General features: G+C 33.7%; 16 protein-coding genes and 2 pseudogenes across 24 annotated transcripts in view; 9 read left to right on the top strand and 9 right to left on the bottom strand.

The window, feature by feature from the left end:
• Positions 1-7,831: 7,831 nt before the first annotated feature.
• LOC140806177 (uncharacterized) lies at positions 7,832-11,170 on the bottom strand. The gene is made up of 6 exons (XM_073162681.1): positions 10,664-11,170; positions 9,686-9,921; positions 9,342-9,600; positions 8,783-8,962; positions 8,545-8,700; positions 7,832-8,287 (listed from the first exon to the last, which is right to left on the bottom strand). Exons 1-6 carry the CDS (start codon positions 10,691-10,693, stop codon positions 8,123-8,125), a joined length of 1,026 nt encoding a protein of 341 aa, XP_073018782.1. The 5' UTR covers positions 10,694-11,170; the 3' UTR covers positions 7,832-8,122.
• Positions 11,171-13,282: 2,112 nt separating this feature from the next.
• LOC140806176 (uncharacterized) lies at positions 13,283-21,186 on the bottom strand. 2 transcript variants are annotated; one of them, XM_073162680.1, is made up of 12 exons: positions 20,751-21,186; positions 20,544-20,645; positions 20,107-20,187; positions 17,926-18,035; positions 17,397-17,532; positions 17,153-17,251; positions 16,132-16,234; positions 15,659-16,050; positions 15,443-15,547; positions 15,074-15,271; positions 14,163-14,489; positions 13,283-13,654 (listed from the first exon to the last, which is right to left on the bottom strand). In XM_073162680.1, exons 1-12 carry the CDS (start codon positions 21,006-21,008, stop codon positions 13,562-13,564), a joined length of 2,004 nt encoding a protein of 667 aa, XP_073018781.1. In that variant the 5' UTR covers positions 21,009-21,186; the 3' UTR covers positions 13,283-13,561. The 2 variants fall into 2 exon arrangements, with proteins under 2 accessions (XP_073018781.1, XP_073018780.1); XM_073162679.1 differs by having other exon boundaries at positions 15,368-15,547; positions 20,751-21,183.
• Positions 21,187-22,585: 1,399 nt separating this feature from the next.
• On the bottom strand, positions 22,586-27,006 carry LOC140806174 (methionine aminopeptidase 1D, chloroplastic/mitochondrial). Of its 2 annotated transcripts, XM_073162678.1 has the most exons (10): positions 26,796-27,005; positions 26,028-26,097; positions 25,117-25,345; positions 24,795-24,956; positions 24,667-24,708; positions 24,008-24,079; positions 23,736-23,815; positions 23,361-23,458; positions 23,159-23,206; positions 22,586-23,008 (listed from the first exon to the last, which is right to left on the bottom strand). In XM_073162678.1, the coding sequence occupies exons 1-10, from the start codon at positions 26,914-26,916 to the stop codon at positions 22,863-22,865; spliced, it is 1,068 nt and encodes a 355-aa protein (XP_073018779.1). In that variant the 5' UTR covers positions 26,917-27,005; the 3' UTR covers positions 22,586-22,862. The 2 variants fall into 2 exon arrangements, 1 of the variants encoding a protein (XP_073018779.1); XR_012112457.1 differs by lacking the exon at positions 22,586-23,008 and having other exon boundaries at positions 23,153-23,206; positions 23,361-23,447; positions 26,796-27,006.
• A 4,304-nt stretch (positions 27,007-31,310) lies between these two features.
• On the top strand, positions 31,311-32,909 carry LOC140804664 (cyclin-dependent kinase inhibitor 6-like). Its single transcript, XM_073160753.1, has 4 exons — positions 31,311-31,881; positions 31,993-32,072; positions 32,237-32,398; positions 32,483-32,909. Exons 1-4 carry the CDS (start codon positions 31,663-31,665, stop codon positions 32,559-32,561), a joined length of 540 nt encoding a protein of 179 aa, XP_073016854.1. The 5' UTR covers positions 31,311-31,662; the 3' UTR covers positions 32,562-32,909.
• A 5,252-nt stretch (positions 32,910-38,161) lies between these two features.
• LOC140806173 (B3 domain-containing protein Os01g0234100-like) lies at positions 38,162-42,169 on the top strand (annotated as a pseudogene).
• Positions 42,170-47,331: 5,162 nt separating this feature from the next.
• Positions 47,332-50,411, bottom strand: LOC140805639 (protein FAR1-RELATED SEQUENCE 5-like). The gene is made up of 5 exons (XM_073161898.1): positions 49,956-50,411; positions 47,837-49,036; positions 47,584-47,729; positions 47,429-47,515; positions 47,332-47,352 (listed from the first exon to the last, which is right to left on the bottom strand). Exons 2-5 carry the CDS (start codon positions 49,020-49,022, stop codon positions 47,332-47,334), a joined length of 1,440 nt encoding a protein of 479 aa, XP_073017999.1. The 5' UTR covers positions 49,023-49,036; positions 49,956-50,411.
• LOC140805638 (protein FAR1-RELATED SEQUENCE 5-like) lies at positions 49,067-50,054 on the bottom strand. Its single transcript, XM_073161897.1, has 2 exons — positions 49,236-50,054; positions 49,067-49,120 (listed from the first exon to the last, which is right to left on the bottom strand). The coding sequence occupies exons 1-2, from the start codon at positions 50,052-50,054 to the stop codon at positions 49,067-49,069; spliced, it is 873 nt and encodes a 290-aa protein (XP_073017998.1).
• Positions 50,412-55,536: 5,125 nt separating the features above from the next.
• LOC140806172 (heat shock factor protein HSF24-like) lies at positions 55,537-58,152 on the bottom strand. The gene is made up of 2 exons (XM_073162677.1): positions 57,534-58,152; positions 55,537-56,415 (listed from the first exon to the last, which is right to left on the bottom strand). Exons 1-2 carry the CDS (start codon positions 57,735-57,737, stop codon positions 55,747-55,749), a joined length of 873 nt encoding a protein of 290 aa, XP_073018778.1. The 5' UTR covers positions 57,738-58,152; the 3' UTR covers positions 55,537-55,746.
• Positions 58,153-70,634: 12,482 nt separating this feature from the next.
• Positions 70,635-72,318, top strand: LOC140806171 (uncharacterized). Its single transcript, XM_073162676.1, has one exon. The coding sequence runs from the start codon at positions 70,844-70,846 to the stop codon at positions 72,053-72,055; it is 1,212 nt and encodes a 403-aa protein (XP_073018777.1). The 5' UTR covers positions 70,635-70,843; the 3' UTR covers positions 72,056-72,318.
• Positions 72,319-75,238: 2,920 nt separating this feature from the next.
• Positions 75,239-80,901, bottom strand: LOC140806170 (zeaxanthin epoxidase, chloroplastic-like). Of its 2 annotated transcripts, XM_073162675.1 has the most exons (16): positions 80,140-80,899; positions 79,069-79,231; positions 78,800-78,874; positions 78,548-78,648; positions 78,329-78,444; positions 77,832-78,043; positions 77,484-77,575; positions 77,267-77,381; positions 77,086-77,189; positions 76,712-76,757; positions 76,551-76,615; positions 76,207-76,293; positions 76,051-76,105; positions 75,893-75,981; positions 75,691-75,778; positions 75,239-75,497 (listed from the first exon to the last, which is right to left on the bottom strand). In XM_073162675.1, exons 1-16 carry the CDS (start codon positions 80,649-80,651, stop codon positions 75,414-75,416), a joined length of 2,004 nt encoding a protein of 667 aa, XP_073018776.1. In that variant the 5' UTR covers positions 80,652-80,899; the 3' UTR covers positions 75,239-75,413. The 2 variants fall into 2 exon arrangements, 1 of the variants encoding a protein (XP_073018776.1); XR_012112456.1 differs by lacking the exons at positions 75,239-75,497; positions 75,691-75,778 and having other exon boundaries at positions 76,207-76,373; positions 80,140-80,901.
• Positions 80,902-85,514: 4,613 nt separating this feature from the next.
• On the top strand, positions 85,515-87,963 carry LOC140806169 (uncharacterized). Of its 4 annotated transcripts, none has more exons than XM_073162674.1 (5): positions 85,515-85,715; positions 86,320-86,959; positions 87,049-87,370; positions 87,463-87,544; positions 87,650-87,963. In XM_073162674.1, the coding sequence occupies exons 2-5, from the start codon at positions 86,404-86,406 to the stop codon at positions 87,860-87,862; spliced, it is 1,173 nt and encodes a 390-aa protein (XP_073018775.1). In that variant the 5' UTR covers positions 85,515-85,715; positions 86,320-86,403; the 3' UTR covers positions 87,863-87,963. The 4 variants fall into 4 exon arrangements, with proteins under 4 accessions (XP_073018775.1, XP_073018773.1, XP_073018771.1 ...); XM_073162672.1 differs by lacking the exon at positions 85,515-85,715 and adding an exon at positions 85,740-86,237; XM_073162671.1 differs by lacking the exon at positions 85,515-85,715 and adding an exon at positions 85,750-85,850 and having other exon boundaries at positions 85,882-86,959.
• A 1,113-nt stretch (positions 87,964-89,076) lies between these two features.
• LOC140806168 (heterogeneous nuclear ribonucleoprotein 1-like) lies at positions 89,077-94,544 on the bottom strand (annotated as a pseudogene).
• An 11,907-nt stretch (positions 94,545-106,451) lies between these two features.
• Positions 106,452-107,756, top strand: LOC140806165 (mitogen-activated protein kinase kinase kinase 20). The gene has a single exon (XM_073162665.1). It carries the CDS (start codon positions 106,569-106,571, stop codon positions 107,634-107,636), a length of 1,068 nt encoding a protein of 355 aa, XP_073018766.1. The 5' UTR covers positions 106,452-106,568; the 3' UTR covers positions 107,637-107,756.
• A 3,337-nt stretch (positions 107,757-111,093) lies between these two features.
• LOC140806164 (PI-PLC X domain-containing protein At5g67130-like) lies at positions 111,094-116,846 on the top strand. Its single transcript, XM_073162664.1, has 11 exons — positions 111,094-111,301; positions 111,376-111,447; positions 111,535-111,660; positions 111,731-111,868; positions 111,932-112,030; positions 112,135-112,438; positions 112,773-112,993; positions 113,099-113,185; positions 113,330-113,501; positions 116,317-116,398; positions 116,832-116,846. Coding segments are annotated over exons 1-10 (1,227 nt in total). The 5' UTR covers positions 111,094-111,295; the 3' UTR covers positions 116,319-116,398; positions 116,832-116,846.
• Positions 114,143-117,093, top strand: LOC140806166 (protein IN CHLOROPLAST ATPASE BIOGENESIS, chloroplastic-like). Its single transcript, XM_073162666.1, has 10 exons — positions 114,143-114,336; positions 114,416-114,499; positions 115,027-115,101; positions 115,184-115,226; positions 115,301-115,358; positions 115,840-116,070; positions 116,146-116,240; positions 116,317-116,398; positions 116,636-116,746; positions 116,832-117,093. Exons 1-10 carry the CDS (start codon positions 114,225-114,227, stop codon positions 116,970-116,972), a joined length of 1,032 nt encoding a protein of 343 aa, XP_073018767.1. The 5' UTR covers positions 114,143-114,224; the 3' UTR covers positions 116,973-117,093.
• Positions 117,094-125,292: 8,199 nt separating this feature from the next.
• Positions 125,293-125,727, top strand: LOC140805637 (uncharacterized). The gene has a single exon (XM_073161896.1). The coding sequence runs from the start codon at positions 125,293-125,295 to the stop codon at positions 125,725-125,727; it is 435 nt and encodes a 144-aa protein (XP_073017997.1).
• Positions 125,728-132,357: 6,630 nt separating this feature from the next.
• On the bottom strand, positions 132,358-135,582 carry LOC140806163 (floral homeotic protein APETALA 2-like). Its single transcript, XM_073162663.1, has 10 exons — positions 134,545-135,582; positions 134,420-134,445; positions 134,272-134,302; positions 134,095-134,182; positions 133,840-133,985; positions 133,652-133,696; positions 133,407-133,498; positions 133,126-133,277; positions 132,842-133,042; positions 132,358-132,749 (listed from the first exon to the last, which is right to left on the bottom strand). The coding sequence occupies exons 1-10, from the start codon at positions 135,045-135,047 to the stop codon at positions 132,483-132,485; spliced, it is 1,551 nt and encodes a 516-aa protein (XP_073018764.1). The 5' UTR covers positions 135,048-135,582; the 3' UTR covers positions 132,358-132,482.
• A 7,535-nt stretch (positions 135,583-143,117) lies between these two features.
• The window catches only part of LOC140806167 (CBS domain-containing protein CBSX1, chloroplastic-like), a 3,427-nt gene continuing 2,365 nt past the window's right edge, over positions 143,118-144,179 (top strand). For 2 of the 3 annotated variants that reach the window (XM_073162668.1, XM_073162667.1), the window contains exons 1-3: positions 143,118-143,392; positions 143,492-143,579; positions 143,684-143,748. In XM_073162668.1, coding sequence (XP_073018769.1) covers positions 143,174-143,392; positions 143,492-143,579; positions 143,684-143,748 — 372 coding nt within the window. In that variant the 5' untranslated portion in view covers positions 143,118-143,173. The remainder of the gene's footprint in view (positions 143,393-143,491; positions 143,580-143,683; positions 143,749-144,179) is intronic. The other variant, XM_073162669.1, reaches the window with a different exon arrangement.

The following is a 144,179-nucleotide window of genomic DNA, read 5'->3' as shown; positions in this document are numbered from 1 at the left end:
TTTTTTTTTGTGGTAATTATATTTGGTCTCGTGACTTGTTGAAAGTCACTCTTAAATTGAGAAGGCCTGCCTGTGGATACTGAAATTAAAGTAGGTTTTAAGATATTTGCGAGCTTATATTAGCTTTGAAATTGAAAACAATTTGGTAAATTTTTTTATAAGAGCTTATAAGAATTATTATAAAGAATACTGGATCATCTTAACTTATTTTGATATTTTAAATGATCAAAATATCCCCACAAATTTATTATGTTCCAATTATGCTCTCCCAATATTCAATGTAACATATACCAACATATGTCCAAAATATTCATTTGCGTTATTTTCATAATATACTGTCCAATTTTCTAATCATGATAATAATGTGCATGGAGAGAGAGGAGAGAGAGAGAGGCTTCATTCATTTTCTTGCAATAGGTAGTGGTTATTTAGGTGCACAAGTGCGTAGTTCACCTGTGACGAATTTCAACGTACAAGACGAAGGAAATAGAGCCCTTGTTTTGGTTGGGTATACAAAATATTAACTATAATTACAAGATACCATAAATATTCATGCATGTGAACATTTGTTTAAACCCATGGTCACTTGTTCATGTTTTGGTAGTAATGACCAACACCTGGACTGTGGCCTGGTCCTGTGGGTCGAAAATCGTCTGTTCTTCCCGCAACAGTGTGTCTTACACCTGATTCATAACCTTTCACCTTTGCTTGCACACTGTCTTTTTGTCCTGTAAAAGAGTGCCCGACTCCTGGACTATTTCCAGGTGCAGTGGGTCGAAAATCATCCGAATGGGATATATCTGAACTGCCAAATTCTTTACTGTGATATGGTGTCATTGGTGGAAGAATTTGTTTCTGTTCAAGGGCATGTGGATTGTACTTTGTTCTCTCTGGGATTTGCTCATTGTTAATGGGTTTTGTTGCATGAGCTTGCAGCCCTTCCTGGTTTTTGTTAGCACCAGACTCATTCTTCTTCAGATCTTTTAGTTTCCTTCCCTCAGTAAACTGAATTTCTGGGCAGGAAAGAGATGCAACAAATATTATAAAGATATGGAGATACTGGATGCATGCCATTGAAAGAAAAGAATGACAATCTTTTTCTTCTATTTGAGATTGTGTGTTTGCTATTATTGTTTTGTGATAGAAGACAGGGAAATGATATTTTGCTTTGAAACACAATGTTTCCAACTCACACCTGATTTAGTATTTATAATCATGGGGCCTGAGGGTTTACTCATGTAAGAATCTTTACCATCATAAATTATATTCAATAAAGTGTTGACCTACTACGTGTAGTCCATAATTCTTCACCTTTTCAATTTTCCTTCTAATATTTGGTGGTGTTCATTGTTAAAAGCAATTAATATTCAATACCTCACACCTTTGTTGGTTTAAGTCTCCATCTCTTAAACGATTTAGAAGTTTAATTAGGTAATAGAGCGTGATCGAACATTTTTTATTTTTATCTTTTATATTCATTCATCCGTCTCGTTATCTTTCGTCAAACCTTGTGTGGGCTGCAATCCTCACAAATTTTAGATCATTCACTGCATTTATTATGACATTTATGTCTATTTTTCATTACTTTTCAGAGTCAAAATTATCTTTTCTTTTGAAAGAGTTTAACCCGATTTCACCATTTATGTCTATTTTTCACTACTTTTCTTGAACCCCTGAAGGAAAATTTTGACTGCCAAAGAAGTTGAAGAAGACTTGGGTTTTTTGTACCTAAGTTGAACATTTCAATTGTTTACAAGTTAAATTTAAGGGGGACGCTAAGAATCGGTTCTAATTTGATCAAAATTATGAAATATTTTCTATGTTATTATGATATGATAGGAGCTTCACGTGGTTAATCAAAGTGCAACATATAGGTGATTTTGTATAGTTGTTGTAAAACTTGAGTGCATTAGCGGTTTTGCTCTTCACCGCTGTCTACTCCTAAAGTTAAAATTTAACAGCCGTCATTTCCTCCAATAGGTCACATCGGTGTTTTAATTCTTTTCTATCTTCCATTCACTGTCGCTGTCTGGTTTTTTCGGCTTTCTCCTAGTACACTTTACAATATGAACATGTTGCTGCAGATAACTAAAGAAGTCATTTCTCTGTCTGCACATGAAATAAATATCATATGGGTCCGCCAATCAGGGAAAAAGATAAATGCACTGGTAAATGATTTATAATTTTTTGGTGGGTTATCATAAAATGAAGTTTGTTGCTTGAGGGTTCACTTTGGAATTATAATGGCTTTTCATTCTGTTCAAGTGTTGCTTTATTATTTATACATTTGAGGTGGTGGTTGAAATGATATTTTTGGTAAATAAGGTCTGGAAACCTAGATTTCTTGGATTAATAAAATACCCGAACATGCCCAGCTGGGCTTAAAACAGAGGAAAGGTGGCTGAAAAAGGCTTGGATTCTGTGTACTGGCCACTTTGCCATGTCTTCTTCTTTAAGTGGACGGCTCATATGCAAGCTTTAAGTTATTTTGGTCAACAAAATCAGGCACACGCATCTGTATTGTGCTTTACGCTTAATTTTATTCAGGAAAATCTTGAGCTTTTGAACTGATAGGTTGAGATTAACAATGATAATATGATAGCACCTTGACTTTCTATTGCAACATGCATAATTCACAATATAACTTCTCTACGATGAAGTGAATGTTGCCTAACATTGGAATTTGTTGTAAAACATAAAAAATGATCTTGCTTATTCCTGTTTTACCATGCTTTTTGGTGGTTAAATTTTACTTGTTTTTGTTGTTTGGTCCATGTTGTTTGTTTATTCATGGTCTTGCATAAATGAAACTCCAAAATTTGAGTAGTCAGGCTTTTACAGATCAATGGTTATGTCTGTAAATTGTATTAATATGCTGATAATCATAAACTGAAGCAAACCCATCCCTTATCAAAGTATGTAAAATATCTCGAAGATGTATTTTTTCTGTCACATGTTGCAGCACAACTTTTTCTGAAGATGTATGCTGTTGTTGCATTTTTATGATGAATTAATTGTGCTAAAAAACAGCCTTTTACGCGGGAAGAATAATGATGATACAATTTAAGGGCACTAATGGTGGCAGACATGTATGCTTGTATTTGTTGAATATTTATTAACCTGAGCATCTTTGGTTCAATAACTCCAGGGGAAATGGATTTTTTTTTTAATTCCTAGGACGGCTTGATTTGACAAGTGTTGTTTGATCAAATATCTCTTGTAATAGCTAAATATGCAATTACGTAAACTAGTACTATTTTACCAAAATTTCAGAGCCATCAAACCTCTAAGTGCCTATTGCACTATGTCAAATGTGTTGCTTTGTTACTGTTTGGTGTTGAATTTCTAAGAAGTTAAAGGAAGCAAATGATGAGCTTTTAAACGGTGATACCTCGTCCCTCCATTTTCTTTGACTCTACACCAATGTTGGAATTGAGAAACAGATTCCTCAAAAGGACATGCCATGGTTGGTTCCTTGGGTTTTGGAACCATCTCCCCGAGCTGGCCCACTAGACCGTGGAAATGAAAGCAGCCATACTATAGTAGAGAATAGAGACCATCTGTTTCTCTACTGTGCCAGCCTGTAGACCATTATCATAATTAATAGTTTAATATTATCATAAACAATATACTACACCAGTGCACCTAGTGCAAAAGAATATTACTTGATAGTGACCCTTGCGGCAAGACTGAGGATCTTCCTATGCATTTTGAATCTTAATGGTTTTGAATTTTATCGTGCAGCGTTTAATTTTCTTTTTCTCTACCTTATTAGATTCATTGTAGCTGAAACTTATAGATGCATTATTAGAGGGAGAACAAAATGCATGAAATGGCAAAATGGTTTGAGCTGTTTTAAAAACGTGTACTTCCTTACGTTGTCTCGTCAAATGCGAGAATATGCTACCAGGCAGGATTTCCAAATTCACCAGCTTTTACTTTTCACGAAATGCTTTTCTTATGTATTTACTGCACGGATTAAATTCAAGTTCCTTGTAAAAGAAATATCAATTTTGGAGGGTGGGGGATTTAATTTTTTAATGATGTTTTTCTTCAAATGAAAACAATTACTCATCCAAATGTTATTGATCTTATGGTACCAAATCCCGACTTGATATCAAGTGTAATGTTTCATCATTCTGATAATGGAGTTTATTTACTCAACAAACTTCGCCATTTTGTGTATATTATTTTGTGTTGAGTAGATGTTGATTACGATCTAATTTTAGTGAAAAATAATTCGATTAATGTTTGATCATTTTATCAGTGTTCGTGTCTTTTACAATGTTAACGAGAATAACAACTGACGTTGATTTTGCTGATATTTTATATTGTCCACTCATTAGGGATTTATTACATTCTTCAGACAAGATCACCTCAGTTGAGGTTATCAAGTCATTCTTTGGACTGTTATTGTTCAGTTTTTAACACCTTTTCTTGCTTTCTGTCAAGTTTTAAGGCCCAGCCTGGTACTGGAAGTAAATCATTCAATAAAACCAAGGATCTACCTCTTCGGTTCTGACATAATACTCTACATTTATATTTGTTCATGTGTTATTACAAAATTTATTTGAAATCCTCCAAAACCCTAAAATAAGAAAGAAAAATAGTGATTTCATGTCTCGTGGGGTCAAGTTTAATGCAAAGTGAACCTTAATCATAGCCAAAATAAATACATTGTTTAAATAGTAAAACATGGATATCTATCTGATGCCCATCTGAAATAGAAAAGATGAATTTGGCTTCGCACTTGCTTATGCATGGTTGTGAACTACAGATAATCCAAACTGAGAGATAATGAGGGCGGTAGCGAATGCATGCATATCTCTTCACAGCACTCACGACACATTTCTAAGCCTATTTCCTTAAAGAATGTCCAATTCCTGGGCTGTGACCTGGTGCAGTGGGCCTGAAGCTGACTACATGTCCTGGAGGTGGCGGCTGAGACACAGCTGGAGCTTGGCTTGGTGGTAACGGTATCATTGTTGGACTAAACTTTTCCTTGTTATTATATGCTTTGAAACCAGAGTATTCCTTGGTTAATAGTTTACCACGTTTAGCCAACTTTCTGGAGTCTTCTTGTGAAATCTTTTTGTCATGAATTGGAGTAAATTTGTTCTTGTCCTTAAACTCCAAGTTTCTTCCCTCTGCATATTGTATTTTTTGGGATAGTACTATTATGAGGATTAAGAAGGTCAGCTTTGATGCAGACATTGAATAAAGAGGTTATGGCTAAACGGTAGAGAAAGCAATACACTTGGTAATGCAGGACGCTGAACTCCTTATATTCTCGGGTATTTATATAACCAACTCTGTAAAGGTAGCTAGGTCCAAATTGGTTGGAGATTCTTTAATGAGCAGTAGACATGGCCTGCCACTTCTCTTTTCTTAATCATCGGGAATGCTTCAGTCTGAATTATGCTGTTTGGATTCATAACTTGGATTTTACTTTAATGCAATGACAGTACGTGTGCATATAGTCATGAGCTCGAGTTTTTGTGTAAAACACACCCATATGTTCAGTGTCCTTTTGTTTCTCGACGTGGAATTTGGTGAAATAGGTACTTCATGACTTGATTATGTGCAACAAAGGTTGATTTGAATTTCAAATGGACTTGTTATTTGCATTTTCCGTCAAAAATCATCACAGTTGAATTTTATTCAACTGAACTAATCACTCACCTGATGGCTCATGGAATCATTTGCACTAGTGACACAAGTTCGAGTGTTGCCAATTGCTTCGCGGCATTTAGGCTTTTATACAGTTTAAGTGATTTCATTCGCACCATTATTCAGGTATGACTTTTAGGTCTGCTTTAGAAACTCGGTTCACAAGATATTAGAACAAATGTCGTGAGTTTGATTCATGAGGAAATAATTGGTGCAAAAGGATTGTTAATCTGGGAATGGCATATGTTACCATGCTTAAGGCTTGGTTGTCGTATGATATACAGAGTGTAAAATATTTGAATTGAGGTATTATATTTGAAAAAATTTGAATTGAATGATGCTGTAAAGAGTTTTTAATAAAACTCCTCATCAATTGAAAATATTTGTTTAATCAGTTTAAATAACTACAACGGAATATCAGGTTCAAGAAACTGAGCATAAAGAATCAATGGAAAAGGAAAAGCAAAATAAATGTTCAGCTTCAGTGTAGCTCAAAGTGGGGTGGTTGTGGAGCATGAGAGTAATTTTATATGTGCAGGGACCTAAAGTTTTTAGGTTATATATTATAATGACGGTTCAGGGGAAAAAACATATTTTGGGCTCACCATTTCTGTACTTTCAGTTTTAGTTTATGATTATGTTATTTGTTCTCTTGTGTTCCCGTGCCAATTGGGACAAAGATTCACCTTCAAGTTTGTGAAAGATACTTTCCAGCCGGAAAATTCAACTCTGTTTACAATAATCAAAAGGTTATTTTTCTCTTTTTTTTCTTCTTCATTTGTGTGTGTGTGTGTGTTGTGGTCTCCTATCAGTTCAGGGGACAACATATTTCGTTCTTCTTCTGAACTCAATGTGTAAACTTGAAGTTGCTGAAAACTGCTATCAGTGAAAATACACCACTCCGATCAATGAAAATAAGCTGTTGTGGTTCTGAAGAAGAAAATTAGAGAAGTCATATACAAGGCAGATAAAAACCTGCCAAACCACTTTTATGTCTGCAAAAATGAGTATTAAGCATTTTTTACATGAGTTTGAACCCTTGTCCCACATCTGAAAAATTAAAGATTTAAAACGAGTTTATAATGTCTTACAATGGACTTCTATAGCAACTTGGATTAATCATTTTCGTAAAGCGAGGACGGATACGAAAAAGTTGTTATAGGGGCCTATTGTGCAGTCACACAGCCGCGGGCCCGGGCTCGAGACGTGACAGAATGATATCAGAGCCGGTCACGGGCATGGAACACCGAAGCTCATTTTCGTAAAGCGAGGACGGATACGAAAAAGTTGCTATAAGAGCTCATTGTGCAGTCACACAGCCGCGGGCCGGGCTCGGGGCGTGACACCCTCTCACCCCAATAATATAATAAGAAAAAGTATAAATGTTACGTAGTATTCGTGCCTCACTGGAGCCTAAAATAGTTTCGCTCTAACAATATTACATGTATTAGAACAGAACACGCATGTTTAAACTCGGAAGTGGATAATGCTAACTTTTTCTTGAATCCAAATACTTGGGTCGAATGAGACCTCTCGATGCATCAGGGTTCTAGTAATATCCGATACAAATCGACGTTATGGTGAAGTGTGTAGATACCAGATGGCAGATTTCCTTTGAGAAGATGGTTTGAACAGTGCAAGAACCACTGTAGGAATGGGACATAAACTAGTCATTCTCTGTCAGATCATCAGTGATCAATCACGTCCTTCAAATGGTATAAATTTTGATGAAAAAAATTCATGTCCTTTACTTTCAATTATACTAAAAATTTATTCACGTATAGGACTGTAACCATTGATAGCAGCTAAAAATTTGCAAAGTTCAACAAAGTCGTGGCTCAAAAATTACTTAAAAGTTAGCTTCAAAATTGTCAAGGACTCGAGTCAAACTCAAGTCCCAGTTAGTCATTTTGTAGATCGATTAAAAATGTTGATAACGTAAACGCAGACATGCAAAATAAAAGCCGAATCACCTCTCAAGTCTGACGAGCTTAATGGGATGGAACCGAACTTGAGTTTATATCTAGAAGTTCATATATAGCTTAAACCGCTTTACTCAGCAAATGATTTTTCTTTCCATGGAATTTTGAAGTGTCATGTATTAGCCAAACCGAAACAAACCTGAACCACAGTGAACAATGCAACCTAAACCGCAGAGTCGTACCAAAGAATGAATACAGATAGATATCAGAAAAATTACATCATTTTCTCCTTGACAAGCCTATACAAAATGCTACACAGCTATACAAATCCTTGGATGCTTATAAAAGGCAACCCCAAAAAAGAAGCATTGGGCAAGCAAAAGATGAAAAAGAATGACCTGGTCCGCAAGAAATTCGAATCAGAAAACTAACGAGGTGAAGATCAACATTGCATTGATTGATCCATCATAAAACTATATCAGAGTCAGCAAGAGTCAACTTCTGTATTAGATTAAAATGCACTAATCAGCTTAGTCACTATTTAGGAAGCTTTCGTATTTGGTTCCACGTAGAGTCTTGTTAACATCATCCCAGTTCTTCATGTGCTCGGACAATAATCCTTTGTGTATCTTCACTTGCCGACTAGTTAATTCCATTTTCGGCAACCCAAGAAAATCTTGTACATCCAGTAGTTTCTGATAAATAACAAAAATAACCACAATGAGGAAGGGTGAATTATTTAATCCCACAAGATATCCAAGTTTGGATCATTAGAGGATATTGATCCAAGAATATTGCTACAGTTGATGAGCCTAAATTCCCATTCTATTTTTTTCAAATTTTACCAAGAAGCATCGGACTTGGTTTCTTAAACCTATGACTTGAGACCGAACATGAAACCTGTGCTTTTTAACATGTCAAATATTTTCATCAAAAGCTGAAAAGCACGCACAGTTCGATTCTTTATGAGATCTTCATAGTAGAGAACAATGTGCCTGGTGTTGCTGAAATAATCCAATGCTTCCAAGACCATCTTCTCCATGAGTTTCAAATCAATTACCAGTGATGTTGAGTTGATTGCAGGTTTGTATGCAGATAGAGTTTCCGCCTGCATTAAGCACGGAAAACTATCAGATCTTTGTTAACGAGTTCAGTTGGCTATACAAGAGGTCGAAGAAGGAAATTGTTACCTCTTCTTGTGAGTGCACATGGGACTTATGTGTACCATTCAGGAGTTTAGCATATCTATCATAAGAATTTGCTAGCACTGAAACCATCCTGCGAAGTAAATTTCTCCGGAAGAGAAATATTACTGAAACACCTCTATCATTGAAATATTCAAGGATTTCTTTATGGTATTCCATCAATCCCTGAATTAAAAAAATAATGAAAATGATTGGTGTTTGTTTTGTAAGACTAAGCACCTACTCCTATATCAAAAGCTACAATGGATAGTAACTGGAGAATTAAAATTTTTTAAGCTATACAACAACTCGAACACCATGATCCTACCACTATCCCATATAGAGAGACACATAGAAGATCAGGGGCAATCATAGCTTCTCAACGGTTATGCTTGTGATGAAAACTATTAAATAAGCAACCAGGACTTGAGGAATAGAGTTTGATCCGGGTAGTATGAGATTGGCGCTAATAACAACCACTATTGGTAATACTACAATAAGTTACATAAGAAAATAGAATGGCTAAACGAAAAAAATGGTAAGAAAAAAGTATGTGATACTTTACCTGATTAAGCATCCACTTGAAGCCAACAGCTGCTGAGCAATGATTCTTGGAAGCACTAGTAAGCCAGTCCAAATTGTAAACAAGATCCAGAGTCATCAAAATTGAAGAAATGTTATTTCTTCTCTCCTTCATTGAGAATATCTCACCATTGGAACTTACATTAGTATGGCTATTTAATAGAGTCTCAAACCATCCACTCCCGGATCTTTGCATAGACAGAATGGTGAATAATCGCACCGGATTACAGGCACATTCAGCCCTAGTATACATGAAAGAGTATGCATTCAAAACCAAATCCTATGGGAAATTGCAAATTTGGAATCAGACACAGGTATCACAATTACCTGCTAAAGGTGGTGGGATTTGGGTAGTACAACTGGGGAATTTGAAATCTATCGAAGCTGTTTGTATGGTAGTGCCTCATGTTAATTTTGATGTCCAGGAAGTTTGTTTGGCTGAGAAAGTTAGTTTGCTTTAGGCAGACCGAGCATATATAAACACCAAACACCACGGCGAAAACTATCACTATCATCCTTAGTGAAGCTGGGGATTTCTTGGGAGGTTTTACAATTACGGTGCCCTGTCGATTGCAAAAGGAACAACCCTTTATCACCGTCAATGTATGAATTTACTTACGTCGTGTCTTACAAGACTACATCTTTCTAATATATGTGTGTATATCTATTTTTATTTATCTGATAACATAGTACTAGAATTTAGATCACATTCTGACAATCTTTTTTCCTCCTTTTTTATCAATGGAGTCAAAATTTCCAACGCTTATAAAGATGTCTACCAAGAAATAAGGGAAAATGGAAAAAACAGCAAGACATTTGAGACACAAAAGAGAAGAGGAAAAGCGGCTAGCAAAGCCACAACAAGAAGAAAAACAACTGGCCCAAAGAGAGCAAATAACATAGAACACGAGTACAGCCAAAACAACACTCCATTTTACGGGAAGCAAGACCCCAAACCTCAGCTTCTCTCATGCATTCAAAGAATACAGGGATGCGAATATCAAAACTTTTTCAAAAGGACACCATGCACCTCAAAACTCATCCCAAGTTCCCAACCCAGTAATATACAAATCCAAATTTTAAACAGATTCAAAAAATTCCCAGAAGTTAATATACAGAAACTAAAGCAAACACTTCAAAATTGGAACATTTTTTTGAAACAACCACCCCCTCCCCTCCAAAAAACGGAACTCTTGAAATCAGGAGCAACCCCACTACTTAAAAGACTCAAACCCATACAAATAAGAAAAAATATTAACTAAACCAAGCAATGAAGAAAGGCCAAAAAAACAAAAGAAAACTCACATTGGTGAAGAGACAGATGTCTTCAGCCATGATACCACCGCAAGAATGAAAAGAACCCAAAAGGGTTCCTTCCCCAACTATAATATTTGCGTATATGTATCTTTAAATGTACTACATTAGCTGTAAGAAATAGCGCCTCGGACTCGGAGTAAGCAGTGGAGAAAAACAACCAAAGCTCCTCGTAAAACACAAAGACGTTGACGGGTACAACCGGGGCTGGGGCACTCTTCCCTCCACTATCTTGCCTCTCCTCTTTCACCAGGCTTTTTCATATTATATTTCAAGAAATTGTTTTTCCCAGTCAGTATAAAATTCAAGTCTTTATTGTAGACGGTGTAGAGGGTTAATCACCCAAGTAATTGTATAGTTTCGAGGGGCTAAAAATTCGATCTTTAAAGGCTCGGCTCAAAAAGGTACTGTAATATATTAATGTTCTTGAAACGACAACTGGGATAATCCACATAATTTAAGGCGTGGCACCGGGTAAAAGCTGAGTAGCTGACGCTATTTACACTAGAATGCTGTCACAACCCAATTACCAAAAAATCTTGTTCTTGCTCAATGTTTATTTTTGAGTAAACGGTGCATTACAATGTTATAATTTATTTCTCTTAAAAAACTTTCTTTTCTCTCCCATTCTAGAAATACATAGATTATATGAAAAATATTACTAATTATGCTATATGTTTAATGAATGTTACATCAATTACATCTTATTTTTTTAAAATTACACAAATATTTTTTAAAATAGTTCTTTCAATTAAGTTGTATTGGAGTAATTTTATAATCCATTCTAGAAATACATAGATTAGATGAAAAATATTACTAATTATGTTTTATGTTTAATGAATGTTACATGCAATTACATATCATTTTTTAAAATTATACAAATATTTTAAAATAGTTCTTTCAATTAAATTGTATTTGAGTAATTTTATAATTTCAAAGTAATATTTAATTGTGTGTATCCTTCATTACACATATAACATTTTCTAGATGTTAATAAAATTGTGTGTATAATGAGTATATAAATTAATTTTTATGTGTGATAATTTTGGTATAGATAAACTTTATTTAAATAATTTTATCGGTTATATTAAAATTAAGAACTTTAAAATTGATTTTTTTTTTTTTTTGTATTATAGTCTCATAATTACTTATTTAAATAAGATATTTTTTATTTTTTAATTATTTCTCAAAAAAAAATATTGGAGACATTTCCGGTGCATATTCTCGCTCAATATTGACCGTTGGATGGAGTGCTTAACGTCTCCGTTACGTTCAAGCAATCCTACTACCGAAAATTCCTCATCATTTCCATTTTAAACATCCCACACTCCACGAAATTATTTGACAGTCCCCTCCATAATAATAATTGCACTTCCGCATACAAAATTTAAATTCATTAATGTATATACAACTATAGAAATCATTATAATTTAATCCGGAACCGTTTGGTTGTGAGGACCAAAAAAATATAATATAAATATTATAAATCAATATAAATATTAATAAATGATAAATTATGTCTCCAATTATTTATAAAAAAACATATAATTATTTAATGTCTTATCCCACGCACAGTATGGTTTTCGATGCTTTGCAACCTATCTTTCAAAGATAAAAATTTATGTGAAACGGTCTCATGTGTCGTATTTTGTGAGATAAATATTTTATTTGGTCATCCATAAAAAAATATTGTTTTTTATGTTAACAATATTACTTTTTATTATGAATATCAGCAAGATTGATTCATCCCACAGATAAGATTCGTGAGACCATCTCACAAGAGACCTACTCTTTCAAAAACATTTAGTAAAATTATGAAATCACAAATTGGTGCAAAAGGCAAACCCCCCACTAATTAGAACAGATGGGAAAGCAGTATTCATCAGAAATACTCGTGCTTTAATTATTGAACGCTTTTGCTTTGAATCGACGATACAGACATCCATTCATTCAATTTCACGAACGTGGCCAGTTTCATATATTTACATATGCGCCTTTTTGGAATTTTATAAAAGTGGAATGATGATTGCCAATTGAGTCAGCTGCCTTATTTGAAAGGAAGAAAAAGAGATTCAAATTTATTTCTCTAAAAAATTAAAGGGACATTTGGTTGGATGAATTTTATGCCATGGATTTGAAATTGCTTAATGAATTTAATTTTGATCCAATTCACCCTATCAACTTAAATGTTTACAATTGAATTAAATACATCTAAAATGAATGAATATTGTAAAATTTTGATTCAGTAATCAAATCAAATTCCACCATCTATGTCAAAATCTATTTTAACCTAAGTCTTCTCTTACAGATCCACAAATGTGCCACCATCAAGGAAACTTTTCTGGCCAATTCCCCTTTACTAACCCAATTTTTTTATGCATTTGTTCATCTTCAAAGGCTGATTAAGAACCCGTAGGCATATGTTGGGTTAGGTAGAAATCTAATAATGTTCTGGAATTTATATCATGAACTTAAATATACCACAATTGTCCTTGGAGTCGTTGTCATCTTTATTAAAAGCACACATCATTTCACCACAAATACAGGAAATAGAAAACGAAACATATTTTGAAACAAAACGTTGCAGAATATAATTATTGTACGAGGAGTGAATGATATTTTAATCTTATTGAGCAACCCATAATAGTAGTGACATTTCCTCAACAAGAAAAAGGAAAGAAAAAGAAAACTGATATTGCACAATCAGTATACCCATTCTAAGTGTACACTCAGGTTTTTCTACCCAGCTACTTGTATAATAAATAATACTAAAATACAGAAGATATAAAGTGTGATAATTACTGAAAATGATTACTAGTAGAAATAAATAAACTAATAATAATTCTTAAAAAAAAAACTAATTACAGAATAAACTGTGAAGTCGACGTACTAAGCAAATATCTGCTGAATTACAGTTTCTGCATTTCCATTATACTGGACCAGAAGATGAATTGCATCTGCTCTGGGCAAAGCAAGAAATTCCTGAAACAAAACAAGATACACAAGTCAAATATCATTTTCTGCAAATAGCAGGTACGACACAACTTAAATATTCATTATGAACAGATCCTCGTTGGGATTCCATCTCGGATTAGGTATTCGAACATTTACACAATGATGAATTCCTCGACCAGAACTATGCTCCAAAATGTCTTCAAACCATACTCGACATATGCAGATCAATGACACATACCACTATTCTATATATGTGCATGTATACAATATACCAAACAGAATAACATGAAATGAATTGCTAATGCGGCAAACACTAGCACAAATGATAAAAACTACTCGAGCAGTTTTGGAGTTAGGAGGCTGGGAAAGCACAGTTTTCTCAGAAGAGTTGTGTTACTTGGATCGAGAATAATATCACGGCTAATATTCATCACTCATTCTACACTTGACATATCTCACGAGTCTATGATATACAGGCATTGATCCACATGCGAAAATAGTTTTTTTAAAAATAAAATTGAGGACTCAGACTCACCATAACTTTCAGTATAGCATTTTCGTCACATCCAAGATCAGTGGACGAGATTTGATTAGGACTGTTACCATCTTCGTGAGTCCTAGTACTACCAGAGGATATCGTAACTTGTGAGGATCCTTGGGTGCAAGTATTACTGTAAGACTTGCAAGAAGTATCTCCAAGCACATGGCTGTCGAGTTCTTTTAGAGAATTGATCCATAAAAGACCCTCAAACTGGTCTTTACACATTTGGAGCTTGAACCATTCACTATGCGAGTGTAGTGTAGCCCTTATAATTTTCATAAGCTGGGGTTCTTCAATGCCTATCCGCCTACCAACAGCAACCTTTTTCACAAGACAGTCACTTGTTAATTGCCAACATCTCCAAAGCATAAAAGAAGAGCTAGTGACATATTAATCGTTTTTAGAAATATATTATAGAAGACTTCAGAACTCTTTTTTACAGTCTTACCACACCCAAAACACAATACTTAGTGGCTGATGACTCAGCATGCTAGCATGCATACAAAACAATGGACAATCAGTTATATGAATGACAACGTGGCGAACGAATGCAATGAGATGATTAATGGTAGAAATCCATCCCTATAAACTTCTTATCCTAATTTACTGAATGAAAGCAGAACCCTCCAACTGAATAATCCAAACCATTCTCAGGCTCCTAATCTACAATTGTTACCCACCACTCACAATGTCTTACTACCAATTTTGCAACAATCCTACAGATAATTTTCCATTTTAAAAGCTCTTTGACGACAATTTTGATTCTATTTGAAAGCAAATAAAGGTTCACAGGACAAGACATTATTTGTATGCATTGTTCCAGGTAACTCCGAGTCCGAGATGCTTGATAAAGAAGAAAGTAGAAAAGACAGAAGATTTATTATAGGGTCATGAACACGGAAAACCTGAAGTGAAGTTGCGAGGGTATCCAAGTGCAAGTTTTCAACAGTTGCTTCTTCATTCAGTTTGAGCAAAGTCAACAATGTCTCTTTCAAGGGCTTAAGCAAACTTAGATCTTTGGCGGCCAAAGGACCCAAATGGGATGAGGCAACCTTCAGTGCACTATGATAATCACCATTGCGGACAAGCTTCAGGAATTCAACCTGCATTCAGAATAAAATTCAGATTGATTTCTTTCTATCTTATACGTAAGAAATTTTTTTAAGCTTTCAACATAAGAGAATCAAACACAAATCAACCTGTTTCAGCTGGAATAACAAAAAAGGGTTCTCGGTAAAAAATTCTGGATCCAAATAATTTATTTGTTCAACAACCTCCACTGCCATTCCCTTGCTTGCTAATTCCTTTATGCCCAGGATAATCTCATACTTATCCGCAGTCTTGCTCAAAGTGTCCACTGCGGCCGACGTATTCAAATCCTGAGGAATAACAGGATCATAAAATTCAAGTAAATATCAATATAATCAGCACCTACTTCCGTAATCAACTATCATGACACAAAATCAGCACCTACTTCCATAATCACCTACCATTTTTGTGTCACTGAGACATTTATTGACAATAAGACCATGTTTGAAACTTCCGGTGACAAATTCTTGATTCTCATTTCTCCCCCTCCATCTCCTGCGCTTGCTTCTTTCCCCAGTTCCTGGACTTCTGTTTCTTTGCACAACTTTGTGGTCATCAGGTTGATGTCTTCCACTGGTGCTGCAGTCTTTGTTCAAATTGGTTGAATTGGAGCAATACCGCTCTTCCATGTATGCATTTGGCTTGCCCAGCATATCTATTCTAGTTTCCGAATAACCCTCCGCATGAGTATTATTCACTGACATATCACTGTCAGAAACCAGCGAACAATTTTGAGATAAACAACAAGGCTCTAATTGATCAACAGTTGAGGTTCCAAAGATCACTTGCATTCCTGTTAGGCAAGTTCATGAATCAAATGAAAATAAAAATTATGAGCTGAAAACATCCAATAACTCAGGAATAAGCCCTTTACCAGCAGTTATGGAACCAGAATCGACAATACCCCTGTAAACACAATACTCCTGAACAAGTTCGTCAAGCACTGAGACATCTATTCTCATCCGGCTTAGTTCATTCTGTGACAATAAAAAATAAAGTGATATCCCAAAATTTTTTAAAGTGATTCTCTAGTAATCAATTTACAAATCTTATTTGTACTAAAGGCAAATTAGGAATATAAAATCCAGCAAACAAGTCATCAAGCTCCAATGACAAAATCGCCCTCGGATAGGACAGCTAACTGAATCACTTTGGGATTTCTACCATAGAATGTGCAGATCCAAGCTCATTATTCAGTGCACCTTGAACTATATGGTATTCGGTACCTCTATCTCAAATCAAAAAATGCCCACTTGGAAACAGACTATTTCTTACTTTTTCTGACGGTATGTTTGGAAAATCATGCATTTTTAGTGGGTTAAATAATTGGTCTTCCCTAGAAACTAATTTAATTCACACTTTCAAATATATATACATTTTTACGAAGAATTTGAAGTATGACAAGTGTGGTGCTCACAAGCATCTCCTGAAGAATTTAGCAATTTGAGATGGTTTGAAATAGTATCCCCCAACTTGGAAAAAACCCCCTCTTCCCCACCCACCCAAAAAAAGCTGCAGTATCACTCGTAGATCTTCATTTTTCTTCTGTTATTCTCATCTCCAAATTTAAATCTTCTGATGTCTCTCCTCCTGCAGCAATTAGCAATGACCACTAATTTATCTTTTCATATCTATGCATCAAACACATGTGCGGCCTTACAGTGAAAGCGCATATTCTTCTATAACAACAAATATAACTACGGAAACAAAACCTAAGTCGGTCGTGCAATTTACATTTGATTAAACACTGATCAAGAGTCAACATTTATTTCAGCGTGTGTGAATTTATGCTCATGGCTCACCACCCATTGAAGCAGCTCTTTCCATTCAATGCAAGGATAATTGAGTAGTTAAAAATATTCCTAGACAAATCAAATAATTTGCAGGACACAAACCTTAAATGCTTGATGCAAATCCCCCTTGGCAAACCTCAAGCTATCAATGGCACCCTGCCTTGTAAGCTCCACAGCATGAGCGAGGGCTTGAATGTCCACCTTGTGTATAAGCAGATGATAAATAATATCAGAACATAACTAAATTGATTATTTAATAAAATTCAGATATCTTTTTCATATTTAGCTGCCTAAAGAGGTCCAAAATAAAATCAAACAATTTTGGACATGGTCGAGGATATCTCACCTCATCAAATGGAGGCACTTCACTCAAACTTTCTTGTGGTATTGCCGGGGGATCGCGTTCCTCGAGGAGCAGCCTCTCTGTAAGATCAGATATGGGAGATGAAAGGCCTTGACGGCGGCAAAATCCCTTGTGTATGCTGCAAATTGAATGCAAAAACTAGGTCAAGCCAAATCCTCCACAATGGCTAAGGTTGTGTTAAAAAAAAAAAAAATTTGAATACAAAATCCATAAAATTTGTAGCAGCTGATGTAGAAACTCAACGTTAACCGCCGAAATAGATGTATATCATTTTGTCAAATATCCACAACACAGGACCATCAGCCAACTACTAATTTATTTAAAAGAAACTGAAATTATTTGTGCATAGTTACATTAGTTTTGCCATCCACGTATTGGTCGGATTGGTACCAATCTTTTCTTAAAAGTGAGTTCATGGATGGACACTAACCCGTGCAATCCCCAATTCCCTCGTGTAACAACCACATACTAGAACGAGCACGACATAAATAATATTAGAGGTTAAGGGTACCTTATCAGATATCTCAATGTCATGGAAAAGATAGGATCGTATGCATTTAGATGGGCCGTTAAGACAGATGATAACAGCCCAGCAATGTCGAACCTTCTCTTTTTGGACCACTGAAACAAAGATAACAAATCCCATTAATAGTGAGGCAATCACAAGTAGCACTGAATGTACTCAAATAAGGTTTACACTCACAGAATCTACAAAAAGTATTCATGCCTCACTACCACATTTACCATGTGAGACTATTCCGAATTTTTTAAAAAAAAATTCTCAGACTACCATCCCATTCATTTATAACTAGTGCCCCAACGCACATGTTACATGCTTAGACAATTGTCTTTTTTTTTGTGGCTAATTATTTTTGGAGTTAAGTTAATTTTTCTATATATAACTACGAATAATTATATTGAAAATATCTTTAATTATTTTGTTGTAGTCTGTAGTTATTGTTTGGATAATGTGTGATTTTTAAAAAATAATTCAATGATGCAATTATATTAAAATATACGCAATCTATATAGATAATGCGTGAAATTTTTGTATAAATAACTTAGCAATCATACTAAATATATTTGTAATTTATTTTGTGGGAGAGGGGTCTTATGGAAATTTCAAAATTAATTTGTTTAAAGAAATAAAGGTAGTCTCTTTTTTTGAAAAATGATCATACCAAGAGATCGATTTACTTAGGCCATCTCCAACCCATAAATCTATTACTGCACCAAAATAGTGCAGTTTCTGCACCAAATATAACATCCATCTCCAACCCATTTACTTCAAATCTTACACTAAAAAGTATATTCCTAAATATTCTTTTTGTTTACTATTTATTTACAAATTTAACAATATAATTATAATTAATATTAATATTAGTATTATAATTATAATTAATTTTTTTGTGTTTGAATTTTTATTATGAATTATATTTTATATCAACACGATTTAATTTTACTCTTCATTTATATAATATTATTATTAAAAATATTTAATACATATTTATATTAATTAAAAAACATTAAAAAAATCATTAAATCAAATTATTCCTTATTTTTTATTTATTTATTTAATTTTTCTTATTATTTATTAAATCAAATTATTCCTTAATTATTATTTATAAATCATTATATCTAATTATTAAAATAATATATTAATATTAAATTATTATTTAAATAATATTTATAATTTTTAATATAAATATTTATAATAAATAAAAACAAAAAAAAAATAAAAAAAATTAAAGAGCTCTGCGCCAAATTGACGCAGAGCTCTCCTCTGCGCCAAATTTGGCGCAGAGGAGATGGAGCTGCGCTATTTTGGCAAAATAGCGCAGCTCCATTGGGGAAGAAACCCTGCGCCAAAATGGCGTTTTATTGGAGATACCCTTAGTATTTCGGGTAGATTCTTTGTAGTATAGTATGGATATGATTGATAATAAAATAATTACAATAATATTTTGTTGGGCTAGTTATCCTTCTAAATAACTATCTTTCACAAGTTAATAGATTTTTAATGAGCCGATATTTTTCCTCAGGATATGGCAATAGTAATCATGCTAGAATTCCCCACCTCCACCTTAGCCAATGTGATATTGAGAATATTATTGTAACGACTGTCAGACTTAAGACTTTTAAGGAGGTCAAGAGCAAAGGAATGTTTAATATTTCGCAAACTCAAGCTTCTTCCACCACCTGATACTAGTTGTTGTCAAGACTTTTCCTCTCACTTTACTCACCTGCGACTTGTTTACTTATTTATTTACGGAATTTAATAAAAGAATTGATCAGAGGGGTCTAGGATTGTTATAAAGCTCATATTATGTCTACTATCATTGCTTGTGAAGAATGCAGATATATTTTATACATCAGGAATTCCTTGGACGTGATAGAAAAGAAGAGAGCAAGTAACATTTCCCATTTTTGAGAAGTTAATGTAGCTTTATGGCCATGAAATTTCATTCCACGCTTAAAACGATCGCATCATTGATTTTTTTCTAAAATCCTTGCAGCATAAATCCATGGCTTAAAATGACATTCAAATCACTGCACGCTAAAAACTAATTATAAAATCCTTGCAGCATAATTTCATGGCTTAAAAAAACATTTAAATCACTGCAGTTCCTTTAATGTGAATGACAAGAACATTCAGCTATAAGCCTCCGAAGTAAACTAGATTACCACTTACCTCATTCGCCACTGGAGACGTCTGATCGTCCTGGTCATAAATGAAGGCCAAAAGCACATGCTTAAAATCCTCGTATGCTTCCTTTCATTAGAATCGACAATGTATCAGTGATTCACGCGAACACAGTGTATATTCAAAATCCACTAACACCTCAATTATAAGGAACGAAAATGTATCAAAAAAGCAAAGCACGATGAATTCGTCCAATAGCATTTTTTAAAACGAGGAAAAAGTTTATTTCTGCTTTCCTCCATGTCAAAATGATGATACTGATGCAATTCCTAATTAGATCAAAAAACTCAAATTGAATCACAACAATATCTTGCCAAGCACTGTAAGCTCAGTCGGTACTTGTCTCTCTTCGCCAGAGCTTATTAGGTCGATTCCCACCCGATCAATGCATAAAAATACACGTATGTACGTATGTAGAATCTTACCGGGTAGGCATCCAGGGCACACGGAGCAAGAGACGTCCGGATGCACTTAATGGCAGAATCGTGATCTTCAGCAGTTCCTCTCCTTAATAACTCGATAAATCTCTGCAGGCCAACAATATTCAATAACGAAGCATAAATACACCATTAAACTTAAATTTGCTTGCCCCAAAAAGAAATAGCAAAATCCAATCCACGGAAATCACATACCTGCTTCTGCAGACGGAAGAGGAGGCGGTGATCGTTGAGAACGTCCGGTGAGTGAGACTGCAGAAGATCGATGGCGGATTCGACATCTCCGGATTCTAACAAATGTCTGATCTGGCGAATCATCACCCGCCACCTATACGACGAAGACGACGGCGTCGGCGGCGACGGAGGCGAGGAGTCCTCGATCAATTGCTCGGATTTGGCGAAGTCAGTAAGGAGAGCGTCCAAAGCTTCCCAATTCACAGGAATCGAATCCATGGATGCTTGAATCTTGTCTGATTGCACAGAATCTTCTGGAAGTTAAATAATCAATGCTATCGTTATTCTTGGTTGAATAATAATTTCAGATCTTTAATGGAGTGGTGGATGCTGGAGAGGGCGGTTAACCATAGTTACCGGTGGAATCTAAAGGTTGTAGGAAGCGCCACGTCTTTCCAACGACGGCCAAACGAGCTGATCGTGGTTAAATAATTTTATTTTAAAACATTTATATATTATTTTTCAAAAATTACTTTTATTTTTATATTTACCTACTCGAGATTATATCAATCTTACTTTTATTCTAGTTAAATTTAGAAACTGCAAATTTTTAGGGATGTGTTTGGTTGAGTGGATTAAATAAGGATAGATTAATAGTCAAATATTTATCGTTAAAATTTTAAGTTGTTTTAATAATTATTTTGACCCGATTTAAGATCCAATTTTATGGATAATCAACCTCACAACTGTCATCTCACATTGATGTAGTCAAATAAACGATAATACTCCATTTGAAATATATGTGTAATAATTAATTTGAATAGATATATGTCACTCTAACAACTCTCGACAAACAAAAATTATAAGTATTCATTCAAGTGCATCACGAACAAGACTAAAACTTGTGTGAGACGATATCACGGATCGTATTTTGTGATACATATCTATTATTTGGGTCATCCATGAAAAAATATTACTTTTTATGCTAAGAGTATTACTTTTTATTGTGAATATCGGTAGGATTGACTCGTCTCATAGATAAAGATTCGTGAGACTGTATCATAAAATACATTCTCCACGAACAAATGTTAAAAGATGTTGAAAGTTAGCCGATAAAAATCCTCCAAATACTCAAGTAAAAGATCTATCAGATAGAGTCTTGTGACAAAACAAGATAACTTGAAATGGAAAATGTGAACTTACTTTTACGTAATGTTTACATTGGTCTATTTATTGACTTTTCAAAAGCTTAACGGAGCCATGATAAGCTAATTCAAGCTTAGCGCTTTAAATAAAAAAACAACAACAATTAATTAAATATTAATATGTACCAGTTCCTTGTTTACAGAATATTTTTTATGATTAATAGTTTTTAGTATGATAATTTGAAACTTGAAATTATCTCTTTTTTTTTCTTTTGTATTTTTTAAATTGTTACTTATTTTAAGGGGCTCTGACTTCTTGCCAGTACATCATCCGGATGTGCGGCTAATGATGATGTCACTGAATACGGCTTATAGTTTGATCATTAAATCAACGGTAAATTGACAATCAGTTTTCCGCCATCGATTTTTTTTGTGTTCAATCCCTGGATATTTTTTTAGTACCACATTTTCACATGAAATATATCATATTTCCACATGAAGTATACCACATTTTGTATGACATAATACCAAAAATTTTGTGGATAGAGAGTGAACCCAAAAAAATGTTTTGATTGGGGATTTTTCACCAACTTCCTCTTAAATCAAACTATAAATTTCATGACCTTAAAACAACAACAAAAAACAAATATTTACATTTAATTTAAAATATGAAACAAAAAAAAACTTTATGAAAAGAATTAAACACAAAAATTATTCAAACAAATTATATAAATATAAAAAATATATTGATTTTTCACTATACGATCACATGCGAATGTTAGTAAAATATATTGGCTGGGCCAGTCGAGATGAACACGAGTGACAGATTCAAAGTGCAATATAATACAATTACCATTGTGGCTTCATTGCTTTCCAGGAATGTTATAATGCTTTCTCCGAGAAAGCAATTTCACGCACATTAATGAATAATGTTTCGGATTCTGTATTCACCTGTGCGGAGCATCCGTTTCACGACCATAACTAGTAGTTAACACTTGGTGAGTATCTCAGCTCCATCTTTGGTTATTAAGATGGTGTGTTCAAATTGAGCAGAAAGGCTCCCGTCCTCAGTGATGACGGTCCAATTGTCGTTCCACATTTTCGGATGGATGCTTCCAATCGTCAGCATTGGTTCTGAGATCGGACGTGATACAATCAAATGTTAAATTATGGGTGATTTACTTGAATGCATTTATTTGATATTCCCATATTTGACAGGAGGCGAGAGAATCAATGCATGTATTAATCTTGATGTATAGATGGAGGCTAGAAAAAAAATATTACCAATGGTGAAAGTTTGGTTTAGCTCCATCTTTCCACGTTCATTATTCCCTAGCAAAACAATATGTCTGTTTAGCCAAGTAAATGATCAGTACACTTCTGTAAAGGAGGTTTCATAAGTCCCTCAATTATTTGCATGTCAAAATCATATTACCAGGATCGGAAATATGATAAAAACTGAAATGGGTATGGGTTGTGGAATTACTGTAATGAAGGACTACAGGATCACTATGAAAAGCCCGTCCAACTCCGTGACCAACGAACTGCTCGACAACCCCATAACGGTGCTTATCTGCATGGTCACTTTGAGGATAACATTAATGTTTAGGCTATGTTCTGGCAAAAACTCATTGGTAACAAATGGAAGTGATATATTCCAAATGGACAAAGATGGTCACACAACTGCTACAATATTAAATTTAGACATCAGTTAAATGCATATACATGTGCAGAGTATACACAAATGCAACTTATGTTTTTCACCTATCAACAATATAGATAATGGTACTGATCATATAAATGTAAAAATTACAGCCACTGTAAATACGTGAGGGGAAAGAGACTTCAGCAAATGCCTTACTGTATTGTCTTGCCAATTTTTTTAAGTTCCACTCCTGGTGCACATATCGATATTGCTTTGTCGAGACATTCTTTAGTTACCTAGGGAAGATAAAAATGACTATTTCAAAAAGAGAAAAGGATGGAAGATTTTAAAATCATAGCAAACCGTTGAATCATCATAATGTACTATTAACTTATCATCATAAATAGTCTATCGGAGTATATAATTAAATTAAAGGTCCTTTCAACAACATAAAAAATGAAGGAAATAAGTCCTATCAGGAACAATACCTTTACCAAGTTCCTGGCATTCTCCTCAACCTCTCCAACAAAAAACGTTGCAGATGTATCACCGTGATAACCCTGAAAATCATGGTAGGTTGAGTGAAAAATGTAGTAAAATTCCACAGAGAAATTAAGGAATTTACAGAATTAGCTACACATAAGTTGTTCATAAAAAACTTGCAGAAAACTATTTGAATGACAAAACACCAGCGGCTCACATACTGTAACGATGAACGAAAACAATTCAAAGGTCAAGGAATAACTTTGAAGAGAACGGCAAAAGAGCCTTTTTTTATTAATAATAAAACTGATCTGCAAAGGCGATTAAAGTAAGTATTCATTTTGATCAATCACCTTAATATTGCAAAAGTCATCCTTTTATTAATGCGATATTAGACTATCAGTAGTACATAGAACATGGCATGAATTATATAACTACTTGTTATGGACAAAAGTTATCATTTTAGCCTAAATTTCTCAAACAGCAAATAATATATAATTCACAAACTATCACAATCTTCACTTTCAAAACATACTAGGATTTCAATTTGCCATTGAGAGACATATATCAATGGAAACAGTTTTGTCAAAAGCAAGGATACTCCTTAGAAGAGAGGCCACAGATGAGAACGAATTGAAATATTGTTAGACGAAGAACTGCTTACATTAAGATACACTGTAACATCAATGTTGATAATGTCACCATCCTGAAACGACAATATAACACGGTCATTTTTAAATGGAATTCATGAAAGAAACTATGATGTTATAGAAAAGACCAAGTATTACAAACCTCAAGTGCACGTGAATCTGGGATTCCATGGCAAATGCATTCATTTATGGATGTGCAGACACTCTTTGGAAAGCCACCATAACCAAGAGGAGAGGGATAAGCTCCATTGTCAATGATCATTTGATGAACTGCTAAGTCAATGTCATCTGTTGTGATGCCTGACTGCCGGGATAAGTACAATACAATTTTGAAAATACAATTTGATGCATAAGTTCAAATCTATGCTTCTGTGCATGAATATAATGTCTCAGCTCAAACAAACACACACACACGATAACACAAACAACACTAATATATATACGAAAACTTATCAGAAATCCACCTTCACTAAAGTTCCAGCATACTGAAGAACCTGGGCAGCAAGCCTTCCCGAAGCTCTCATGCACTCTATGCCTTTCTCGTCATGCACTTCAGGACCACTTGCAATGCCAGGTGGTTTCTTAGATTTAACATATGGAGGTGTTTGTATGTGCTCAGGGACTGGCCGTCTAGGAGAAACTTTCCCAGGCTTTAAACGTTTCCGTGTGCTATTCCTGGATTCATCTGTACTTCTGTCAGGAGAAGTGAAAAAAAATCAGCCACGTATGTGCAAACGGATGCAAAAACGGATGCCACTCATAATTCATAAATAACATACAACGTTAACAATTAGAAAACCCTGTTATCTGTTTCAAAAAAGAGTCAAAAGGAATGAGGTACCCATAATCTATATTCATCTTCTAGAGCAGAAAATAGCGTTAAAACTCACTACTCTACGTTCTTCATGGGTTTATATCCCCAATTAATGGATTTATCTAGAAGTAAGAAGTGAAATATTATTTTAATCATCTAATAAGAAAGAGCTCAAGCAAAATGTAGATATTTTATAGGGATAGAAAGTATTAAAGCCAGCATGTTAAACACCAACTTGCAATTAGATAAAGGCTCGTTGCTGGTTTGAGATAGGTATAGAGCTCCTCTTTTTCTTTTTCTCTTAATATTATTCCTCTATCTTTCAATGGCTCACCACCACGATTAGCCCAGTCCTCCTTACTATAGTGTATTATTGGTCAAAGAGCCACTTTACTTGTAAAGGTCACAGGAAGTCAAAACACAAATTCTTTAAACCCAAATCCAAAAGAATGAAAATTCAGAGTATGTGTCAATGGAGATAGAGCGGGCAATAAAAGGATGAAATATGCACTTGTAATGGGAACAGACATGATATTTTATGCCAACAAATAGAAAGCATACCTTTGGTTGAACAAAAAATTTGTGATTCCAGAAAATGTTCTAGACACTCCCATTGAAACATGGCTTCTTCCTGTTTGAACATAAGAATTTAATTAACCAACCTTGAAAAAGAACCTTTACAGGAACAAGATTCTTGATAATGATATAAAAAGGAGGCTGCTATATGTGTAAGTTTCATAGGATGCATCTTTTAGCAAAATTTTCAAAATCTCGTAGGAAACAATTGAATATCAAAAAACTAAATAATGAAGAAAAATAGATCCAGAGTAGACTTATTGCATATATAAGTAAGAGAACCATCAAGACATAAATCCACATGAAGAATTAGAGATATGCTCCAGATAAATGTCAGTAACCCAATTTGTGGTGTGGGTTTTGGTAGGGGCTGTAAGATGAATTGAATCGGTTGTTCGACTCAGCTTGATTATAATGAGCTCGAGCTTTCGCATGATAATTAGAAAACAAACAAGCTCACTCGCGAGCCTCTTACTACCATTATAATTCATCTCTACAGTGACCATATACTATATAATGTATATTGTCTAAATAGTATAACAATTAAAAACCAATTAACTGATATTCATATGCCAATTTTCATATAATTTGAATGGAAGACCACCTTGCTCTCCTCCCGCTCACTTCTTTCCGATTCAAATTGAATACAAATTTCCATCCACTCAAATTCAAGTCACCCATGTCAAAATATCCATCCAGACCATAAATAATTGATCTAATTCAGCTTGAAATTCGAACGTATATCGAGCAAACCTGGGTTGAAACGGAGGAGCCGATGAACTGAAGCAGCATAAATCCATGGAAGGTGGCGGCGGTCTCCGAGGAAGGTGGAGAATAAACGGGGTTGAAACTGAATTGGAGTGCCAGCCACCATTCCGCCTCGCTTCTCACCTCTATCCGCGGGATGCCACCTGCTGGTCTCTTTTCCCAGCTCAGTATCGTTCGTTGCTTATGGCACAGATTGCAGCAATTCTGGATAACATCATTGCGTAGATTGAAAAAGTATGGGCTTGTTTATGGGCCTGGACTTGGGTACCGTTGTGAGTAGCCCTGTTGTAAACTTTTCAGCCCATTTAAGGCCACAAGGGGTTGAGGTGAGCATAAAATCGAGTTAACTATCGAATTGAATTACTTCCGAATTCGACTCAAGTTTGGTTCATTCTGCAACTTGTTCTTTATATAACCAGTATTCTTGTGGGTTTTGGTGATGCAAGCTGCAAGGTTCTGTTTGCTTGGAATTTCGAATCGACATTTCCAATTGAAAGTTTATTATTTTTTAGAGTAAATCTCTTTAGACGGTCTCACAAATATATATTCGTAATTTGGTGATGCAAGCTGTAAGGTTCTGTTTGCTTGGAATTTCGGTCGACATGTCCAATTGAAAGTTTATTATTTTTAGAGTAAATCTCTTTTATACGGTCTAGCAAATATATATTCGTAATCCGACGGGCCTTAACCATGATATTGACCACTTTTAAATTTTACAGAAGACTTTAATATATGTGTCAAATGATTAGACTCTTGCGTTTGGTTGAGTGGATTAAATAAGGATAGATTAATAGTCAAATATTTATCGTTAAAATTTTAAGATGTTTTAATAATCATTTTGACCCGATTTAAGATCCAATTTTATTAATCAAATAGTTATCCATAAAATTGAATCTTAAACCGGGTCAAAATGATTATTAAAACAACTTAAAATTTTAACGATAAATATTTGACTATTAATCTATCCTTATTTAATGCACTCAACCAAACTATATGTTCACACAAAAAAAAAAGATCATTTTCTTTATTTTGATTTGAAATGTTGTTTGGATATATAGAATGGTTCAAATAGGAGTGGACATGAAATTTTGGATAAAAAAAAGTTAGATCAGGTGATATGATCATGTGTTTAGGCCTTGGGGGGAGGAGCTGAAATCCATCACTTCAGGACACATATGCATACACAAAGTTGCGTTTGAATCAAGGTTATTATGTTTTTATGGATGGATTTCAAATTTTTCGAATCGTTTGGATGGGAAAAATATATTCAAGTGAATTTCAAAATTACTTTGTAAGAATTTATGATAATGATAATAATTGTGATGAATTTGAAATATACTCAAAATGAGTGTCATTTGAAATACATATATACGTCGAATTCTTTACTGAATCAAATCTATAAATTGGGTGATTTTGGAATTTTGATAGAGATTTGATGTCTGGATTTTAAAATGACTTTATTTTGGTAGACCTAAACAAAGTTAGAGAAGAAGAAGGTTTTCTAAATTGAAGTTGTCGAAATCTTGTTTGAGATTAATCATGATCCATATGACATCAGATGCATTAGCTATGATTTAAATTGAGAGCGAGTTTCTAGAAAAAATTAATTATGAAAGAAGATTAATTGATGAGTTAGCATAAAAAAATTTAGAAAATAACTTTTCATAGTTAATTGTAATATAATTTCTTTTATTTTTTATGATGTAATGATATTTTATTACATCTGAAATATAGTTTTTCATTATATAAATCTCAGTTTATGTGTTTATTTAATGAAATTATCTTTATAACATCGAATTTTATTATTATTTTTATATGAATATATAAGGACCCAATTTTTTCACACCCTTTAAAGTCTAACACCGGCCTTGATCACAAAATAAAACAATTATTACTCGCGCGCACAAACGTTGGGGATGTGTGGTTAGAATTTAGACACATTTGATCAGATTTCAAAGAACACTGGCGCAGAATGACAATCCCGAAAGGATGAAAACCAACACCTGAAACTGTGAATTCAGGAGCAGGAGAAGATTTCGGGGACAATGGTTTTAATTGCTAGGTGACAAGAAGATGAAAAAAGTGGAATTATAAATCAAATATTCTGAGAAAAACGGTAGGGGAAAAGAAGTTTGGTATAATCCAAAGCCCATTATTGGCTAACGGTTGAGCAATGGCCAAAGCAGACTCTTACTTAATTTCCAGTTAAAAACAAAGGATGGAGACAAATTTTGGAATCCAAAGAGGTCATTCTCTAAGCCTTTATTAACCATTGAGCCCCAGTCCCATATGTTTTTTTAAAACTCTGATCTTATATATGGATGCAAACCGAACCCGAAAACCCTATTTGGTCCGTGAAAGCTCATACGAAACCGGCCCTGTTTATAACCGTATGTGTTTTTCGTATAACCGAATAATATATAGTATCATGTCAGAACATCGGTATCTCTAAAAATGTGTGACATTCGATATTATCATGTTTAGACTGCAATTTATATTGAAAAGAATTGTAGTTGGGGGACCTTTGAGTGGTTGATAGCATTCATGTTGTAACCATATCGGCATTGAGTTCTTGATTAAGGCTAATAGTTTGGACCACTTCCATAGTCATGCACTGATACTAATCTATCTTTTTCGAGTCAAGGACCACTTAATATCATGTCAAAACCATTGTATTAATTACATGTGCCATGTGCTTCAGCAAGGCCAATGCCATAAACCTTTTTTGTCGTCAAATTATATGAACATTCCTTCTATTATAAGCAATGATGGACTCGCAAATTCGGGGGAAATGGTATGAAAATTGGAAGTTTTTACTCTTGAGGGTGGTAAACTTTAAAATCCCGTCTGTTTCAGATTCACTAGTGTATATATATGTACATTTAATATGTGCTCGGAATTAATCTAAATATGCTTTTTGGTCGGCTTTTGTTGGGTTCATTTGACTATAAATGGGCATGCATGCACTGAACTTTCCAAAACTGCTAAAATCTGTGTGGGGAAAATCACTGTTTTATGACATGCAAGGTTAGCATGTTTGAGTAGATAGGTTGGTTAACAGTATCTTGAAAACTGACGTTTTCTCTTCAATCAAAATCTATATACTATATGATTCAGACAATTGCATTCGTGCAAGCTCTCTTCAAATTCGTGTTAACATCTGTCATGTGGGATTAAGATTGATTTTGATGCTGAAATCTGTCGGTTCATCCTTTAGGTAAATCGAATGCAGTAATAGTTAATATACACTCGGAGTAGGCGTTCAGGGTCAAGTCGATCACGAGTCCTTGACTTACAGAATAAATTTGTCTTCTCCAAAATTGAATGAGTTCGAACAAACGATACTCTTATTATCCTCCTAATATTATACCACTGCGTCATATCCATAGAGGCTTAATACTAGTGTAGATCTTTTGCAGTGCTCGTCCTCGCCCCGATTTATGGAAAGATTATACCTAAGGGCTAAGATAGTTTTGCTCAAACAAAAAAGACGATCACCGTATTCAACGTTGGACCTGTTGGTTCCACCTTTGAACCAACAATAAGGCTTTCACTGAGACCATATATATTGTAGGTTTAATCTTTTTTTGGTAAGAATCCAGCTCTTAATTTGAAGGTGGGATTAGAAAAAAGATGAAAAAAAGAGTAGAAACGAGAAAAGGCTGGTTTTAGTTTTGTGCTGTTTCATTCTTGTTTCGCCATTCAGAAAATAGGCTAGAGTGGATATAATTTCCATGGTCATGGCTTTCTATGCGTTGCCTTTAATTCCTCCTCCTTTTTATCTTTTCAGAAAAAGCAGACCAAAAGAGTAGAGCCTACCTACATGACTAAATATTAAAGCCCTGACATATATATATATATATATATATATATATATATATATATATATATATATATATATATATATATATATATTTGATTAAATTTTGAGTGGGAAATTGGAGATTGTACACTCTTAGTTAGATCCTCAACACTTCACTTAGGTTGTGTTTATTTAAATTAGTAAAAGATCCACACGTGATACATGTGTTATTGTTATTTTTAATTTGATCAAATAATATTAAATAATTAACACAAAATTATTTTCAATTTAGAAGAATGGTTCGATTCAAATGAGAAGTTTTGTTTGAATTTTTTCTGTGTAAAATATGGGATGACTCGAGAATGTTTTTAGTAGAGTAAGAATAATAATTATAAAATAAAATATTTTGGTGTCCTCGAAATTAGTTACTTTAAGCGTCTAACTTGATAATATAGAATAGATTTAAAAAATGGATTTGAAATGAGTTTTTTTAGAAAAATTAGAAATACACTATGTTGATATATAAACAAGTTTAAAACGTTGGGGAAAATTTCAAATTCATTGGATTCAGAAGCGTCCAAACAAGTACTTATTTCAGTCCGAATATACTCTTGAAAGAATAAAAGTTTGCATTTTATAAAAACTCGGCACAAATTTCACCGGTTCGATTTCACGGACACGTGTCAATGGATGGATGGATGAGCACTCATCGGGAGAAAATCGATGGTTACTATCAACGGAGTATTCAAGAAAGAATCCAATCTGAACCGATCCAACAGAATTCTTTGTACTCTTCAGAACCATCTCCGTCGTCATCATCATCACCTCCTCATTCATGCTCTCTACCAGAGAAAGCCCTGCAAATACTAGATAATTTTCTCTTCTCCCTGAGCATCATTCTCGTACTTGCAGTCTGCAGAATCGAACAATTGCAGGTTTACTTGCCCGAGTTTGCGCTTAATTGTTGAAATAAGGTTTGTGAACTGTGATCGGCATATTCTTACGAAATTTTTAGTCTATTCGAGGGAGTGTGAGGGACTGAGTGATGTGATGGTAATGGAGAAAGGGGCGGAGACGGTGGGGAAGAAGAGGAAATTGAGGTTAGAAGAACTGGAGGACTTACCCGCGTCATCCTCATTTCAACTCAAAACGCGGCGTTTGGCTGATGCGACGCCGGTGAATCTTCCTAGTTCGGCGTGCGAGAGCGCTGGTTCTTATGGTGCTTTGGGGTCTTCCTGCTCGAGCAACGGATCGAGTGATCCGGCGAAGGTGAGAGCTGGAAGAACTGAATGAAATTTCGCAGCAATTGGATTTGATCAGATAATTCTACTTCAAAATCTGTTTGGTTTTTTTAAAAAAAATTTGCATTCCGTTTTTCAGGTACAGGAGGAGAAAGATGGAGTGACTGTGGATCAATTTTTAGTGACCGCAAATGGCGGTACGTCGGATAGGAGAGAGAGGTAAAAAAATTCAAAAATAATAAAGATAAGCGTAATGATTTTTCTCAACTCGTCTCTTCATTTCAAAATTCAAATTATTTGCCAAGGAGAATTATTTCTCCCGAATTAATTTCTCACTTCCTCGCGATGAACGCTAACAATACTCGGATACATGAATTTTTCAGGAGCGAAACCTCGTACGAGATTCAAGTGAAGTCGATGGCCAGGCCAAACGAATCGACCGATCCTCGCCGCCGTTTCACGGGTGGGAAAATGCCATCCGATGATGATCTCGAAGAATTCTTCTCCTCCGCTGAGAAGAATCTACAGAAACAGTTCATTGACAAGTAAGCAATTAAACACCCCTGCCAACCCCCTCTCGCTCGCAAGGTGAATCATGATCTCACTCTACCATACAAATTTTCAAACAGGTATAACTACGATGTAGTGAAGGACGAGCCATTGGAGGGTCGCTTCGAGTGGGTTCAAATCAAAGAAATTCAGCCATGAGGACGAAGAAGAAAGCTAAACTCCAACACACACCCGAAATGTAGTAGTGAGTACCGTTTCCACTAATTTAATTTCTTTCTCGTTTCTTCTAGTTTAGTTTCTGCATGTATATTCTGAAACTGTTATATCTGTAGAGGAATAAGAAGCAGAAGTAAATTAAATACAATTCTCCGTTGGACAAAAGCTTCAATATTATCTAATTTTACTTTTTGTGTATCTGGGCTGAGTTCTTTTCACTGCAATTCTCTGATGTTGTACCTTTTAAAGTCACACTCGTACTTCTTACCAGTAAATGTAATTCCAGTTAAGCCACTGTTTTCATTTATGTACGCCCGAAATTATAAATTTCAGCGCTTGTGCATAGGATTGGGACAGCTGATATGAATAATTTCACCACCTCTTTCCAACCTCTCTTTCTTTCCACCAAATGCACATGAAAAGTGGAGGAGATTCATTTATTCATGATTTCTTCTTGGTTTTTTTTTTAAACAAATTAAATTTATTTGATATGTTTAATCATGGAAAATTTATGATAACATATCAAATATATATTCACACCAAAAGTATTTAAGCTAAAAAATGAAAAGGGCCTTCCTCCAAAAAGATTATGAGGGTGCATTTGGATCAAGGGAATTGAAATCATGGGTATTTGTAGTTCGGGTGAATTTAAATTAATAATGGGTAGATTTGAAATTCACCTAAGATTAGTGTTAATTCAAACTCTTCCTTATCTTGACATCAAATGCAACGTGAGTGAATTAAAACAAAAACATTCCTGGTTAGTTGTTCTATGATACTATTCGAACGAGGAATAGTTTTAATAATTTTTTAAAAAAGAAGAAGAAGAAGAAGAAGAAGAAGAAGAGGCGCACGTAGAAGAAAGAGAACAAGAAGAGGTGGGACGAAGCGATCATGTGGTCCTTGAATCCCCTTTACTAACTACACGTTGATGCATGCATGTACTTCGGAAGAGGTTAGAGTAGCCATGTGTTCATAATGGACCCTAATTAAATTTTACCTCTTAGACAACAAACCATTGGCTCCATGATGTGTTATACATATGAAATATTTAAAATCTAGCCAACCAGGTTAATTTAACTGGTTAATTTAACTGATTTTGATTAAAGGAACTGTATTCAAGAGTAATATGGTCTTTTTACTACTTTTTAAAATAATATCACTTTTCACCTCGAGTGGGTCTCATATGAGACCGTCTCACGGATCCTAATTTGTGAGATGGTCAACCCTACCGATATTCACAATAAAAAAGTAATAATCTTAGCATAAAATTAAATTTTTTTCATTGATGACCCAAATAAGATATCTGTCTCACAAATACAACTCGTGAGATCGTCTCACATAAGTTTTTGTCTTTCACCTCAGCCTGGATACGAACCACTACACTGCATAGAGTATTGTTGATTATTTATATAAAATTATGAATAAAAACATTGACTTTTAGTCGAGTTTTTCATTATTTTGTCTCGAACTTTTTCGTGAATTTTATAAACTTGACCCAAATTTATTCAGGACGGATTTTGCACGATTTGGGACGGATTTTGGAAAACTCGTCCCATTTAATGTCAAAATTTTGGGTCCAAGTTTGGGAAGGATTTTGACATTAGTATTGTACAAGTTGAAAAAACATTAAACAAATGGTCAAATATATTTCGATATTTTTCGCAAATCATGAAGAATTTCATTTGGTTAGTGAAAGTCACCTGCAAAGACCATACATGAGTCACCTATGAGAGACATAAAGTTGCTTAAAGTTTGAATTTAATTCGTTTTTTTTTAAGAATCGTACTTTTTTTACGAAATGTGATACGTAATTTTTTTTAGGAATCGTACTGTTTTTTTATGGAATTTAATACGTAAATTTCACCACAGAAAAGTAATTAACCTGAAGACTATTTAATTAAATTCTTAACTTCACATTAATTCAAACGCTTTAATTTTTGTGTATTTTTATTGTGGGTCATTAAAAATCGTACAGATGGAAGGAATTTCATTGTTTAACAAATTTCGGTTATATTTGGGGAGATAATTTGAAATTCATGGATTTCAATTATAATTTTATTGTTAACAATGAAACAATAGATCACATTTTAAATGCATACTCTACTTATTACACGTTTGTTAGAGAAAGTTCAATTAATTTCAAATGTCTATATTATAGATTAACTTGTAATCCATTTTAATTAGCATGAAACACTATATAAATATACAAACATTGAATTTGAATTTTATAGTATTGTTTTCTAAAATAACAAAAATATATTTAAAATAATCAATCCAAATACAACGTCAAATATTTCAAATCTCACTGATCGTTAGTTTATTCCAAATATATTTCATTCTTTACCATCAGATGCACTCGTTATAATTCTTTTGAAATATTTGAGATTATCAATTAATAGTTACAAATATAACGGACAGAATTATGGTAAAAATGGGCAACACGTTGTTTTTAATTTAAAATCCATCGATCTAAATATAACTTTGTATGATGCTTGAATTAATGGATTTTAAATTCATAAACTCGTTCGGACGAACAAAGTTCAAGTAAATTTTAAATCCACTATATATTAACGTTAAGAAATTTCAATAATAATTGTCGTAGATTTCAAATACACCAAAATAATAATCACTTGAAATCCACTCAAATTCCATCCTTAAATCAAATTTCTTCTTCCGAATCAATCCATCAGTTAAATACGACTTGTACTATATAAATTGACAAAAACTTGTGTGAGATGGTCTCACGGATCGTAGTTGTGAGACGGATCTCTTATTTGGGTCATCCATGAAAAAATATTATTTTATTATGCTAAAAATATTACTTTTTATTGTGAAAATGAGTAGGGTTGATCTGTATCACAGATTAGTATCCGTGAGACGATCTCACATGAGACTCACTCATATAAATTATAGCACAATGCGATATAAAAGTGAGAGTGGGTCTCATGTAAGACCGTCTCACGGATACTAATTTATGAGACGGGTCAACCCTACTCATATTCAGAATAAAAAGTAATACTCTTAGCATAAAAAATTATATTTTTTCATAAATGACCTAAATAAGAGATCCGTCTTACAAATTCAACCCGTGAAACCGTCTCACACAAGATTTTGCCTAAAAGTGATTACAATAGTTATACAAATATATCAATTATACAAATATAAGTGAAAAATTAGTTGGGATTTACGAATTTACAAGCAAAAAAAGGCCCAGAAATCCCAAAAGAGATCACACACCATTACAGTTTTCTTAATGGACTACTCTTGGGCCTGAATGTAGGCAGGCTTAAACATTCAGCCTACAAAGAATACCCCAGCAAAATGACCCGTACTTGAAAAAGGATTTATATTTATAACTGAAATTAGTTATTATTTTTAAGTAAATTATTTTTAAAAAACATTAAACTTTTTTTTAAAAAAATTAATATAAAAAATTGACAGATTCTTCATCATATTTACAGACAAACCGATTTTAATCTTTGTTTATATACTGAATTTTTTTGAATTTAATAGCAAAATTATAAAATTTTAAATTATGTTTAACAATAATTTAAAACATTTAATTTTAATCTAAAAATATAGTCAAAACTCAATTTGAACCAAAATGTTAATTAGTAATTCAAGATTTTGCATAATTTATTACTTAATAAAAACTAGCGATTAATGCACATGCGATATATATACAATATAACACATAATATTATCACAAAACTCTTGTTAGACGGTTTCATAGGTCAATTTTATGATACAGATCTTCTATTTGGGTTAATCGTGAAAAAATATTATATTTTATGTAAAAATTATTATTTTTTATATGGACCAAGTTAACTCATCTCACGCATCTTCTACTTCACAAAAAACCTACTCTAATATTATATCGCACACACGTACAATATAATACATAATATTATATGGCAAAAACTTGTGTGAGACGGTCTTACGGGTTACATTTGTGAGACGGATCTTTTATTTGGCTCACCCATGAAAAACTATTACTTTTTATGCTAAGAGTATTACTTTTATTGTGAATATGGGTAGGGTTGACTCGTCTCACAGATTATGATCCGTGAGACGGTCTAACATGAGACTCACTCATATTATATATAGCTCAATATTTTAACTATTCGTTGGCATCTTCCTTTGCAAATTAATTCAAGCTTTTCTATTAGTATACCAATGGAGTTTCAAACAACCATTTTAAGTTTTTCATTTTATCTTTAACATGATTATGAAAGTAAGAGATTAGCCATAATTATCCTTTCAAACCAGTACCTCCCTTGATCTGGTCATCATCACATGACTATCTCCGGTAAAAATGAGATCCTCAACATATAAACCAACAATTATTTTTTTCAATCTCTACTTTGATACATATTGTAAGCTCATGGACATTTGATAAAATCTAGTTGCTAGAATTTTTTATTTATTTTTTTTTTTGCATAACAAGCTCTACAAGTTTGCACGAGTCCTAACTCTAAACTTGTTTGTTGAGTTAAGTGAATATGAGTAAAAGTAATACTTAGATGTGTAAATTAAACTCCTGAGAAACTATGGTACGTCAAGCTGTTGATGTGGTGCCATTTGATCTTGGTGGGTAGTTGAGTTGTAAAAATTGGAAAGTCATATCTTGACGATTAAATATGTTTATGTCGGAGCCAGAGCCAAAGACAAGGAAATAATGAGATTGATAATTAAGTTAATATGAGACAACACCAGAGATGAGACACGCTATTTCTCGGACTCATGGACCTAACTGTCCGACCCTTGACACCCATGTCAGCCTGTCACTTAGTTTACAATTTTGCGATTGTCATAAGTAAAAGAAAAAGTTGCATCTTGATTAACAGTTGTACATTCTGACCTATTGTTAAACGGATGATCCTAACACCGTTTATACGGCAAACAATTTTTTCGTGCCCTTTTTGAACATACTTGTATACATGCTTCTCAAGGATGCCATTGAGAAATGCATAGGGGATATCCATTTGATGTATTGTTAACTGTTTTTAAGCAAACAAAGCAATGATCTAGTCACGCAACAAGTGCAAATACCTTATCCCCAACGATTAATCAGACAAAAAAGCGAATATTTTAGTTCTAAAAAAAAAATAAGTAAAAATACCTCGAAATAATCAATCTCCATGCTTTTGCTTGTAACTTTTGATCACTAATCGAGCTTCGAACGTATCGATTCCTATGAAGCCATTTCACACTAATGTACTTCTCTACTTCACGGTAGATCACTGCTCAACTCCAAAACATATTCCAAAATCCACACACTGGAAGAGAAGTTCTAAAATAATTGGATGATTATCTAACAAAATTTAAGAATTACTGATCATGAAAAGTTACTCAATCCAATATAAGTGATATCATTATTTTGTACAGATGGTGTAAAATTTAAAATTTCCAATGATTCTCGTTATAGTTATCCATATAATACCGAATCTGCCTACATTCCAAACCAATGGGACACCCCATTAAAGATGGATGAAAGCATGTTATCATTGTTACATGACAAATTTTTTTTTGCCAAAATCACAGTAATTCAGTACTAACGTGAGTAAAATATAATGCACGTTACATATGAAGATTTCTACAAATATTCACATAGATGAAATGATTTTTTTTCAAGGAATATGATTACCAAAGTATGGAAATTTATTTGACAGGTTTCCAAAAATCGGGGCAATTTTTGTGTTTCTCGTCCCGTCAGAAAAAACCCGGAAACTGAAGCGGCTTTAGCTTCGTTGTTCGCACGCCAGCCCGTAAATCCAGGGCCCTGAATCAGATTTCTGAGATTCTTTCGATTTTTCTTCGGTTTTTCTTTAATTCCCGGTCGCTGTTTTTCTTGATCTTTTCCTCACGGGGGTAAAGGCAGAGTCTTGTTGGGTGTAAAAGTTCTCTAGACTGGCTTTATTTTTTAGAAATGAGGCTGAAGATAGTCCACCAAAATCAAGAGAACCTGGGCAGGGAAGAAATGGCGATGAAGAAGGAATCAGTTGAGACGGATGATCAAATGGAGGAAACCCAGATGAATCCTGCACCGGAGGATGCGTCAATGAAGGAGAATTCGACGGTTCTGGAGGTTTCTCCAATTACTGCTGCTTGCCCTATGCCTCGTCTCTGTGAGTTTTCTTGGCCTGGAATTCGTGAATTTGATGGCTTTATTGGTAGTGTTACTGAACTGATATCAGATCTGGTTTGTTGTTGTTAGGGTAAGAGGAAGCGGAAGCCTAAAGAGCAGTTGATGGACGAGTTTTCGCTGCTTATCTCGAGCAATGAAGAAGAAGAAGAAGGCGTCTTTTCCCAAATCAAAATTTGTGAGACATCGTTTATTTCTTCGTTTCTTCAACCAGAGATTTTTCTTTTTCTTTTCTTTTTTTGCAGTTCAGTGTTACACAAACAGTACGCAAGCCTTCTTTTTGGTGTTTGTGTGCCAAAGGGTTTGGTTTACATTCAGCAAGGCTTTTTGAGTTTTGTGAATCCAAAGATGATCCAACTTGATCCCCAATTGGTTTGAGTCCATCATGGCTCCGAAAATAAGGAGTCCAGCGAAAAGAAAAATAAACACTGCGTCTATTTATTCCTTCCTGTCCAGCGACAGCAGTTTTATTGACTAGTTCTTGCATATTAAGATGATTTTTGTTCAGTGTTGCTTCAATATCATCTCGGGGCATGTTAATCCATGGTTAAACCTTCATTATTGCCAAAAAAATGGACACCAGTTTTGCATGACATGACAGGATTTGGACCTGCATTGAAGGGCCACCAAGTGACCTTTTTCCATATATATTGACAGAAATGTATTTGGATGTGCATCTACCTTGGTTATTTTTTCGAACTTGTACGCGCTCAGAATTAAGATTTTTTTAGTATTTGTTGCATGCTGGTTCTAGCTTATTATGGACTGTAGTCATAGCTTTGACAGGTTTCTTGGAAGTCCTGTGTCAGTGTAATACCTGCCCTTCAGTTGCAGGAGAAGTGTGAATCACTTCATAACAAAACAAAATGAACTTTTCTGCCAACTTGTATTAAGTATTTGAAACGAATATGTATGCAAATTAATTACTAGCAGAGATGACAAGTAGAGTCGCAATTGAACGGGCCTACTGATATGAGATAGGTAAAGACTACAGACAAGGATGTCACTCCCTGATCTTAAGGGTATGTCCGGTAGAGACTCTACCAAATGAATTCCGCACCTTTATGTCTTGGCTTTATACAGGACTGAGTGGTAGCCGATTTACCAAAAAATATAATCGATAGTTACGGTGCAACTTGAATCTTTTAAATCATACAACAATACGAGCGCCACATTTCAATTGCTCTTCTAGTAGAGATAATTATTGTAAACAACAATCTTACTATCAATAATTGTACTCTCTGCAATCAATGAGAATCGAACCCGTGACCTTGACTCTTATACTTGTCGTAGGACCGAGGGTTTATTGATTTACCAAAATTTAAAACTGGTGGTAATGATGCAAATCAAATCTTTTAAACTGTACAGCAGCACAAACGTCACGTTCGATTGTTCTCGGGCAATCATTGCACCCAACACTTTACAATTGTAATTTTATATTTCTTTTATAAATCTTATCACATCCTTCCTACAAAATGATAGTGGAGAAGGGGTATCACAGCGGATATCATGAGCTGTTTGTTCTTTAAAATGTTCTAGCTTTGGTCACATTCTCCCCAATGGTGTAACACATCTGAAAATTTAGATATTAGCCAGCCAGTATGCCATAGGTTTTGAATTAAATGCATCCTTTTAAGAAGCATTGGTGTATAAAATTGTCAATACATTTTCATGGTTTGATTTTCTTTAAAAAAAAATCTTCAGATGGATGAAAATCTATTGTTTCAGTGATATTTACAATTAACATATGGGTGTAAAAATGCATTAGCAGGGGACACTTGATGATGGAGGGACATTAACGAGGTCTATTCCATTGAAGTCACCCCCCATGATTCGAGCAGAGGAGGTTCAGTTGAGTTTGGGCAATGACCGGCCTAGCTTTTTGAAAGTCTTAGTTAGATCACATGTTGGAAGTTGTTTCTGGATGGTATTATGTTGTTTAGAATGATGTTATCATCCCTTCTAACATTTTCTTGACTGGACTGAGTCGATTAAAATTTTGACGTCCGCGCAATTTCCTTTTGTCTGCAGGGTCTTCCTGTGCCCTTTTGCAAGCTACATTTACCAGCTGAGGATGCTACAGTTAATCTTGAGAACGAAACTGGCGAAGTGTTTGGAATGAAATATATTGCACATAAGACGGGACTAAGTGCCGGATGGAGGAAGTTTGTAGCTGGGAACAAATTGCTAGAAGGGGACGTTCTGATCTTCCAATTAATCGGACCTTGCAAATTTAAGGTGATATTATTTCATATTTCTGCTAATAATATGCGTTTAATGTAAATGCCACTCCGTTTAGATGCAATTCGCCTTTGGAACATTTGGTTCATCTAATATTATGTGCTGATTCTGTAGGTGTACATTATAAGGGCAAATGATTTGACTGAGGTGGATGGTGCGCTTAGCCTTCTTACTTTGGAATCTCAAACCAAGCAAAGTGATGCAGGTTAGTTTTGCGCGTCTATTTCTTGTTCCTGTTCGATTAAAATATAAAACTGTGGCATTTGCAGTTGTTTAGCTTCGGATACACATGATCTTTTCCAGTTTTAAATCTGAAACTACTCTGCAGATGGAAAACTGGGTGCGCATGGCAAAAAGAAAAGGCGACCAAAATCTCTTCCATTAGTTGTTTTCCAGAAACCGAATCAGAAGGAAGGCTCGTCAGTGCCACCACTTGGACAGCCGGAGGAGCATTCAGGAATCGATAGTGATGAGGTTGCCTCAGAAGTTTTGGAGGATTCCAAGTTCTCAGGATTTGCATTGCGTTTTAAAGATGTTAAAAGTTTCGAGGAATTTCACATCATGATAAATGGAGTGTGCATCGACCCTGAGCTCCAGAAAATACTCGTCGAAAATACTACGAGCTATGCTGTAGCAAGAATATGTTTCTTCATGATCATCTGCTCCCAGGGCTCTCCAGCAAGTTAGTGGCTGGTATGATTTTCGAAGCTGTCAACACTGCAGATGCTATAAGAGCTTGTAAACTCACCACCCCAAAAAAGGAATTTGAAGTGTGGGAAAAATCATTGAAGTCTTTTGAACTTTTGGGATTAAAAGTCGAGTTCTTACGAGCTCGTCTTCGTCGACTGCAAAGTCTTTCCTTCTACACAGAAGACGCCTTCCAGACAAAAAGGTATTTGGATGTTAAAACAGAGCGTAGCCGCGTTGAAATTGAGATTCGAAACCTTGAAGAGAAGCTTCTTGAACTTGAAGACCTATCTGCAAAATATGATGGTGACATAGAGAACCTAAAGACTAAAGCCGAGAGCTATGTTATGAATTTCCAAGACGAGGCTAACGGTAAATGGTAGCATTTCCTTGGATATTTCCAGGGGAAAAAGGTGGTTGTTTATCATGCTAGAGTCTCATCATGTTTAGAAGATATTGGGGTTATTTTTGTTTTGTTTTTTTTGGAGTTTTGAGCAAATATATATTTTTTCCTTTAAAATTATTTTTAAATGCTATATTTTTTTCAGATTCCATACAATGATAAATACGAATAATTTAAGCTCGATCGATTAAGATGGATTAATATTTATTTTAAACATCTATACTAAACAAAATTAACTTGAGAATAATAGACATAGTTGGATCAAAGGAGTACAAAGAATGACGAGGGAAACAGACAGTACTTCAATTTTTGAAGAAAAAAATCAGATAGTACTTTTAAAATTTCCATATTCCTTAATTTTTCTGTGAAATAATAAACCCCATTTGCACTTTCTGCGTCTCATATTTATTATTAATAATTTATTCAATTTGTTTTTTTATTATTAATTGGTTCTGCACACGCATTTGTTTTCTGTGACATCAGTTTTGTGTTGACTGTTGACTTAGTACATTATTTCAAATAGCAGATTCAATTATGAGAAATACAATTTATGTACAAACAGTTTTAACTTTAATTCCATTGATTTATTTCGAAAACTTTTAAATTATAAGGTAGTTTCGAAGTATTATTAAAAATTATCAAATAAAAGAACAAATTAATTTGATAAAAAGGGAACTATATAATATAAGAAATATAAATATTTAAAAGATATTTGTGTGCATTCACCTTGACAAGATTAAGAAGATGGAAAGTGAAGCAAATTAAATTACATTATAAAAAGAGAGATAGAGAGAGTGCATACTAACTTTCGACCACCAAAAAAATTTCCATCTACATTTCCAAAGTAATAAAAAGTTTAATCCTCCATAGCTCCAAGTCGTGTCATTTTGCTAATTTATTCACTCAGTTCATCAGAATCCTGAAATTAAAAAGAAATAAAATTTAAAAAAAAAAAACAGAGCAGAATTTGAATCAGAATTAAACAAGGGCAACACAAAACAAAAATATTTTGATATATATTTTAAAAATCACCAAAAAAAAAACCATTTCTCACATTCTTCACACATTCACGAAAGTTCCATTTTTTTCCATACAATATTTACTTTTAACTCAGCTTTTCATCATCCAAAGAACAGATTTTTTAATAAAAAAAGGTGTTTTCTTTAGACATTGTGACGCCAATTTGTGAACATGAAACGGCACAGAAAGGAGACGTTGAATTTTCCTCCTTCCCATGGATTTAAAAAAAAAAAAAATGGAAGACGTTTTCTTAAACATTCCCAAATTTGTTTCCAAGTACAACCTGTGAATTCTAGCTGCATTGTTCATCTTCATGCAAACCAAGCGTCTTTTCAACAGACACTTCAGCCTTGTCAGAAGATTTCTTGGACCCGACGTGAGATTTCTTCAGCCCCAGAAAACCCTTCCACCTTGTCGGATTCTTCAGCGGCCGCAGCGAGAAATCTTCATTGTTTTCTTCAATCTGAAGCTCATCCCTGAGAGTCGTCGTCTTGTTGCCGCCGCCGCAGTTCTCTTTGAACGGAAGTAGCCTCCCCTTGAAGAAGAGCTCATCAGCGCTCATCATAGAGTGATTGCTCACAGAGAACTCGAAATCCGAGGAAACAGGCGCATCCCTGTATGCAGCAGCAGGTCTCATGTGGGATTGGCCGAGGCGGGGATGGGATTGAGAATGGGATGATGATTCAAGAAAATCATTGGAGAAGGAGATTCTTGGGCTCATTGGAGGAGGATTACTCATCCCTTTGTGGTGCTGATCTGGGTTTTGGTTATACATCTCCAAACATGCCATGAAGCGCTCAAACAACAGCATGAGGTGGGAATTCAAATAGCGAAAGAATTGAATTTTCCTACTCTCTCTCTAATAAATTTTACACAGGGGGTCCCTCTACCACTGTTGCAGTGTACAAGATAATGTTTTGTATTTATATCAGATAGGGGGGACCTTTTCTTTCTGGTACAATCTCTGTTGTTTTTGTTCTATGTGTCGAAATCTTGGCCACAAGAAATGGGTTCGATTAGTTTTGTTGGGTTGAATCCAAATGATGTAATTATGGGTCAAAAGAATGAGCAAATTCAAGTTTTAATGGATGAGTGGACATGTTGTCTAGATTCAAGATGTGAATGTTTTTGTCAAAACATTGGTCATTTGGACATTCACTGAAGAATCCTGTCACCAAATCTTTGGAGAGAATCAATCAATACATACCCCTTCCTTTCCATACATTTTTGTTAACAATATTGATAAGGATTGAAGAGATAAAAGGAGGTCTCGGGTGCATCACATGATATATATATATATATATATAGTGTGTGTGTGTGTGTGTGTGTGTGTGTGTGTGTGTGTGTGTGTGAGAGTTGTAGAAGTGATGACAAAATTAAATTATGAGGACAGATGATTAAATGATGAATGAATTGATGTTTGATTGAAAAAAAAAGATGCCGAGTACTAGATTTGGAGGGGAGTCACAGTTTCCCCTTTGCTGGCAAATGCAACCAACTACAGTTGTTTTCTTTTTGAATTCATATTTTTGGTTCATTGGCTTTCTGAATAGGTGGATGGTGACATACTTTGACCAGTTTTTGGCAAAGTTTGTTTCAATTTTTTTAACATCTATTTGCATGTATAATCATATATGGGCCTGGTTAAGATGTTTCTGGCTTTGTTTGTGATATTTATGTGTGTGTGTGTGTGTTTTTTTTTAAAAAATGTGTCGGATAATGAAGTTTTTAAAATGTAGCTTGTTGGGTAAGAAATCATATTTTTATTTACTTTTAAAAATCATAAAAAATCGCAAATCCATATGTATTATTAAATATTCATCTTTAAATGTATAATTGAGATATTGTTCCAAAAATAGCTTGAAATTTCTTGATTCATAGGCTTCATTTCAAAGTTTAACAGCTCCATTAACTCCGTTATTTCATATTTACGAGCATTTAAATCATTTTTAGAGCTCTTGAAACGAGTTAGATCTATCGATCAGAAGTATTATGTATAACATATGGGTCGAGCTGACGCTATCTTGCCCTGCCAAATTTAGCACCCCCGTAAACTCTGTTTCATGACCAACATTAAAGGTTTTCCTTTCAAAGAAATCGTAAAGGAATATGGAGATCACTTAATTTTTCAATTAATATATAGTTGAAATAGTACCACCCGTATAAATATCCTAGTTAGTGTTACATAATTTCTTTTCCGAATTTCTAAATCTTTATTGTCTCTTTCATTCAATTTCCTTCAATTTAATTTTAAAATGAAAAAAAAAAAACACCGTAGAATTAATTGAGGCCCTATTTCGATTATTTTTCTTTCCATTAATTATGATAAGTTAAAAGCACCCCTCAACTTTTACCATATATATTTTTTGTCAAACATGCATCCTAAAGTATATACCTATATATATAAGAAAAAACTTGTGTGAGCGTAGGACAACATGGGCAAAGCTGGGCTTATGCCCAGCAGATTTTTTTTATATTTTAAGTCTAGGTGTACATGTTTAAAGCCCACTTCATAAAAAAATTTTAAAAAATGCATTGAATTTTAAAGTCCAATTAATGTTTAAAGCCCAATTTAAATGTGTAATTAAATGTGTAGATTTAAAGCCCAATTCAAAGGGTTATTAGGTGTAGATTGTAAACCATTATTGGGTTCATTCGATTATACATGTACAGGCACTGCCTGAATCCATTCAGGCAGCGACACGTGGCATTTTTCCTTGTTTTTTATTTTTAAACAAAAAAGACACAAAAAGATAAATAAGAGACAGGAGTCATTAACTATGGTTAGGTTTGGCCCATTAATTGAATTTTTCGGTTTACCATCCACTGCCACCTGGAATTACATATTAATTTTCTTGACAATAAAAATACCTTTTTATGTAAATTAAGTAAATTTCAATTATTGTTTCGTTTTTAGATCTCGTATTGCAAATTTTGTAGATCCCTCCTTGTCTCCTTCCAAACTTTTCCCCCATTTTTTCTCCTCACAAATAGTCGATCGTTGCCGTCGCCGTCGCCGCAGCCGCCGACTCCATCGCCGATTCCACTGTCACGCCGACTCAATCAAATGAAACAAACATATCCTGAATCCGAATGATAAGCTTTGAGAACTCATTAAGTCTCTCACTTATCTTATATCATATGATGAGCATAGCCGACCCTTTATTGCTGAGAACAAATTTTTCATTCTTATGCATGATAAACTCTTGTTTGCCCATCTACTTGACAAACAGAATCCATGTTTACTTGAACGGTTACAAACTTAAGTCTTCCCCCTTTTTGGATATTGTCCGATCCAATTGAGACAGCACATAACTTATGTACTGCTCTCACACCCCTTTGAATTGGATTTGACTTGCAACATCCACAATGTCCAGCAAGAGGGCAAAGGCAGCATCAGTGTCATTGAATTTAAAATTCAAGCTCAGCAGACAGTCATAAAACTGCCGATATTGGAGGATCAAAGTGACTGGAACTGAATCAATATAATTCTTCCATTTAACTCGTCTCTCATGCCATTCATTTCATGGATCCGAGAAATAATAATAACAGGGAAAACCTTTCGCATAAAAATTGAGCGAGATGATCCCTTACTAGATTAAGTAATATACCACCATGAATAATAAGAAATGAAGTCTAGCCGAACATAAATACTCCAAAAATTCAATAATATTTTCAATCACAATATAATTATCAAGCTGGGAATCCCAGTTCTTTCCTTAATTCCGTAGCTGCACATTTATAAAAATCTGAAAATCATGTAATTTCAGTCATCTTCCATTCAATCCACTCGGCCACTTTTTCCAACCAAAAAAAAGAAGTAAAAAAAAAAGGAAAAGAAAGGATTTGCATACATGTTTCTGCTATTCACCCCTCAAAAAAAGAAGAAGTTATATTAGCATTCCACATATCATGTTTTCATTGACATGCTGTTGAAGAACAATTGAATTCAAATAGAGCTGACGTCTCTTCCAAAAATTTGCATTCCACGAATATGAAATAAGAAAAGGAGATTTGTGACCACAATTTCTGATATACGAATAATCAAATATTTTGTCAAACAACAGACAATAAGGAACAACAGATTCCCATAGTTATTTAATGCAAGGTTCCCTGCCATTATAAAATCCCTAAACAACAGACAATAAGGAACAATTGTAAAACAAAAGGCAATCTCTGATGTCCTTTAAAACTCGGCTACGACTTTGGATTCTTTTCAAACTCTTTGCTTTTGGATTCCCCCCAATCTTCATTCAATTCTCATCACCAAATCCCTAAACAACGTATATTTAATTTAATCAAATATAAATTTGTAAAAAATACCTATTTGATTTATACAACAGTCCTTACTTGATGTCTTTGTGATGTAGGAGGAGCCTCAAACGGATAAGATGGAAAATTCATTTGAGAAGCTTCAAAAAAATTAGTATAACCTACCTGCATTTTAAATATCAAAAAATATGTAATACAAATATGCATATAATTATGGAAAAAAACAAAGTTACCGTTTGACTTGAATATTGCACTTGGTCATTGTGCCCAGATACAGATGGAAAATGCGGGGATGCAAACTGATTTTGCGATTGTGATTGTATGAAGTTTATTTCCCGTGTTCTGTTGCCATCTTCTGAACATTGCCCCTTTTTTTTTGCTGTTATTTCATGTAGCACGTTCAAACCAATATAAACACCAACTAGTAGATAAAGTGTGTAATATGATCATGTAGATGAATAAAATGAATTGTATACAAATACTTACTTGAGATTTCAGCTTTTCCTTTCCTTTTACCTTTTCTTCTTTTGCTCGTATGATCCCAGTGTCGTGTAATATTTGCATTTGTAATCCATTTCGCTTTTGCAGTAAGAGGGTTACGAATGCATACTTCGCCTATTTGATCATCACTCGGATCATCATCACACTGCTCGTTTATACTCAAATTCTGCACAAGGTTGGAGATTTCATCTTTTGTGGTGTCAACCAATGTATATAATGTTTTTCTCGCACACTCATAGGGTTTGCTCAATTGACTTAGATCATATACCGATCTCATTATTTGGTTGACAAATTCCATCTGAGATACATGAGCACCACCATCACCACCACTGCCACTTTCTTGCAAATCGGTGCTAACTCGACTTTTTATATTCTTCATCCATCTCCGCAAAATATAGCACTTGGGTATAACAGTGACATCCATGCAATTAAACACCATCAAAACATGTTTACACAAAATCCCCATTGTCTCAAACTTACAACAACTGCACTTTATTTCATGACTTTGCTTATTGAACACCACATGCCTAAACATTGAGTTTTCATCATGAGATTTTATTTTGATCTGAATCCAATTCCAATCATTGCCAAAACAGGCTGGTGGTTCAAGAGATTTACAATTCAAAGAATTCACCAATTCAATTTCAAATAACTGATAAATAGAAATTGTATAAACTTCAGCAGCATGAATCAACAAAGGATGGTTTTTCAAAATCTGTGGAGGCTTACCGTGACGACAACGAGTATCCTCTGTCTTCTCTTTCGACCGCCAATTTTTCTGAATCTTTGTGTAATTAAGCACAAATTCATACAAAGAACTCATCTTATTGCTTGTTTTTTTTAAAACCATATTCGTGACTTCGCTCCTCGAAGTAGCCAATAGTCCCGCACTGAACTTCCCATTACTAAAAGCAGTCGCCCATTTTTTCCTGATTCTGTACATCCCATTCAACCACTTATGACCATCCAAATTATATGTATCAGTCATGTATTTCCATGTTGCCTCAAATTCATATTCAGATTCACAACAATTCATACATTTATACCACAACTTCTTGAAATTTGAATCACCATTTAAACTACCAAAGTGTGAAGGAGCATTCTGATTTATATGCCACTGACATAACCGTTGATGTGAATCTGGGAAAACCGTTTCAATGGCATTCATCATGGCTTGACATTGATCTGAAAAGATAGTTTGCGGTTGCTTTCCATTCATAGAATCAAGAAATGTTGTAAACAACCATTCAAAAGAGCTTTCGGTCTCATCTGACATAAATGCCAAGCCAAACATAACATTTTGCATATGGTGATTGATACAAACAAATGGAGCACAAATCAAATTGTACTTATTTGTTTTGTAGGTTGTATCAATTGACAATACATCACCAAAAAATTCATAATCAACAGCACATCTATAATACCTAAAGAAAATGTTCATCACTCTATCGTCATCATCCAACTGAACATTCCAGTAAAAGTAATTCTCCTTATTCGCCTTATCTATAAAATATTTAATAAGCGCAGTGGCATCTCCATTCTCAACTTTTGTATGTTTTTTCAGTCGACTCATATGATCATATGCATCCTTTCTGATAAAACCTAAATTTTCTATCCCACATGCTTCATGTTCCATAAAATAAACAGCATTGGAGACAGATATTCCAGCATTTACCATGGCTTCTAAAGTCGATTTTTTTGCATGTGATATATTGCGTGCCGATCTTAACAAGTGATTTTGATCAGATGCAAACATTTCATGGTTATGCTCCTCCACAAATCTACTCACCTGCCATCCACTTTCTTTTTCCTTTGTGATCTTCAATTTCGCTTTACAGTTAGTTCTAGTGATCAACTTTTGATAAACTAGAATCCTTTTACTAGAATTTCTTTCGTCTTTTGAACCTTCACATGAACAGATAAATTCTTTGGACTGAAGTTCATTAGTATGAGAAAAACATCGTTGGTCACCCTTCCTCACACTAAAACCTTTGGCATGTGCATATTGACAATACAATAAATAGGCATCTTCCACACTATTCACAACCGTACCCACTAGTAGTTTACTCTTCAAAACATCAACAACCGAATTTTCATTTTGTACCTCGAAGTTTTCAACCACGTGTTGTTCAGTCTGCTCGTCATCTTCTTGATCGTAGTTTCCGTCCAACTCCTCAAGTGAAATTGGCTCGTTATCTTCCATATTCCAACTATGCAATCTGAAAAAACAAAAGAAAATAAAAAATAATGAATAATACCAGTTATTTATACAACGAACGATTTCAATATGACAAAACATTGCAACCACTTCTAAAAAATCATCTACTACATCTTCTCAATGCCTTAAATATGCAGTCCCAAAATAAATATGGCTTGATTCGAAAATGAAAATTGTGCTTCAATGGTTGTTTTTAATCTTGCACATCCCTCAAATAAATAAGCAGGAACATGAAACATATAATCAATCATGACAAATATTATATTGCATTGTCATAATATGGCTTGATGTGGAAAATCTGATTCCACCGAGAAGACTTGATATTTACCTAATCAATGAACATCATGGGAAGGTGGAAATACAAGTTTGAATTGCTCACAAATCATGACTCTCCCAATGTATAATTCGAATAAAATTCTCAGAACCATGTTACCAAAACAATCCTTTTACCTAATATAATTGTTATAGGAAAATCGAGAAAATCCAAAACCAAAATCACCAAATTATTAAATTTTATTTATGTATGTAAAATTAATTACACGAGAAAAATGAATTTATAGGAGAATCAACATAAAATCACCAAATTATTAAATTTTATTTATGTATGTAATACAAAGAATCGGAATGCCATGAACATTGATATGTAAAAAAAACTCACCAGCAGACTTTCGTTTCGTTGAGGAAGTTCACCAGCAGACTTTGCCAGCAGAGTTTCGTTGAGGAAGCGGTGTCATGGAGGTGAAATTTTGAATTACTGAAATTTTGAAACAGGGTAGTCTTTTGTGGTACTTACGTGGGAACCGAAAAATTCAATTAATGGGCCAAACCTAACCATAGTTAATGACTCCTGTCTCTTATTTATCTTTTTGTGTCTTTTTTGTTTAAAAATAAAAAACAAGAAAAATGCCACGTGTCGCTGCCTGAATGGATTCAGGCAGTGCCTGTACATGTATAATCGAATGAACCCCATTATTGGGAAGAAAAAAACAGCCGCTCAGACGAGAAAGCTTGGAAAAAATTGAAGAAACAAAATTTCTTCTAGGTTTGTATTCCAAATTTATTCTTATCAATAATATAGATCATGATTTGTAAATATTATGTTAATATGATGATTGATGCTTCAACTTTTGTTGTTCTCTATCAAATGGGAAACCTACTGTTGCGTAGTTTTATTTAGATTGGTGTGAAGTATTCAGAAAACTAGCCCCAGAAGTACACAAAGTGGAACAAGAGTACAAGTTGTGAAGTGAACATTGAGGATTTTAACTTTCTAAGGTTGAAAGTGAACATTGAGGATTTTAAGATTTCTAATATTTAGGATTGAAAATGTGTAAATAGTGAAATAAGTATCTATTTTTTATTTGTTCAAAGAAGAAAAATTTGTGAAGTTTTTATCTTTATATTAAAAATCCACATAATTTAAGTTGAATTATGCTGAAATTTTAAAATTAAACTATTATGATTAAAAACTACAGTATGTATCTTTAACTTCTTTTTTATTTCTATTATACGAAGTTCAAATTAATATTTAAAAATATTCTGCCCACCTGAAAAAATAATTCTGGCTACGCCACTGTGTGTGAGACGGTTTCACGGACCGTATTTGTTAGACGAATTTTTTATTTGAATCATCCATGAAAAAGTATATATATTTTATATTAAGAGTATTACTTTTTATTATGAATATCGATAGGGTTAACCCGTCTCATAAATTAAGATCCGTGAAACGGCCTCATATGAGACCTACTCATAATAATATATATATATATATATATATATATATATATATATATATATATATATCCTAATTATTCGGATTTTTTTAAAGGAAAAAAATATATTAAAATTGTGGTGTCCTTTTGAGAGTTGAGAGGTCATTGTTGTTTGTACTTTTTAAGAAAAATCAGAGAGTGCGCGTTAATGCGTTACTACTGTGTCACTGCCAAAACAGAACTTTGAAAAGCTGGCCTACTACCTCAGTTGACCGAAACTTTGACTTTTTTGTGTCCGTCGCCCACGTTATTAATGTGCATATATTTTATGCTAAAAAAGTGCATATATAAATCTTTATTTTAGAATATATATATATATATAGTGGAATAAATGTTGATCTATTACTGATGATTGTTTTATTGATTTATCATCTTTATATTATACAATTTCTCATTGATCGAATATAGCTGATATAATCATTTGTGAAATAAGTTTCAAGTACGCGAAAGCCGCAAAAATATATAAAGCCATACGTATTGTTTTCAATTCGAACCTAGCTTTATTTAATTTAGATTTTTAGTTAAATTTATATTTTTGTTGGGATTATGTTTCTGCGATTGATACTATATATGTTTTCGTTTATAGCTTCAAAAGGCTGTGCCGGAATGGAGCTTTAGCTTTGCTAGGTGGGTTTACTCCTAGTTCATTCCCCCACGCGTGCCGTTGAAGCTGAACTCGATGTATATCGGAAATTTTTTACTAATGACTTGACCTGCAGACGCCATTGGATTCAAATTTTGTTAGTGGGAAGACGATAAGCAAGTCCGCGCGGTCCAGAATCTTTCCAGTTCGTTTCTAGCTAGCAGTAGCCTGCCGATTTCCTCTCCGAGTTCTTAATTTTCATGATGACTCAAACAAGCACCTGACAACGATTTAAGAAAACTTTCAGGAGGATTACGAAGCAAAATTTTGACAATATCCCGAGCCTCGCTCGATATTGTTCTGAAGTAAATAAAGAAAGAAAGCAATTGCCCCCTCCGGAATTCTTTGAAAGCAAATATGAAGATAGAATGGTTTCTTGGTCTTAGAACGTTTGCATGGATAGATTTACCTTCAAGAATTGTACAACAAGCAGGTAACACATTCAGCAAGGTTACATAATTTGGTCTGTGACCTTTCTTCATCATATGAACAAACAATTCCAAAGTCTCCTTCTGTAAGTTATGATATCTATAGCCAGTCAAATTAGCATTCCAAGAAACCGCATTTCTAGTATGCATATCTTGAAGAGTAACCTTCCTGCACCAAGCTGTCCACAGTTTTATTTTCATTATTTTTCTAGAAAATCAGTTAAGCCAAGTAAAAAAATTATTATTTTCAAAATGGTTTAAGATTTATTAAATTCAAATTTATATTAGAATTTTTAAATAAAACTTATAATTTTAAAGTTATTTTTAGTTTTGTTAATACCGCTATTTTCAATATTTCTGATATTAACATTGTTAATTTATTTAACATTATTTATTGTTATTTGTATTATTAATATTATTATTCTTAGTTTATTACTCAATAATAATCATAATTAATTTGATTTTTTTATTCTGTCTAGAATAGTATTTTAATAAAATAATGTCTAGTTTATTTAATTAAATAATTAAAAATTAATTCAAGAACTTTTAAATTTATGAAATAATTTAAAAGCCCTCGTTTAACTTTCAAGGTTAGGTTTCCCTTCACGCAAAAACTTATGCGAGATGATCTCACGGGTAGTATTTTGTGAGAGGGATATCTTATTTAGGTTATCAATGAAAAAATAGTTCTTTTTATGCTAAGAGTATTAATTTTTATTGTGAATATAAGTACGATTAACCCATATCACAGATAAAGATTCGTGAGACCGTATCATAAGAGACCTACTAGAGAATACCCGGCCTGCTTTATTGTAATTTTTATTTTTTTTTAATATTTAGCAAACACAATATTGTCTATATTATTATTTTTAAAAACCTAAGGATATATATGCATATAAAGAGTTGGTCTCATGTGAGACCGTCTCATGGATCTTAATCTGTGAGACGGGTCAACCCTACCCATATTCACAATAAAAAGTAATACTTTTTCATGGATGACCCAAATATGAGATACGTCTCACAAATACGATATGTGAGACCATCTAGCACAAGTTTTTGCCGCATATAAAAGACCAAATAAATATATATTACCAAAAGTACCCCTAGCTTAGCTAATAAGAGAACTACAAGAAATGAAAATGGCGAATCAAATTCTATTTTATATTTATTATTTAAATTATCTCTAATCAACCCAAAGTCAATTACTTTAATTTTCTATTGAATCAAAATAAATTAACCATCTTAAAATGCAAACTAAATGTAATAATTATAATCCGGGCACACACGGGCCACGGCTTGTATGCTACGGCTTCTTAAATCAAAGAAGGAAAAAAAAGTCTAAAGTCGATATTTGATCAACTTTGTCCATTCGTTAAACGATTACGATAACTTAAAATTCATTTTAAATAAGATTTCAAATTGAAACAAGATTTTAAATTCCGAGACTCGCGATTGTAACAATCACCTCTCGTCTCAATAAAATAATAATAATGAGTAGGTCTCATGTGAGACCGTCTCACGGATCACAATTCGTGAGACGGGTCAACCCTACCCATATCCACGATAAAAAGTAATACTCTTAGCATAAAAAGTAATACTTTTTCATGGATTATCCAAATAAAGATCCGTCTCACAAAATACGATCCGTAAGACCGTCTCACACAAGTTTTTGCCAATAATAATAACCTTTAGGAATACAGATTAGACTATAATTAGTCCAATCGATCACAAAAATTATACAATGCTCATTCACGTGTTGAACCAAAATGGGTCGAGAAATTTTAAAATATACCAAATGGACAGCAAATATTAAATCAAAACATAAAGTCAAATCTTAATTTCATTTAAAAACATAAAGTCAATATTTGAGCATGACAACTTGCTAAATTGTCAAATACTCAAATTCAAAGCCGTCTTGCATTTAAAATTTAATAGGACATCATTTTAATAGAGAGAGACTTGACATCGTTTTAAAACCCTTCCTACTTCTAGCCTTTATTCAACATAAAAAAATGTGTAAATTCGGTTGTGTTTGGATCAAGAGTATACGATCTCACGAATCTTTATCTGTGAGACGAGTCAACCCTACCGATATTCACAAAAAAATAATACTTTTAGCATAAAAAATAATACTCTTTCATGGATGAACCAAATAAGAGATCTGTCTCATAAAATACGATTCGTGATATCGTCTCACACAAGTTTTTACCTCAGATCAATATGCGTGGTTCATGATTTCAAATTTTTTTAATATAAAATTCAAATGAATTTAAAATATATTCTACATCAAAACATTTTCAATAATGATTATGAGTGAATTTAAAAAATACAGAAAAACTTTTGTGAAACCATATGATGATCAATCTTCTGAGATTGATCTTCAATCCGATACTACACATTAAAAAATATTAATTTTTATATCAAAAATATTATTCCAAAAATATATCAAACCAAAAAAAATCCAAAATAAGTTTTATTAGAGATAATTTTTCAAATATTTTCTTGAATAAAATCACTCGACTCAAATATATTGCATTTGTTATGATACAATATTGTAACATAAATGTTTTGGGAGGTATAATAAAATGTTTTTGGGAGGTATAAAATGGATTGAAAATAAAGATATCCAGACATACATATATGAAACAATTTTTTTAAAATAAAGGAAAAAAATTAATATTGTGTCGTCTTTTATATAATTAAACAACAGAGATGGAAGATTCATTTGCTTTAATCTCCCATTTTGCTTATACAATAATATGAATTTATTTTGTTACCGACCCAATGTGACAACCTAAAACCATTGTCCTTTATTTAGCAAACAGCACGTGGCGCTAGATGAGCGGTCTGTTACAGACCTTCTCGCTACTGTCAGGTGAAGCTGAGATCCTCACCCATGGAACCATACGTTTCATTTCTTTCATTTTGGGACCTGAAAAATCAATATTCCCATCACGACCCCTCTTTTTTTTAACCACTACCCCAAACAGTTTCATACTACTACCTTTTTCGTCATCATCACTATCTAAACTTTGCCCACCACCCACCACACCACCGTCTCCGCCGCCGAATCCGGCCGTAGCCCCGTACCCAAGCTTCATAATGCGTTGGATTTTCTCCGGCGACACATTCAGCCGCCGAGTCAAGTAAGCAATCAATTCATCGCACTGTTTCTTGGTCCGCGTCAGCTCGGAGCTCAGCGTGTGATTATCTTTTCGCAGCTTTTCATTCTCATCCGATAAATCAGCCGCGAGCTGAGCCGAAGCCTGTGTTCCCAGCGAGCTGGGATTCTTGGAGTTCGGAGATGAAGTGGAGGTTGATCCTAGATCTTCGCCGGAGATTGCCGGTGAAGTTTGGTTATCGGCGGCTGTTGCCTTCCCGCCGGCTGAATTTTGTGAAGAAGTTAATTTCCGGCGTTGGATTCCGGTCAATAGTACTCTTTCTCCTCGCTTGAAGTTCTCGTTGGCGAATTCCCATTTGTCTGGAACAGTTTTTCGAAAACCCTGCACCAATAATTCCGATCACGCGCTGTATAATTGACACACAATCAAGAAAAAGAATCCATGGATGGTCGATTTCTCGGTAAATAACCGATAAATCAGAATTTAATTATATTTTTTTATGTTTTAACTCGAAACTGATATCTCTCTGTTAATAAATCTTTATATTGGACGAATGATACATAAAATTATTCTAAAATCAACTGTAAACTTCGAGTAAATCCAAACACAACTACTTTTCAGCTCATTCCGTTGCAAGTTAAAAACTCCAAATATTTTAGAGAGAAGAACATGTTTCTTTTGACATGTTTATCACGATACGCTATTTTTATAAAAATTGATACGTGACACTAATTAATAAACGTTTTTTTTCAGAAAAAATGAATTTAAAGGAAGGGGAAATAACATTTTGGCAAAAATTTATGTGAGACGGTCTCACGGATCATATCTGTGAGACGGATCTCATATTTGGATCACCCAGGAAAAAGTATTACTTTTTATGATAAGAGTATTACTTTTTATTGTGAATATGGATAGGGTTGACCCGTCTCACAGGTTATGATCCGTGAGACGATTTCACATGAGACTCACCCTAAAATTTTTCATATAAGATTCGATAATATTTTTTGTTTAAAAAATGGAGACTTCATTTTAATTATTCATATGAATAAAACCATCAGCACACGATAAAAAAAGAGTTGGTCTAATATTAGAATGTTTCACGGATCTTAATCTGTGAGACGAGTCAATTCTACCGATATTCACGATAAAAAATAATACTCATAAAAAAGTAATAATTTTTCATAGACGACTCAAATAAGAAACTCTCTCACGTATATTACCCGTGAAACCGTCTCGCACAAAATTTTGTCATTAAAAAATCAAATCTCTTATGAAGAAATCTTTATAATACATTGGATAAGTTTGCCCTCAACTGTTTTTGTACCGTACTAATCACACATGAAACTCTACAAACCAATTTTAATTTGATCAAAAATTTGATGCAAACTATTTTCAAAATAAAATAATGAACTACAATCAAAATTGACAAATATACTAGACGAAAATTGGAATTAAAAACCAAACGGCAATCGACAACATGTGATGAAGAAGAAACTTACATATGTATTCAGCTGGCGAACGAAGCTGGAGAAATTGTTGTGCTTGAAGTAATTGGGCAACAAATCCTTGGCAAACTCCGCTGTTTTCCACACAACGAACGTCGTCCCACTCTCGTTCCACGATATCACGTCGTTCGTCTCCGGGTCATCCACCAGCTCGTAAGTCTTCGTCAAGAACGGCGCCGGAACCGACCTCAGCGCCATCGATGACGACTCAGACCCAACCCGAACTATTAAATCTCTCAATATATATATTAATATATATATATTAACAATCGGGAACAAAAAAGAAATTAACGGGTTTTTCTAAATCAATTAGCAACTAAAAAGCAATAGGGCGGTGAGGAATTCCCAGCCCCAGCAATAGAATCCGAACCCAGAACGGACGAGATCGTGTTTCGAGATTTTAGCAGCTAATTCCATCAGGTAACTCTTGCTGTTTTGGCGATGATCTGATGATCCGACAGAAGGGGAAATCCACCATAACTTCTTGGAGAAATTATGGGTCTGAGAATTCTTGGAGAAAGGGGATTGCGGGGAATTTAAATAATGGAAGACAAAGGGAAAAAAACTGGGACAGTCTACCTGAGGGTTCTAGAAAAACATGGAAACAGCACGCATTTTGGTACGCCTTTTTCAAACGTTTCAAACAAACAACCAATCCAAGAATTAATCTTAAATGCTGAGGTAAAAATTTGTGTGAGACGATCTCACGAGTCGTATTTTGTGAGAGAATAATGGTAAAAATATTTTTTTTATTGTAGATATCGGTAGGATTGACCCGTCTAACAGATAAAAATTCGTGAGACCGTCTCACAAAATACCTACTCTTTTAGTAATCAACTCTTTCCTTTGAAAAATCAAAATTTTATTTTCTGAAAAAAAGTAGGTAAAGAAAACATAATTCCTTTCTTATTCACGAGTCGAAGAGTCATCTCAAAAAGTTGCCTGTGACAAGATGTTACATAAATTTTTGTGTATAATATAATTTTTTGTTAAATATTTAAAAAAAATAAGTGATCCACCACCGATCATTAGAAGTTTTTTTAAATAAACTCAAACAAAAAACAAACCATCAAATAAATATTACGAAATATCATAAAGTAAAAGTGTTGAATAAGAATATTTTAATTTAGTCATAAGGAAATTTTGTTCTCGAAGATTAAACACTATAATTATCTTAGGAGTGGGTCTCATGTGAGACCGTCTCACGGATATTAATATGTGAGACGGGTCAATCCCACCCATATTCACAATAAAAAATAATACTCTTAGCATAAAAAATTATACTTTTTCATGGATAACCTAAATAAGAGATCCGTCTCACAAATTTGACCCGTGAGACCGTCTCACACAAATTTTTGCCTTATCCCTTAGTAGTGTTGGTGCAACAATTAATTAATGGGTAGACCTGAAATGGTGGGTTTTGTAAAATAAGACGTGCGCGTGACATATAAGTTCTTGAATTTTGATTTTCACCTTACGATTTCAATTTCCTTTCCATTTCCCATTATTTGTGGGGATTGCCGCCATTCCTTTGGTCAAGAAAGCTACATGTTTTTAACAAGTTGGTCGGCATCACCAATTATTTTCTTATTAATAATTATGACAATAAGACTATGTATTCAAGAATATGCAATCTTAATCCAATATTCACGTCTCCCCCACTGCCTAAACTGGTATGCAAATATTAATTTTTTTGTGCTCAAGAGCCGGTTCTGATTCCGAATGCCGGAACCGGTACCACCAGATACTACGAACAACTTAGCACTCTTCTGACCATTTAACGGTGAACGACACAATGTATAGAGATCGCTGATCTATTTATGTCATTTTCTATTCGATCCCAGCACCGAATCGCCAGGATTTCGAGGTCAAAACAAGACACTCAAGACTCAATTTTGACACTCAAGAGATTAGAGATGGGTGGATTGTTGAAGCTCGTGATCTCGATAAGTTAATGGAAAGATTAATCTACACATCTCAACCAATGAGCATATGAGCTCATCCCATTTTTTTTTATCATCTATAAATACTCATATAAGTCAATACATTTCTGGTATTGTTTGGTTCGTTATATTATTTATCTATATTTTTATCCACATTTTTATCCAATCTAATCTCATGTTTGATGCACCATATTATTTATTCATCTACCGATCATTTATCTTACATCAATCAAATCATTGAATTGAAATTACAATAATATACTTAATAAATAATATTATAATATTTTATTAATATTTTTAAAAAGACAAAACAGTAATACCACATTATCTCAAATTTAAGTAAATTAATCAATCAAATCAAATATTATATTAACTATCATTTTATTATTAAAAATATTACATATCTCTATATTATTTGTCTCGTACTACGAACCAAACAGTATTTTAATTTTGGTATTTTGACTCCTCATTGATCTCATTACATATTTTTGGTTATATGATGATCCTTGACTGGAATATCTTTTTTTAAAAAAATTGGACATTATTTTACTACTTAATTTCTTCTTGCAGGCTCATTCTATACTACACCGAGATATAGATTAACTCGATTCAATTTTTATACAAGATATTCATATAATCATATGATCATCTGAATTAAAATAAAAATATAAAGTTCATAAGTAAGTTTTTGTTTGAATTTAAACGTTCACGCTATGAAAAATTACCAACAACTCATGTCTTATGAGAATTTTGTATATCAGCAATACCCGACACGGAGTTTGAATCAGCATCCCACATGCAATAACCTATTTTTTAATCGCATAATGTGAAGTTTTGACCAATACAATGACACAAATTAACACGATTGTAGTAAAAGTTTGATTATGGATAATAACTTTTGATCCACCGATGTTGACTTTATTCCTCTAGATACACGTACAAAATGAATCGATGGGACCATCTTTTATAAAAATCGAACAAAGTGGCTCTTGCCTCTTGTTATATATGCTTAAAACGTTAATTATATTTTCGGTTCTTCCTAAGGCCGAGTTTAACTAAATGAGTTTAATCCCATGAAAATTTTATTGGCCTAAGTTTGATCTGATATTAAAATAAAATAGAGTAGGTCTCTTGTGAGACGGTTTCACGAATCTTTATCTGTGAGACGAGTCAATCTTACTGATATTCAAGATAAAAAGTAATATTTTTTCATGGATTACCCAAATAAGAGTATCTGTCTAACAAAATATGACCCGTAAGAACGTCTCACACAAATTTTTGTCGATAAAATATTATACCTTATAATAATAACTACTATTCAAGTATAAAATTATTGTTTTCCATTTTTGTAATTTTTAACTCTTTTCTTATTCAATAAATATTTTGATAATTAATTGACTATGATGCACATACTCTACACAGAACTAACTGAAACAAACAGAACTAACTGAATTCGTTTCATTACATAAAATAGATGAGCTAGATTGTCAATTGTCTACCTTGTCATGCATAATTTAACAAATAGAGTTGTCAAAACCGACTAAGCTCGTCTGTCCATGACAGAAAGAACAATGTCAATTTGCCTTCTCCATACTTTGAATAAGCTGATATTCAACATAAAGATTTGTGTTTTGTCGATTTAAATTTCTATATAGGATTAATAAAATGTTATATTCAAAGTTTTCCATGCAAAATTAATTAATGAGGCGCCTAATGAAGTTTTAAGACCCATATACTTGTCAAACACACTCTTAGTTATTGGAGTAGTCATTATATCTAATCTATACGCTTTTATTGAATTCTATACGTAGTTAATGTAGTCGCTAATTTAGAGACCGATTAATCGTACAGGTCTCTCATATTTAGCGACCAAGATTATTGATACCAACCAAATCAGTCGATAATCGGTCTCTATTTTACTTTAGAGACCAAATATAGATCGATTTTTTGGTCTCTAATCCGTGTTTTTCTTTTAGTGCTAGCTAGAGCACTAACCTCCTCCTACTCTTGATAGCTTCATTATAAGTTTATTGGGTCTGAAGATATCTATCTTCTTATTTATGTCATTATTAAGGAAGAATAATTTGACAGAGAAACAAATAGATTGTTTATATATACATATATGTATATATACATATATGATATATATATATATATATATATATATATATATATATATATATATATATATATATATATATATATATATATAAAACTATTGATGGAAGTTCGGATGAATTAATGACAGCAAGAAGTGTCCAAAGTAAACACCAGTAATAATTCATATTTATAAGCAACTTGCCTTCACCATTTAAAACCAATTTTCTAAAAGTTTAGATCCTTCGTGAGAACAAAACGCTGTACAATATGGAATTTGGAACTAGTCAGTTTATTAAAAATTATAATTAGTGGACAATGATATCCAAACAACTCCAACTCTTAATTTGTACAAATCAGAAGTATCAAGTTTTGATCGTTCTTCCAATATAAACAATTATCACTTCTCAACATGTATCATAATAATCAAAACGTGTATTTTTGTTTTAAAATATAATATTTTTTGTAAAATAAGTGAAGTTTGTTATTTAGTAATATTATTATTGTACAAACTGAATGTTGAATCTTTTCTTGTTTAAAAGAGGTTAAAACAAATGCATTAGCAAATCTCGAAATTATAATAATAAATTATGACATTTAAATCATGTATTTGGATTGATACACTTGAAAGAATAAACTAATTCAAATCCATAATTCTAAATTCCTTGATTGTTTTTCTAACATTGTTTCAAAATGAAGGAGTCATTTTTCTTCAGCAAAAATTTATGTGAGACGGTCTCACGAGTCTCATTTTGTGAAGTAGTGTCTCTTATTTGGATCATCATGAAAAAATATTACTTTTTATGCTAAGAGTATTACTTTTTATTGTGAATATCGGTAGAGTTGACCCGTATCACATATAATTCGTGATACTGTCTCATAAGAGACCTATTTTTTATCTTCACATTCAACAAAACGACAAAAAAAAATCTATAACAAATAGAAAAAGGTATTACAAACTCACAAGGCCGTCTCTAATAATATGAATGCCTCGTGGGCTACTCTCTTAAGCCCACTTCCAAATTGAGATCCTAGCGTTAGAAATTCGTCACAAACTTTAAAGAATTTGAAATCAATATATTTAAAATCCATAATTTTAAATATATTAATCCAAGCAAAAAATACATGTATCAGATCAAAATGAGGAGGAGAATGGACCAAACCATTTTGAGAATCACAAATGAGTAAAAATCATTTTGGTGTGTGAACTATTGATAAATTAACAACTTGATACATTAACTATTATATATGATTTAATTAGTACATTGGCTAACTAAAATATCAATCTTACCCTTAGTTGAAATTACTTTTAAGTCCAATTATTATTCTTAAATTCAACTATACAAACATTTTATTTTAAAAGTTATTTTATTGATTAAAATTTTCAAAATATATTATATTTATTTAAAATTATATTATAATAAATAAGTATCATTCTATTTGTATAAAAATGGTGTAATTATTATTAACACAAATATATAAATTGAATACTGGAAAAAAATATATTTTCGAAAAATTTATAAGTGTATAATAAAATGATTTTATCTCTATCTATATTATAGTATTATAATTATATATTACTAAATTTAGTAAATTACAACTCAATAAATAAATTATAAATATATTAAAATAAATATCGTTTTATTTATATTGAAACTAAGGTAAAAGTCAAAAGCCACGAAATTTATATATATAAAAAAACTAAATTAAGTGTAGAAACTTTCACCCACACGAGTCACGTAAATCGGGACAATAAGTGAGATTTTGCATGTATCGTATCGGTCATGCTTCTGAGACCACGCGTCTTTTTGTTTTTTTCCGGGAGATTTTGTCTTTTCATGAAGCATAATTTTCATGCTGGAAACTTTTTCGAATCCTAACAAATCAATAGTAGTTTTCAAAAAACCTAAAGCAGTGAGTATTTTTGTTTCGGTGGTCCGGAAAAGTACATTCGAGCTCCGATGACATATATTTATTTTATTATACTTTTACCAATATGATTAAATACTTTTTACATGAAAAAACTTTTAAAGATCTATGGACATAGAGCCTCACGAACCAAACAATTTGAAACCTGGTTTCCTCCCACGGTGTTCTCGTCACCTAAATCAAGATTATAGCTTCTTCTTTTTTTATGTGTGAAGAATGGGGAATACGTACCAAAAGGGTTTTGTTGCCCTAAAAAATATTGTCTGGAAACAAAATCTTAGAGCACCTGAGACTTTCACCTTTATTCCATCTGCACATATCACACGCGTGCATCCCATCACCAAAGAGATTCCCATTATTTCATTTTTTTTAAACACTATTTAATCTGACATTCCCATTTCTTTTCAAGTAAAAAGCTACGTACGTACACCTACGCATCGGTAACAGAACAAATTAATTATGTTTATACTATCAAAGAAAATATATTTATTTATATACGATGCGATCTGAGCGAATTGAGCGAGCAAGATCAGGACAATCTATCGGATCTGATAAGAATTGTGATTAAGGAAAATGAAGAAAGGATATTGCTTCAAATGTAACTTGCAAACAAAGAAATTAACTTGTAAATGGGGCCGGAGGGGTGTCCGACGTGACTACTCCGATTCTTAAGTCAGCAGGTGAATTATGAAGAACAAAAGCTGTATATGTACATGAATGCACAAAAATCAAGAATCTTTCAAATGAAATATACATCTGCTATAATATTTATAGGAAGAAATCTCATGATTACCTTGTTTTTGAGGTAGCCTGGGTATAATGCCTCTCGGGAGCTTGTATGAAAGCTCGGGCCTCTGATAACCTAAGGAGAAAATCGGGGGCATCTACTTGACCGATTTCTGAAAATTCATCCTGCAGATTGACCTAGATTTGGGATATCCATTTAATATCTTGAGTCATCCATGTTTCGGGCTCTTTCCGTAATTTCTCAGGTCATCCATGACCCGAGATCTTGTGAGGTATCAATATATCTTTTTAATTTTTTTTGAAAAAAAAAACAAGAAGAAGAAAGAAGGCTTCTTCCATCATGCGGTTTATATTATCCAAAGCAAAAGCGTGTTTAACACTACATGGTTAGTGCTTAGTAGATATCATCTCCCGTTGTACTTGTGTACCCTACCCATAAAGTCGGGTTCTATATCTCTCACGCCTTTTAATAAAATAATTAAATCCATCATTTACCTTTCCTTCACTTCCTTAAATTAATTAGTTTATTAATCTCTAGTCCATATGTGGACAGAATATGAAATGGAGTGACTAATGAATCCCAAATAAATTATTTAATTATCACCTCTTCAAAGTTTATTGAGCCTATAGAATTTTCTCTTTTGAGTTGAGAGCTTTAATCCGGATATATTTTTTACACTTGAGTCTTGAATCTGAAATTTCTTATCAAATTTGAAATATTAGTGTCAGATAAGCTATAAGTCACTTATTATTAGACCCCATATAATTTATATGTTTTAAAAATTGCTAAATTCTTGAAATTTTAATGAGAAATATTTGTCTTTTAAATTGCTTATAAACAATCATATGCATGCGCAGAGGAAGTCTTTAATTGATTCTCCTTTTATATTTTTTCCCATAAACTTTAATATGATATAATATTATTTATTGCCACTCATTGAATAGGCTTGACTACCTAGCTAATATTGCTCCTAACTAACCTAGCTAGGGGAGGGCAATATATTAATAACCATAAGATTAAGGGACCACAAAATAAAATTTTTAATTGATATGAAATGGATTTAGATATAAAATTGCATTTATAAGTTCACTTGTATTCTTTGAAATGTATGTCAAAGGTAGTATTCTTTGAAATGTATGTCAAGGTAGCATTATATTTACTCTATCTTATAAGATATGATACTGATCTTATTATTATTATCATATGAAAATTGATCTCTTGGGTTGAAATAGTATTAAACAAAGCTCTGGAATTTTGTTTGATATTAGTTTTTTTAAAAAAACATTATAAGCTGTCAAAATAAGATATTTTAAAAAAAATTGGATGGCCCTGTATTTTTTAAGATCTTATTTAAATATTTTTAAATAACCAAATTATCATCGTATGTTTTATAAGAATCTCAATCATACTCTCATCATCTAACATAATATATAAATTAATATAATTATTGTTTCTACTACAAATACTGTCACACGAATAATAATAAATATTATTATTTGTTATTCTAATTATATTATTTAATTATATAAATTAATAGTATTTTTATGTTAATCAAATATAAAACTATATATAATATGCACATGCTAAAAATATTTATGTGTATCAATTTCATCATTTTAACTTTTTTTGATAATTATATCATAACAAAAAGATATTATAATATCAAACATATCTATAATTACAAGTTGAGTACGTCTCTTGTGAGACGGTCTCACGAATTTTTATCTGTGAGACAGATCAATCCTACCGATTTTCACAATAAAAAATAATAATCTTATCATAAAAAGTAATATTTTTTCATTAATGACCCAACCAATTAAGAGATCCGTCTCACAAAATACGATCCATGAGACCGTCTCACACAAAGTTTTGTCTTATAAATTTGAAATAAGTTTAGTTAAACATCCTTCTAAGTGTCTAATGTCGTCTCTATACATGCTGATGTTATCGCATCCATTAATTTGCCCGGTTTAATTTTTCTAGGTTCACTGTAATTTTAGCGTTGAAAATATAATTTGCATGTCGTTTTTTCCTTGGTCCGTATAATGAAATTATGGTTGAAAATATAATTTCCATGTGTGGGCAATGACGAGTCATTTAAAGGTTAAATAATGACCCCAGATATTTATTTGAAATAGTCCCTTCACCTATAATACGTACTAGGGAAAAATTTGTGTGAGACGGTCTCACGGGTCGTATTTGTGAGACGGATCTCTTATTTGGGTCACTCATGAAAAAGTATTACTTTTTATGCTAAGAGTATTACTTTTTATTGTGAATATGGGTAGGGTTGACCCGTCTCACGGATTATGACCCGTGAGACGGTCTCACATAAGATTCACTCTACGTACTAACTATATACATATATATGTGTGTATATATATTCGATATATTTTTATAGGAAATTAATATTCTTCCATAAATGATCCTATAGATATTTTAAAATTTGAATGGAACATTATGTACGTTGGTAAGCGTACAGATCGGTCCATTGATTTTTCTGAAGCCCTGCAAATCTAAATCCCTTGTCCCTCATTTTCTTGATCTATTATTTTTTGTTTATGAGTGACATTTGCTGTGCAATGAAAGTCATAAATTTAATTTAAATAATGATATTACAATGTCTACTTTGGACATTTTTCTTATTAACTAATGATATTCTTAATGTATTTTCTATTTGAGACTTTGGTTGAATTCAAAACAAGTGTCCTCTCAAAAAAGTCTCATATATGAAATACTTGGATTAAAGATTTCATATGGATTTGTTTTTAACTTTACCCAAAAAAATCTCATATAAATGAAGATATTTTTTCATTTTATTAATACATGATCTAACTCATGTATTTTCAATGTGTCCACTACCCTATAATTTGCTTCCTTTTTAGCCTTATTTTGTTTAGTAATGTATTGAACAATAAATAACCGCTGACAATGAAATCAATTAAGCAAAAACTTATGTAAGACAGTCTCACGAGTAGTATTATGTGAGATAAATATTTTATTTGGTTATCCATGAAAATGTATTACTTTTTATGCTAAGAGTATTATTTTTTATTGTGAATATCGGTAGGATTAACCCGTCTCACAGGCAAAGATTCGTGAGACCGTTTCACAAAAGACATTCTGATCAATAATTGAACCCACGATCCAGCCAGACGCGAGTTGATACATTTGTTTCGTTTGTTGGGACAAGCATAATGTAGTACTTAATTATATAATTATATTGTATTAAGTAACTGGTTCCACCACCCTTTTAATTATTATATTTACCATCTCCATTCCAAATTTATAGAATATTTTTTTTTATTTGTTCCAAATATTTTGATTAACAAGTGTTTATATTTAATATTTTTTTTAATATTTTTTTACTAATATACTCCTATCATTAAATACATTAGTTACTTCAACGACTTTGATACCATGAAAACACTAATGAAAGAAATAAAATAAAAAATTTTATTTGTATAATTGATTTTTCAATTATATTTTAAAAAATAGTTGAATGTATGGTGTATTTTTAACTGAAACATTGTTTTCATTGGGAATACGAAATCAAAATTTCGTTTCAAATTAATTTTTGATGAGAAACTGAACACCGTGTACTTACTACAAGGAAATTAGAGATTTTGATTAGAATAATTTAAACGAACTATAGTAAATTCAAAATACGTTGACCTTTGACTATTATATATTATATATATTAATCAAATTATTATTATTATTATTAATATTTTCATGAATTCCCTTGTATCGCTCTCAATAATATTCTACATCTTACATGTGACATCAAAAGTCAAATGACGTGTGCTTCAAATTCAAACTTTAAAAGTTGAAATATATATATATATATATATATATATATATATATATATATATATATATATATATATTAAGTCTAGCTTGGGTTGAATAAGTAATCGCCTCACGATTTAATGAAACAAATTTTCCAGAATGGAATCGTGATTTTATTTAATGGATTGAATAAAACTCAGTAAAAATCATTTACCTTATGCATTTTTTCATCAAAGATAAATAATGCATTTTTATTGTCTATAAAGGTCCTGACATTGCGTAGATCTTTTGTAAGATGGTATCACGAATATTTATCTATGAAACAGGTCAACTCTACCGATATTCACAATAAAAAGTAATATTCTTAGCATAAAAAGTAATAGTTTTTCATGATAACCCAATTAAAATATATATCTCACAAAATACGATCCGTAAGACCATCTCACATAAATATTTGCTCGTTACATTTGGTTTTAAAAAATAAATATTGTAATTTAAAGTTTGAAAAAATTGCAATTTTGTTTTTTTATATTGTCAAACTTCTTTTGTAGTCTTCTATACTATTAATGTTTGCTTCTTTTTTTTCAAGTTTCAATCATTTTTCATCTAACATTGGGACATCGACGTGACTTGACATGACATAGTATTAGTGTATACAAAATTATATTTAAATTTAATAATCGAGATCATCAAAATCACGAAATCTAAACATGCATGATCGAAATTATACATTTTCCATAAAGTTTTACACTTTAATATATACTAATATTATTATTGTAAGCGCATCATGTGAACGTTGGTGCACTTATTTCTTGAAAGCATCACGTGAATATGCCGAAATTACATATTATATAAAAAAAAAAAAGTGAATGAATTCTGGTTCCTATACATGATCGGTGCGAGATTATGGTCTTTCTAAATGTACGAACTTGCTAACATGCATGTGAATACTGCTTTTTTATATGCCTCGAACCTGAATAAGCAAGAAATTCGACATGAAAAAGTAAAGGGTAACCAAATATACCGTAATTAATGCCGGGATCGGTGATAAAAAAAAATTGCAATTTTTTTATATTTTTCCCCAAATTTTATAATAATAAATGTATAACAACCCCCAACCTAATAAATTTTATAATAAATAAACTAAACATACACCACTTATATAACCGGACTTCACACGTGATTATGCATATTTTCGTTTTTGAGGTGGTTATAAATTGTATTGCTTTGAAATAGCATATTGTTATGCTTCGAGCATGGGTCCGCATCTGCGTGACTGCATAATGGACCTCTATCACAGCTACTTCGTATTCGTCGTCGCTTTACGAAAATGATTAACTAAAGTTACTATAGAAGTCCATTGTAAGCTTAAATCTTTCATTTTTAATATATGGGACAAAGGTATCACAATCACATCTCCTTCAGGACGCGACCAGGACTCGTCGCGTCCTGACCCCTCGATCTACTAGCGCCGAGAATTTAGAGGTGGCTCCCGTCATGTAGCACTTTGCCCCGCATGTTCAAGAGATGGCTCTCATGCACGTAGCATTTTGCCCCACTTAGCATTTATTTCCCGCTGTTCTCTGCCGATGACAGGCTATTATACCATTATTTCACGCCTTCGAGCCCGGGCATGCGTGACTGCACAATGGGCCTCTATCGCAATTATTTCGTATTCGTCCTAGCTTTACGAAAATGATTAACTCAAGTTGTTATAAAAGTCTATTGTAAGCAATTATAAACTCATTTTAAATCTTTTATTTTTAAGATATGAGACACATATATCACATATATAATCAAACTTTAATATGTAAAAAAATTATGTGATCGCATCATTTTATATAATGACAATGGAAAGTATTCGATGCAATTTTGATATTCATATATATATATATATATATATATATATATATATATATATATATATATATATATATATATATATATATATATATATATATGTATGTATATATATATATATATATATGTATGTATGTATGTATATATATATGTATGTATATATATATATATATATATGTATGTATGTATGTATATATATATGTATGTATGTATGTATGTATGTATGCTATTAATGAAACAAAGGGTATCGTGAGTCGCTATATACTTTGGACAAAATTGGGAGAGAATAAATATTTACGTATTATAGTCAAGAAGCTCCGCATCAATGTATCAATTTCATATCAAAATTCACTCACTCTTCTAATTAGATGCCAAACATTCCCTAAACGTTACTTGTGATAAATGATGAGAACATATGCTATTATATGAATATTCTATATGTCATAAAAATCGAAAATAAATTTTGGAAAAAAATCTTTGAATTTATTAAATTTCCTCTCATCAGAATGCACATGGCATTCACGTTTTTTTAAAAAATTTATCATGATTATTTTGTCAACTATATAGGATAAATATGGAAAAATAATCATGGAAATTATAGGCCATAATTTCTAAAATGTGATATTTGATTACATAACTCTCTCGGTGATTTATTTATTATCATGATTTGGGTTTAATAAAAAAATGGGTTCTAAAATGGAGAATTATAAAAATAGTGAAAGCGGGTCCCTCTCCACTGGCTGCGTTATAAATCCGTCTCTTTTTCTTGGTTTGCCCACACTTCACTGTAAACTTCACTCAATTTTCCACCTTTCCCACTTTCGCAAAGAAACCCAATCTTCGATCCTCCGGCAAAGTTTAAGATCAAGAACCGAAAGCAAGAAAAAGCTGTATTCTTTCCTCTTTCCTCATTGTTAAAGATCGATCTCCCAAGAATGGTCGATGTGGACAGGAGGATGGCAGGAATGAACGCTTCCCACGTGGCCGGACTCCGCCGTTTATCCGCACGCGCCGCCTCTTCCGCCCCTTCCACGCCGCGCAACAGTCTCATATCTTTCTCGTCGTTGGCAGAGAAAGTGATCGGCCATTTGAAAAGCTCGGGTGTTAGAGTCCAAGCTGGTCTATCCGAGACGGAGTTCGCGTTGGCCGAAGCTGAGTTCGGGTTCGCATTTCCGCCGGACCTGAAAGCGGTTCTGTCGATGGGTTTGCCGGTGGGAACCGGGTTTCCCGACTGGCGGTCTTCTGGGTCGTCCAGGCTTCACCTCCGGGCCTCCATTGAACTTCCCGTTGCTTCAATTTCTTTCCACATAGCTCGGAATGTCCTCTGGTCGAAGTCGTGGGGCCCGCGCCCGTCGAACCCGGAGAAGGCCTTGAAGATAGCACGGAACGCTCTCAAACGTGCGCCGCTGCTGATTCCCGTCTTCAACCGTTGTTACATCCCTTGCAACCCTTGTTTGGCAGGAAACCCTATTTTCTACGTAGATGAGAACATAATCTTCTGTTGCGGCTTTGATTTGTCAGACTTTTTCGATCGCGAATCCTCTCTTTTCAAACCTAGCCCGGAGTCGAGTATTCTATCATCGCAGCGCGAGTTGAATTCAGCTGGATCATCGAGCAACCTCTCAAGGAGAAGTCTTGACGCGATCTCCGGCGGTCGAACCCCGCGGTGGGTGGAGTTCTGGAGCGACGCCGCCGTGGATCGCCGGCAGAGAAACTCAAACTCATCCTCCTCGTGTTCGTCGTCACCCGACAGGTACTGCGACATACCAAGATCCGAAATGCCAAAATGGGTCGACGAATACGTGACCCAAATCGGGTCGGTTCTGAAACAAGGCGGTTGGACGGAATCCGACGTCTCGGAGATCGTCCACGTGTCTGCGTCCGGGTTTTTCGAAGGCGAGATGGTTATGGTGGATAACGACGCGGTGCTGGATGCTTTGCTGCTGAAAGCGGACCGGTTATCGGACACTCTCCTCAAATCCGGGTGGAGCTCCGAAGAGGTTTCGGATGCTTTGGGTTTCGATTTCCGACGGGAGAAAGAGAAGAAACCTGTAAAGATGCTGTCTCCTGAGCTGGTCGAGAGGATCGGGAAACTGGCTGTGGCGGTAAACCGGGCGTCGTCGTCCTCAGCCGGTTCATCGTCGTAGTTGAACAGGCGATCATCGAGATTCTTGCCGGTTTCAGTTCACGGTTTTTTGGGATGCCTCGTGTTTCCAGCTACGTGTCTCGTTTAGCTACAAAGATATTTCTTAGGAAGTTGAAAAAGGGTGAATAAAATAAGACACAGAAATTATGAATATTTTGGGGGTAAAAAGAGAAGAAAATGATTGCTATACATGTAAAATTAAAAGGTATAATACCGTTACTATGAATTTCTCTTCAATTTTATTTAAATGTTTGTTTTTCTTTACATTTTGATTTTTTGAATTTTAATTGTGTAACATAGTTCAAGATGCCTCTCGAGACTTTACCATAATTAGTTCAAATTCACCGAAGATATAATCTCCTATCCCATAGATAGAGTACTAAAACTCGACTTGATTTGCTTGACTAGCCGGACAAGATCGAGTTATTCATTCGCGAAAGCCAAACATATAAAACCATTTCTACATGAGCTTTTATATATTCATTTGTGATGTACCATTGCATTTTATATAACATCATACTCATATTGCTCCATTTTGAAGTGCAGCAAATAATTTTCTTTTCCAGTTCACAATTTTGCTTTGGAAATAAAAATCCAAAAATTAATTTAAAATGTTACGAGGTGACAGATATCAAACCAAGAGGCGCACGTGTGCTCAACAAGACGTAGAGTGGGACCCATATCTTTTAGGAGATAGACAGATATATATATATATATATTTATATATAATATATAAAATATTATATAGTAATAATGATAGTTTTAAAATGGAGACTTAGACTCGTGGCCACACCATATCAAGGGCCCAAAATTCACTTCATGGGGAAAGAGGAAAATAAAAAATAAAACAAAATGGGCCAGAATTTTTTCTGGCCCTTGGATCTACCCCTGCAGGCAGTGTCTGTAGGGGTAAGGTCGAATTCTCCCGTGAGGGGTACTACTTTACTTTCGAGGTAAGCGACCCCTACGGCGTCGTTTCCTTCTCCAAGTGTCAAATAAATAGTTGGCATTTTCCACTTTGTGGGGACACTGTTTAGTTTAGGACAAATACAATTCTGTGCAATGTGATTATTATTACATCCCCATAAAAATAAAAGCATACATTTTTAAATTGTGTTGAATCCCATTTTTTTTTTCCAAGATAAGTAAAATACTCAACTTAGTCTGATTTGGTTCGATCAGTTCGATTTTGTATATCATCTCTACAAAACTTTTAGACACCTTTTGATACAAAGTTTGTTATCTATATATTTTTTTCTCGGATGAAAATGAGTATCGTAAAAATAAGAGGGATAAAAAGGAAATAAAAAAACTTAAAAGGACTTGAAAGACAGACGCCACTATTTGTCATATTGGTGATCCATATTTGTAGTGGGAAACTTGACAGCTAATTCTTGATGTTTTAACCTTTAGCGATACACAAAAACGAGGTGGGTGCTGTTGCTTCTCCCTAACTTCAGCTTTTGTTGTCTTATTATGTTGAAAAATTATGTGATCCATGTTAATTTCTGAATAAAGATTTATTAGTTTACATGATAATTCAGTTTAATAAAAAGTTTAGTTGAAAGTTCGGAAGTGGTATCAACCATTTTTACAAGCCACAAAGAATGAGATCAATTAGTATAACATAATGTTCAAGATGTGACCATTTTGGTTTTGTCAAGACCACCTTGACAAGCATACAAGAAACAACATAAGAAATTTGTTAATTGTTTCACATCGGTTGGATAAATAATTTAGGAATTGTATATATTGGCTTGAACAATCCTCCCCCTTGAGCTAGCTTTTGGAGTTGAGTTAGGTCCAAGTTCCAATCTTAACATGGTATCAGAGTCCGGGTTTCACTGTTATGTGTTGGACTGCCTATAATTAGGCCGCCCGTTCTGCCCATAATTGGGTCATTTGTAAACTCCACGCTCCAGATGTTCATTCATGGGCGTGAGAGGGGTGTGTTAATTGTCCCACATCGGTTGGATAAATAACTTGGGAATTGTATATATTGACTTGGACAATCCTCCCCCTTGAGCTACTTTTTGGGGTTGAGTTAGGTCCAAGTTCCAATCTTAACATAATTCAAGATCAAAACGAATTTAAAAAACTTACTAAAGTTTTGAAGTAGACGTAGCTGGAATTCCAAATGAAGATGATGATATTTTTTCGCATAAATAGAAATCGATCTTTCGCTCTAAGATCTTTCTCACATATACATATATTTGTATGCATTATGTAGTTTTTAGAATGCTGAGTATCATTGCCACAATATTCATCGAGTTACATTGTGATTTGAAGTGTCCATATTCTTACAAGTTAGATTGTAATTCACTCATTTGTGTGCACCAAAACAAAGCACAAGTTGCATGACAATAGGGTATGGGAGATGCCCCTCTGCCGCCCGAGATGGTGTCGATCGCATCACTTGTCCGCCGCGGAGGTGGCGCATTTATGTAGGCGAGACGAGATTGTATGTATATGGCAAGACAATGAAACATCTCCACATTTATGATAAGTTAAACTGATATGTGGTTCATGCAATGTATTTATAGGGGGGAGGGGCCACTCTTCATATCTCATTTGCTCTGGAAAATAGGATGGTGACTACACCTGCACATTAATTTAAGTGTAAACTTATTGCAAACTGTTTCTGCATTATTAATCCAATCCACCAAAGTTCGTTGTCCTTTTTCTTTACATTTGGTCATATTGGTGGACGATTTTAATCATGTTGGTTGCCTCTTTTTTTTTCTTTTTAAATCATTCTCAATAAAATCTATGGTATTGAATTTTGTCATGTTAATAAATTTAATTTAAGGTTATTAAATAGTTTAAGTAACAAATAAAATAATTTAAAAACAAATACATTCATCAATATGTTATAAAAACTCGTACTCACTTACCCTTTTGACAAGGGATTTTATGCTTGATTTTTAAAAACATCATATTTAAAAGGTTATTAATTATACATTTTGTGTTTTTTTTTAGTTATTTACCGGAAATGTTGATGCAATCGGCCCTTCTTTTTATTTGGTAATTTATTCAACGAAACATGAAGATTATTGAAACACGCAAGACTTTTTCTTTCACCTGAAGTTTAAAGTTCCATCTGGTTTTCAAGAAGGTAGAAGGAGAAGTGAAAGCTGAGATCCACAGATCTACTCCATAATTTATCTTTTTTTAGAAAAAAATATAACAATTAAAGCCATTTCCATGTATAAATCAGAGTGTATATATATTCCAATTACATGTCACAACTCTTGTCCTAAACAAAATGCAGTAGTATGACACGGTTCAGTTGCCACCAATCCAAATTCTTTACAAGTTTCCCTATAATTCAATCTCCTCCTGTGGTCTCAGTTTCAATCCTATATAGCTTGCAGAACTTCAGTTTCATCTGTTTTCTTTGCGATATTTGGTGGACGCTTTAAAACCTTTACGCGAAACACCGCCTGAAATTGCTTCCATACAACACATCAATGAGAAGATAATGTACAAAGATCCAGTTAAAGCTTAAAGGATAATGTGAGATTAAACAAGACGCCGGCCCCAGAAAGAGGAATGTGTATTGTGCTCTTTCTACGTTTTTTGCAACAAAATAAGGGATGAGAATTGAGGAAATAGGTAATGTAATAAAACTCTGACCTTCTTATCAGATCCAAATTCAATCACATCCCTAGGACGAAAACGAGTAGGGACATTGGGTGACACACGATATCGCCTGTCCTCATTGCTGTAAAATTTCCTTCACTTAGTATGCAGATTCTATGATTGTTGTCAAGTGATGTCACAGAGTATATGTATAGAAGTGGAAAAAGAAGAATGAAGTAAACTTTCCAAGACGTACTCAGATATCCAGGTGCCATATTCACTCCTTAAGTCCGTTACGAAGAAAGCTCCATCTTTGTAGCTTATTCGAGCATGTGTTTTGGAAACCTAAGGTATAGTAAACAATTCCGCGTGATAATCAAATTGAAGAAAAAAATGAAACTTCAGTGAACTTGCCTGCGGTGAAGATATACATATTGATACTCCAGGAAAATTTGGGTGGTGTACATTCCTATGATTGGAAAGGATACGCTATAAGTATCACAGTATAGTATAAACATGTGAGCAAGTGGATCACACGGTTTCATTTAAGCTGTAGACGGAAAGGCATACCCAATAACATATGGATTCTTCTCGTCTCGGCTTAGAAAGATGGTATCAGTCACAGCGGTTGCATCACCAATGGAAAATAGAAACCAACTATACACGACAGGGCGTGGTTGATCAAATTGATAAATGAGTAACACCTCATCTCACATTGAACTGTTCGGGTAATGGGTCTATAAAGAAAGAAAGATGTATAAAACGAATTTTTCTAGTATTTGGATGGACGTTAGATAATTGCTAGCAGAATCCATTCTGCACTATCTTGCTTGCATAGACCCTAACCCAAGAGTCCGAGGTGTGACAAAATGACAAAAGCACTCTTCATAAATTTAAGGTTATGGTATACTCACTCTGCATCCAGAGCTCGCTCTAGAGCATCATCATCAGTAAACCACCTTCGTAACTGGTCACTAGCCTTCACGTATAAGAGATGCAACACATTGGTCACCTGGTCATCATACCATAATCCTAGAACACAAACTGCAATATTATTCTAAGTTTATTGGCTTACTTTATCAGAAAGTCTGCACTGCATTGTTCTTCCTTCAAGTTTTGAACTACAAGCCATTCGATTCATTCACTATATTAAACATTCTCTCAAAATCACGAAAAAAATCAATTTAAACTGTGTGTTGGCGTGTACACATGCATATACACACATACACATGTTTTTCTTATCATACTTGATGGAAATAAAGGTTATAGAGCTTGGACTTCATATTTTTCTACATCAAAATGATTCCAATCAAGTTCGTATGACACACCCTCGGTTCCAATACATGTCACAAAAAATGAAAATCTTGTACCATGCCCTTATTTTATTCATCCGTGGAAACCACAAATCACACCCAATATGTTCACAAAAGAAGGGAAAAAATATCTCACCCATTACCACCAAGAACCCAACTCAACATTAAAGGCATAGCAATGTCGACAAAAAATCTCCCACCAACTCTTCCAGGATGCGGTATTCTAAATTTTGTCAGGAACTACAAAACAAAATACCGACTTCATCAACTTACAAAAATTTCTGAATCTTTTCATGTTTTAAAAGTCACGTTCTTACCGACAAAGGCCCGAGTCCAACACCAAGGTATGCTTTGTAAGTTGATGCCATAATTGCAGCCATCCTTGCTAGTCCATGAATGACTGCAACTCTTATTTTTCGAGCATTCTCATATCTGAAGAAAGCAAACAAATGCTTTAAAATTTTGGTGGGTAATCTTTGCGAAACTTTTACCAGGATTTTGGAGACAGCAGTAGGGGAAACAAATTAATTACACCTTTTTAAAGCAGAGGCTATATCCACTGGTCTCCTGGACTCAATACTTTCTTTCCATGCTTTATCAAGCTCCACTGATAGTTGATATCCATCCTGAAACCGTAATATTATTTAGATATTATTGCCTTTTAGTTCAAAATCAGAAACAGATTTGTACAGGAAATAAATTCAATATCCGTAAAAATTACAGTTCTATAATGCATATTCTTAGTGGTTCAGTCTTAAAAATGCATATTCTTAGTGGTTCAGTCTTAATTATTTAAACAGTTCTATAAGCAAATTAAAGGCAGTATGTAACTGAAAATGGAAGTGAAGTTCAGAAAAAGAACAGCTCAAAGTATACCCATACCTCAATGGCCATGCATCCCCCTTGACCCAAGTTTGGTTGCATAGCATGGACAGAATCACCAAGCAACGTAACACGACCCTTTCCCCACGTGAAGGCTGGGGCCCGGTCATATATATCACGACGGAGAATAGCATCTTCATCCGTGGTAAGTAAAAGATCTATTACATTATCACACCAACCTCCAAACAATTTAAGTAGCCTCTCCTTTTTACCTAAAACATCAATAGAATCATCACTTTTAAGGAAGAAACTTAATCCTAGGTGTACACCTTAAAATAATGTAAATTTATCATGGCATCAATAAGCATCCTTATTTCAACGTACTATTTATGCCAGAAAATCAGAGCTCGAATATAGATAAAATTAACAGTTTACGACTGGATAAGCTCGGTGACCTATATACTAGAAGGTTTTTTCAAGTGAACATTGCCTTGCCAGAGTCACATGAAGAGAAACAAATCTTGAATCAATAAGGGGTAAAGCTGGAGGTTGGTTACCTCCTGAAACATCCACACCACCAGGCGGTTCATTATGAAATGCATACCATTGCATCTTTCCTCCCCCAACATCTGAAGAAACAAAGTACTGTTTGTGTCCCAGGAACACTCGGTATCTGTAAGAGAATTGCAAATACATATCTCCTCCGTAAATGTCCTCTACTCAATATTATAGACAAGGAATGTTTTACACACTGGAACGAGAATAAACAAACATACCCCACCGTCTCTATGTCAGCAGGAACAAAATCTGCAATTCCGGTGTAACAAGTGTAGCCTGAGTATATAGCTTCACTTGGGCCAAACAAAGTTTTCCTCACCTATGTCAGCATTAATAGTGTTACCAGAATCACAAGCAGAAGAACTCAGAGCAAAATCTCACAATTCATTTTCGTTATTCTTTGTGTTTTTACTGTACTTTCAGTTTTTTTTTTGAGCAAAATCGTATTACATATATAAAGTAAAAAATACCTTCGACCATATTCCATCGGCACCAACAAGAAGATCACCCTCATAACACTGCCCACTTTCAAGCTTCACTGTAACCTGAATTTGTATAAAGCATCAGTCACACTAAAGCCGACACATAATCAACATTAATTTTTTGGAGGGTACCCGTAGGGCCTTGGAGCACTTGTAGATTTAGAAAATACGCTAATGACCATGGATTTTCATTTTGGGTTTGCATCGGGATCTAGCAAGCTACTAAAACAGTGAAGAAAAGTGTAACTTTAGACAACCTTCTCACCGTCATCTTCGAAGTCCACTACATTGCTTTCATTAATAATAATATCTGAGCCAACTGCACGAGCAAGAATTTGTTGCAAAGTCATGCGGCTAATGACTCTGGTGACAGGAAGTCCACGCTCTGCTGCAGGAGTGAATGTGTCGAACTTGACATACCTGACGATAAACCGTATATCTTTTAACGTGAGTGAATCACATAAAATGGGAAAACAGAAGTTGCATCTTCCTTTTGCGAACCAGGATACTACAATGAAAATAACCGCTGCCCCCACCCCCTCTCTTCCATATAGTATATATATAATTAAGCAAACTAAACCGATTCCTCGAGTAAGAATTGTTCATCATTTACAGATTAACCATGAAACAAGAGAAACACTAGATAGCATAATCAAGAAAATAAAACTGGTGATAGTGTAAGGCAACAAACACTTATTCGTGCTATATGTTTGGAAGGACAAGATAGTGATAACAATAGTACAAAGCCCACAACATTAAAGGGAGGGCACTTTAGAATTTATAACTGCAAAAATCATTTCAGTCTTTCTGCCACCATCCAAACATACAATAACACACCACTTAATGAGGAACATCAGGACAGAGATTGGACAAGCATGATATACTAAGGCATGCAAAGGCAACACTTTGACCAGAAACAGGGCGAGGTTGGAAGCCCTCAAAACGAAAAAAAAAAGGGAAAACTTTTCCAGGATTTAAAGTTTATCATCTACGCCTCCTAACCACAATTTCCAGTCCTCAGCGTAAGAAAGTACCTTATAGATCTAATGGATTCAACGTATCCATGAAAACATGAAAAGGCAAGCACAAAATGTTTGGACGGAATTGTTTCAGAGAACAACCAAGATAAATATACATAAATGAACATTAAAGAGAAATTTTAAAAGTACACTAAATATTTGCATTCATTTTCGGAGCTGCTTCTACCCTTTGTTCGTTAATTCAATGCCAGGCCCCACCAAACACCCCTTTTAAACCGACACTGACGCACAAATTTGGCAGATATTTTTCTAAACAACAACTCAACACCGCTAAATCAAGAAACTTACCAATTACCAGAGATTCCATCCACCAAACCGTTAATTCGATCACCGGTGATGCAACCAGCGCTCATGATTTCTTCGGCAACATCCATATCAATAGCCTCCAGAGCAGCCAATGCATTGCTCTGTATCTGAATTGGACCTCTATACTGCCCCTCCCCTCTGATAGCACTCAAATCCCTTTCAAACACCACCACGTCAAACCCCTGCTTTTTAGCCGCCAAAGCCAAAACCAGCCCACCAATCCCGCCGCCAGCCACCAGAATCCTCAGCTTCTTCGCTATCTGTTCCGAAACTCCACCGCTAGATGCCTCAGACTTCGGGACTTCAGCTACAGCACCCTTCACTTTTGCTAGTTTCTTGTTGCGCCCATTTTCTTGGCTGCCGAAGTAGGATATCTGGCCCGGAAAAGCGCAGATTTCTGCTGGGAAACCTTTGAAAACCAGAGATGGAAAATGGGTTCTTGAAATCAGAGCTGTAGATTGGTTGATTGAATGATACAGTACAGATGAAGCCATCTTTCTAGAACTAAGCGGACAAATCCAAAACAATTCAGTGCATCAGTATCAAAGCACCAATCTTTCTTGGTAAAACACTGAAATTTCAAGAATTGAAGGAAGAATCAGAGCAGCTACAACTGGTGTGATATCTGCTATAGCGCTATCTTCTATCCATGAAATTTGATTAGTTCGAATAGAAATTTTGAAGATATAGAGTGAGAGTGACGGGGACGGTTTGGGTGGCGGGGATGTAAGAAAATGGAGCCAATCCAAATCATTAAAGGAGAGTAAGAGCAACTCCAACGCTGCGCCAAAACACCGCAATAGCGCTGCAGTGGTCATTTTTTTTTTTAATTTTTTTTAATATGTATTTATTATAAATATTTTATTAAAAATTGTAAATATTATAAAATGATAGTATAATATTTATTTTACTAATTATATATTTAATCCTAAAAATTTTAAAAATATAATTGTTGCTTTTTTAAATATTTAATTATTTATATTAATTATTAATATTTAAAAACTAATTTGATTTAAATATATAATTGTTGATTATAAAAATATTTCTAGTTTTTATTGTATTTTTGACATTTTTAACTTTCGTAAATATATAATTGATAAAATATCATAAAAGCAAAATTTTGAAATTAAAATTACAATATCCAATTGAAATGCAAATACAAAGATAATACATATTTGAAATACAAATTCGAAAATAATACATAATTGAAAATTAAAAAGATAACAATGCGAATAAAAACATAAAAATGAATGGTCCACGCGGCCACGCCATGTTGCCTGCATGTTCACGTGTCCATGCCTGGCTGGAAGAATGACTGGTATGACTACCAAAAATCCAAATTTAATCTTATCTTCCTATCATTTTTTAAAAACTTTTCAAAATAAAATTTTTCTGTTTTCACTTTTCAGATCTCACTCGTTACCGACCTAAAATCAACTCTCGTATATTCAGAATCTTGTGAACTGTGTACAAAGGTCGGATTATGTTCTTGTCCGACTTACAAGCAATAACTTTGACACATTAATCAATTTATGCTATAAATATTATGCGAACCACACATGCTCACAAGTTTGGATTTGACCTTTAAATCGACGCAAACTCCAGCTCGATATGATTTATTTTTTATGCATCCATTTGATTTTTTTTTTTTTAGAAAAATAGAGCATTTGGTTCGATTTGGATTCAATACCTATCCAAATATGCCATATCAATAATAAATTTATTTAAATAAAAAAAACTAGTCATTAATTATCTAAATCTCCTCGTATTCATAGTGCAATACGACGACAATCCCACTAAACTTGCTCACAAAAATGGGTCGATTTTATCTAAAATTGGCCGTCGAACCATTAAAATAGTGCCACGTACGCCTCAAGCGACATGTAACATGAGAGCAACATTAAAATTAAGAAGAAGACAAGAATACGCAACTTGTGCTTATCAACTTGCTCCTATAGTAATCAAAACTTGTCTCAAAAAATTACATATATCATATGATGTTACGAATTTTTATGCTTGAAACCAATGTTCTCCAAATCAGACCGGACCGGCCGGTCGGATCGGTTCAACCGCGAACCGGCCCTCAGACCGTCCAAAGATAAGTAAAAACCCGGAAAACAGGTTTAACCGGAAAAAACCGGTTAAACCGGAAAAACCGGAACAAACCGGTTAAAACCCGGTTAAACCGGAGATAAATAAAAACCCGAATTAGCGACGGTTTATAGCGACGCTTTTTTAAAAACCGTCGCACATAGCGACGGTTGTTACAAAGCTGTCGCAAATAGCGACGTTTTTTATAAAACCGTCGCAAGTTGTGGTTACATGTTACGTGTAATTTGAATGTTTGAATTTGAAAAGTGATGTTTACTTGGATATTTGTTGTAATTTTCATCTTAAAAATTAAGTAAAAATTATAAAAACATAAATAATCAATATTTTACTATTTTATTTATTATATAAAATAAATAAAATATTAATTTTATTTATCCGGTTCGACCGTTCGGTTGAACCGGTTGAACCATTTTTTAAGGCTTGACCGGTTCGATTAACGATCCGGTTATAAAAACACTGCTTGAAACAAGTCAACATATCGATATTCACAATAAAAAGTAATATTTTAGCATATTTTCTCATGGATGACCCAAATAAGAGATATGTCTCACAAAATACGATCTGTGAGACCGTCCCACACAAGTTTTTGCTCAAAAAATAGGAGAGAAAACATAACATATTATTTATTTAAAAGTAGAATATATATTTTTTTTGTTAAAAAAATGGTACCCTATAAATTTTGATCAAAGTCTACCACAGACGATTCTTGATAAGAGTTGTGAATTTTATAATTTTCTTGCTTCTATACTTTTCCCAGTAAACTTGACAATTGAGATCCATCAATAAAGAAGTAACTAACTAAATTATTACGAGCCTCAAAAAAATATATAAAAGAAAATTAAAAAGGCGAATGTTTTGGAAAATATGTGAGATTCTTTCTAGACTTAAATGTGGACCAAATTTATAAAGGTGCAGTGACAACTTTATTTATATTAATTTCTCAAAATTTATTTATTCATTCGTTCATAAGCCCAAACTAATCAGATCCGGTTGAATGAAATTTGGAATAATTGCCAGTCATATATATATTTTAGTTTCTTAATTTGGATTATATGCATAAATCTTTCCTTTTTCCTTGTTTTGTGTGAAATTATGTGCTCACATGTACCCAAATAAGCTTATTAACACTTATTTCTAGTCTTTTGAGAGAATGAACTGTTAAAATAGGTCAGGTGTATTGAACCGAAGATCCCACCGTAAAAAAATTATTAGGTTTGATTGATTTTGATATCAGTGACATGTTTGAAGTCCGGTTAAAATAGGTCAATCCATTTGGATTGGGGGAGGGACGTTTGTTATATATAATTTTTTTCAATTTTCAATTAAATTTGTGCAAATTGGATACGAAAACACTTATTTTTAGAGTACGTATTCTCGAGTAGGACGATCTCATGAATCTTTATCTGTGAGACGGGTCAATCTTATTGATATTCACAATAAAAAGTAATACATTTAGCATAAAAGTAATATCTTTTATAGATAACCTACATAAAAGATATGTCTCACAAAATACGACTCATGAGACCGTCTCACACAAGTTTTTGTCATTTTCGAAATTTGAGTTTTAGCGTTGATGTATTTTTAATGTTTTACATTTATTTTCTATGACTGAGTTTCTCTTTGTGTTATTTTTATTGTTGGTAATATGATTTGATTATACTTTGAAAAGGGTTCAAATCATTCTTGGACTTGAGCCGGAAAAAAAAATTTAAACAAGATAAATTCCAATTTGTTTAAAGATTAGAGCATGGATAAAATTTAGACAGGGTACTTTCGCCCGTCAGGGTACTGTCGCTCGACCAGGGTATTTAACCTGACTAAGGTCCTCCAGTCCGGCCAGTATGGGTCACCATGCATCATTAGCATGATAATCAGTGCTCATGACAAGACCTGAACAATATGGATCGCCATGCCTAATGACAGATGACAGGGCGTGGACAGTTGTCAGAAGACAAGGCGTGTGCTTATGTCTAATCAATAACAATGTACATGCACTGTAATCGAGATCATCTTCTCCCTTATAAATACCCAGATTTGCTCATTTGATAAAGATGACAATCTACTGCATTTCATAAATTCTCTCTCTATTTGGTGAACTTTGTACTGACTTGAGCATCGAATTGACTATGTCAGGAAATCCTATCGGCAGCCCTACTAACATTATCTTGTTGAGTGTGTGCAGATTGTCTGACCCAAGATCATCATCCAGGACAAGACATACCTTTGTTGGCAATGCATACAAAAATCATCATATACTCTACCAAACGGCTTTTAAACTATATTTCTACGACTTTTTCCACATACAAGGCTCACAACATCCGTAATCTCCGAAAAAAACCCGAATTTGAAGTTATTTATTTTACAGTTAGTGCGTAAAAATTATATCATCAAATATAATAATTTTTTTTAAAAAAAAAAAAAAGAAGAAGAAGAAGAAGAAGTGTGAAGGAAATATCATAGTTGCCAATATAATCCAAAGTCGATAGGTTTAGGGTCCCAGTATTTGCAGGTATTCTCACATGGGATGGCATTTTGGACGGAGACAACCTTGACCCTCTCCCATTCATTGAGCCAAATCAACTGCTCTATTTGGAAACTCATAATGCCAGAACAATCCTCGTGCTTCCAGAACAATAATTAAATGTGAATAATGTTTAAGTATATAGTACATTTTATTTACTACAATTATATCGTGAAATTTTGTTGTAATTTCATGAATTTTGTATTGAATTTATCATAATATTTTGATAAATTAAATTTTTTGTGTCATCAGAATTTGTTTACAAATCTCGTTGTATATATGACATGACTTATTAAATATTTATAGAAAGTTAATCCGAGATTCTTGGGTAGGAGATGATATCGGAAGGGTAGAGACGTTTCAGTTAAATAAGGGAATCTCCGATGTTTTAAGAATATTTTTATTATTTGTTTAAAGATATTTATGAAATTGGATTGGATGCTTATTTTGATAATTAATATGGTGTTTTTGTTAAAAAACAAACATTTTTTGGATTATTAAAATACGATTAAACTCTTGTTAGATTAAGTAAACTATAAATTATAAAGCGTTGAAGGTAAACAAGTATATATACAAAAATTTTGAATAATTCTGTGGAAGTAATTCGACTACATGCCCTAAATTAAGGGTAAATAAGTTAATTGAGTATAAAGTTGCTCTGGCATTACGAGAATTGCTCTGGCATTATCAGAAGCCTTTCTTCTTCATCTCATCATGGTATTCAGTTCTATTATTACTGAGTCGATCAGAATTCCTCCGATAAAAAAATTTATCTTTGTATATTATTAATATATTTTATTGATTCACCATTTGGTCTTTTCTCAATATGGACTTGAAAAATTCAACGAGAATGGCGAAAGAAAAATGAACGGAGGTGAAAGTACCGTTCATAGATTACATATTCTGAGTTCCCACGCAGCAAAAGGTACTTCTCTTCAAAGTATAGTTAATTTTTCCTCTGCCTGTTTTATCATTCTCTGCGTGCGCTTTTCTCTGTGTTTTGTGGAGCATGAAAAATGGGAATCTTTTGGGAAATGTAATGGTAATCTATTCTGAAAATGTAATGCCGGATTTATGTGTGGTATTAGGAGAATGGGTAGTGGATTTTAAAGCTTAAAGTTTGTGTTTTCTGATGAAAAATGTCGATATCTTGGAAGCTTTTATGTTTGATGTGATCCTGCACTTTCACTTGCCTGTACCACCTGCCGTCACGAGCCTTTATGTGGTCCATGCCCGATAAAATTAAGGTGTGGATCCAAGACTTCATTTATAGAGCAGAGTGATATATTTTTGAGCTCTTGGGAGAGTTTTAGACTCAGAAAATTACCATTTTGTGGAGAAGCATTGATACTATCTGTAGCCATCGGATCAAGAAGTTGCAGGACTTTGAAACGAATTTGAAACTCTGTGTAAGTTCTGTTTGGCCTGTTCAGAATTGTGTTAGCCGGTAAGGTTTGTGATGTGGCTTCGAGTTACTAGTTTTTTGAGCATTTGGATGTAAGTCTAACCCCAACTGTTATTACTCCAAGACTGATTCTATACGGACTACAAGATTTCTTGACATTTGGATTTCTGGAGCAATGGGGTGTATATTTGGCCTCAACTGACAAGTCATGAGGAAGCACTCTGGATCGTTTAGGCACTCCGGTGCCTATACCAGTCCAGGAACACCTGAATATGGTGGTACCATAGATGAAGTTCCGAAAGGATGGTCTTCTGAGCGAGTGCCTCCGCCAACAAGTAGTGGTTGTCGAAGTCATATTAGTGCAGCTGCTTTGATACCCTTCAACAGTGGGAGGGCTTTACCTTCAAAATGGGACGACGCTGATAGATGGATTACGAGCCCAGTTTCAGGTTACAGTTCTTTCAACACTACAGCGGCTCAATCTCAGAGACACCAAAAGTCGAAGAGTGGCCCTTTGGGATCTCCAGGACTTGTGTACATATCCAACTATTCACCCACCATGGATGGAAGCAGTGTCAAGAATTTCACGGGAAATTCACCACTTACTACTGGAGTATTGGTCCCTGAAGGTTTATCCATTCAGTATGATGCTAGGATCGTTGCAAAATCTGAACCTGGGTACCCTGAAAATAATATAAACCGGAGTACTAGTGTGCCTGGGATGTCAGATGTTCTCGGTGAAACTATGTTTCCTGCTTCTCAAGGTACATATATCGTTCTCTCGCATGATAAATCTACTATAAAACTAGTTGCATGAAAGGTCACGTTTTCAACTGACATATTGAATATCTAGGAGACAGACTTGATAGAAAGAAGGAAGAAGGCATAGTTTCCCCGACTGTTTCACGAAGGGATATGGCGACTCAAATGAGCCCTGAAGGAAGCACTCATTCATCTACCAGAGGGAGACTATCATTCTCCATTTTACCTTCACCTAGATCAGGCCCAAATGACAATGTTACTGCAAAAGATGAAGTTAGAGATGTCCAGGTAGACAAAGGCACCAGTACAGGCAGGGACCCCAAGAAACAAGGACGAAGGGAGATGAAAGATTCAAGGAATATTGAAGACTTACCTTCACCTTGGAGTAGTGCTGAAGCAAGAAAAAACGTCAGGTAAGTTAACATGAAAGAGCCCAAATCTTTGAGAATTAAGGATCATAAATTATAGAATTTATAAAACTCCAAAAATGTCTTGAATTTCGCAGGTTGCAGAGAGAAGAGGCCAAGATCAGGGCTTGGGAGAATTTGCAGAAGGCTAAATCTGAAGCAGCAGTTCAGAAACTTGAGGTTCGCGTTGTGGCGTCACACCAATGTTATTTTAGTACAAATTTGGTCTCGTGTAAGATGATAGTTAAACTTGTGTTACCCTGGTTAACAATTCTGTTTGATCAGATGAAGCTAGAAAAGATGCGATCAGCCTCAATGGATAAAATCTTGAAGAAACTCAAAACGTCGCAGGCAAGGGCTCAAACCATGAGAAACTCACTACCGGAAAATCAAACTCCTCGAGCTTCTATATTTGTGAAGATGCGCACTTTCAGTCATCACTTCTTTGCCACAGGAATTACTAGTTCGTGGAATAATTCTTTCCTCGTTCGCTATTAAATTGAAATTTTCATTATGCTTTCTTTGGCCTCAAATATTGTTTCTTGGACATCGGTGATGGAGCTTGGGGACGCTTTTACGGCCCTTGCAAATGAGAAGTACTACCTGTCCCAGGTGGCTTTTGGAGCCGACCGATCTGATCCGATGAAAGTTGAAATAAAAAACAAACTATTCACATACAATTTGATTCCAATTCCGGTTATCACTCATAATTCAAGTTCCATTGAATTAAAATAAATTATTTTAACTTTAAACCGAAAGGAAATTACGATAACTTAAACTATATAGCAAAACAAAAATAGAGTTAAATTTGATTTAATATTTTAAAATCTATTTTTAAGATTAATTTAGTTCCGATTCCGCAAAGGCCCGACTAATTATTTTTAGGAACGAATAGGAACGAGAACAAAACCGTTGTCACTAAAGTTTAGGTTCCGATTGGGTTTCGGATTTTGAAAGAGGGTTTTCATAGATTCTGAGAACCGTGGTTGTGTCTATTACCAGGGGGCTTTCGGTATATTAAAATCACATTCGATCGAGATGTACTAACTCATTCTTAGCTAATACTAAGGATTCATCTGGAGTTGACATTAAAATCACATTCGATCTAGATTAGGAGTGTTTAAACTTCAGATAAAACCAAAAAAACTGAACACTGAATCAAATCGAAGACCGAATTTTATAATTCATATATAAATATTAAAACTGAAATTTATTTGATTCGGTTTCAAATTATATATGTCAAAACCGAACCAACCGAAAAAACCGAAACTTCGTTAAATTAATAATTTCATTTTTATTATATTTTTTTGAGATAATATTAGTGAATGATGAATTATTTTAAGTCATATTTAATTGATTGTTACTTATGTAATTCATTTAGACTTTTTATTTTAAATACTTTACTAAAAATCATATAAAAGATAATATATATTTAATATTTATCTTATCAATTTAAATAATTGTATCAAAACCGAAATAACCGACCGAAATAACCGATCATTTCGATAGAAAACCGAATCGAAGAAAAATGGTTCAGATATCGGATTATATATTTATAAAACCGAATCGACCGATCGATGAACACCCCTAATCGAGATGTACTAACTCAGTATTAGCTAAAGAAAATTCAACAGAATCAATCTGCCCAAGATAAATCAGAACGAGGCCAGCAGCATTTGGTTTGTGCTATGTATACCTAATTGTAAATATAATAGGAAACATCGTCCAATAACATCCAATTTAACAACTTCAATTGTAAAGAACAACGAATACATAACCAGCATGTTTACATAACCATCTCATAGATTAATCAGAAACATTTGGCTTCATGATCATCCACCAATCCCAGAAGCAACGATACATCACAATTCCAAAACAAGACCAGATGTAGATGAAGCTGCCTTTTGGTAACTAATAAGGCCTATACCTGTAATCTGGGCGTGATGGTCTGCCACCACCCATGCTGCCACCCGCTTCATAACCCCACTATCAAACATACACATATAACATAGAAAGAATCGAGTATTAGTACAATAGTGAGAATATGCAAAGGAGGAGAATTCAATACCAGACCACTGTACTCACATCGTCAAAATCCAGGCTGGTGTACATTCTGCCATAACTGCTATGCATATGTCCATACGCAGGTCCGCCATACCCGTATTGCTCAGGAGGATTACTCATCATGAAATTACTACTAGGGCTAGTATCATCAATCGGTGTAGCAGAATCAATTGCAACCTGCAATGCGTCAGATTGAAAGCTTTATATTACTGATACTCATTTTATTTCTCATTCACAGTTACCATGTATGTTGAAGACCAAATAAATACAAGGAATGTTATTCAAAACATCTGAAAGTAGAAACAGGCATTTCAAAATATATCATCCTGAAAGCAGAAACAAATTCAATGTCAAAGCCCGAGGAAACCAAGTTAAAGTGTCATTGTGTACTCACTATGGACCTTCAGTTAAATAATGTAAAGCAGCTACGTCTGTTTATAGAAGGATTTCTTGATTTAAAGCTTCTAGAGTTGCACCACCATAGAAATAAGATACACAAATGCAAGACTTGTTAATATATAATAAAAGCTGAATGCGTAGGGGCAGATGCCATCTAGAAAACATAATGCATCAAAATAAATAGGTGCTGTGGTATTAATTTGTGGAGATCTTCTGAGGGTGCCATTGGCATATGACAGGTCTGGTAACTAATGGAAGAGAAAACTCAATCTTCCCTGTCAGATAACCCGGTGATCACTTTTCTGTTTGACCATGCATTACAGCTAAATCAGTCCAAATTTTTAGGTACTTCCTCAAGAGTGAAGGATCAAACTAACCAGCTAGCCGATCTCATCAAGCTTTGCCCGAGAGATTTTACATCAAAAACTTTACGAATTTAGGAATCACAATGCTCTGAAACCTAAATCTTTAAATATTGGAGGCGTAAAACATCTGTAAAAATCATAACTTCCCAGACAGTCACACCTGGTGCCCACATATTTCATGAGATCTTCTAGCTACACGGTCTGCAACACCATCATCAGCAAATGTGACAAAACCAAATCCTCGATGGCCAGTCCTCTTGGGGTCCTACACAAATTGAAACGACCATTCACACAATTATTTAAATATGTACTGCTAAAATATGAGCAATTACTTCTATTCTCACCTTTGGAACATAAACATCTAAAATACGACCAAATCTACCAAAATACTGGCGAAGATCTTCCGCACTTGCCTCCTGAGGAAGCCTGCCTACGAAAACCTTTTTGCCCATTCCACGAGGCGGTTCCCCTCCTTAATCAACAATTATACAATTGAGTTGCAACACGTCATTTAAAAGATGACCAAGATTGGTTTCAGAAATTAACTTACTTCCATAAAAAGGACCAGGATGATCATACAAGGTTGGAGCACCAATTGCATGCATATCTAGTTGCCTGAACTAATGTAAGAATTATAAGCTCCATATCCTCCTCCTCCACCCACCGCCACCCTGAGGCATTCGGCTAACCGGTCTGACATCATCCTCCTATAGTAGGTTATCATTTTTCAAGTGAACAAAGATAAATAAGCAAATATCAAATACTAAGTGCAATTTCTTGAAATCCTAGAATTAAAACAGACTGTTGAAAAGCTTAAATCATCATTTATGTATGCGTAATAGTTTTGTAAACACAAAAATGAAGAAATTGCCTCATAGAAGAGCAAGTGACTGATGGTAGAGGACAAATGACACCCAGCACAACCAAAAAAGATCAGAAGACTCTAAACTAAACAATAAATGAGTGCCACATGTAGAAATATAACTAGAATTTAAAAAATAAAACTGCAGCTACCTTTGGAGTTGCTCTGTCGACAACTACAGTTGATCCTCCCAATTCGTGAGTATCAGCCATCAGATCATCCACTGCATCTGTGATTATAAAGACAGGACGGAAGGTTAGTTTCGCGGTAAGTGACAAAAATAACAAGGAAAAAACGGCATTGCCTGCAAACCAAATACATATCAGAAAGAGTCGAGAACACTGCAGGAAGCATTCACATTGAAGAGCTTAACCTTTCCAGTGTTCTAAAATTGGGTATAAGAATGAATCAGAATTCCCAAAATCGTGAAAAATTGCCTCAACTTAAATTTGCTTTGCAATTCTAAAGAACCAGCAGTATGATATTGAATTCATATAATTAAAAAACATATAGCCAAGACAAATTACCACCCCAGCAAGGGATGCATGAGAAGGAAGACTGATACAGAGCCAAATCATAGACACCACTAAAAGCCAATAAAATAATTAATTACAGCAAGATAAAAGGATGTGTGCATTTGTCGTTTTCTGAAAAGACACAAGAAGGATATACTGGTACCATATTGCATGCACTTTAATATTGGATATGTGCAAATAAAACCCTACACCTAATAAACTTAGCTCACAAAGGTTCCTTAATCTTTATTCCGCATGTTAAAGATAGACAGCAAGAAAAATCTAAAACACATAAAAACCGTAGAGAAAAAAGGAAAATAAGACTTCAAGGAAGGCATTAACAATAAAATTACCAGCACTTGAAAAGGTGATAAATCCAATTCCACGATGACCTTTGGTATTCGGATCCTGAGAAGAAAAATTGGATGATATGATGATATGTATTTCAAACTGCCATTCATAGGGAAGAAGTATTATTAACCTTTGGCATGTACAAATCTGTTATGTCACCGTATTTTTCAAAATGGCTGCAAAAGAAGATAACACAAAACACATTTAGTCTCATCAAGTGTAAATTCACACCATATCCCCCACAGCACATCAACATAAATGATATTTCAAATCTAGACAACACAGGCGAGCAAGAATATGCACGCGAGGTCCATGGAACCTTCTAAATGCAGCTTCAGTCACAGATGGTAGAATCCTCGCCACAAAAATCCTGGTCACTTTCTTTGATGGTGCTCTCATCTCCTCCTGTGAACAGCACATAGAAGCTTAAAATAGATAATGAACAACAGGATTAGTACAAGCCACCAACAAATTTATATATATAAATTCATGTGGAAGCAATTGAAGTCAGGACTTTGAAATGGATATTGTGGAACAACTGAATGAGTCAAGAAGGTAACCTTAGGTGCGGCTATTTTGACTTCCAACACCCTACTGCCAAGGAGGTGCTCGCTAGTTAATGCAGCCTGTAGCATGCACAGAGAGAATATATGTGGTCATAATACAGCTTGAAATTCTGCTCTCATGCATACTTAGAAAAACCACATTGGACGATTGAATGAACACTGAAACTCAAACCATGGGGAATAACATAAGAGGGTTAAAATTCTGCGACAAAGCTGTACGTTACATTACCTTGGCATCCTCAATAGCGACAAACGTTACATAGCCAAACCCGCGCGAACGGCCTGTGGAACGCTCCTAAAATCATCATAGCAAATATGATAAGGAATGTCTTTAAATATTAAACCCACCAATACCATCACTGTAAGAACAAAGAAAGTTCAGTTATGTTATCAATGTAGCAAATATGAAAACACAGAAAGCATATCCTAACAAATTGATATATCTCCCACCCTTTCCTGAAAATCAAATATAACAATTCCAGGTATACAACGGTAACTACTAATTTTTTTTTTTTTTTAAAAATGGTGACTATCAGAATATGACTTCTAGTTGTCACTAATTAGCAAAAGATTCTATTGACATTTGAGATAGGCATCTTAAACAGCATGTTTCAAATGCATCCATCCAGGATGGAATTCCCAAAAAATAATGAAAACGAGAGCTGCAATTCTGACACAGTTCAAAACCGATTGTTTTCTGTTATAATCATAAACATGCTTCGCCATTGCGGTCAGGGAAGGTGTTGTGACAAAAATCCAGGCTAAAACGGATGTATAACAATAAACACATTTTTAAGGAATATCGGCAATTTAGCTGCTGTCACGGAACGGCGAATTCATGGCGATCGTGGCCGTTGTGTAACTTTTTTGTATTTTTTTCAACTTTTTTCCAATTCTTTCCTATTGAATTTTTTTCCATAATTATCCAAATTATCTAATTATTTATTTTTTTTATTTAAAAAAAACTCATGACAATAAACCCGCGAAATGCCAATAGAACTGGAATAGAAGCCTCCCCGACGGCGAACCATGATCATAAACCAAGAACATTAAGAAATCTCAAAGATTGTGTCCATAGAAGTATCCACTAGAATGCATAGTATTGGGTCCAACATAAACTTGAACTCCATCATTTATGATTAAGTACAAGGTGAGAAATCCATAAAAAACATAAATCGCCCACAATTATGCACTCATGGCCAGAGACAGTTTATCGGTTCTTACCACTCGAGTCTGATAAGAAACGTGGAAGCTAAAATCTTAAGAAAATATCAAAAAAATATAAGCTTGTGAACTCAAGAACAAGAGCCACTAATCAGACACAAAAACCAAATCTTAATAAAACTGCAACGAACAAACCTTCATCACGATACAGTCTTCTAATTCCCCAAACTTGCTCATGTATTCTCTCAACCCTTGGGTATCCACATCCCATGGAACTCCCAAAACCTAAAGAGAAAAACCAAAGCACATTCACAAAAACACAAACTTGATAGGATGTCGCTTTCTTGGTCCCATTGATGAAAATCTGTTAACTTACGACAAGCTTCCGATCAGACATAAGGATTAACGAAATAGAAGCGGCCGCTCTCGAATTCCTCCCCCCTCTCTCTCTCAAGAACCCTCAATCGCTCAAGCACTCTTCCTGCACACAATAACAATAGGCACACCTCTTTCTCACAACGCACAATCAGCATAAGATACCAAATCAAACTCGTCATTTTCTCCGTATCCTTGATATTGAACACAAATAAAATACCTCAAGGAAAAAAACAGAATTCAAAAGGAAACGACTCCGAATAGCTTCGGGGCACTCATCGCTTCACTGACCTTTCGATTTGATAAGGGATTATCAAAACCCTAAAGTCGCTCGCGCTCCCCACTCTCAATCTGTCGCCGCTCAGCCTTCCGAGGTTATGCGCTCACTCGACTTCTGATTTTCACGTTATATTTGGCAAATAGGAAACGCAACGATTTATCAATTTTCCTTCCTTCTTTCTTGTTTTTTTTTTTTTTACCGGCGGTCACGATTTATCCCCAGGAGACCTGTATCTGGTTGTCATGTTGTCGTTTGATCTGTCTTTTACTAAGTTCAAATCCAATTAAAGCATTTTTGTGTTTGAGACATCTAATATACTAATCATGGCATAATTTAGTCTATACGAGACATATATATATAGACAAAAACTTGTGTGAGACGGTCTCACGGGTCGTATTTGTGAGACGGATCTCTTATTTGGGTCACCCATGAAAAAGTATTACTTTTTATGCTAAGAGTATTACTTTTTATTGTGAATATGGGTAGGGTTGACCCGTCTCACGGATTATGACCCGTGAGACGGTCTCACATGAGACTAACTCATATATATATATATATATATATAATTCTCAATAACATCATCTTGCGTGAGATATTTGAAACATTTAACACACTCTCCTCACGCCCAATAATAAATAACTTGACTATCGAAAACTTGGGGGAAGCCCTTCTTCCAGGGACGGATCCAGAAATAAAAGTTGGAGGAGGCTTGAACTCAATATGATGAGTTATATATTATTAAAATGTTTTTTACATTATATCGTTCAACGAAGTTGTGCCCTACGAGGTTTTAAAACATAAAATTCATCAATAATAGAATTTACATCAATATGTTTAGCTAAATCTCGTTCAATATAGAGTGTCAAACAATCGGCAAGAAAGTCATCCTCCATTTTATTGCGAAGTGTCGTCTTCACATGCTTCATTGCTGAAAAAGTCCGCTCAGTAGTGGCAGTAGACACAGGTAATGTCAAAACAAGATGAATCAATCTAGTCAACATAACATAAACACTTGACCGTCCACTCTCGGTCAATTGCTGACACAACTCAACAAGTGTAGAAATCTTTAAATTCTGCATCACATCAAGTTTATAATGTATCAATTCATACTCCAAAGCAACAATTTCTTGATCTGTGAAATCTCCAGGATAAAACTTCTTCGCAAGCTTGCAAATATCATCACTGTTAAATGAGTCAAATGAATTTTTAGGATCTAAAGCTGTACTAAGAGAAAGAAGTTCCACCGATGACTCATTGAACCGAGTATTTAACTCCATCAAAATGAAATCTATTGCTGCATTAAAAATATCAAAGTGGTAATGATAGCGACTGTTATTAGCTGTACTAATAGCGATTGTTATCAGCGACTGTTTGAATAAACCGTCGCTAGTAGCGACAGTGTAATTAAAACCGTCGCAAATATTAGCGACGGTTGTTGAAAAACCGTCGCTAAATTTTTTTAAAAAAAAAGTGGGCTGGGTTACAGCCCAGTACAGCCCTAGAATACATTCGTCTCTGCCTTCTTCCAAATGGTGGGGAAAAAAGAATTCTTTTTCTTGGGCACTGAAGCTCTGTTTCCCAATTGTTGCCTCAACATTCTTATCTCCTTCCACATCTCTTCCATCTCCGGATTCGAGATAGATTCTCCCTACTTGGGAGGCTCGTGTCTCTTTGACCCTGCTTTGACGGCCCTCCTCATTTTCTTTTTGTTCCTGGCGAGTGGCATGTTCTTCGGCAAACATATCAGTTCTTCTTCATGGCCTCGTCTACTCTCTTGTTAATGAATTGACCTAATTGTTCCAGAGTCAAGTTCCCCACATTCTCATCGGGACAAAGTTGTTCGGTCCTCGTCTAAGGACGAAGTTGTTCACTTTCTGTCTCCTCAAGAAGAGGCTATTCGGGTCTCATCTGAGGACGCGACAACACTGAATTAGTTCTTCTGCTCCCTCTCCGGCCTACAATCTCTACGTCTCAGCTCAAATTTCCTACAGACGACATCAAGTGATACTCTCTGAAAATTTAGGGTTCGGTTCTAGCAGGTGATACTAGTCCGAGTGTAGACTTTGAATTTATTCTAAGCCTGAAATCACAAAGAAGACGGTTAGAAGGGTGCCGGGAGGGCATCCCAACGTAGCACCTCTGACACTCAAGTTAGAGACTGTGTATATAATAAGAGAGAATCTAAGAGTTCTGGTGAAAGTCAATATCGTGAATTCAATGAATTAGACAATCAAACCTGATATTTATAAGAGCGTAACTGGGCCAAGATGGACCGGAGGTCCAAAATATAGATTGAGCTTAATCTTGATGGGCCTAGTCATGAAGTATTATGGGGTATCAATTAGAATAAAATTACAAATTTTAATTAAAAAAATTGTATTTTTTCTATATATATATATAACTTAGTATTTAAAGAATTTGATAAAAAATTATATTTATTTAAATTGTTTAAGTTCGATAAAAACTCATGAATCATTAACATATTCATTAAATAAAACTCGACCAATTCCATTATAAACTAGTTCACAAAGCATTCAAAAATCTAAGTCGACTCGTCTCCATCCATCCTACTTCTACCCTACTTCTATTGCAACAAGGCATGTGACTTATTGTACATCCCCAGTAATTTTCTCCATTCGGTACAACTTTACACTGCAAATTAACATCTCACTGACCGCCACAGCGAACCAAATCGGCAAACCAATATTCGCTCTCTCCACCTCACAATACCTCGCTCCACTCGTCCGATGGCTTCCTCTGGACCTCTCCTCTTCGCTTTCCCTCTCATTCTCCTCATTTCCCTCGCTTTCCTTGCCTCCGCTCAAACCGACGAATCCACATTCCAAATCACAGGCGACACGCTGAATCAGTACGAGACGGAGGGGGTGTCGTTTTACGACGAAGAGCTCGCGGAAGGAATGGAGGAAGAAATCATACAAGGAGCCTCGACTCGGAGGTCGCTGTTCTGGGGGAAAGTGATGCGGTACTACATATCGTACGGCGCTCTGTCGGCGAACAGGATCCCGTGCCCGCCGAGATCCGGGAGGTCGTACTACACTCACAACTGCTACAGAGCCAGCGGCCCGGTGCATCCGTACACTCGAGGCTGCTCCGCCATCACCCGATGCAGAAGGTAATCGAATTCCACTTGTCTGTGTGTGTATTGCGGGGGAAATGTTGCAGATCTGCTATTGATTCGTTAATCGGTGGGATTTTCTAGTGTGCTTGCGTTAATATTCTCTTTTAAGTGCGTTTAAACTCTAAAACGCGCGAAATCATGATTTAATTATTATATCATTATTGTTGTTGTTATTGTGATATTAAACTATGATAACTGATGAGTATTGGCTTGATGTTTTTGTAATTCTAGGGTTTACAAATACCACGTGCGTAGTTTTTGACGAATTTTCATTTGTTCAAAACATATGTACCATAATTATTTTATCAAATTTAATTTTGTTTTTATTTTGTGTTATTTTTAGGGAAGTATATAATATATATATATATATATATATATATATATATATATATATATATATATATATATATATATATTGAAAACATAGGGAAGTATATTTGAATTCGAAAGAGTCCTAAATAACTCTATTTTAATCGTCTCTCTCTTTAATGGACATAATACCGTTAAATTCCTTCTCTTCTATTTTAATTTTTTTGTTACATAACTAGTGACTTTATTTATGCATGTTTTTTTTTATTAAAAGATATATTAAAAAATCTTACAGTATAATTATGAAAAATATCAAAAAATTAAGATACTTGAGAGCAATATTTCTATTAAAAGAGAAATATTAAAATAAAACATATTCAACAGAGTTGAAGTGTGGAATTTCCGGGTACAATTTCGTTTGAACACTTTGAAGGGCTACAACATTTTAGCCGAACCCAATTTCTTTGGGCTCGCTATTAGGCCTTATCATGGATTTCGTCAAAAAAAATTGAATTCATTTTTTTTTTGTTCTACAAAAAAATACTAATTTCACCCTCCAAATTATATATCTAGATATTCTAATTTAATCATGATATGACCTAAGTTCATGACCAGCCAAATATTGTATCCAAATTCTCATACGGTTGTAAACATTCCGAGTAGATCTCTTGTGAGAGACATCACGAATCTTTATCTGTGAGACGGGTCAACCCTGTCGTTATTTACAATAAAAAGTAATACTATTAGCATAAAAAATAATACCTTTTCATGGATGATTCAAATAAGAGATCGGTCTCACAAAATACGACTCATGAGATCGTCTCACACAAGTTTTTGTCAAATATCAACCATTAGGACAGATATTTCGAGACGAGATTCTCCTTAGTGAAACACACCCCGAGATTTCAAAAAATATCAACCATTAGGACAGATCTTTCGAGACGAGAAAAAACATATGGTTATTGTAATATGTTATACAAACTAACAAAATTCAAACAATCAAATTTAATGCATAAAAATTTAGAAAAGTGTCTTTTGGTGTATCTCAAGAGATCATGTGTGGTGAATACTGAATGGGCCCATCCCAAACATAACACTATACGAAATGGACTCTCATACTGTCCTAATCACACTTAATGGGCCCATGTCAGTGTGACAGTCGATGGGTTTGGTTCAACCCAAACCTTTAGAATTTGTATTTATAAAAATACAAATTTAATTTAGAGAAGCAATCTATCTACATTCGCGTTGCTTTGAATTATTATTGTAAGGTTGCATTTAATAGAATGACTTTATTTCCGTTTAAACCAACCGAGTTTCACTATTACCACTACCTATATCGTTTTCGGTAAAACACAATCGCACAATCCTATATATTTGATTTGGTTAAAGAATAAATTCAATGACACTAATTTGGATGTATTTGAAATTCATTATAATTATTGTTGAAAATGTTTTACTTGGTATAGAGCGAATACAAAGTTCACTCAAGATTTCTTCATCCAAACAAGTTAAAGAATTTAAAATTGTGAATTTAAGACTGATCATTTCAAATATATCAATCCAAATATAACTTAAAAAGTGAGAATATATATTTTTTATTTAATATTTCGATGTATGCTTAAGAGAACAACTCATAATAAGAAATTTTGGCTAGGCTTCATCTTATTTTCATTACGATTTTTCGAACATTTTTTGTCCAAAATGTTGACAAATTCTATAATTAATCATTTTCTTCATTTAAATTTTCACTATCTATTCCAATCGAATATAATATATCATAATTCTAAATTAACCCACACGCCATTCAAAGAAACAAAAAATATTTGAAATAACCCCTTTTTCGAATCTAAACAATGCATTTGTATTTGAGTTTTAATTTTAAAAGCTTAATGTCCGTGTTTAATTAAGATTAAGCCACATAGGCTATTTTCCGAAAGAAAAAAAAACCAAGATCTCTGATTTTAAATTCCATGTCAGCATATCCAGTTCGTAACTAAGCTTTCCAACCAAAAAAATGACTGAATCGAAAAAATTTGCAAGAAAGTGCATGAAAACTAAAATTTCGAGATAACATGATTAAAAGTGTAAAATGTGCAAATTACGTGATAAAATACTGTAAGACATATATCAGACATAACCACATTTCTATGATTAAAACATTTATTTTAAAGAAAATAAATATTTCTGAAAATTTCGTCGAACCCTAATGTTGTGTTTTAATTGATGGATTTGAAGTGATATAATTCAAATAAATTGATTTCAATTTTTTTCGTGTTACTTGGATGAACAAAATCGGGTAGATTTCAAACTTCATATCATATCAAGTTTTACAATTTCATTAATAACTGTGATGGATTTTAAATACACATAAGATATGTGTATTTGAATTCACTTATCAAATGTTTCCTCAAATACTTTTGTCAATTAAAGGAAAAAGTTTAATAAAAAATTTGGATATTTAATTTGTTCTTGGTTCCGAGTAAATATCCAGCTTTATTTTACAAATTCACGCATCAATAGAATCTTGTTTTCCTTTTTTTTATAACCGAATTCATCATTTTCCCGGACTTTAATGTATTGGCTAATGGCTAATTTTGGCAATCCCATAAAGTTTCATTATCATTTTCAAGCATGAACACCCCTTTTTCCCATATGTCATTTAAGGATTGTGTGTGAGAAATTCGAGGCAACTACACTTTGGTTTCCTTCCATTTTGTCCTTTCAGTTATCAAAAGGCAAAGAAATATCGTTTGTACATTTTTTCCACCTAGAAATGTTAATGGGTCTATTCTTAGCTACGTGGCATTTTCCTGCCCTCATTTTCATTTATAATCATTATATATAATAATAATATAATTATTATTAAATTTTTCTTTGCTTGATTTATGTTTGCTAACAATAATTCCCTAGGTTAGAAAAACAATTCAAACATGATTCGTGCACTCTAGTGTATATTTAAGGATATAAATTTAAAATAGAATGAATTTCAAATGATATCATTATTCAGTTAATCGTAATTGATAAGAAATATTATGTAAACATACAATAGTGAATTTGAAGTTTGAAGTCTTATTTATCTAAAATAACAAAATATATTTGGATATATTTGAAATTCATCAATCCAAATACAACCTTATATAAATTAAAAGATTTGAGTTATATAATTACCATAAGTTATGAATTTTGATAAATCAACGATAGTTTGATTCTACAATACTATGATAGTCAATATCACGTCTCTAATTCTAATGGGTTGCAATTATTGACAAGAATATTGTTGGGAAACAATAAACGAAATGCTAAGAGAACAATTTGAATATAAAGCTTGATATATTATACGATTTTTTTAAATATTTGTGTTATATTGTTATCATACAATATAATTATGATAAAACGCCGACACTTATTGTGTTCCTTTTCAAAGGCTATCGATGACAACAACTTGAAAGATTCAAAAACTAAGATTGTCATAATAATGTAATACATCAAAATGTTAGCTTTCAACCACACTTTTGTTAATCATCTCTCAATATCATATTAAGAATGTATTTGACTAAAATTATTTGAAACACCTTATAAGTTTGTGTCTTATAAGTTATTTTATGATATTATAAGTTGTATGATCTTATTTTAAAAATGAGATTTTAAAGTGTTTGGATAAAATAAATGATAAAACTTAAAGTTGTTGATGTATTTGATATTATAATATCTTTATGTTATAATAATTACCAAATTGGCATAAACTATGAAATAGATACACTTGATCATTTCTTTTAACATACACATATAATATATAATTTTATATTTTGATTAATATAATAATAATTATTATGAATATAATTATAAGAATAATTATTTATAATTTTAATTATAACTTATAATAATAGAAATTGTAATAATTGTTGTTGATTAAAATAATAGTTATTCGTATAATAATATTAGTAATGGGTGAATTGATAATAACTATATTAATTATTATTGATGTGATACTGTAAAAAAAATTAATATTGACATAATTAGATTGTGATTTTTATAATTAATAATAATTCTTGTTATAGTTAATTAAAATACTAATAATAGTAATTAATGATGAGGATAATTAATTATAATAATTATTATTATAAAAGTATAATATAATTATTGTTAAAACAATTGTAATAATAATTATAATATTAATAGACGCAGTAATAACTGATAATAAAAGTTATTAATTTTTTTTGAAAGGTAAGCTTGTAATTATATTAAGATAAATCGTTCATTACAAACTCGACCAACCAATGAGGAAAATCGCCATTCAACCAAACAATAATGCTAATAATCATGTATGTACAATAAGGAATTATTGTTGTAAAAATAGAAATATTATTAACAGTAATCATAATTATATTAATTATAACAGAATTTATATTAAAAATAATTATTTAAATAATAATAATTGGTTATTAATCAATTTATATATTATATTATACGAGAGTAAGCTTGTGATATTAAGAAATATATGAGGATAATTTGGTGGTTAACATATATTCAAATAAAATCTTAAAACATAAGGTTAGGGAACCTAACTTTTTTTTAAAAGAGTATAAACTTTCAAAAAACTTATTTCAAATGTGCATAATCTGTTTTATAAAAATTTACCAAACAAAATTTCAGAAGTTACAAGTTCTGTCAAACACCCTCTGACTAAAAACTCTTACGGATATAAAAAATTTTCGATGACAAACACGAGTAGGTGTATTTTAGAAAGTAATTTTTTTTTTTACTTTTTTTAACAAACAAGTTAATTAAGCTGCCCGTTAGCCTACATTTTATACCTAACAGAGTATTGAATGAATGAGCTAAATCACAGTTAATGAGATCCTACCCATGTGGGCATTGCCTCCATGAGAGGATGGATGGCCAAGATCTTGCCAAACATACAATTTCAAAAAAAAAAAGTGGGTCCTACATATGCATGGACAAATCTTGACCATCCATCCTATCATGGGGGCAATGCCCGCATAGGTAGGATGAAATAAACCCTAAATCACATGTGGTAAGGTAAATTTAAGTTTAATTTCTCAAAGAAAAAAGTCCCAATGCTATGAATCTTGTGGCCAAATTTATGACAATTAAATAAGATTAATTGAATTTTACTCAAGCAAATCACACTGATTTGCCAAATTAATTTTAATTTACTCTAAATGCATGCTTTATATATATATATATATATATATATATATATATATATATATAGACACACACACACACATGTATGGAAATTCTCGAGTAGATTATTCATATTTCATGTGGTTAATTGGAATTTTGAGATGTTCTATTTTTTTTTATTGATGTTTAATTTGAAAATAATTATAAAATATTTTATGAAAAATAAAAATAAAATTGAAATTTGATTTTCTTACAAAATTTACATCTGCCATGAATAATTTACAATATTAATTAATCTCTAAATAAAATGAATTTGTAAAGATTTAGGCTATGGGTTTAACGTTAAGAACGTGCGAAGAGTTGCTGAATTAATTTGGCCAACAAAACGACGTGATTTCGCTGTCGTTTGGTGACCCTGCTCGAAATTATTGGGTCGCACCAACCACCATAATTTGTTGGCACATCAAACGTGTGCATTTAGGTTATGAAAAATGCGATGCACGACAATCCGGCCAATTCAATTGAAATTAGCATATCAAATATGTGATTCTGGAATAGATGTTTGACTCGTGAGATAAACATGATTAGTTTTAATTTCAAGTATTGTTGAATTCGAATCAAACATTCGATCAGAATAACGGCAATTACATGAAATATTTATACTTCACATCGAACAAACAGTATATTGAAATAAGTTCTTTCGATCTACGAGATATAACATTTTTCTTTTCAATTAAAATACCACCGACCTCCATGATGTTATGTTTTTTTTATTTTTGTTTGAGAAAATAAAATAAAATACTAACCGGAAATTTTTTTTTTTATTTATGGGAAGATAACCATTATTTTTGAATTAATTAACAGTAGTTCTTGATCCCACAACAGTTGACGCCATGTTCGATCAATTTTCAAACGAAATCATTTCTGATTCCATTAACAAATAAATTATCTTATTGGTATTACATTTTTATGATCGACCATATGATTTTAATTATTTATGTTTATCTCGATTCGAAAATACTACTTGCACGATCACTTGTTACGAAATAACATTTCTTACAAATGAGCATTGGAATTGATAAACAAATGATCAATTACCAAAATAAATTATTATAATAACATGATAAAAACATTACGAGAAAAAAAAACAGTACGTGCGTTGGTTTATTTTGAATTTTGTTTCTATAAAATCTAATTTTAGTGTAATAAGTTATTTTTATTTGCTGTTAGTCATTTTCGTTGAACGTCGATGTGACACTAGACACGTCAATCATATCAATCATATGCAGCAATGTAATATCCCGAAAAAGTATCATTAAAACAAAATTTTGATACTTCACACAAGCAACAACCGATATGTTCTCAATCCACAAGTGAATGATATGTATTTGTGGTGGCGAAACCAACTCCGTCAATTTGTGTGTACAAAATTTGGTCTTGAATTCTTCCATATCCATATCCTCTCATTCTAGTAGTCATCGTTTGGAATTAGTAATTAAAAGTTAGCAAACGAGATGCAATGGATCGTTACACTTGTCAAGTAAGATGGCCTAAAAAAATGCTTTTTCCATTTGAATTCAAAAATGGTTGACAAATCAAATTTCACTTTACGAGACGCAACAACTTTGGTCGAGTCTTCTAAGTAATTAATAATTAGTATTTAGTGCTAATGACGTTCCTAATTACCTCTTTAAAATCTTGTCAAACACTCTTTTCCCATCCATATGTTATCTTAATCATCATCGTTAGACCGACGGACTAAATCTTTGTTTAAAAAATTCGTAGTAATCTTATGTACGTATATAATTCTTTTAAATCGTCGTCATGTATGAATTTTTTGGTTCGGCCACTCTTTTAGTTTGAAAAAGTAATATAATAATTTTTTTTTGTCGTGTAAATAGTCATTATTATCGATTTAATCCACTTGGAAACTTGCCCAAAGCAAATTGAATAATCAAGAAATCATAAAATATTTGAGGAACCTTCGTCCATCAATAGACTTTACCCGATCAAACTCACCAAGAACCACTAGTCGATTTATTATTATTATTAATTTTTTTTTTGTTCATCCCTTTGGGGAATCATTTTCTCAAATAAACCAACACATTTTATTCATTTAAAAAGACTTCATCGTGACGCAAAACTTGAAGTTTATTTGAGTCATCTTTTCCATATTTTTTTGATCGAATCGTAAATTCGATTCAACTTATAAATCATAAATTCCCATAAGCAAAGTAGACCCTTTGGAAGTCTTAGAGTTTTTTAAAAAAAATTACAAACTCTTTGTAACATAATTTTATCGAATCATAAATTCGATTCAACTTATAAATCACTTCTTTCCAGAATTTGAACTTAAGGAAGTATTTGAGACTGTGATTTGAAATAACCCCGTGTTGGGATCAGAAATAACTCGTCTCACTATTATTTTAAATTTTCTTAAATTATAATGTTTCGATTGTAGTTATTACTCAATAATAAATTTTTTAAAAATTAATAAATCGTCAAATTATTTTTCACCTTTATATTAACAAGACAAAAACTTGTGTGAGACGGTCTCACGAGTCGTATTTGTGAGACATATATCTTATTTGGGTCACCCATGAAAAAGTATTACTTTTTATGCTAAGAGTATTACTTTTTATTGTGAATATGAGTAGTGTTGACCCGTCTTACAGATTATGATCCGTGAGACGGTCTCACATGAGACACACTCTATATGACAAAAACTTGTGTGAGACGGTCTCACGGGTCGTATTTGTGAGACAGGTCTCTTATTTAGGTCATCCATGAAAAAGTATTATTTTTTATGGTAAGAGTATTACTTTTTATTGTGAATATGTGTAGGATTGACTCGTCTCATAGATTAAGATCCGTGAGACAGTCTCACATGAGAACACTCATTATATATTTTCATCTTAAACATGTACATAATACCGAATCTTCGAACGAGAGAACTTAAGGAGTTCGAGTATTGAAGAATGTTAAAAGAAAACCACTTGATAATGTTACGAGTAATGACATATGAGAAAGTAATCGAGGACATGAGACTCAAGATTAGGATAGTCCATAGTCATTACAAAATTAATCCATCCAAATACAACATTAAATAATCACTTTTTTTGGATCAAATACTTCGTTGGTGTTTGGAGGGGGGACAAGCCAATGTAGCTACACAATGACCGAATCAAGGTAACCATTACTTTAATCAAAAGGCATGAAACCACATTCACAAATTTTGATCATTTGGAGTCTCAAAAGTCATGCCAAACGAGTCACAATCAATAAGGTGTGCCCATTTTTTTAAAATGGGAAAAATATCTCTGTATGTTTTTATTAAATAAACAATAGAAAAAAAATATTTTAATTAATGATTCTACAACAATATCAACCACGTTTTCCCAAACACGGCTACGCTATTTCAGGTCCCCACGAAATATCCTTCACTACCACGTGCTTTTTTCATTAACCTTTCACACACAGTTGCGCAATTGCGTCACTTGTGGTGCAGCGAATCTTCTCAAATCCGCCCCCCCTATAAATAGAATCCAACAAGTTTACACACTTTGTTGCATTCTCTGTTTGCTCCTTTAGTTCTCTGTTCTGAAGTTTAAGAAATTCTTGAATCAAGCTTTATCTCAAATACCCTTTTGATAGATTTTGTAACATGGATTGGATTCGAGGTGAAATCTTGGGTCGTGGGAGCTTTGGTATGGTGAATTTAGCGGTACCCAGGAGCCAGAGTTCTTCGGTTTTGCCTTTAATGGCGGTGAAGAGCTGTGCTATTTCGCAGTCTTCTTCTCTGATGAATGAGAAATTGATATTGGACGAGCTTAAGGATTGCCCGGAGGTGATTCGTTGCTTTGGTGAGAGCTTTTCGTACGAGAATGGGGAGAAGTTGTATAATGTGTTGTTGGAGTACGCCTCCGGGGGAGCTTTGGCTGATAGAATCAGGGGTGGTTGTGATCGGGGGCTGCCGGAATTTGAGGTCCGGCGATACACGAAGGCTTTGCTTAAAGGGCTTCACTATATCCACAAGCTTGGTTATGTCCACTGTGATATTAAGCTTCAAAATATCCTGTTAGGCCCCAATGGCGGCGTGAAGATTGCCGATTTCGGATTGGCAAAGCGAGCTGACGGGATAAAACACGGCGTTCCTAGGTGTGAAATGAGGGGTACGCCTCTGTATATGTCACCTGAGGTGGTCTCCGGCGGAGAGCAGGGGACTCCAGCGGATATATGGGCGATTGGTTGTGCGGTGGCGGAGATGGTCACCGGTTCTCCGGCATGGCGGTGCTCTAATTTGGCGGGGCTGTTGCTGACCATCGGCGTCGGTGACGAGGTGCCGGTGGTGCCGGAGAATTTATCGGAGGAAGGAAAAGATTTTCTCGGCAAGTGCTTTATCAAGAATCCAAACAAAAGATGGACGGCCGAGATGCTTTTAGATCATCCTTTTGTGAGTGAAGATCAAGAATTCAGAGATCTCAAGGATCAAAAATCTACTTCAACTTCTCCGAGATGCCCATTAGATTACCCTGATTGGGAATCGACCTCGAATTCAATTACATCTATACCCTCACCGGAATATTCCTCGGAATCTCGTATCTGGTCCTCCGTAGAGTCGGAGTCAACAACTACATCCCTGACCAATTCGCCGGCGGAGCGGCTGCAAGATTTAGTGTTGAACCAAAGCCCTGATTGGTCTGTTTCAAATGAATGGGTCACCATTAGGTGAGCAATTTTGATAAAAAAAAAATAGAAGATATTTTTTTTTGGTGTATATAAAAAAAATAGGGATATATACAAATATAATGACTGTAAATGATTTTAGTGAAATATGAATACATTCGTTTTATTATTATTATCACTTTATTTTTTTTATTATTAAATTGTTTTGGAAAAATGAGAGTTGCATTGGAAATGGGAAAAGTGTTGGGCAACAGAATTGGGTGGTTTGGCCAATTGCCCACCGCCTACTTATCTGTTTCAACTTGCAAGTGGTAATTGGGGTACGTACCCCAATTGGCCTGTTGAATTTTAATATGGTCAAATAATTAATTAGTTACCTTAACTTTTGTGCGCATTTCATGTCCACTCTCCAAGTTGTTACTACCATTGTCTTGTCTTGATAAAAAGCATTATAAAAAGACCAAACACAGTGAACCAAGCTAAAATATAATATGATCCGTTGTATTTATTTATTACTATTGTTAGATATTGCAAAAAATGCCTAATATAAGAATATTATAAAGAGTAAGTATTTCGTGCGACGGTCTCACGAATTTTTATCTGTGAAATGAGTCATCTTTATCGGTATTCACAATAAAAGTAATAATTTTTCATTGATGACTCAAATAAAAGATCTGTCTCACAAAATATGATCTGTGAGACCGTCTCATACAAGTTTGTGTCTGTTATAAAATAGATCGCTTGAATTTTGCTCAGCGAAATCATTTGAACCATTGAGTTTCAGCGGTGGATTAAGGGTTGCTATATGTATATTTCTGAGGTTTAAAATTAACTGGTCCAATACATAATCTCCGGCTCGAATCAAGTATAGACGTAGAATTCTTTATTTTTTATTATTATTTTTATAATCGGTATCAATCCTTTTAAAACTGTTCAAGATCGGAATAATAAAAATTAATATTATATTTAGTTTATATAGTAAATAAAATAGGAATATGTTTATTATTTATTAATTTATAGTTCTTACTAATTTTTTAAGCTGAAAAACACAACAAATATCTAAATAACCATCACATTTCAAATCTAATTCCAAAATTCGAATTACACGTAACTTGTAATCAAATTTTTTTTAAAAAATAAAAACAGAGACCTAATCGACTGGCTTTAACGGTTTCCTACGGTTTTAAACTATTCGATAGCTTTTACGGATTTTAGCATATATCTGGATCGGTCGGGTCCGGTTCAAAAAATACTTATAGAACTCAACATTTTTTGGAAAAAAAACTAATAATTATATATTATTCTTATTAGTGTCAATAATATAAAGAATAAATATACATACATATACATATGACTTGAAAGTAGAAAAATTATTTGTATTATATAAAATTAATCTTTTAAATTATTTATATTTCAACTAGCAATATTATAAGTCATAATTTCCTCATATACCAGGTATATATTTCCCTTAATGCTACTTCAAATATAATGTGTCCTCCACTTTTCATAATTTTGTAAACATGATAGTCCATTTTGACTTCTCTTCTAGCTTAATTCATGACTCCATTCTCTCTGAACTTTAATTTCGGAATGCTGTAGCACTTGGATGACTAGGAACAAGGCGGTATTTGAAGGAAAATGCATTCCGGAAAATGTTATAGTCGAACGTGCAAGTGGTTTTTGGCAATCTTTCTAACTCTCTAGTACTACTAGTCTACTACAAAGACTTTTGCAGCTCCCCATAAGTATGCTGATGAAAAGTGGAAACTTCCACCTCATGGGTGTTTCCAGATTAACGTGGATGCCGCAGGTATGGAATCTTGGGATTTAATTTCTTCTGTATGAGTGTGGTAAGTCAGGATCACCATGGCCATGTTCTGGTTGCCTTTGCTCGACGAATTAATGCATTAAGCGGAGATGATTGAGGTAATGGAAGGGGTCCTCCGAGCTTTGAGTTTTCCTGCTGTGAATTGGATAGCTTCCTTTCTCAATGGAGGAACCTTTTGCTGATAACATCAGACATGTTTGATCTCAAATGCCAGGAGCTTCTTCTATCAACCACTGCTCTAGGAAAACAAACCAAGTTAGCTCATATTTTTTTGGCACGTCGATGCCTTTAATTTGTTGAGGAGCAGTATAGATTTACATGATGTAATTAATTCCTCTTTTTCCTGAACCAAAGGTTGTACATCTTGACCAATTTAACATGTAATGAAAATTATAGTTTCTCCTCAAAAAAACATGTTCACAGAACCATTTGAGAAACTTGCAAGGAAAAATAGTATTCTATTAAGGTGACTAATTCAAACAAGTATTCAAAATTCATGCGCATGGAATTTCAAAAGAGATTTTTGCATCGACCTCGATCCGTTGTAATTGACCTATGTTGTTTTCCCTCGTATTTGACACTCGCACCCTTTCTATATATCAACTGTGTGTTAGATTTTATATGTAATGGCAAAAAAGTACTTCACAATATATAATTAACAAGTTGTAACAGTCCATCCCAAAACACAATATCCACTCCACGTACAGATTCAAGAAGGTATTTTGAGTGCTAATTATTTTTTAAGACATAAAAACAATTTTTATCAAATAATTTATAATTTGAACATCACTTCAATATGTGTGAAAATTATAAATTTTATTTGTAATAGATTCACATATATATATATATATATATATATATATATATATATATATATATATATATATATATATATATATATATATATATATATATATATATATGTCTCTCTCTGTGTGTACAAGTTTGAAAAGGAAAAGTAAAAAAGAAATCACATTAAACATATTTGACCAAAATAAGGAAGATAAAATTGCTGAATTCACATTTTGGTAAGGAACAGACCAAAGCTTTGTTCCATCTAAATAATTAATTGAGTGGAATAAATTACTTTGATTATTTAAATAAATCGATCTTTCATGCCAAAAATATTGACAAGTTCGATTTTATATCGGATAATTTTCAACGTTGAACTAGTAAAAAAAATTGAACTTGACTATTTCGATTATGGTTTCGATTTGATTATCTATATCTTATAAAATTTAATTTCATATGCGCGAAAATGATTTAATGTTTTAAAATTCAATTTGACATATGGTGTTGATAAATACATTATTTTATAAATAATTTATAATTCATGAAAGAACAATATATCAAATTTGGCAAAAACTTGTGTGAAACGGTCTCACGGGTCGTATTTTGTGAGACATATATCTTATTTGAGTCATCAATAAAAAAATATTACTTTTCATATTAAAAATATTAATTTTTATTGTGGATCGGTAAAGTTGATTACCATCTCACAAGAGACATGCTCATCGTATTTTAAACAAAATCTCGTATTGGGTACCCTATATGACTAACTGTTCCACCTGGACAAACTAAAAATAGAAAATGATTTGACGTTCAGTTTGGCACTTGAAAGAAAGTAAGGTAGTGGTTGAGACGAAATATTAGAAAAAGAGGAAATAAGATATCTGTCCTACGAAGGATTCTGCTACCTGTCTGTCCCGGAAAAAAGAATCCATGTTTGAACCGTATAAATTTCCTCCATTTATTACACAACCAGAAATCGAAGGAAATTAAAGAAATCTAAGCGTAAATCTCCATAGACGAAGACACATTTCTCTTACAAGATATTAAGGGCATCTGTCTGTACATAGACAGCGGAAGAGAGTCAAATGCGGGTACCCGATATCGTATTCCTTCCCTTGTTTGCGAAGTGGATTACCTTTTTATTAGCTTTTCGTGACAATCGCAGGTTCTGGGTTCTCTGCATATAAAGCTGTTCTTGATCTTAGTTTTCCTATTTGGATATTCTTTTTGCCTCAAGGTTAATTCAGCTTGTAAAATTTTATTGACCTTTTCATTTTCTTACACATTTATCAAGAAATCTGATGTTTCTTGAATTGCGAGACAGATTGGCGAAACGTGTACCACCTCGAGGAATACTTGCGACGCAGGTTTGATCTGCGGCTCTTGCCCCGCCAATGGCAACACCCGGCCCCGATGCACTCGTGTTCAGCCGACGAGTCCCACCACCAAGGTACCCCATATCGTGTTTCCGGTCTTGATTGGATATGTGTTTGGATTTCATATCTGGGTTTTTGGATCAGGTTAAAGGGTTGCCGTTTAACAAGTATTCATGGCTGACGACCCACAATTCATACGCTCGGACCGGGTCGACATCGGGCACGGGCTCCTCTCTTTTTGCTCCCACCAATCAGGAAGATTCCGTCACCAATCAGCTCCAAGTATGTGACAGTATTTTGATTTCATTGTTATCTGAATATTTAAAAATTTTGGAACTTTTGCAGAACGGTGTTCGAGGCCTTATGCTTGATATGTATGACTTCAACAATGACATTTGGTTGTGTCACTCCTTCGGCGGAAATTGTTTAAATGTCACCGCGTTTGTAAGTTCGTCTGTATATACCTTCGAATTCGAGCATTGTTGATTTGCTTCGGACCTCGTTAGTTATTCATATCGGGCACACGTCTTTTGTTATGTTACAACCAGCAACCTGCGATTAACGTGTTGAATGAAATTCAAGATTTTCTGGAAAAGAATCCGACCGAAATCATCACCATCTTCATTGAGGACTATGTGACATCTCCACAAGGCTTGACAAAAGTGTTTAATGCATCTGGCCTGAGTCAGTACCGGTTCCCTTTATCTGAAATGCCTAAAAACGGTGGAGATTGGCCGACGGTGGATGATATGGTTCAGAAGAATTATCGATTGCTGGTCTTTACCTCAAAATCGTCAAAGGAGGCTTCCGAAAGTATAGCATATGAATGGAACTACGTCGTGGAAAATCAGTGTGAGTTGATAGTCCTTTAACTCGATCATGAATCTAATTTTTGTTTAAGATCGAGTTTCTGGTACTTTAAGAAGTATCATACCTATTGGCAATACCCTGACTCAATGTTTAAAAACTCTTACAGTTTAAGTGCGACGTTCAGTGTAATATACCATGTCTGTAGTTACAGAGACAAATGGATGATGGCTTCTATCCTACAATTTACATGAAGCCAAAATCTTGAAATATGATAGGAATTGATAACTTGTTTCCTATGTTGTTTTTTCGTAGTATTTCATTTACTTGCAATGTGTTTTTAAGGAGCGGTTAATTCGTAATGTTTGTCGAAGAGCAGATGGCGACAGTGGGATGAATGGTTCTTGTTCCAGTCGTTCGGAATCATCCCCCATGAACACGCCTTCGAAATCTCTGGTCCTGATGAATTACTTCCCAACAAATCCTAATGCATCAGAGGCTTGTGAGGACAATTCTGAGGATCTAACCACCATGATGAAGATTTGTTATGATGCAGACGTTAAACGGTGGCCAAACTTCATCGCGGTTGATTTTTACCAGGTACAGACAACTAGATTTATTTTTTTGATTTTAAAACTTTTTGGACCCGAAAAACTTGATCGATCAGATCCTGTCTTTGGCTCTTTCATGCTTCATATGTCGCAGAGAAGTGACGGGGGAGGCGCTGCTGAAGCTGTCGACGAAGCAAACGGACATTTAGCTTGTGGTTGTGACAGCATAGCCTATTGCAGGGTATGCTAGTTAGCAAAATATTCGAACAAAATGTGACATTTCCCATCATTTACATGTTGAAACACACACATCTTGCATGTGTTTTTCCAACAAAGGTGTTGGACGCTAACTTAGTCTAAAAAACTTGTGTACCAATTTTGGCAGGCGAATGCGACGTTTGGTACATGTGATGTCCCCTTGCTTTCGCCTCCACCACCGGCTCAAATATTATCGCCTCCTGCCCCCTCGCAAGATCCTGGAAGCGGTTCCTGGATGATCAAACCTCTCCGGCTTCATCAGTTTATTTTGATAATTTTTAACATGGTTCTCTTGCTGTGTAATTCCCACTTCTTTGGCTGCACTTCTTTTTCTATTTAAGAAACATACTGGAAATATACCTTTGGTTTGTTGCAGTCACCAGTACTGTTTTTGGCTCGACAACTGGAGAGCTATTTGTATGCTGTGAATTCCACAGGGTCACATTTTTAATGAACACCGCCTATTTCTTCATTCATTTATTTTTTGCAATATTTCTTTAACCTGAAACAAATGGTCGTAATATCGGAAAATTCATTAATTTTATTTTTACAAGAAAACACACGATAAAATTTTTCGATAAAAGTATATATAGAAAAAATATATTGCTTTATTGTAATAACATAGTTGCATGAAATTCAGATGTATTTTGTTATCTAAATTTAGTCGACTGTTTTTAAATAAATGATCTTCTATAATGTATAGGTCAATTTTTTTTAAAAAAAAATTGTTTATCAAGTCCATTTTTCTAATTCTCTCTAAAAATTCACGGTATATCCATATTCCGCTTTATATATCTATCCTATGTTGTCATGATTCTTAATAATGGGCCGGCGAGCCCGTCTCTTTTCGCGATTGGAATTCAGGTATCTATCCTATGTTGTCATGATTCTTAATAATGGGCCGGCGAGGCCAGTCTCCTTTCGTTATTTGCATATAGGCCCAAGTCCATTAAGCTCCAACCTTTCCCAATTGGCAGACAGTTGAGAAAGCAGTGTCCACGAAACCAGACTCCCAAACGGATATGAAGGTGTGCGGCGGTGTGGTGTTCGGACTTCCACGCGCCACCGCGTTCCCCACTGTGATTTTCAGACACCGACGTCCCATTTTACGCTGCTACTCCACTTCTTTTCCTGGTACGATGCATTTTCATTTTTGGGCTTCACGCTTAAATACACGCACAAACGGTTAAAGAGTTTCGCTATGGAATGGCAGACCATGTTTCATTTATAAGAGACGTAGCTGTTGCGCAACCACCTGAGAATTTGAATCATCTTCTCAGGTTGCTTCAGGTCAGAGGTACGTTGTTTTCTTGAATATTTGCCGTTTTACATGATATTTTCAAGAAATAAATTTGATGCAGTTTGGAGTGCGTATGATGGAACTTTTTGTTACGTGATAAAAAAAGAGGTGATAATTGTGGTAGATTGCATTTCCAGATAAGCGCTCGATTCTAACTTTTTTGATTTGGGTTTCAGATTACTATGGATCAGTCCTAAATTGGTTGTCCTATTTTTCTGTTCCGGAGTCAAAGTTCAAAGTTGAAAGTGCCGTCCTTTTAGTTGATAGTAACTGAGAATCTGGAACCCAAGACGAATTTCTTATTAAGATTTCTTTGGTTTACATAAATTGGAATTTGAGGATATCATAGCTTTCAAACGCAATAGAAAGAAATGTTTTTGCATCTCGTGTATTGCTTTGGCAAGGACAAAGTAGCGAACTAAAGTTACCTATCGACTATCCATTTCGCTAAGTCTGTTTATTGCATCTGAATATATTGTTTCAGTTCAGTAACCATAGAAATTGTGCTTTTGTTCATATTACAGGTGAACAAATTATTTCTCCTGGAGCAAAGCAAGGAATGCTTCCTCTTGCTATCCCTCTATCGAGAAGTAACTCAGGTAGTTGCAGTTTGGACTGGGTTGAATAATTGCTAAGTTAGAATTATTTTTATCATCTACACCTTGGTTTTGTTGATACTAGGTTCTGTGACAGCGTTGCTGCGATGGCCAACTGCTCCAATTGGGTAAATCTAATATGCCATAAAAAGAGTTCATTGGGACTTTTATGTATTTTGATTGACCCCTCCAATATAAACAGGATGGAGATGCCAGTCGTAGAGGTTCTGAGATATGGAGTATGGCTTTTGTCTAAGACTGTAAGTAAGCTGCATCTTTTATTTATTACTGAATAGGGGTGAAGATTTGTATAGTTAGTTCGTATTTTATAGTAGTTAAAATCTCACACAGTATGTGCCTAGACTCAAGACTCGGCGAGGCTCGGTCCTTTCTCCTCAACACAAGCTAAGACGCAACTCTTCGATGCACTGTGTTCCTTAACAATAAAAATCCAACCTTGATGCTCTGTAAAGACCCAAGTTACCATTTAAGCACATTTTGAATTTATGGATAGTTGATTTGGTGCTTAGTAAAGTACTAAAGTATATACTGGATTTATCGTTATATGTGAAAATTTTATACAAATATTTAGCATCTAGTATAATATACAATAGGTGCCATGGTTCAACTAAACACTTACAAACGTTACTGCGTCTCAAGCTTCAATTAACTATGTCCTATATGTAGGTAATTATATTTACAAGAACACTCTCTATTTGTCCTTTTCAATAATAAAAACAGGTCGATCAGTATATTCATAGAATCCTAGTGGAAGAAGACGCCAAGAGTTCTGCAGTAAGAAAGGAGGCGCTCTTTTATGCTTCCGCTGATGCTGGAATTAAAATTTATGAGAAGGGTGATTTTGCTGCATCACAGATTGCAAATATGGATACCTATCTTTTAAAGAATGTTGGTTTGTTCCCAGACATACTAGAGCGCAAAATGAAGCACCATTTAGACAAAGGAGACACCGTAAGAGAATACGTTTTTGTTTGTGAACATAATGGCTTTTGCTACCGTTTTGTGATATACACATGCTGGTGCAAGGTTTCAGCATTGGTGACAGCAGAATTCTATACTAAAAAGGAGCATTTTCCAGGATTTGGTCGTCCCTTTGTCTACAATGCCGAAATTTTACGGAAGTTTGTAATGTCTTCCCTTGTGCTTATATCATATTTGCCTTTCAATTGTGTTTCATGCGCGTGACTTTTGCTATAGAGTTGGACGAAATTCGGAAGCAAAAGATTCTGCAAGGGTGGCCCTGAAATCACCATGGTGGACATTGGGATGCGAGTATCAGGTGTCTTTCCTTGATCTGTCTAAAGATTCTTCTAATTATTCCATTGCCATGGAGCAGAAATTTCTGGACTTTTGCTGTGCAATTGCATATGATTTACAATGATCGAAACTTAGAGCTAGAGTTACTTCAAGGTGTAGAAGATATTAATTGCATGATTACCACCTCTTACAGCTTATGTTACAACAGTAGGTACTGAGTCCTACAATTCCCAACAATTTGATTTAATTCTGGTTTTAGGAAGTTGCTAATTTAGCTCAATGGGAGGATGAGCAAATCGAGTACATTAAAGAGAAGGTTACAGCCGAGGGGAGGCAAGAAGATTTGAAAAAGGGAAAAGAAGCCTCCCAGGTTTGGTTATGATTGATGGTTGAATCATTTAGTCGATGAGCATATCTCTTTCTTATGCATAACAAACCTGCTTGTCTGCCTGCAGATTGCATTGGATGAGGCTGCCTTTTTGCTGGATCTAGCTTCTGTTGAAGGGACTTGGGACGAGTCTCTGGAGAAAATAGCCGAATGCTACAGAGAAGCTGGGCTCGAAGATATTGCGAAATTCTTACGTTACAGAGATTGATGTTGAACGTTGGCCTCCCAAAATTTTGTAAAAAAATCTTAAAAAATATAGTTTCAAGATTCAAAAAGAAGGAATAGGAGGATTTGAAATTTCCATTTATTACGATCCAACCTTATATGTAGCAAGCTTATTGATCTTATTCTGCATTGCATGTGTGTTGGCGTGTTGTAAAAAATCTTTAAAAATAAAGTCTTATCTTACATCATCTTCCAAATGTATGCAACTGTTTTCATGGGAGAACTAGGCAGGTCCGTCAACCCCCCGTTACGGCACTGCCGATGTCGCGAAAAAGATAAACTTTTTTTGCCAAATTTTTTTTAAAAAAATTTAGTAACTGTTCTAATTACCTTCTTGTTCTTGCTTGAGTTTGTTTCTTTCTCTCTTTATTTTGAAGAATTTATTGCTTGAATTCTTAGACATGTCCGCCCCGGCCTACTCCTGTAAGTGACGAGTCTAATCCGAATTGGATATTTTAGACCCGTCAAAATTATATTATTTTTATATTTTATTCAATACAAAATAAAAAAATAAAAAATCATGAAAATTATCATCCAATTTTATATTAATAATATCTAAGAACAAAAATATATTATCACATGTTAAAATTATCAATTTTTATTCAATCCAATTAATAATAATAAAAATTTAATTATATATTTTCATAGTAAACATGATATTGAATAAAATTATTTCAATCTTAAATATAATGGTGGGTGGTTCGAGGCTAATGGACTTAAAGACGTGATCTATTCGAACCCGTTTTTGGTCTCACTTCATCGGGTCTAACCCGTTTCAAATGTGGCTTGTTAATAAGGTAAAAACTTGTGTGAGACGGTCTTACGGGTCGAATTTGTGAGACGGATCTCTTATTTGGATCATCCATGAAAAAGTATAATTTTTTATGCTAAGAGTATTACTTTTTATTGTGAATATGGATAGGGTTGACCCGTCTCACAGATTAATATCCGTGAGACGTTCTCACATGAGACCCACTATGTTAATAATGATCAGATTCGAACTCATCTCATTGTCATCCTGATTTCGAGTGACCCAGCCCGTCTAATGTTGATGCCTAATTTGACCAATTATTTTTTACTAAAAAAATGGACACAATCACTTAATTTTACAAATGGAAGAATGTTAACCTAAGGTATTGGCAATAGAAAAAACAAATCACCTAATTTTGGCCTGTATATAAAAAAATATCATATTAACAGTAAGTCAATGCACAAAACAATGATTCTACCCATTTGCGCACAATAAAGCGTTGGAACTTTAACTTCGATATCATATTTATTCCCCACCAGGGAATATAGAAAATATTGATATTCTTCACATATCTTATTTTATCTTTGGTGAATTTTTGGATACGAATATTATTTATATGACAAAAACTTGTGTGAGACGGTTTTACAGGTCGTATTTGTAAGACGAGTCTCTTATTTGGGTAATCCATGAAAAAGTATTACTTTTTATACTAAGAGTATTATTTTTTATTGTGAATATCCGTAAGGTTTGGTCTCACATGAGACATACTCTATTTATATATATTTATTGAGTATGGCTCATATCACACGATCACACATGTGTATTTGTTGAGTAAGTCTCATATAAAATAGTCTCACGGATATATATCCATGATACATATAATCTCAATCCATATTTACAAAAACTATTATTTTTCATTAATTGAACCGAGTTAGAAAATCTATTTCACATTTTATGATATTTATATTACAATTATTAAGCAAGATGACATATAAAAACTGTTTTGGCATTTTAAAGTGATTCTCCATTATCATCCTTTTTATTACTTTTTTTATCAATATTATAATCATTTTAAAATACAAGTGGACGTTAACTTTCATTTATTCCACAAAATAAAAGTTCTCTTACTAAATAAAAACCACCGAAAATTGCTCATATATTTATATATATATATATATATATATATATATATATATATTTATTTATTTATTTATTTATCACTGAAATTTTCAACTACCTCCAACTAAGTATTTAAAAATATATATTTAATAATAGTACATGTGGGGTGTGAGAATCAATAACTTACCATTGAGTAAAAAGTTATACATATTAGCTAATGCGTAATTCTATTTTTTTATATTAGTGACAGTGCAAAGTGTAATTATCAGTTACTAATGGGTTGGGTTGTTAGACTTTAACTTCGAGGATATGTGTGTCTATCTATAGATGATGTCTTATATCTTTAGTAGTGATCATCAGTGTTACCATTTCTTTACAAATAGTCATGTCTAAGGCAGCTGCTAAGATATGTTGTCGCTATTTTATGGCTCACATAGCAATCAGATTCAGCGACACAACGTCATCAGTTTCACGCACGAGAAGTATAGAAATATGTTTCTCGAGAGAATTGAATACACGATCTCCCTCTGATACCAATTTTAAGAATAGAGCGCTTACCACTTGGTCAAATGTTATAGCCGTAAGTCAAGACATAACTTTAATTTCTTATACTTGTGACAGAGCAAAGTGCACTTACTTGAATGATAATGGGTTGCGTTGTCAAGCTCGTGAGTCCGGGGAGGTGCATTTCTATCTGATGGTGCTGTCTCACATACCTTAAAAATCAATCTTACAATTTCCCTACCATTGGTCGTCTCCGCTGCAGATAAAATATTACACATCAAGATCTGGCGACTCTTTTGTGAACCAGATTAAATATCGCAATGTCGTCAAATTGACGAACGATAATTTCTCAAGAATTCACTCATTTCATTATTATACACACTCATGACTCATACACACTTAAACCAACATGATATCTATTTAAAAATTGATAGACCCTTATCTAAATTAATTTCAAAAATCATAAAAATGTTTCGTAGTCAAAAATATTTCTTTTGATAAGATACTGCATTTTGTACACAATATTGCATGGTAGTGGTATGTGGTATAAATTTTTCATTATTTGTCAGTATTTTCCTTATTCATTTTGATCATCGCAACTTATAATTATTATTTTACCATGCGTGTTGCATTTATTCTATAATAGTATTTCAATTTTTATATAAAAATTAAATAAACAAAGGTAAAATTATTACAGATAATAGATTGAACGAGCATGGAACACATGCATCGAGTCACTAGCGTATTATTAATTTTGTGATGCGACATAAAATATAACGTCAAAGGCTCATTTAATACGGAAAAAGTTGGTCGAAATATAAATTTCGATTATTTAGCTATATTATTTTGTAACCTTAGACAGACCAATTCTTTGCCTCGATTATTTTTTTAAAATCACGACAATGGTTTTTCCAATGTACTTAAAAAATTACAAGTGAGCATAAATGTCTAAAAACAACAACACATAATAGCTACTGATCTTATCCTTTTTTCTTCACTATTTTTTTTTTTGAATATATATATATATATATATATATATATATATATATATATATATATATATATATATATATATATATATATATATGCGTATGTATACTAATTTGTTTAAATATATATAAATGCGGAGATTTTTTTCTTGAGCAATAAATGCGAAGATAATTAATATCACATGTAATTTATTTCCTACCTTACATGTTATATTAAATCTTCACATATATATATATATATATATATATGAATTAATATGCATGCAAAAATCGTTCCACACTTGGGGGTATTAAGAAAATATAGTTGAGACTCTTTTATGGAATTACTGGCTGGAGCCCAACTGGGCACATCACCGATTTAATTAATACAGAAACAATAATGATAGCAATAAATAATGTTGTTCCTACGTTGGCAATTAAGTTGATGCATATATATTTACATCATTCAAAAAATAATTATTATTTCCAAAAACACTTGATATTAAATATGTTAGTTGATGCATTTGTCTATTTTCTATCTGCTTCTGCAAAATAAGATAAAATATTTATGTCCCGACCATCGCCAAGTTTTGTTCAACTATCATATATAACTACGTCACAATAACGCGGCACCACAAAATAAATCCTCACGCAATAATAATCAATGACATACAAAAACATAGAAATTTTGTACGGCAAATATATATATATATATATATATATATATATATATATATTGTTCGCCCACGATGTATATAATTTTGATATATTTTATCACATTCAATAGATGAGTGTCACCTCATCGATACTCCCATAGATTAACATAGTCGATGGTCTTCATATCAAACTATACATGTATGTATGTGTGTGTATATATATATATATGTATTATAAATATGTGTATATATATGTATTATATATATATATATATATATATATATATATATATATATATATCAAAATATAATTACTTTTAATTTTAATTTTTGACCTCTTCTATAAATTTTTCAATGTTTTAGAAGGTTCGTGATCGCTGTATGTATATTTTTCAATATCAACAGTAAGATGAACAGACGCCTAGCCATGTGTCAAGACTCAAGAGGGAAAAGATTTTGAAATTTTACTATATATTTTTTTCCTTTTCTGAATATAATTAACTTGAATGAACAAAAATAATCATTGTCTACTTTATAAATATTTTCAAATTTTCCTAATTAATGTAATTCTGAAATCAAAAAAGTTAGACACGATGTATGCATACATACATCTATATTATATATTCTATTTTATTAAAATTGAAGACATGATAGAAACCGCCAAAGACATCAAAATATGTATATTCATTTTTGTCCCTCCATCATGGACAAATTCATCAAAATTATTTTCTATCAAAATTGCAGTGTATAAATCAAATGAATTATAAAAAATATTATATAGCGTGCATCGGTATACTAGTATATATTAAGTATGAGACTTTTAGAGATTTATCTTAGAGGACATCAAAATATTTAATTTAATAATTACGCTTCTTACCCTATTAAAAATCTCATCAAATCACTCTATATTTTACATAGAAAAAAATTTAAACAAAACTTTTTTTTTAAATTGAAAATAATGTGGTGTTAATTGTTTAATATTATTTGACCAGATTAAAAATAATAATAACACATACAATGCATATGCATCTTCTACTAGCATATATAATATTGCCAACCTAACTTTGAAAAATGAAGTGTCTGGAAACACACAGGGAAAAAAAATGAGGGCCAAAGTCAGAACCACATAACTGAATTCTTCAAATTATGTTTAATTAAACCATATTTAAACAGTCAAAGAAATACTAGTCAGATTAATTAAATGACTATATTTAAATAAACCTTGGAATATAAATATATAATTAATATTCATTCAGTGAAACTAAAAAATATATACCTTAAAAATTTATACAGCTAACACTGTTAATTTTAAAATTTCAAGAGGAAAAGGAACAAAAAAAATCTTAACAAAAACAAAATTACGTTCACTGTGCTTTGACTGTTCGTCGATGTATCTATTCCCGTAGGATTTTTTCCTTACGAAATTTTATTTATTATTTTTTAAAATTTATTTTATAACTTTTTATGCAGTAAATCATTCATTGGTTGAGGATCAGTTTAATTTCATCCAGGTTCTGACAAAAAGGCATTGGGACCAATACCAATTTATGTAAAATTTGTGGTTCTCAGTATTTAGGTGAGAAGTAATTATTTCAACTGTCACAGTAAAACCATTGATTTTCTTGAAAAAGATTAATGAAATTAATGCACTCTTTTTGGGGTTTCACTCAGATTTTTACTGTCGATTGTGAGATTAATTTTAGTATTGATTAAATTTGTGATAAAATGTCAATTTTAATCACGTAGATATTGGTGCGTGACATTTTTGTTTTGTATGTTTTGTTAAATAAATTATAGTCACGTTGTTATGATTTTTTAATCAAATTTAGTCATTTTTTTTTCTAAAAATCATTTAATTAAATGACCAATATCATTGTTAAATTTTTGTAAGTACGTGGTTGAAAAATTTCTTGATATATATGTATTTGACAAAGTAATTTTAAATTTTAACAGTGATATTAGCCATATATTTACATGATTGTAATGAAAATGACTACAATTGAACAAAAAACATATTTGCAGGACTATAATTTGATTTATCGAAATATACATAACTAAAAATATCACAAAGCAATACATACAGAACTAAAATTGATATTTTGCCGAAATTTTTCGCATCTACTTTTGAATTTATTTATGACCTATTAGCAGTGACCTCTTTGATAATTGACGTATCTAGTGAGTGTTACAAATTTTGGGTTCCAACAGTTTTTTTATTTATATTATTTTTTCAAAAATGATAATCTTTATTTTGTATATCCGTTTCTTTGCGAGTTTGATTGCGTATGTCATTAAATTTCATCTTTTTAGATAAAAATAAAAAAAATGCTAAAATAATAACGCAAAACTTGAAATATACATAACAAAAGATCGACTGTAACAATATATAATCCCAAAACTACAAATATACACAATGAAATGTGATTTTTCTTTTAATTTTTGGTCTAAACAAGTGCCATATGATGTGGAAGATAGATTATTTAAATGTCAAAAACTTGTGTGAGACGGTCTTACGGATCGTATTTTATGAGACGGGTATCTAATTGGATCATACATGAAAAAGTATTACTTTTTATGCTAAGAGTATTACTTTTTATTGTGAATATGGGTAGGGTTGACCCGTCTCACAGATTTATATCCGTGAGACGGTCTCACATAAGACCCACTCTAATAAAATATATATAGATTATTTTGAAGGCAAAAATTGTGTGAGACGGTCTCACGGATCTTATTTGTGAGACGGATCTCTTATTTGGGTCAACCATGAAAAAGTATCACTTTTTATGCTAAGAGTATTACTTTTTATTGTGAATATGGGTAGGGTTGACCCGTGTCACTGATTATGATCCGTGAGACGGTCTCACGTGAGACTCACTCTATTTTGAATTGAGGAAACCCATTTCGCGGAGTTTCTTTAAAAACTTCAAGATATGTTAATTCTCATTTGTATTAGCTAAAAAAACAAATTCAAAGTAAAGGATAAATTATTTTTTAAATTCAATGCATCAGAGAAATAAATACTGTAAATGAGCTCCGCAGAGTTTTGTTGATCCTGTGCAAATGTGAGAATCTAAGGTGGTCTGAAGCGTACTATACTGCCATTTTCTTCGTATTAACAAACGTAAGATTCGAGAAAAAAATGTGATGTATTGTTTTAATTAATTAATTAATTAATTAATAGGTATAAGTATACAACATAAATGCACCCCCCTTCATTTTTCCTCTAAACCGAGAGCTTTGTTTAGCTAATTATGAATAATTATTAGTATATTATTATTTTAGTTAGTAATATTTATTTAATGTGAAAGCTTTGGATCACCCTAAATTATTCGTATATTATTACTTTAGTTGGAATTATTTATTTTATGTGAAAGCCTAGATCACCCTATGATGTAAACGAGTCGATTCAAAACGAACATTATTAATCTCTGGTTCGGCTCGTTTATCATAAGGCTCGAGCTTGGTTTATTTTAAAATGATTAAAGTCGCTAATAGTTCGATTCCTGCTCGTTAATAGCTTGTTAATTATCATATTTTACGAGTCTGTCTTAAACTCGGCTTGTTAAACGGACTTGTTTTCGAGCTATTTATTTAAGGGGTTGTATCTTTACAATCAAATTTCGATGTGAGATAATGTAAGTTATTATTGTACACTCAAAATCCAAAAATCTAGTCGAGATCGCGAACAGACTCAGGAGCCTACGATCCGAATATTCTTAAACTCGAGTTAGAATCGATAAAATTGTTGAGCTCAAAATCAAGCTCGATCTCGATTCGATAAACTTAACGAATGATCTCAAACGAGATTTTATCGAGCCAAACTTTGAAAAGTTCACGAACGGCTTGATTCATTTACATCTCTAGATCATTCGCAATTACTTTTTTATGGAGCTAGAAAGTTTAAACAAAAAAATGCTCTTTAATTAAACTTATAGCACATGCTTATTAAGATATGCATATATTCAATATATAATGTGGCACGAATTTTACTCCAGATATGGCTAGATAATGTATTGAAGCATACAAGAATATTAGCATTAAAGAATACTCTGTGTATATATGTCTTGCTACATTAGTGGAGGAAATTAGAGTATATTTTTGTATAGGCTTATTAGTAGGAACTGATTATTGTATTTTCATATTCCTAGGCTAATTACGTGTGATGGAGATTGACTAAAGGTATCTCTATATATACTTGTAACGTGTATGTAATCGGTATGAATAAGAGTTTTTTCTATCTCAATTTCTTCATGGTATCAGAGCGGTGATCATTGTACGCTGCTTAAATTTTTCTTAATTATTGTTATGGCAGAAGCCATTGTTGCTATTGGAGGGACGAAGGATATTGGTGATGGTGATGTCAACACCTCTCAAAAATTAAGTTCCGTGTTGCTAAATGAATTCAATTACCTTCCATGGTCTAGAGCAATTACCATTGCTCTTGGTGGTAGAGCAAGATTGGGATTCATTAATGGGACTCTCAAATCTCCTGAATCCAGTTCGCCAGAGTATGAGGCTTGGCTGTCAAAGGATCAACAGGTTATGTCATGGATTCTTAACTCGATGGAGCGGGATCTTGCAGAAATTTTCAGCTATTCAGAATCTGCCTTGGATCTTTGGAATGCTGTACGTGACATGTATGGCAACCAAAACAATTCTGCCAGGATCTTCCAAATTCACAGGGAGATTGCAAATCTTCATCAAGATGGGAATCCATTCGTAAGCTTGCTGGGAGTCTGAAGAGTTTGTGGAACGAATTAGAGATTTATAGACCACCTACAATTGATGCAACTATTTTGCGGAAGAGGACAGAGGAGGATCGCATTTTTCAGCTATTGGCCAGTCTTAGTCCTGATTTTGAGGATCTAAGGAGTCATATTCTAATGAATACTGATTTACCTTCCTTCAAGAATATTTGCGCGACCATTCAACGTGAAGAAGTACGCCGGAAAGTCATGCCGCGTGCTATCAATCACAGTCCTTCGGATGTTCGTGCCTATATTACTCGCTCATCCTCTGAAGAAAAGTCTTATAAGGGCAAACGTCCTGATCTCAAATGTCAGTATTGCCATGTTGTTGGTCACTCGATTAATCGTTGCTGGATTCTTCACCCAGAGTTGAAGCCAAAATTCTCCAAAGACCAGAAAGGCGGAGGATATCAAAAACGAATTCCTGACCATAAGGCTCATGTGGCTACACATTCCATTGAATCTTTTTCCTCTAATCATGTTGCTTTACTTAATGATTTCGCCAATTATTTACAAGACAGGAATGGTCAGGGAGCTGTTCAAGGAGGAGCCATTAATCAAGAAAAAGATCAACCAACAGCACCTCTTAGCCATTTTACTGGTTTCTCAGCTGATGCAAATCCTGACACCAACCAAGGTATTCAGACTATTTTCGAAATCAACAGTTTGCATGATGTATGGGTCATAGATTCTGGTGCCACAGATCACATGTCAAATAATTTAACCCGTATTTATGATTTTCATTCTTTCTCCACACCTTCTCTAGTATCTGTAGCAAATGGGAATGGTGCTCCTGTAAAGGGTAAGGGCAAGATTAAACTTGTTTCAGATACCATAGAGTCTGATGTTCTATATGTTCCATCCTTTCCATTTCAGTTGCTTTCTGTTCAAAAATTGACATCCTCGCTCAATTGTGAGGTTATATTTACTCCTTACAAGGTCATCTTTCAGGACCTCGTCACCAAGGAGATGATTGGTGAAGGATTTCATTTGCAAGGACTCTACTATTTCTTTCCAAACTCTAAAGTTACCAAGGGATTCCAGGCTATTTCCTCTCCCATTACTGAGCAAAATTTATGGCATCGACGTCTAGCACATCCTTCAAATAATGTTCTTAGCAAAATAAATCAAGTCCTACCTAAAGGAACACTTGATTGCGATATCTGTCATTTTTCTAAGTCATCTAGGCTCCCTTTTAACTCATCATTGTCTCGTACCACTCAACCATTAGAGATTGTACATTCAGATGTTTGGGGACCTTTTTCTACTTCTATAGATGGTTTTAAATATTTTGTAACCTTTATTGATGATTTCTCTAGGGTTACTTGGGTGTACTTATTGAAATCAAAAAGTGAAGTTTTTGAGTTCTTTAAAGACTTTCACATGTTGGTTACCACTCAATTTTCAGCTCAAATTAAAACTTTTCGATCTGACAATGGCACAGAATATATGTCTCATAACATGTCAAACTATTTAAGTTCTAATGGGATTTTACATCAGACTAGTTGTGTCAACACACCTCAACAAAATGGGATTGCCGAACGTAAAAATCGTGACTTGCTTGAGAAAACTCGAGCCATAATGCTTCAAATGAATGTTCCAAAACATTTTTGGTCGCATGGAATCCTCACTGCTACCTATCTTGTGAATCGCTTACCCAGTCGAGTGCTGGATTTTAAATGTCCACTTGAAGTATTGCAGGGCAAAGCACTAGACTTGTCTCATCTCAAAATTTTTGGATGCACTTGTTTTGCACATGTCTCAACTGCTCACCGTGACAAACTTGATCCTCGAGCTGTTAAATGCATATTTCTTGGTTATTCTCAAACACAAAAGGGATACAAATGTTATGACGTTCTCTCCAAGAAGTTATATGTGACTAGAGATGTCCGCTTTGCTGAACAAATTCCATACTTTGTCGCCTCCAATCAAGAAGGGAAGCTGCCTGAGCTATTTCCGTTGCCTAGCACTGATTATGGTCATCAATCTGCTCAAGATTCACATCCTAGCCAAGCTATTTCAGAACACTGTGATAATGGCTTGGATATCTCTTGTGTTCCTTCTAAGGAAACTGTTACAGGATCACCCGAGCAAGTTATTCCCAATACACAAGGTGAACCAATTTTTTCCCGGCGTAATCCTCCGCGGATACGTCACCCTCCAACAAAACTGGCAGATTATATTGCTCAAACAGTCAGGTACCCTGTCACTAATTTTATGTCCTACCAACGACTTTCACCTCTGCACACTGCTTTCCTTACAGCTATATCCAACGTTCCTGAGCCAAGGAACTTCCACGAAGCCAAATCCCAGGCTGTTTGGCAGAAAGCTATGCACGAAGAATTAACTGCTCTTGTTGAGAACAAAACTTGGACTATAATGCCTCTCCCTCCAGGAAGACATGCAGTTGGTAGTCGTTGGGTTTTTAAAAGGAAATTCAATTCCGATGGATCTCTTGATAGACATAAAGCACGCCTTGTTGCTCAAGGCTTCACCCAGAAATTTGGTGTTGATTACAAGGAAACTTTCGCACCCGTTGCCAAGATGACCACAGTACGAGTTCTTTTATCGGTTGCTATCAATAACGGGTGGTCCTTGTTTCAGATGGATGTAAAAAGTGCATTCTTGCATGGTGATCTCGAGGAAGATGTGTTTATGAAGCTTCCTCCCGGGCATCCTCAAAGTGGAAATCCAAACTTAGTCTGTAAACTCCATAAATCAATTTATGGCTTGAAACAAAGTTCCCGTGCGTGGCATGCCAAGTTGTGAACTGCCCTTGAAGCTCTTGGTTTTAAAAGGAGCTCAGCTGATTCATCTCTTTATGTACTACTTGGTTCAGTGGATAAACTTATGGTATTGATCTACGTGGATGACTTAATCATTACCGGGAATAATAATGATTCTATTGCTCGGTTCAAAACAAAGCTTCAGCATATATTTCCAATCAAGGATCTTGGTTCATTGAAGTACTTTCTTGGAATTGAAATGGCGACCTCCAGCAAAGGACTATTCCTTAACCAGCGCAAATACATTTTAGACTTACTTCAAGATGCTGATATGTTACACACCAAACCCGTTGCTACTCCTCTTGATAGCAAATTGAGGCTTGCCTCTACTGAAAAGGCCCTTGACTCACCAAGTTACTATCAGAAACTTGTGGGAAAGCTCATCTACTTGACTATCACGAGACCGGACATTACGTTTGCAGTTAGTCTTGTTAGTCAACATATGCATGCCCCAACCATTCAACATCTAGGCATGGTAGAACGTATCTTACGGTATCTAAAAGGCACGATTGGTCGGGGAATAGTCATGACTCGTAATGGTCACACTAATATTATGGGATATACCGATTCTGATTGGGCTGGTAATGCACTCGATCGTCGTTCTACCACTGGCTATTGCATGTTTGTTGGCGGTAATTTGGTGTCTTGGAAGAGTAAAAAACAACATGTGGTTGCTCGATCTAGCGCTGAAGCCGAGTATCGTGCGATGGCTTCTGCAGCCTGTGAGCTTGTCTGGCTCAACAGTCTTCTTTCTGATCTAGGTTGTCCTACCTCCATTCCTATGAAACTTTTTTGTGATAATCAGGCCGCTATGCACATTGCTTCTAATCCCGTGTTCCATGAAAGAACCAAACATATTGAAGTGGACTGTCACTACATTCGTCAACAAGTTCAATCAAAATTAATCAACACTCAATATGTGCGTTCTAATGACCAACTAGCCGATGTGTTCACCAAAGTATTGACGACTACTCAGTTCCACAGGCTCTTGAGCAAGCTTGGATCCATCAATCCTTTGGATCCAGCTTGAGGGGGAGTATTGAAGCATACAAGAATATTAGCATTAAAGAATACTCTGTGTATATATGTCTTGCTACATTAGTGGAGGAAATTAGAGTATATTTTTGTATAGGCTTATTAGTAGGAACTGATTATTGTATTTCCATATTCCTAGGCTAATTACGTGTGATGGAGATTGACTAAAGGTATCTCTATATATACTTGTAACGTGTATGTAATCGGTATGAATAAGAGTTTTTTCTATCTCAATTTCTTCAATATAGAACAATATCAATAATAAACCACACTATTTTTCGAAGTCATGAGCCTGAAACTTCGATCTGTCGACACCTGTACATATTGGTGCAATCATCGTTTACGATCACATAAAAAAATAAAATTACACATCTAACTTTTAATCTTATAATAAACATTTGATCGTGACATAACATAAACTCCAACTCCCATTTATAATTAAATAAATGAATAAATAATGTTTTTTAACGAGTTGTCATATTTATAAGTGATTTTGCAGATCAATTTGGTGACATCCTTGCATTTACTTTATTTTAAAAGAGGTATTTGATTTTGTTTATTTCATATCCACACAAATTATACGTGACGACTGACTCGCGTTATGTATTTTAATTTTATTTAAGCTTTTTTAAAAAATAGGAATATGGAAGGTAGTTTTTTAAATACGATTTCATTTATATAATATTATATAGGTTAAGTTAGTGTAAATATTCATTAATAATTAGAAGTTCAAAATCCGTAATATGTGAAATTATATTATAAGGGGAAAAAACATTATTTGATTATAAAGCTTTTAATTTTTGTGGAAATTACTCCTCCAATTTCTAGACAATCTTGTACCTCTAATTTTTTTTAAAAAAATGAAAGCAATTATAATAGCTTTGAATAGATTATTTTATTTTAATTTTTAGTATACCTAAAACTATATATTATTCGATGTAGAATATAAAATATACGCAAAATATGTAGCTAGATATTTTCTAAAACCTAGTTTACAACGTGGCAATAGTTGATTTTGTACGGTCAAAATAGAACCTATACCTTCATTCATCGCAATCCTCGTCACATGTATTATTAATTTTCACGAAAGTGTCTGTAATTCCAATTGCTTATAAATAAAAAAAATTAAATTTTTTTTTAAAAGTAAAACGATGAATAATATAATCCATGTGACGTCACAGATGACGAAATATCGAAAATATTTTAGTATTTTTTCCTGAACTATGAATATTAAAATGGGTTAGAGAATCAATATATACAAATCTTGATACGCTTATAAGATTATTATTATTTCAAGTATAATATCGTTTGGATAAGCACAAGGGTTTTTCTTTTATATTTTTTTCAATATGAATTGTTCCACGCAGGCTGTCTATATTAATCTTATAATATATGAATAATAGACAAAATTGTCTTTTTAAAAATAAAAATAAACCACTTGGTAGATAATGCTATTTATAAAGGTATTATATCTGTAAAATATAGATCAACATCCATTCTTGTTCGAGATTTTTTACCTTAAGAAATCGAAATTGAATGGAACAAAAAAAAAATTGTTGCCAATAGAAATTATAATTGAGAAGAAAATAAAACAATTCGATATTAGAATTTAAAAGAATGGAAGAAGAATATTGAAATATCAAATGCATTGTGCGTATTTCAGGTGCAATCAAGTATAGTCGAACTCGAGTAACATGCTATTTGAAGATGACTCGATTTTTTGTTTTAAATACTCTAAATAGAGCTCGACTCGACCCGATTATTAATTTTAAAGCTCGAGCTCTGCTCAATAACATATCATGTTTCTCGAGCTCATAAAACTCGATTCCGATTTTATTTTAGTTTTAAATAAATATTTAATATATATATATATATATGATGGATTTGTTCGAGTAAATCGCGAGCCACTCCATTATATATATATATATATATATATATATATATATATATATATATATATATATATATATATATATATAATGGAGTGGCTCGCGATTTACTCGAACAAATCCATCATATACTTGAGCTCTACTTGATTATAGGCTCAAGCTCAGTTGTATATGTATGAATAGGTGTGTAATCGAGTAGCTCGCGAATTACTTGAATAAACCTTTTATATACTCGAACTCGACTTGATTACGGGCTCGACTAGTTTGCACCCATGATGTATTCTACATTATACATGTTGTAGACGAGGGAACATGTTTTGTTGGAGAAAAATAATTTTTTTTATTTTGAGGTCTGACTTGTCTTCCCGAATATATAATGTTCATGTCTTCCAATACGCCAAGTGATGTATAGCCAAGTGATGTATATAATTTCGATAATTTACTTCGCTACAATCGATATAACTTCAAACACCATTAAAGTTTTTGTTTATTTTCATAATATTGATGGATAATTATTATTATTTTTTTGGAAAAAAGGTTGATAAATTTTCTTTTCAAAGAATATTCTCTTTTGGGACTGTGTGTGGCCTTGAAAGCTTTGGAAGATTTAGGCTACGTCCCTCTCGTCATAATAACAATGCCTGTCTTTATTGCTTTTGTTCATGAGAACTCATTCAAAGGACATCTTCGACGCTGACAATTCCTCATTATCCTTTAATCTCATTTCCAAAAAAAAAAAAAACAAACGGTTCCTTAATTCTTGATTTTCACTTCTATATTGAATTTTCTGACTATAAATAATCAATATTTTTTTAAAAAAATATTTAAATATATATTTATTATTATTAAAATGACCCATAACTTTATCTTTTTTCATAATCCTCAAAAAAGGAAATAAAATTCACAAAGAAAAAAAAAGAGAAATAAAAGCTCTATAGTGAAGCTCAATGTACTCCTCTTTTGCTGACTTACAGAAAAAACGGTCACCTTTCTGGAATATCCGGAAAAAAAATTCTTCAAAGAACATATATATATATTTAAGAGGGTCGCATAAAAGAATGGATCCCATTTTTCTGCAGCAAATTCTGGTTTGGTGGTGTTAATATATTCTGACGGGGCTGTGGGAATCCTGATGATGCTGCAGCAGTAGCAAACACTTGAGCCTGGTGATTCATTTGCCATTGCTGTTCATTAGTTGAGACATTACAAAAATCCACTGCTCCTCCCCTGATTACATTTCTGCCACCATTGGTAGTACTATTCGCGGCGGCGGCGCTACCCAAAAAATACTGGTGATGATGAATCTGAACATAGCGTTTTATTCGATTTCAGGAAACATTATGCATGAAGATAAACAAAACACGATCAGCGAATTAGACATATATAAGGCGCGTACTTGATAATTCTGTGGGCTAAATGGTGCGGTGTACGTTGGAACAATGTGGGGTTCGTTCGGTTTTCCGAATCGTCCGTTCTGGCCGGAGGAATGAAGTTGTGTTTGGCTTAGAAGCTGCAAGGTTTCGGTCTCGTTGTATCCATCTCTTCGCTGCCGATGATGCGCAGTTTCAGTTGAAGTCATTTGGTGATGGAAATTAAGCTATGATCATAATAGGGAAAAAAACATCAACACCTCTAAAGAAATTTATACGTATAAATGAGTGTACACGTAGTTATGTATACCTCAGGCCTCAATCCATGGCGTCTCCGATCAACTTCGAGTTGCTTGGACTTAGAGATTTGATCTCTAAAACCCGATTCCCGACTCGATTTCAACACTGAACTCCCCAAACTTAGGTCTAGATTATAGTCTGTTGTTGCATTGCCTGGTGACACTACATATAATATACATGCAACAAAATTCTCCAATTAGTCAGTGTTTATTCATCCTAATTATCCCGTAAGAAATATGTACACTACAAGAATTTGCATTTCATCGTGCATGTATATATTTTCAAAATTACCTGCTAATTTCGTTTCTTCTTCGTATATGCTGGGATCAAAATTGGTAACAGCTTCCTTCCCATTACATTTTATGGCGGCCTTATCGTAAGCCCTATTCAGATTAAAGAAAATAACAATTGATTAATTGAAATGGACAAAAAATTACGATTCTTTTTTATTATTATTATTATAAGTTACTTAGAACTGTTGTAAATATTACTTGTTATCCCTAGCACTTGGCCTAATCAATCATGATTAAACGTACCTGGCAGCTTCGATTTCTGTGTCAAAAAGACCCAAATAAACGTACCTGTTACAACAAAATCAAGAACCCGAGATTAGAAGTTTATTAACCAATTAACATAATGCAGACAAGGGCTTTTAAGCATTAATTAATCAATAGTCCAAAGCTTATCAAAAGCAAGAAAAAAAGAAAGAAAAGAGAATGATTACTTTTTGCCTAGAAATTGGCCCATTCTTGCTTCCCATCTACCACATTTGTGCAAAGTAACACCCCGATACTTCGAGCTCCCTCTTGGATAACCAGTACTCTGTCGCCGCAGCACATGCACAAATTCCTCCTTTGTCAAATTGCTCATCTGCAATTTAATTGAAATGGAAATTAAATATTTTATTTAAAAAAGAATTTTTAAACAGGAAAAAAACTGTAGGAGATGAGGTATTTTAATTTATTTACAAGTGACCTGCCTGTTTCAAGTCTTCTTCGTAATCTACCAGGCTAAAGTTTATGTCTGCTTCCACTCCTCGGAATTTAATGGCTGCTTTATCATATGCACTGCGTGTACATTTACATTTCAGATGTTGTTTATGTAGATTTATTTGCAGGTTTGGGTCAAAGAATTATGATGATGGGGCCTAACTCACCGAGCTGCTGCATGCGCTGTATCGAATCCACCTAAAATATAACAAATTTAAAGCACGGAAGATTAATATATATATTTCATTTCACGGATTATGCAGATTAGTTGGTGAGGAAAATTAAATGATGTTTTCCACGAAGAAATTAACCAACCTAGATAGACTTGTTTTCCGCAATCCCTGATTCAAAGAAAAGAAATTGTGTGATAATAAAAAGGAAAAAAGAAACATTTTTAATGGAGAAGATGAAGAAAGGAAATATGCGTGTATATATTTTACCAGATGTGGGATTCCCAGCGGCCAGTTCTCCGGTAGAAAGTGACTCCGCGGTACTGGGAGCTCCGGGACCTGGGTCCGCGGCGGCTTTTCTTCAGAGGCTGAGAAACCTCCATCATCGGCTTTCCCGCTGGGGCGGCGGCGCCGTCGATGGGTTCAAACTGGCAGAATTTAACTCCCACCCAGTGGGCCCTGGGGAAATCGGTAGGTTCTTCAGTACCTCTCATTCCCGACTCGTCCACAGGGAAGAACTGCCGCGTTACCGGCGGAGATCCCGCACCGGCGTCATCATCTTTAAGGTCATTCGCCACAGGGAGCCCGAAGATTCTGCTGTTCCTCTTCCTCCCGCCGGACCTTTCAGCTTCCTCTTCCTCGGAACCGTCCTCGATAGCCACCGCCGATGAGCTGGAATTCGACACGGATCCGACCCACTTCCCCTTCTCGTCGGACCACCCCTCTGATTCCTCATCCACCCTCCGATCCGGTGAATCATTAAGATTCCACATTCCACAAAACACAAAAATAAATAAAGAAAAAGAACTTGAAAAACCAAAATTACGACACAACCACACAAGAAAATCACAGACGCCTTTTCTTCTTCTATTTCTCGATCGTCCCCCTGAATTCTGATCGGCACGGTCTCATCAAGATGCAGAGAGAACAAATCTCGTGTCCCGTATAATATCGTAAGGCAGCATAAAATAAATATTCCCCTCCGCTACAATCTTCAAATACACTGTACACAGGCTCCCGAAAAAATATAAAGAACCTACAACCATAGAGTAGAAAAAAAGGCTTTTTCAAGAAAATTTCATGAATGTAGATCTCCCTCGATCACCATACATCTCCCCTAGCTAGCTACCTAGCCACCCACCCACCCGATAATCCTCCACAGTGAAAGGCTAAAATCCCCGCCCCATATTAATGGGTTTCAATGGATGGGTTAACAAGTATAATAAGCTAGCTAGAGCCTGTGAACCTAGAGAGGGAGCGGCACCCTTTTTTGCTGCTACGTTCAATCAAGTCAGAAATAGTTCGAGGGTTTGCTTTATAAAACTCTTTCTATTTATATACTCTGCTGTGGTGGTAAAATTTACCATTCTCTTTCCTTAAAAACTCTGTACATACGTGTATAAGTGTGTGTGTCTGTGTGTATAGTTTTGTACGTTTGATCACACTTACTTTAGAGTACTTCGAAATCTATCTAAAGTTGTATCTCTCCATAAAATCTATGCATCAAGTTTTCCTTGAACAAAAAATACACCAAATCCTGAGCGAAATAAATAGGTTTGATACCTAAAAAGGGTGTGTGAGTCATTTTTGGAATCTGGACAAAAAATTAATATCAAAGTAGGATTAGTACATAGTTGATCTCGAGAAGTCAAGAGGCAGCCAGTTCAGATAAAAGAAGAGTAACATGTTTAAATAATCTTGGGCATACAACAGCCCGATAAGCATATAGACCATTATGGACTCATACAATCTCGGGTTTATATTCTCGTCTGGACAAGACAGGGTTGAATGAAACTGTCCAAGTATAAAATAGGTGTCTGGCCAGGTAGAGAACCCTTGACATCCACGACACTTGCAATAATTCGGAGTCTTCCATGACCAAGCAAGACAGGTTACCCGAGAATATTAAGTTAAATGATCGTGGAGTCTGTCCACGGGTAATCAAGGTTTCTGTTTACCTCCATGTTTCCAGACCATTCGACGCAGGCTCACCTTACCGGGTCAGCAGCAGGAACAGTATGAGTCGTCATGCCTACTATCAGAAGGCAGGACATAGGTAGATGTATAATTAAGAACAATGTCCAGACACTGTAATCGATTTTAACATCTCTCCTATAAATACTCAGATTAGATCGTTTATTTGAGATAGAGATATTGCATTCTACTGCGTTCAATAAATTCTCTTTCTAATTAGTGTACCATGTACTGACTTGAATGTCAGAGTGGTCACGTTGAAAATCCTTTCATCGCCCATTAACATTTTCATGTTGAGTATGTACATATCATGTAACCTCAGCTCATCTTACACGATCAAGAGTATTCACAGCAAGCCAAACCACCCGAGATCATCTCACTGGGTTTAAAATCTTCACAAAGAAAACACACATTGTTGTCCAATAGATTACCTACTCAACTCACCCACTCGACATAGGTATCACGAAAGTATATATAATCAAGCGATTTGAAAATCAAACACAATTACCTCAGTAAGAAAAAAAATTACCCGACTTTTGAAAGTCGTGAACATTTTAATGCTTGTCCATCAATACACTAGAAATATCTTAGTTATTTTATTAATTTTCTTCCTCCAACGTAGTATTCTCAACAGAAAATATGGTTTAAATATAACACCACTTTTCATTAAAAAAATTGGGTGGAAAAACGACAGAACCATCTCTATCTCACACCACTTTCCGACGTTAACCAAATCGAAAAGCAATTGCTTCTCTCTCCACAGTATTAGTGTTTTTATATATATATAAATCATTTATCCCTAAAATACCCACTAATGGAAGTAGACAGCACCTACACTCCATGGATGACTTACTACTCAATTACCTTTATTAGCTAAACTAATTATAATTGCTTTTTCATCCAATCGTCAAATCCCAATCCCAATCCCAACCTTTTGACAATATTCTCCGCAACTCTCTACTATTCATTTTCCAAGAAAATCTAAATGATATTGTAATTTTTTTATCATAATATAAATTAAATAAATGCTATGTAAAATTTGTAATGTTTTTAAATCTTAATACAAAATTATATTATGACGTCAAAAATTGTTGATGTCACGACATATATTATTCAAACGAAGATTGTTCCATTAAAAAAAAGATTTTACATATTTTTTGTAATAAAAACCACCTATGTATTTAGTCTAAAAAAGAAGAAGAAAAAAATCATGTAAATATTTATCAATTTTGGATTGGGATGAGGGTATATCGGGGAAAAGAAGTGGAATAATTGAGAGTAGGGGTGGGCAACGGTCGGTTTGGTTCGGTTTTAGTCTACAACGATTCGGTTTTTCGGTTTTCGGTTTTGAATATCTCTAGTCCAAAACCAAACCATTTTATTACGGTTCGGTTCGGTTTTTTTGTAATACGGTTCGGTTTTTACGGTCGGTTATATACGGTTGGCTAAAATTTGTTGAGAGATAAAATTATAGGTCACTTTATGTCTTTAAAATCTAAATCATAGTATTTTTCAAATATTTAATTTGTGAAACTTGATCATATATATATATATATATATATATATATATATATAACATGTGTTGTGTATAAACATGTCATACGAATATAATAACTATATATAACTAATTAACCATGTAAACACGGAAAATGCATGAATCCAACGGAATATTCAGTAATAAGAATGATAACAAGGTGTCAACCAGCTCGAATGGAACACAAATAATCTTACGAAATATTAAAGAAATATATACAGAAAAAAAAGAGAACGTCGACTGATGAGTGGTGAGAAATAAGAGAAAACGGTCGGATTGAAAAATTGAGGGTTAATGATACTAAGTTCCTAAATCTTAATAGGCCCATTATATATAAAAAGACTTATATTTAACAATAATATGACTCATTATACATAAAAACCTTATATTTAACAAAAATATGGCCGGTTCGGTTTTTCGGTTTTTTTGGGGCTTAAAACCGAAAACCGAACCGAAAAACCGAACTTTATATATTTTAAAACCATAACCGACCGAAAAACCGATAAAACCGAACCATTTAAACCGAATTATTCGGTTCGGTCGGTTTTTTCGGTTTTTTCGGATTTTATGCCCACCCCTAATTGAGAGAGATGGCCACGGGAGAGGGCAGAAGGGTTTTGGTCTCAGTCTCTCAGAAAAGGAAAAGGGAATAATGACAATAAATGGAAAATATAGCGAGAAATGTCCAATCCGTCGGGGTACACTCTGTTCAGGCCCACCACCCAGCTTCCCTCTTTTGTCATTTCACCCACCAATGCCTACAGCAACTTAGTATTTATTCATGACTCTCCCCCTCCCATTCACTCGAATGAATATACATCGTATCGTTGAGAAATTTGTTATAATGGGATCTTACGTAAAATATTTTGTTCTAAAATCTGAGATTTAATTTTATCTTGATGTAAGATTTGCCATTAATCATAATATTCCATTTTTCTTTTCATTTGATTGGAATTGCAGTGGTGAAAGAAGGAAATAGAAGTCTTTCGTCAATCGTCACAATAGTTATATCCACACAAATAACGTTTTAAAAATTATCTAATGATGTATACCTAATAGAATTGAATGTGAACAATAAAACCTATAAAATAATAAGAAATAAAGCCAACTTCCAGAATAAATTATTTAAAAAAATTCCCAATTTTTTTTTTCCAAAACATAAGACCAAAAACAAAACATCCCTTTAGGTTTTTTCCCCCTCCTTTTCCGATCGATATATTATTGAGACATTTATTTTGTGCCATTGAAAGCTCCACATAGGTATGCTTAATTATTTTTCTAGGTGAAGTATTGTATATACTGAGTATCTCTCTTGTGAGATGGTCTCACGAATCTTTATCTATGAAACGAGTCAACCCTACCGATATTCACAATAAAAAGTAATATTTTTTCAAGGATGACCCAAATAAGATATCTGTTTCACAAAATACGATCCGTGAGATCGTCTTACACAAGTTTTTGTCTTATATATTTTAGACATATATCAAATAATTATTTTCAATTAAAAGGTTGGATGGGAAATTTATTTTTGGTTCGTCACAAGTTGAAGATGCCACCCTATAAAAATACAAATAAATATTGACAAGTCTAGCTAGCTATGAGTACATTTGATTTAATATTATTATTATTATTTGGACACAAAACATGTGATTTATGGAGAGCCAATAAAAGAGTGTAAATGCATGGCCATAAAAACATGTGATTGGGGACCAAAATGGAATACCCATATTCAAAATTATAGGAATCATAATTTACCTCAATTAAGAAATAAATATTTTATCTAACATAGTGCAAATTTTCCTACCACCCCTTCAAATAATTATGTTCCTATTTGATGAAGCCTTTTTTTTTTAAATTCATAGTCTCAATTTAGTTGTATTTTTAAAGTTACAAAGCAATAATGTATAATAACATTAATATATAGGGTGGAGAGGCTTTGTATAATTTACCTCATTTGGTGGAGCAAGCAATGGGGGGTACATGCAGTCTTAAATTCTAATTATGTATGGAAAAAAAATTAAAAGGTGAAAATAATAAAATTTATTATTATGTATAATAATAACATGCATACCTGGCTAGCATGTTAGTTATGGGATTATTTTGTATTATATATATGATTTGTATGAATTTTTACCAATATTTCGTTGAATTTAGATTTTTATAATTATATATTTTTGACGCATAAGATTATACTGAAGATTTATAGTTGATATATCGAATACTGTGTTAAGTATTTCATTATATTTGTTGGCAAAATTCTCTCAAATTATCGAATAAACAATTTTCAAAGCTAATATACCGTTTTTTATTCACGACGAAAAACTCTCGTCTACTATTATTTTAGATGTGCAAAAATAAATCTCGGATATATGCAGTAGTTTGTAAACCAAATGCATCACATAATTAATATTCCATACCCTGAATAAGAAGTTGATATCATTTATTTATTTGTTTTTCCTTCCAATTTTAGCATAATAATAATAATAATAATAATAATCATAACTTAGTATAATAATAATAATAATAATAATAATAATAATAATAATAATAACTAGTATACTAAATCAAATTGATTTTCCCCCGTGGACCACTATTTGCCTGTCTTCGACCCATCTTTATCTAGGCTGCCCATTTCGGATATGGACTCAAACTCAACTTGGGCCTTGTTTCTCTATATTGGGATAAAAATATAAACTACCCCTTGGCTTAAATATTTCACCACCCTATATTCGTTATAATTATCTAAAATAAAATAGTTTTTGTTATTTTCAAATTAATGATGTTCATATTTATTACGCAAAAACTTGTGCGAGATAGTCTCACGAGTTATATTTTGTGAGACGGATATCTTATTTGGGTTATCCATGAAAAAATATTACTTTTTATATAAGAGTATTACTTTTTATTGTGAATATCGGTAGGATTGACCCATCTCACATATAAAGATTCGTGATACCGTCTCACAAGAGACCTACTCATCGAGTGATATGATCATCTACAAAATTAATAATATAGATAAGATAAATAAATTTTTTTAGTAATTTAAAATATTTTTGAAAATGAATAAGATAAGTTACAAATTACTAAAATAGTTTTTTTATCTATAAAAATACTTTAGACATTACACCTACCTTTTATGTGTGTATTATTTCACTGTCTACACTAATTGAGATCATGTTGTAAAATCGTTTTAGACATATTTTTCTTTACCTTAAACCAATGTTGTAGCTAAATCCTTGATAGATTTTACAAATATGTCGCATTTTATTATATTACGTTTATTTACGCATAAATGAATCATAAAATCTCTAAAAAAAATTTATTTAAACTATTCTAACGCGAAATAAAAGAATATTTATCAAAAGATATTCAATTTACATACATAATATATTTATCAACTCAAAATATTTATAGGTTTGTTTTTGAATTTATAATAACCAGTTATACTAGTATAATTGACATTACGTGATTAATAAATATAATAGGGGTTTTCGTTATGATTTTTACGTATTATTTTCATTCACAGTCATATTATTCTCCAATTGTTGAACCCTCCACCTCAAGTGACATAGTTACTCTAAATAAATAAAAATATTTATTATGTATTTCACGTATAAAGATTGTTAATTTAAAAGTACTTGATTTGTTTAGCTTTATAGTGACAGATTGTAGATCATATGTTATACACATATTATCACACTGTGTAGATTGATTATGCATTAAATAACATTATATTCATTCACGACCATATTATCCGTTTAATCCCCTATGTTCCAAAACTGGATCTTTTACTTTTCATTTTTTTGGAAAATTTTGGTAATTTACCTTGTTAAGTGGAAATGTTCACGTGACAATAGACACATCAATGTCGCGCGAAAAAAATGAGTAAAGTGGAAAAAAATAAATGAATAAAACTGAAATTTGAGGATATAGAAACCGAAATTCGACACGACAGATATAAAATGCAAAAGTACTATCGCAAGTTTCCCAATCGTCAAAATACTTTTAATAGTTTTAATTATATTTATATATTTTCTACATAAATATTGAAATTAGTGTATCCGACAGCCAATACATTGCTCCAAAAAGTGAAATCGCTCATCTCAAGCGCCTCTCATCCTCGGCCCGACATGAATGTGAGAGGAGGTAAATCATGGTGACTCAGCCAACCAGCAGCAGCTAGACCTTATGATACGCCGCGCACAAGGAGCTCCCCCTCATTGGAGGGAATTTAACTCCCACACTGCCGCTTGCGAGACTCGATCCCTGATCATTGCTCTAAGATTTACTGCTGCTGACCAACTGAGCTAAGCCCATGCGAGCTCCGACAGCCAATACATACACATATGTCGACATGCATATTGTGGTCCATTTAATTAGTACATGGTCCCAAAAACCTCGAATGTATAACTTGCCATTTTTGAATCCCAACACCTCCATTTTCACACGTGGTTGGGCTTTTTCTTTCTCAGTAGATATCGTACTTTGATAAATAAATTAAAAATTCAGAAATATTTTTCCAAGAGATATATCACAAAAAGGAAAACTACTCGACTTCACGAATTTACTTGGTTGTTCGTTTCATATCTTATTTGCGATAAAAACAAGATTTCTTTTTTCTCTTCGATTTTTTAAGTTATAAAAAATGAAAGCAGAAAAGAACGAATGGACCACGATATATAGAATCCAACAGGACCTATGGTTGTTGGATTTCATGCATTCCTTCTTTGGTTTTTTTTTTTACGGATTTTAAATGTACATATTTGAAAATTACACTAAGCAATTAGAATGAAAATAAATTCAGAGTAGGTATATTGTGAGGCGGTCTCACGAATCTTTATCTGTGAGATTGATCAACCCTACCGATATTCACAATAAAAGGTAATACTCTTGTCATAAAAAGTAATATTTTTTTATGTATGACCAAAATAAGAAATACGACCCGTAAGACCGTCTCACACAAGTTTTTGCCATAAACCAAAAGTATTCAAATGAATCAAATCTTAACGAATCGGCTTTAGTGCATGAGTATTCCAAACTTGTTTCGTATATCTCACCACATCACTTTAGTTTTAAATAAGTGATAATTCTTTTTTTGGGGGGAAATTATCTTATAGGCTTTTTTAACAACGGAAACAAGTAAAAGAAAATCGCAACTTCAATTATTATTATTTTTAAAAAATCAATGTTCATAAAAGAGTGGGCTGGGCCTACATGATAAGAAAAACTAATGGGCCTATATTTCAAGAAATTATAGGTCCAAACCCAATTTTCCCGTTGACCCCTTTCAAGTTGGGCCTTCATTGAGGCCGAAATATTTCCGATCAGAGAAGATATTTTATTTGTCGCCGTTTCTAAATCCCACTGCTCCAGCGGCCACCGCGTTCACGAATGACCAAGATGATGTCAGCTTCGCTGCCGGAATCTCTCTTCCTATCTTCACTCCGTCCCACCTCCGCCGCGTGCCACCTCCAGCTTCCCTGCATCTTCTTATACCCGCTTGGACGGAAACTATCGCCACCCACAATTCTTCTTTCAGTATCCGACAAAATTTCCAGCTCACACGGGCTCGTTGTGGCTGCCGGTGACTCCAATTTGACTGCCAAAGTTGTTCCCATTTTGCTTCATTATTCCCTTATTTCAGTTTGTTTAATCTTTTCGAATGTTACTTTGATTTTGTGTCACATTTTTCTTACTGAATTTGTACAGCCAACAAATGGGGTGTACACTGTGGGTGATTTCATGACAAAGAAAGAACATTTGCATGTTGTAAAGCCCACCACTACTGTCAATCAAGGTTTTTGTCTTCACCTTTTCACATAGTTGCTTGCTTCATCATTATCTTGAAGATTATTTGATAGTAATAAAGATTTTTCTAAAATTTATTTTTTGTTAGAACAGCTTTGGAAATTCTTGTCGAAAACAGGGTAACTGGTTTTCCAGTGATTGATGATGAGTGGAAGTTGGTAAGTTTTTATTTTTTGTTTCTTATCTTAAAGAAAATTCTCAACTTCAACTGTTTTGATTATTTTTTCCCTGTTGGTAGAAAATTCTTTGATGGCAATAATTTTTATGATCTATTACTTTGGTATTGAAATATGTTTAGGCAAGTACTGAATTCTTGCTTCATAAATTGAATAAAATATTTGAATAAGGTTATAATGATATTGGTTATTAAAACACTGAACTACGTCTTCTGCTGCTCTGTAAACATGCTCTAATTTTTTTTTTCTATTTTTAGAGAGGAAAACTGGTTTCATCATTGAACAATTTATATTGAGAAGGCAGACTGGAAAATTTTGTTTCGAACTCGATAGACTTAATTAGAATAAAGGGTTGACTAACACAAACTAAGAATATGAATCTCGTGAACTTATGTGTTACAAACCATGTTGAC

Source organism: Primulina eburnea, chromosome 11, assembly GCF_022965805.1.
Source record: "Primulina eburnea isolate SZY01 chromosome 11, ASM2296580v1, whole genome shotgun sequence".
NCBI lineage: Eukaryota > Viridiplantae > Streptophyta > Magnoliopsida > Lamiales > Gesneriaceae > Primulina > Primulina eburnea.
This window is presented reverse-complemented; position numbering and strand designations above follow the sequence as displayed.

Bases quoted from the DNA above. Each gene is read 5' to 3' on its own strand.
- LOC140806177 (XM_073162681.1), bottom strand. From the start codon at position 10,693: ATGGCTGAAGACATCTGTCTCTTCACCAAT. The intron at 9,601-9,685 runs GTAATTGTGATA...CATGTATACTAG, and splicing joins AATCCCACCACCTTTAGCAG to GGCTGAATGTGCCTGTAATC. The intron at 8,963-9,341 runs GTAAAGTATCAC...TTTTTAATTCAG, and splicing joins TCAAGTGGATGCTTAATCAG to GGATTGATGGAATACCATAA.
- LOC140806166 (XM_073162666.1), top strand. From the start codon at position 114,225: ATGAAGGTGTGCGGCGGTGTGGTGTTCGGACTTCCACGCGCCACCGCG. The intron at 116,241-116,316 runs GTTTGTAATGTC...CTTTTGCTATAG, and splicing joins AATGCCGAAATTTTACGGAA to AGTTGGACGAAATTCGGAAG. The intron at 116,747-116,831 runs GTTTGGTTATGA...GTCTGCCTGCAG, and splicing joins AGGGAAAAGAAGCCTCCCAG to ATTGCATTGGATGAGGCTGC.
- LOC140806164 (XM_073162664.1), top strand. The intron at 111,448-111,534 runs GTTAATTCAGCT...ATTGCGAGACAG, and splicing joins GATATTCTTTTTGCCTCAAG to ATTGGCGAAACGTGTACCAC. The intron at 111,869-111,931 runs GTATGTGACAGT...GAACTTTTGCAG, and splicing joins CCGTCACCAATCAGCTCCAA to AACGGTGTTCGAGGCCTTAT.
- LOC140805639 (XM_073161898.1), bottom strand. From the start codon at position 49,022: ATGATGAATGCCATTGAAACGGTTTTCCCAGATTCACATCAACGGTTA. The intron at 47,730-47,836 runs GTAAGTATTTGT...ATGAAATAACAG, and splicing joins AGGAAAAGCTGAAATCTCAA to CAAAAAAAAAGGGGCAATGT. The intron at 47,516-47,583 runs GTAACTTTGTTT...TTTAAAATGCAG, and splicing joins TGCAATATTCAAGTCAAACG to GTAGGTTATACTAATTTTTT.
- LOC140806163 (XM_073162663.1), bottom strand. From the start codon at position 135,047: ATGTGGAATCTTAATGATTCACCGGATCGGAGGGTGGATGAGGAATCA. The intron at 134,303-134,419 runs GTTGGTTAATTT...GTTATATTTTAG, and splicing joins CGGAAAACAAGTCTATCTAG to GTGGATTCGATACAGCGCAT. The intron at 133,986-134,094 runs GCAGGTCACTTG...ATTAAATTGCAG, and splicing joins ACGAAGAAGACTTGAAACAG to ATGAGCAATTTGACAAAGGA.
- LOC140805637 (XM_073161896.1), top strand. From the start codon at position 125,293: ATGGCAGAAGCCATTGTTGCTATTGGAGGGACGAAGGATATTGGTGAT.
- LOC140806171 (XM_073162676.1), top strand. From the start codon at position 70,844: ATGGTCGATGTGGACAGGAGGATGGCAGGAATGAACGCTTCCCACGTG.
- LOC140804664 (XM_073160753.1), top strand. From the start codon at position 31,663: ATGGTAATGGAGAAAGGGGCGGAGACGGTGGGGAAGAAGAGGAAATTG. The intron at 31,882-31,992 runs GTGAGAGCTGGA...TCCGTTTTTCAG, and splicing joins GATCGAGTGATCCGGCGAAG to GTACAGGAGGAGAAAGATGG. The intron at 32,073-32,236 runs GTAAAAAAATTC...TGAATTTTTCAG, and splicing joins ACGTCGGATAGGAGAGAGAG to GAGCGAAACCTCGTACGAGA.
- LOC140806172 (XM_073162677.1), bottom strand. From the start codon at position 57,737: ATGGCGCTGAGGTCGGTTCCGGCGCCGTTCTTGACGAAGACTTACGAG. The intron at 56,416-57,533 runs GTAAGTTTCTTC...TTATTGGTGCAG, and splicing joins TTCGCCAGCTGAATACATAT to GGTTTTCGAAAAACTGTTCC.
- LOC140806169 (XM_073162674.1), top strand. From the start codon at position 86,404: ATGAGGAAGCACTCTGGATCGTTTAGGCACTCCGGTGCCTATACCAGT. The intron at 86,960-87,048 runs GTACATATATCG...TTGAATATCTAG, and splicing joins TATGTTTCCTGCTTCTCAAG to GAGACAGACTTGATAGAAAG. The intron at 87,545-87,649 runs GTTCGCGTTGTG...CTGTTTGATCAG, and splicing joins CAGCAGTTCAGAAACTTGAG to ATGAAGCTAGAAAAGATGCG.
- LOC140806170 (XM_073162675.1), bottom strand. From the start codon at position 80,651: ATGGCTTCATCTGTACTGTATCATTCAATCAACCAATCTACAGCTCTG. The intron at 76,294-76,550 runs GTGAGTATACCA...TGTCGTGTATAG, and splicing joins GAGCGAGCTCTGGATGCAGA to TTGGTTTCTATTTTCCATTG. The intron at 75,779-75,892 runs GTACGTCTTGGA...GAAATTTTACAG, and splicing joins TATGGCACCTGGATATCTGA to CAATGAGGACAGGCGATATC.
- LOC140805638 (XM_073161897.1), bottom strand. From the start codon at position 50,054: ATGGAAGATAACGAGCCAATTTCACTTGAGGAGTTGGACGGAAACTAC. The intron at 49,121-49,235 runs GTATTGTCAATT...CATTTATGTCAG, and splicing joins ATTATGAATTTTTTGGTGAT to ATGAGACCGAAAGCTCTTTT.
- LOC140806174 (XM_073162678.1), bottom strand. From the start codon at position 26,916: ATGGTGGCTGGCACTCCAATTCAGTTTCAACCCCGTTTATTCTCCACC. The intron at 26,098-26,795 runs GTTTGCTCGATA...ATGTTCAAACAG, and splicing joins GCTCCTCCGTTTCAACCCAG to GAAGAAGCCATGTTTCAATG. The intron at 24,080-24,666 runs GTAAGCAGTTCT...CATGATTTTCAG, and splicing joins ATGTTACAGTGTATCTTAAT to GGTTATCACGGTGATACATC.
- LOC140806176 (XM_073162679.1), bottom strand. From the start codon at position 21,008: ATGGATTCGATTCCTGTGAATTGGGAAGCTTTGGACGCTCTCCTTACT. The intron at 20,646-20,750 runs GTATGTGATTTC...GTTGGCCTGCAG, and splicing joins TCTTCCGTCTGCAGAAGCAG to AGATTTATCGAGTTATTAAG. The intron at 15,548-15,658 runs GTAGGTGATTAT...GTTATTCCTCAG, and splicing joins GTCTCAGTGACACAAAAATG to GATTTGAATACGTCGGCCGC.
- LOC140806165 (XM_073162665.1), top strand. From the start codon at position 106,569: ATGGATTGGATTCGAGGTGAAATCTTGGGTCGTGGGAGCTTTGGTATG.